The sequence below is a fragment of the Lepidochelys kempii genome, chromosome 3, assembly GCF_965140285.1.
Source record: "Lepidochelys kempii isolate rLepKem1 chromosome 3, rLepKem1.hap1, whole genome shotgun sequence".
Lineage (NCBI taxonomy): Eukaryota > Metazoa > Chordata > Testudines > Cheloniidae > Lepidochelys > Lepidochelys kempii.
Genome location: NC_136382.1, coordinates 127,534,368 through 127,641,562, shown reverse-complemented (window position 1 = coordinate 127,641,562; position 107,195 = coordinate 127,534,368). Strand labels below are relative to the sequence as shown.

General features: G+C 42.1%; 2 protein-coding genes across 5 annotated transcripts; both read left to right on the top strand.

The window, feature by feature from the left end:
• The first annotated feature begins 27,704 nt into the window (after positions 1 to 27,704).
• Positions 27,705 to 104,537, top strand: RNASET2 (ribonuclease T2). 4 transcript variants are annotated; one of them, XM_073337911.2, is made up of 10 exons: positions 27,705 to 27,813; positions 35,626 to 35,730; positions 38,340 to 38,406; positions 46,559 to 46,614; positions 49,397 to 49,454; positions 50,487 to 50,557; positions 57,077 to 57,190; positions 59,624 to 59,669; positions 59,859 to 59,958; positions 103,870 to 104,537. In XM_073337911.2, exons 2-10 carry the CDS (start codon positions 35,630 to 35,632, stop codon positions 103,941 to 103,943), a joined length of 687 nt encoding a protein of 228 aa, XP_073194012.1. In that variant the 5' UTR covers positions 27,705 to 27,813; positions 35,626 to 35,629; the 3' UTR covers positions 103,944 to 104,537. The 4 variants fall into 4 exon arrangements, with proteins under 4 accessions (XP_073194012.1, XP_073194010.1, XP_073194013.1 ...); XM_073337909.1 differs by lacking the exon at positions 103,870 to 104,537 and adding an exon at positions 62,782 to 63,313 and having other exon boundaries at positions 59,884 to 59,958; XM_073337912.2 differs by lacking the exon at positions 103,870 to 104,537 and adding an exon at positions 62,782 to 62,907.
• Positions 85,782 to 88,091, top strand: LOC140909191 (uncharacterized). The gene is made up of 2 exons (XM_073337908.2): positions 85,782 to 86,436; positions 87,025 to 88,091. Exons 1-2 carry the CDS (start codon positions 85,857 to 85,859, stop codon positions 87,279 to 87,281), a joined length of 837 nt encoding a protein of 278 aa, XP_073194009.2. The 5' UTR covers positions 85,782 to 85,856; the 3' UTR covers positions 87,282 to 88,091.
• Positions 104,538 to 107,195: the final 2,658 nt, after the last annotated feature.

Genomic DNA, 107,195 nt, shown 5'->3' with positions numbered 1-107,195 from the left:
CCTTTTCTGACTACTGTGGTGATCAGCGGACACCCTAACACTGTAAACATGAGATTTGATGCAGATGAACAGCACATTACCCACAGCAAAATTGAGAATCACTTTAAAAATACTCTTGGGACCAAATCCTGCTCTGCTTAATTACTCAATTTATAGGACTATTTGTGTGGCCTGATCCAACACCTGTTGATAAGCAAACATGCAACTAAGGGAGGGGGATGCAAATTAAATTCTATATGCAGAGTTACCACAGATTTAAAACAAAAAAGAGACTGAGGATTCTCTAAATGTTTTAACATTTGTTAATACTGTTGAAAAAATACTGTTCGACCAAAGAAAATGAGGGAGCAAGTGGTTTGGATGAAATTATGTTTGGAATATTGTTAAGATAAGTATTTTATAGATGACTATTTATTTACCTCAAAGAGATTTTGTGAAGATTAATTAATTAATGGTTGTGCAGTGCCTTGAACATGTAAGGCATTACTAATGCTATATATTAAGACATGCAAATGCTTTACAGTATGTGATTCTTCTTTGCAGTATGTTTGTAAAGAAAACTTTGTATCTATTTGTAGTAAATTATAGAAATGAGGGGGAAGTTCAGGAAATGAAGAAACCCCAAATGAAATATATAATTAAAAATTTTAAAAGATGAGTTAAGAAAATTCAAAGTGGTTAATCATAAGATGCAGATACTGTACACTAGTATACATGTATTGTTGATTGGTATATTGTTTCCAGAAACATGCAATAGGTGGCACTAATAAGCTACATACTATTTTCCCTTGACACAATTCAACGTTAAGACTATTTTAAAAAGAAATCTGAGAAGTCCGATTTTAGCAACGCCATGGCCTGTTTCACCATGTTAATATTTCTCTGTCCTTCCTGCTGCATGTGTTGCTGAATGATTGAGCTCATACCTAGAGTGATGCAAAGAATGTAGTATTGCAGTCTAAAGTCCTGATCCTGAAAGCTGCTCTGCGTGGGCAAACCGTTACCGTAATGTAAAACCCCATTAAAATCAATGCTTAAACTTACCTTTTTTTTCACTTCTCCTTCAAAATTATAAAAAATGTTTTTTAACCTAGTTTTGCAAAATATTGCCATAAGCAAAACACAGAATCCAAAAATGTAGCGCTGGAAGGGCCCCTAAAGTCTATTCCATCCTCCTACTTTGTGGCAGGATTAAGTAGATCTAGATCAGGGGTTCTCAGACTTTTGTACTGGTGACCCCTTTCACATACCAAGCCTCTGAGTGCAACCTCCCTTATACATTAAAAACACTTTTTTGTATATTTAACACCATTATAAATGTGGGAGGCAAAGTGGTGTGTGGGGTGGAGGTTGACAGTTTGAGACCCCCCATGTAATAACCTTGCGACCCCCTGAGGGGTCCCAACCCCCAGTTTGAGAACCCTTGATCTAGATCATCCCTGACAGATGTTTGTCTAACCTGTTCTTAAAAACCTCCAAAGATGGGGGCTCCATATCCTTCCTAGGTAACTTGTTGCAGTATATAATTATACTTATAGTTAGAAAGATCATGTTTTCTAAACTTATTATTTTTGTTGCTCTCTTCTTGAGTCTCTCCAATTTGTTTACATCTGTCTTGAAGTGTTGTGTACACAGTACACCTGATACCTCACCAGTCTCCTATGTCTTACATATGACATGTCTTTTTTCACAACAGCATCACACTGTTGACTCATATTCAATTTGTGATCCGCTATTACCCCCAGATCCTTTTTTCAGTTCTACTGCCTAGTCAGTTACTCTCCATTTTGTATTTGTACATTTGATTTTTCTTTCCTAAGTGTAGTACTTCGCACTTCTTTATTGAATTTCATCTTACTGATTTCAGACCAATTCTCCATTCATCAAGATCATTTTGAATTCTAATCCTGTCCTCCAAAGTGCTTGCAACTTCTCTCAGCTTGATGTCATCTGCAAATTTTATAAGCATATTATCCCCTCCACTCTCCAAGTCCTTACTGAAAATATTCAATAATACCAAACCCAGGGACAGATCTTTGTGGGAGCCCACTAGATACATCCTTCTAGTTTGGCAGTTAACCATTAATAACTACTTTTGAGAATGGTCTTTCAGCCAGTTATGCATTTACTTTTATTTTTCCTTTATGCCATTTTCCTGGTGAGGGTTGTGGCAGCAGCATGGAGAGTGGGGAGAACCAGACTTCCCTTTCTTCCGCAACAGGTTCCAGCTCCTCTTGAAAGCAAGGGAGATATTCCCCAGTGTTTCCAGGCCAGCCAGGAGATATAACCCCTTCAGTGTGTCCTGGGTCAGCCTTAGGGCTCCTCCCAGTGAGACGTGCCCGGTAGAGTTCCAAAGGAAGCTTTCCAGGGGGCATCCTTATCAGGTGCCCAAACCACATCAGCTGGCTCCTCTTGATCCGGAGGTGTAGCAGCTCTAGTCCGAGGCTCTCCCAAATAGCTGAGCCCCTCATCCTGTCTCAGAGAGTAAGCCCAGCCATCCTGTGGAGAAACCTCATTTCTAAGGCTTTTACCTGCTATCTCATCCTTTCGGTCATTACCCAAAGTTCATGACCATAAGTGAGGATGTGGACATAGATTGATCTGTAAACTGAGAGCTTCATCCGAGTACTCAGCTCCTGCTTCACCACCACAGATCGGTACAGCACCCTCATCACTGCTGCTGCCGCAACAATCTGCAGGTCAATCTCACGCTCCTGCTTACCATCACTTGTGAACAAGACCCCTAGATACTTGAACTTGTCCACTAAGGGCAGCTGCTCCCCCTTCACCTAGAGAGAACAGTCGATTTCCTTCTGGAAAAGGACCATGACCTCTGATTTGGAGGTGCTGATTCCCATCCCTGCTGCTTCACACTTGGCAGCGAAACATTCGCGTGTGCATTGGAGATCGCAGTCAGAAGAAGCAAGAAGGACATCATCTGCAAATAGCAGAGATGCCACCTCCAAGTCCCCATACCGGAGGCACTCCACAGCTCAGCTGTGCCTTGATATCCTGCCCATGAAAATCATAAACAAGACCGAGGACAAGACACACTGTTGGTGCACTCCAACACCCACCTTAAACAAACTCGACTTAATGCCAAGAATACAAACACAACTCACTCCGAGAATAGAGGGACTGGATAGCACGCAAAAGCAGCACCGGCGCCTCATACTCCAGAAAAACACTTCCCACAAAATAGCTTGAGGAACGCAATCATATGCCTTCTCCAGGGCTACAAAACAAAAATAGACTACATTAGCAAACTCCAACGACCCCTCAAATATCTGCGAGAGAGCAAAGAGCTGGTCCATTGTTCCATGGCTGGGACGGAATCTGCATTTTTCCTCCTGAATCTGAGGTTCAGCTAATGGGCATAGCCTCCTCTCTAACACCCTGGCATAGGCTTTGCTGGGGAGGCTGAGGAGCGTGATTCCCCCTGTAGTTGGAACACACCTGCTAGTCTCCATTCTTAAAAATCTGGACCACCACCCCGGTTTGACAGTCCAGAGGTACTGCACCTGCCTTCTGTGCAACATTGAAGAGGCACATTAACCACAACACCCCAACATTGTCCAGTGGTTTCAACATCTCTAGATGAATCTTGTCCACCCCTGTTGCCTTACCACTACAAAGGCACTTTACTGCTGTAGCGACTGCTACAATAGAAATAAATCCAATCTCACTGGGGGATTCCAGAACTGCCTCCTGAAAGGAAGGTGTGTCCACCGGGTTGAGGACTTCCTCAAAATGCTCCTTCCACCTTTCAACATTCTCCTCAGTTGAGGCCAGTGTTTCACCACCCTTGCTGGGAACAGCCTGAGCAATGTCCCACTGACCTCTCCTAAGGCGACAAATGGTTTGCCAGAACACCTTTGAGACCATCCAGTAGCCATTCTCCATGGTCTTTCCAAATTCCTCCCAAACCCAGGCTTTCACTTAAAAAACCACCACAGCCGCAGCCTTCTTAGACAGCCAGTACCTCTGTTGTACCGGGAGTCCAGTTCACAAGCATTTACCTTCTAGTAATTTTATTTAGATCATATTTCCCTAGTTTGCTTATGAGACTGTCATATGGGATTGCATCAAAAGCCTTAATAAAGTCCAGCTGTATCACATCTACTGCTTCCTGCTATCCACTAGGCCAGTTACCCTGTGTAAGGTAAATATGAAATTAAAGAATTAGAGTTAACTTAAGGAACTATATATGTGTTGTAAAGAAAGGACCTGACTTGGAAGTAGAAGGAATGCCTTGAAAATAATAATTTAAAAAGTCAGAAGGAATAAAGTAGTAAGGATGTCTGGTTCCAAGAATAACTAATGAAATAAGGGGAAGTTTCTAAAAAGAAGGCCTCTGACCAATAAGGGTGACTGCAGATGGTTTTAAATAAGACAAAATAAATCTGTCTCTAAATGATCCAGCATGATCATTCCCACCACACATACCAGTGTTATCTCAAAAATTAGGGCCTGTGTGAACCCAAGTGCAAAAGAAAACCTATTGGTCATCAAGAAGGAGGGGAGGAAAAGCCTGATGAGAAAGGAAATTGTAAAACCTTATCTGTGTTAAGACTGGAAATAAGAGTGAATGGTCTCAAATTGGTTTTTAGCTGGAGTCAGTAATGGGAGGTGACAGTATGTGTTTGTTAAAGGATATAAAAAGTAAGCTCTTAAAGGATTCATTTTTAATACCTGCTGCCTGACCACGCTGGAGCCAACCAGTATGAGTCTAAGCACCACTAGGTTTAGCCTGTTTGTAAGTTTCTTAATCAAATGCTTATAAATGTTTTGTTACTGTTTAGACATAGTAAATTGCTCATTATTTAGGCTTTTTAGGTATGTTTAGAGCTATTCTATAAGTAGCATTTGGCCTTTAAATTTAATAAAGGAATTTATGGTTAGATTAATGCTTGATGGTTTCCCATATTAATATGAATAATTTCAAATAATTCCAGTACCCTGTCAAAGAAGGAAATTAGGTTGGTTTAACATTATTTGTTCTTGGTATTTGGCTATTACTTACAACCTTATTATTCTCTAGGTTTGAACAAATTGTTTAATAATTTGTTTCAGTATCTTTCTAGGGATCAAAATTATGCTGATTGGTTTATAATTTTGTACATCCTCCTCTTTCCGCTTTTTGAAGATAGACAAGGCCACGTTATTCTCATTAGCAGAAAACATTTGATATATTAGCATTAGTATATTAACTCTTGCTGCTATATTTGCTCTCCGTACTCACCCTGCTGAAGTCAATACTTCCATTTATGTTAGAAAGGCAAGCAGGATTTGGCTCTTCGTGAATTATCACAACAAAGGAGCTGAAGTTGAAAAAATAATTTGACTTCACTGCACTTTGTGGTGATAAGAGTGAACTTCAAAGCAAAAGACTGTTTCTCTTTCTGATTCTTTATGATGTGTAAAGACTACCTCAAAAGTTTTTTTTTTTTTTTTTAATAATTTCCCTTTTCTGACTACTGTGGTGATCAGCTGACACCCTAAAACTGTAAACATGAGATTTGATCATTACTATCTTAGCATAAAAACTATAGATGACACTGTCCTAAAAATAATTCTACCACACCACAGTCGTTCTGTCACTACTCCAGACAGCCTTCATTCCTGACACCATCTACCAACCCTAGTATTTTCTAACAATAGAGAGGAAACAAAAGGATTCATCAGTAACATTAAGAATATCAGAGGATATTACACTGTTGTAATTTGTTCTCCCATATACACTCGGCACCGTCCCTTGGTTTATAGTCATTTGTTGCTGTGTTTATATGGCACACTCCTTGGAGCAAAGACATGTCATTTTTATTTGTCTGTAAAATGCCATGGACCGCTTTTGGTAAAATTCTGCAATAACTTCTAGTTCTTGAAAAGACAAAAGTAACACAGATGTTTTAGAAACAATAGCCAGGAAAGGCCTGATTACAAATATGGGAACTCAAAAGGAGTTCCTCTTTGAGCTGTTCAGGAAATAATGAGGTACGGAAAAAAAAAATTCAGTTACAGCTTTAATGCAAAAAAGCATTGTGGTAGGCTTGAAACAAGGTGCTATATCATCATGTTTCAGTCTTGGCTGTCATATACAATTTTAATAAGTAAGTGTATATAGGACATAGTTACTTTCTATATTTCATATAATTATATGATCCTTCTTCTTTTTATCATGAACAGAAGAAACAAAATATAACTCTTTCCTGCATAGTAACAAGTGCCCAGGGGCCACAGGGACGTGGGGCTGGCCACTTCTGGGAGCGGTGCGAGGCCAGGGCAGGCAGGGAGCCTGCTTTAGGCCCACTGCGCCATGGGGCTGGCAATCCCGCGTGCCAGATTCAAAGCCCTGATGGGCCGGATCCAGCTCGTGGGCCGTAGTTTGTCCTCCCTGTGCTATAGTGTACTTGGACTTTCAGAAAGCTTTTGACAAGGTCCAACACCAAAGGCTCTTAAACAGAATAAGCAGTCATGGGTAAGACTATGAATTTGTCACGCAGGTCACAGAGACACCTGAGGAGTTCAGTCAGCCCTGGGCCAGCCACACTGGACGCTGCTGAGGCAGTCTTGGGCCACCGGCCCCTTTGCCTCCCCCTGCCCCAGCAGCAGGATTTTGGGTGCATGTAGAAGGGGGCTCAGGGCTGGGGGTTGGGGCGCAGGTGGGGATGAGGCAGGCTCTGGGCGGTGCTTACTTTGGGAGGCTCCCTGGAAGCGGTGACATCCCCCTCCATCAGCTCCTAGCAGACCCCTGCCTCTGCCTGCAGACACTGCCCCCGCAGCTCCCATTGGCCCTGGTTCCCGGCCAATGGGAGCTGCGGAGCCGGCGCTTGGGGTGGGGGCCAGCGAACAGAGCTAGGAGCTGAGGAAGGGACCTGGTGCCACTTCCGGGGAGCCGTGAGGAGCCGGGTAGGGAGCCTGCCCGCCCTGCCAACCCCTTCGCCCCCCAGCATCAGTGGCGGCCTGTCCCCGCCCCCCGGTACTAGCGGGGTCCCAGGCCACCCCTGAGCACCCATGGTGCCCTCTGGCTGCCGTCCTCTCCCCCCACAAGATTTAGTCAGTGGTGTATAGTACAAGTCATGGACAGGTAGTCAAGGGCTGTACATTTTTGTTTACTGCCTGTGACCTGAACATGACTTTTACTAAAAATACCCATGACTAAAACGTAGCCTTAATCATGAATTAAGAGGGAAGGACCTCTCATGCATCAGTATCTGGTTAAAAGGTAGGAAACAAAATATAGGAATAAATGGTCTGTTTTCAGAATGGAAAGTGCTCAGTAGTGGAGTTCCCCCAGGATATGTACTAGGACTCATGCTATTCAAGATATTCATAAATGATCTGGAAAAGACTAAATAGAGAGGTGATGAAGTTTGCAGATGATACTAAATTACTCAGCATAGTTAAGTCCAAAGCTGACTGAAGACATACAAAGGCATCTCACAAAACTGGGTGACTGAGCAACAAAATGGCAGATGAAATTCACTGTTGACAAGTGAAAAGTAATGCACATTGGAAAACATAATCCTAACAATACATACAAAATGATGAGTTGTAAATTCACTGTTACCATTCAAGAAAGAGACCTTGGAGTCATCATGGATAATTTTCTGGAAACATCTGCTCAGTGTGTAGCAGGAGTCAGAATGTTAGGAACCATTAAGAAAGGGATAGCTAATGAGACAGAGAATATCATAATGCCACTATATAAATCCATGGTATGGCCACACCTTCAATACTAAGTGCTGTTCTGGTTTCCCCATCTTAGAAATGATGTGTTTGAATTAGAAAAGGTACAGAGAAAGACGACAAATCTGATCAGGGGTGTTGGACTCGTGTTCCATACAAGGAGTGATTAAAAAGCCTGGGACTTAGGAAAGAGATAACTGAGGGGGGATAGGATAGAGGTCTATAAAATCATGAATGGTGTGGAAAAAGTGAATAGGGAAGTGTTATATACCCCTTTATATAACACAAGAATCGGGGGTCACCTCATGAAATTATTAGGCAGCAGGTTTAAAATAAACATAAGGCAACATTTTTTCACAAAACACACAGTCTATCTTTAGAACTTATTGCCAGAGGATGATGTGAAGGCCAAACTGGGTTCAAAAAAAGAATTAGATAAGTTCATGGAGGATAGGACCATCAATGGCTGTTAGCCAAGATGGTCAGGGACACAACCCCATGCTCCAGGTGTCCCAAAACCTCTGACTGCCAGAAGCAGGGACTGGAGGACCGATGGATCACTCCACAATTTCCCAGTTCTGTTCATTCCCTCTGAAAGACAGGATAGTGGGCTAGAGGGACCTCTGCTCTGACTCAGTATTGGCATTCTTATGTTTTTATAATGATGAAGATACATATGTGATAATGGCACTGGGACTTCTGGGTGGCTTGCAGTTTGTATGCTGCTTATCAAGCACCTAAGTATGCATTTTTGTTACTTCCCCTTGACTACTGTGTAAAGATGTATTTGAAACAAACTATGATCCATTTATTTAGCTGTCTGGCAAGGAATATAGCATTCAGTTCTATAGATTTTGTGTACTCTGTTTAGTGATGCCTTCAGCTTCTAATATGCTAATCACTAGGCTCCAGATCATTCCCACAGGCAGGAAACCCCAAAAAAGTTTCTTCCAAATGTTTCTGTTGAGGGGGTAGAATTTAAACACACTCACACACGATAAGCACGCAAACCCTGCAGGATCCCTTGAGATCTGTGCAGATTTTGGTGATCCTGAGGAGCTCAGCTTCATCTGCATGGAGGTTCTGTGTCTACACACCTACTCCAGGACCCTCCCCATTCACTCAGACTCACTGGCAGCAAAGTTTCTCCTTCCAGCAACTGCCTTCAGAGCTGTTTTAAAAGGAAGGGAGAGGCTAGGGAAGGGATACTGTGTGTCTGCTCAGTCTTTGCATTCCTACTGCCTTGTTGCTTGCAGATCCCCAGTCCTGTCCTCTGTGGCCAGGGGACAGTGTCAAAGTCTGTCCACCCCTCATTCCCACCCCACATCACCTCCATATTGACTGGAGCAGATCCAGATGTGGAGGGTCTCTGCACATGGGTCACAGGGACAAAATGTGGTGCCAGGATTGTGAGTGCTTCCTCAGGTCCTCTACCATTTCAAAATCATCAGTCACACGCCACAATTTAATAATATACAAACCATCATGGGATTTGTGTGAAGAAAAGCACACAGCATTCAATAAGGAGCTAAGTTCCCTCTATCAAGGGCCGCGCGGGGGCGGGAGGGGCCTCTGCCCTGGCCCCGGAGCTGCCACGGCTAGCAAGAGGCGCCTCTGCCCCAGCCCTGAAGCTGCCGCGGCTGGTGAAAGGTGCTTTTCCTTCTCCCGTGCAGCTGCCACGGTCAGCAAGAGGCACTTCTCCCCTGTCCCCGGGCTGCTGGGGCGAATCCTCTCTTCCCACTGCAGCCCTGGAGCAGCCTGTACTGCAAACCACTCATCCCTGGCCCCACCACAGAGCCCACACCCCCAGCCAGAGCCCTCATCCCCCCTACAACCCAACCCTCTGGCCCTGATCCCCCTCTGGTACCCCAAACCCCTCGGCCCCACTCCCGCTACACATCACCTCCATATTGGTGCACATAACAAAATTCATTCCACAGGTGGATGTAAAAAATTAGAGGGAACATTGACAAGGAGTTTATCTTTTTTAATATATACAGAATAAGAAGTATATCTTATTTATACAGGATTTTCAAACGCTACCTAGGAAATTTGTTACAGTTGCAGGTTCATTTGCAAAAATCATAGAAGTAATATTAAACATATTTTAAATGATATTTTCTACTATAAACCGCAAAACACACTTCAAAATCTTGTATCTAATGATAAGGGAAGGAAAAAACATCGAATAGGCTCTATAATAAAGTTTTTAAGATGAATAAGGCATTTTCAATGTAATCAAGTGACCCTGTTTCAGCTATTTAACATTAGGATAATGAAGACAGAACTGTATTATTTTTCTGCCAATCAGTTATCAAAGTTTTATTTGCTGGAATGTCTACTAGTACGAATGCTTTGCTATATATGAGTAAATATATGTATTTGTATTTTTGTATCATGTTTGTATAATTTACAGTTAATTAACAATAAAAGCCATATCTAATTTCCAAATTTGAAGAGAGTGTCAGAAAAATCAGACTGGTGTCTATAAAATCATGACTGGTGTAGACAAAGTAGATAAGGAAGTGTTGTTTACTACTTCTCATAACACAAGAACTAGGGGTCACCAAATGAAATTAATAGGCAGCAGGTTTAAAACAAATAAAAGGAAGTATTTTTTCACACAGTGCACGGTCAACCTGTGGAACTCCTTGCCAGAGGATGTTGTGAAGGCCAAGACCATAACAGGGTTAAAAAAAAAGAACTAGGTAAGTTCATGGAGGACAGGTCCATCAATGGCTATTAGCCAGAATGGGCAGGAATGGTGTCGCTACCCTCTGTTTGCCAGAAGCTGGAAATGAGCGACAGGGGATGAATCACTTGATTACCTGTTCTGTTCATTCTCTCTGGGGCACCTGGCACTGGCCACTGTCGGAAGACAGGATACTGGGCTAGATGGACCTTTGGTCTGACCCAGTATGGCCGTTCTTATGAAAAAAATAGATCTAACATTTATATCTGAAAATCTCAAGCTACTTTACAAACATCTATATATTTGTATCATATTTGTATAATTTACAGTTAATCAACAATAAAAGCCATGTCTAATTTCCAAATTTGAAGTCAGAAAAAAATAGACAACATTTATATCTGAAAATCTCAAACTACTTTACAAACGTCGATAAATTGCTCCAACGTGAACAGTCCCTGTGTAGCATGTCCCATCTGTGCTCTCCCTCAGTACTCCAGCAGCACCAGCAGCACAGCTCTTGGCCCTGTCATGCTGCCACTGGCAGGCACTTTTCTGGCTCCAGTCTGCTTCCCCCTTCTGCAGCCAGTTAGAATCATGCAAGGGTAGTTACTCTGCCAAAGCCAGAACTTATACTGATCTGAGAAGGGAACAGTCCACATGCAGGAACTATTCCCCAGACACCTGCCGGGATCTAGCTAGCCACTTCCCCACATTTTAGCTGTTCTGCAAAGGAGCTGTGCTTGTAGAGATTGAAGCAAAGCAGCTGCTTTTGCTCCTTTCTACACTTTGCCCCCCACCCTCCATTTCAGACTGAAATTGCTTGCTTGCTACACTTCAGAACCAAAATCATTCCCTCCAAGATTCCAAGCTCCTGTCTAGAATATTCTCCTACCAATCCCATTTATGAAGGGGTGGGACTTCTTCTCTAATTCTCTTCTGACCGCTGTTACAATTTTATGAGCTCCCATAACAAACAGAAAAGGAGTACTAGTGGCACCTTAGAGACTAACCAATTTATTTGAGCGTAAGCTTTCGTGAGCTACAGCTCACTTCATCGGATGAGCTTATGCTCAAATAAATTGGTTAGTCTCTAAGGTGCCACAAGTACTCCTTTTCTTTTTGCAAAGACAGACTAACACAGCTGTTACTCTGAAACCTACCCTTAAACTCTTAGTCTTGTATTTTTTGTATCTCAGGCACTACAGATCCCTCATCGTATTCACAAAGTAACTTCTAAATTTCACCCCAATAAATGTGCAGAGCACTGGGTTCAAACAACAATGGAAGAAGGCCAGGGCTTCTGTAATGTACTTTGCAAAGACTATTTGCTTTTCACTATCACACTGTTTATTTAATTTACCCATATTTATGGCAGTCACAAGAAGAACCATGTTATATGGTACTTGACAAACCAGGAAAACAATGACAATTAATATAATCAGACATATTGCTTTGTTTCTTTTGGAATTCTGAGCTTTCACCAAGGTTTTGACGATGAATGCATAGCAAAATACCATAAACAGCAGAGGGATAAAAAATCCAAATGCAAGTCTCAAAATGACAGATGTGTTTGAAGGAGTCTGGAGAACAGCTGAAAAATAACTCATAGACTTTAAGGTCAGAAGGGTCCCTCGTGATCATCTAATCTGACCTCCTGCACGTTGCAGGCCACAGAACCTCACCCGCCCACTCCTGTAATAGACCCTAACTACTGGCTGAGTTACTGAAGTCCTCAAATCATGGTTTAAAGACTTCAAGTTAAAAAGACTCCACCATTTACATAACACGGTCCCTAACCTTGAATGATGTTTTCCCATATTTACAAGTCTTTCTTCTAGCATAGTGTATTTGTTGTTTTTCTTGCACTTTAGCAATATTACTAAGAGCCAACGAAATGTCAGCATTCTTTCGAGCATTCAAATTAGTGCTGTGCTCCTTGGAGTATTGTTCATTGAGTTCCTGGAAATATGGTGGCTAATGAGCTTAATAAAATTATAACTGAACTATAAGAGGTGGTGATAATCTTCTGGAATAGTCCACAGAACTCCGTACAAAAACTTCAGCAGGATATCCAGTGACAACACAGTCTATGAAACATCACATCATCACAAATAACTCTTATTAGCCAATCAGTCCCAAGGTCATGACAATTTGTCCAGCACGTCATAGAACTCCCACTTCCAAATCAATTGTTTCATTGGTATATTAATACACTTCACCAATACACTGCTTACCCCATTCATTTTCGTGATGGGCTTCCTCTGATGAGAAAAGAAATGGTGAGGACAGTTCTGGTGTCCTCAGAGTCCCTGTGCAGGAGGGAAGTGGATTGGATCAGGAGAGCAAAACAGGAAGTGTCAAGAGAGCAAAACAAGAAATATGCAGCAACAGAGAAAACCAAGACTAACAAAATTCATCAAAATACATTGGTTTCACTGAGATGTTCCAGTTTTGATGAAGTCTTCTTTGAAAAGGTGGGAAGTTTTTTGAGGCAGGGGAAAGTGAGTCTGATACAGTATTCTGGAGTCTGGTGGTTAGGGCCTTGGCCTGTGGTGTAGGAGACGCAGGTTCAAGTTCCTGTTCTGCCAGATTCAGAGTGATCTGGGAGGAGAAAACTCTGCTGTGAATCAGGGGGAGCAGAGACTTGAAGCTGGCGTCTCCCCCACCACAGGCCAGTGCCCGACCCATGCACTCTCCCTTGATGTCTGAAAGGTTTTGCTTTCATGCCAATGCAGAACAAAAACTAATTTCAACATCTCAGCAAGCTGCCGCGAAACAGAATTGTTCTCTGGTCAACTGTAGTTGAAGGTGATGGTGCCTTTGAACTGAAATTGAGTGTGTTTGTGTTGGTGAGGAAGGGCGGTAGTGGACTAACACTTGGAGACTGGTATTAGTTGTGTGAATTCTGCCTTAACTTACGATTTCTTTGCTTTTCAGTATTTGCATTGTTGTGAGGAAACACACACACTCAACCTTAACTCTAATTTAACAAACTTTTTTCTATAGGAATTGTTTGGGTTTAAAAAATTTTGCATATGGAGCTGTGGGGACTGCAGACGCATTTGTGAAGGGGCTGGAGAGAGAGGCTAGACTGTGTGTGGGACTGAGGAGATGGTCTTCTCTGTTTCAGACTTGGCACGCCCATTAGAGAAAGCTTTAACCAGTGCTCCAACTTCCTTTGCCTGCTTCTCAAAGTTTTAGTTGTGAAGCTGCAGTAGCCTAGAAGCCTGAAAAGACTTGAGCATCTGGTGGAGGAAGCTTGAATACTATTTAAAGCTCTTTCTTGGAAGTATAAAGTTTCAGACCAAGCAGATGTGATTGTTTAACAGGCTCCGCTGTTTCCCCAACTCTGCTTCCTGGCCAGCTCCACTCTCAAGATCCTCAAACAGTCTCTATCTGCTCCTTTAAGTCTTGAGTAGGCACTTTCTGTCTTCATCCAGCTCAAATAAATTGGTTAGTCTCTAAGGTGCCACAAGTACTCCTTTTCTTTTTGCGAATACAGACTAACACGGCTGTTACTCTGAAACCTGTCATCCAGCCATTGTCATTTGTCCAATCTCCATTGTCCCAGCTGATTTTCTTGTTTGTTGTAAGCTATCAGCACTCACATGCAGGACAGCTGCTCCTTTCTATGGTTTTACCAAGATGCAGGAGACAGGCTGTACCTGAGTCCTTGTTTATAGTTCAGCCAATGAAGCCTTGAATTAACTAGATGTAAGACAATGCTATCTCTGTCAATTTCTCCCTAGGTGATTTACCTTGCAATTATATATTAAAACCACACACTCTGTCACAATGAATCATTGTGAAATCAATTATTTGCCACAATAGTTGTTGTAAAATGCATTTAACAACAAATAAATTGAAAAATTGCATGCAATGTAAATAGAAATAGTTATGGCTCAAAGTATTTACAGACCATACACATCAATTTAAAAAAAATAACCCATGCCTTAGATTTTGGAATAATCTGCAAGTGAGTCTGTTTTCAATTCTCAAACTCCAGGGACCCTAAAGACCCCCAGCCCCGTGCCCCCCAGGCAAAAAAATCAGAGGTGGCAATTGTCACAGAGTCACCAGGCAATGGTCTGGAACTACTCCATAAGTAGCCAGTCAGGACTCTGGGGGAGCATGCCTCATCTCTCTGAGTATACTGTCTCCAGGGCAAGAAGTTTACACAGCTTCGACCTTCCTGGGTCTGACCTTGGAACATTCAGCATCCCCTTTTCACACTGTGTGATTCCTGCAGCAAGTCCGCACAGGTGGGGCTCCCGGGGAAGCCCAGAGGGCCCTGCACCCCAACTCCGCAGTCAGATGTGAGTCTCAGCCAGCCGGTAAAACAGAAGGTTTATTGGTCAACAGGAACACATCATAGAACAGAGCTTGCTATTACAGACATCAGTGACTTTCAGCCAAGTCCAGACACCCTGGATTCCCCCTCTTCCAGTCCCCCCACGCAGGCGGCCTACTTCCAGCTACCCGACCTCCAACACCCTCCTTGATGCTCCTCCTCCTTCTCTTTGTCTCGCTTCCCCGGGCAAAAAGTGTCACCTGGTCCCATACCCCCTCTTGGGTCTCAGGTTACATAGGTGCAAGCAGCTGGGCAGCCTCACCTGCCCTGAGGGCCTCAGCAAAAATCACACACCCAATTCCCACCACCTGTGTATTGGTGCAGGACACAGGGAAACTAAGGTACACACAGTATTAGTATAGGATAGTAAGACTCACATGCAACATTCCAAGATGAATATAACCCCACTTTGTCACAGCAATATAAAGTTCTTTTTAGTGGCCTCTTAACAGGCATTTGGTTAGCATGCCTGCTTCTGGCTCTATTTTTCTATACTGTATTAAGTAATTATCAGGGGTACATTTTGATATTGATCCACTAAAAAACGTAAGTTCTTTAATAGTGCTTCTCTCTCTATATATGTATATATACACACACACACAGAGTCTATACTAGGGTGGGCAAACTTTTTGGCCCAAGGGCCACATTGGGGAATAGAAATTGTATGGCAGGCCATGAATGCTCACAAAATTGGGGAGGGGGTGCGGGCTCTGGAGTGGGGCTGGGGATGAGGAGTTTGGGGTGTAGGAGGGTGATCCGGACTGGGATCAAGGGGTTTGGTGAGTGGGAGGGGGATCAGGGCTGGGACAGCGGGTTGGGGCGTGGGGAGAGGCTCAGGGGTGCAGGCTCCGAGCGGTGCTTACCTTAAGCGTGGTGCGGCTCCCGACACAGCTCCCCGGTTGGAGCGGGACCAAGCCGCGTGGTGCGGTTCTGACCCAGTGCACTGGCTGGAGCAGCGGAGCAGGGCTGAGCTGCGTGGTGGGGCCCAGACCCAGCGCCCCGGCCAGAGCGGGGCCAACCAGCATGTAGTGTACAGCCCCCGACCCAGCGTCCCAGCCAGAGCAGGGCCGAGCCACGTGGTATGGCACCGACCCAGTGCCCTGGCTGGAGCAGGGCTGACCCTCATATACGGCCCCCGACCCAGCACCACAGCCAGAGCGGGGCTGAGCCACTTGTATGGCCCCCGACACAGCTCCCAGGCCGGAGCAGGGCCAAGCAGTATGGTGCGGCCCCGAACCAGTGCCCCGGCTGGAGCACCGGAGCGGGGCTGAGCCGCGTGGTGTGGCCCCGACCCAGCACCCCGGCCGGAGCAGTGTCAAGCCATGTGTACAGCCCCCGACCCAGTGCCCTGGCCGGAGCGGGGCTGAGCTGAGGGTGTTGCAGCTCACGGGGCCGGCTTAAAACCCACCCCTGCTATAGAATATTCAGGGAATTCCCTCAGTCTTCCCTGTTGAAGCTGTTCCACTGTGTACAAATAATTAGTCATTGGGGAAGGAGACTAGCTCCTGGTCTCCCACCTGCTCAGTGGATGCCCTAACCACTAGGTTGTAGAGTCACTGTCCTCTTTGATCCAGTGGCTGTAATTCTTTAGCCAAAGTGGAACAACTTCAATAGAAGAGACTGAGGGTGGATCTCCCCCCGCAATCAGACTAGTCTATAGCTCAGTGGTAAGTGCACTCTCTTACGAGATCCCTGTTCAAATCCTACTTCTTTTCTCCCCATCAGGTACAAGGGAGAATTGAACCTGGGTCTCCCATATCCCATGGGAGTGCGCTAACCACTGTGTTAAGATTGATAAGATGAGTAACACCTCCTCCTAAAGTTGTGTTGTGGGGAGTGAGGCAAACACACAAGTAATTCTCAAAAGAAACAACTTAGGCTCCTAAACAGCCTAGCAGAGATAGGCACCTCCCTGCAGCCCAAAATTAGGCATTGAATTTTGTGAGCACTGCTCTCTCTCTAACCTCTCTGTTGTTGAGTTCGCTCTCCAACCACCATGTGGTCTCTTTCCCAGAGCCCACCAGTCCCACTCATTCCCTGTCCTCTCGGCCTTTCCTTGACTTCCAGTCCATCAGCACTGATTACTTCTCATGTGCTCTCAGCCCTTTCTTCTGTTGATATGGTTGTTGATTCTCTCCGTGTTTCATTCTCCTCTGCCTTTGATCCTTTTGCCCCTCTCTCCCATTGCATGGTCCACCCTGGGAACCCCCAGCCTTGGCTCACACCCTACCTCTGCTTGTTCCATTCCTGCTCTTACACTGCAGAGCATCTCTACTGGAAATCCTGTGACCAGGCTGACTTCCTACACTATACATTTGTTTTCTCCTCCTTCAGTTCTGCCATCTTCCTAACTAAATCATTTTACTACTTCACTTAATTGAATCCCACACCTGCAATCACAGCGGCCTTTTTGCCACCTTTGACACATTCCTCAAAACCCCCTCCCCCTTTTTTTCTTGTCTTCACTTCTCTCTCTGCACAGAATCTCACTGATTTCTTCCAAGAGAAAACTCACAAAAGATGTGACCTTCCTCTCCTCACTTCTTGCTTTTTCTTCTCACTTCCTCTTCTACAGTGCTCTTCTCCTCCTCCTCCCCTGTCACAGTTGAGGAAGTTTCTCATCTGCTATCCTCCTCTAACCTCTCCACTTGTCTCAGTGACCTGATTCTATCCCCTGATCTCCTCATGCCCACTCTCATCCCCTCCTTTACTCTTCTCCTTAACATCTTGCTCTCCTCTGGCTCTTTTCCCTCTCGAGTTACTTTCCTTTAATTCCATTCTAGAGCCTCTCCAATCTGGCTTCTGGCACTTGCATTCCACTGAAACCGCTCTTGCCAAAGTCTCTGGTGACTTCTTCTGAGCCAAATCTGAGAACCAGTACTCCATCCTCATCCTACTTGACCTGTCACCCACTTTTGATGCCATCAGTCATGCTCTTCTTCTTGAAATATTGTGCTCCCTTGGTTTCTCCTTCTCAGACTTTAGCAAATAGAAGATCCCCATTTTGATTTACGATTTTTCGTGGACCCCCAAACCAGCTTCTATTTTTCCTCGAGGGTGCTCAACCCCCACTCAGCCCCAGACCCTGCCCCCATTCCACCCCTGCCCCCAAGACCCCCTTCTTCCCACCCCTGCTCCATCCTGCCCCAGAAAAATGGCACCTGATTACACACTAGATCTGCTCACTAGGTAAAATTCACCCATGTGGAAAGTGTGGGCACAAGTTCTGTGCACCAATTTGACTCAAATTTAAGTCTTCAAAACAGTGCAGAGGAGAAATCTTTCTTTAAGGAATTATAATATATATAGCCCATATAGGAAATTAGAAACCCTGGAGTTACAGGAAATAGTGAAGAGTGCTAAAAGACCATACAGTGACCTAAATAATCATAATAAATTGTGGGGCAGTAAGACAACTAATAACAATGGCACATTCTTAGAAAAGTTAATTGATGAAAACCGTTTAATGGTTTTAAACTGTGGCACCCCAACTAGATTTAATGCAGCAGATGATAGTTTTCCTTGCTTAGACCTTGGAATTATAACAACAGACATTGTAAGTGGATGCAGTTGAGAAATATATAAGGAAAAAAATATATAAGGAAAAATAAATCCCTATCCTTACTACTTTTCAAGGCCAAGGTAAGGTTGAAGGTAATAGAAAATTACCCACCTGGAATTTTAAGAAAGCTAATTAGACACTATTTACAAGTAACAGAGTAGCAGCCGTGTTAGTCTGTATCCGAAAAAAGAAAAGGAGTACTTGTGGCACTTTAGAGACTAACAAATGTGCCACAGGTACTCCTTTTCTATTCACAAGTAAGTGTACTGAATTTGTGAATGTTCATTGTATATGATGACATAGAGAATTTCAATGGCAACATAAAAAAGAGGTTAATAGTAACAGCTACAGTAGCTATACCTAAGATATTGAAGTACCCCAAAACTAAAAACTCACTTCCATGGTGGAAAGAGGACTGCAAACTGGCAATTATAGAAAGGAATGAAGCCTATAGAAAGCAAAAAACACAATGAATAGTAAAGATCTAACAAAGTATAAAAGAAGTAAGGCAGTCGCACAAAGAATTATTAAAAAAACAAAAACAAAAAGAGTTAGAGGAAATACTGTGGGTGGATAAATAAAGGTACCAAGACATCAGAAATGTACAGGCAAAATAGAAGAATGAATAAAATGTAAACTAAGCATAGTCACATCACAGGTCTTATCTGGACTGATAAAATAAGTTCTGATAATGAGAAAGCAGAAGTTTTAGCACAGATTTTCCAAGGGGTTAATAATGATGAAAATCAAAGTGCAGTTTTTCACCAAATTAAAAGACAATTCATTGAACAGAATCATAAGCTATTATGTAGGTGGGGTAAATATGAAGATACTGTACTGAATGAATGGTTTTGTGTGCAGGAACTTGAGAAAGCTATTGATATCAGCAAGAATACATTTCCAGGTAAACATAATATATGCAACATAATATTTAAATATCTCTCTCAAACCAATTTGAGAATTCTCTTGGAATTATATAATATTATATGGGGAAAAGGAGCGATACCAGGAGGGTGGAAACATACAGTAGTAATTCCAGTACAAAAACTAGACTATCCACAAAAGTAGATGCTTATAGACCTATTGCCCTTATGTCCTGTTTGAGTAAAATTATGAAGAGAATGGTTAATGTAAAGTTTGGTTGCCTATTTGGAAAACAAGGTGCGGAATGGTTTTAGGAGAGGAAAATGCACCATTGGTCACATTGTAACTCATATTTTTTATTTTTTCCTACTTTAACAAAGGTTTCATGATAACTGACTTTCTAAATATTGCAAAGGCATATAGCATGCTATGGAGGGAAGGACTGTTGTACAAAGTAGGTGCACTAGGGATAAGGGGAAGAATATATGAATGGATTAGAGACTTTCTGAGTAAAAGGACCAAGTAGGTCAGAGTTGGGAAAGTTATGTCAACTATATATAGTATTAAAAATGGTACATTGCAGGGAATTGTTATCAGCCTGACCTTATTTAATATTATGATAAATGATATCCCAAAACAAGTAAATGTTGAGGTAGGTGTCACTCTGCACACAGATGATTGTGCTCTGTGGGTTGGGAGCAGGAATACTGGGGTGGCAGAAAAGAGAATCATTAAAACGTTAGGTGAGACCTCTGACTGGGGAAATGCATGGAGTTTCAAGTTTTCCATTGTCAAAATCAAAGGACTGATCTGTACAAAAAGGAAAGTTACAAAGGAATGTAAACTGTATCTGTATGGAGGACAAATATATATAGTTAAAAAATTTACATTCTCAGAGGTAATATTTGATACTAAATTACTTTGGAAAGATCGTATAGACTATGTTAAAGATAAACATACAGGAAGGAATAACCTTCTTAAAAGTCTTGCTGGGAATAATTGTGGGGCAGATAAGAAAACACTACTGATGGTATAGAGAGCCTGAATCAGACTGGTTATTGACTATGGCTTCCCAGCTTTTGGGTCAACATCAAAACCAGAACTTGAAAAATTAGATTTAATACAGGCCCTGGCACTAAAAATTGTGTGTGCAGGGCATTTGTTACAACATTACATGGATGCTACAGATAGCATCTAGTGAAATGCCAGTTATATTATGAATGAAACTATTGGATTGAACTTCCTGGTCCAAAGTTAATGGGTATTGTGTTGAGGAAAGTATCTAACAAATATATGAAGATTGTTGGGAATTTGATGGGCAAACTATAGTACATAATGTTAGAACTCCACGTGCCATTCAAGTTAAAGTATGAATGCAGAAGTTGGAAGATAAGAAAAGCTAAATGGCATCAAAAGTTTTAGTCATGGGAAAGTCAGATAACCAAACATGGATTTAGATTTATTTTATAACCTTAAGGATAAAAAAGAGACAGTAGGTATTTAAAATGAAGTATACCAATATATGGATGAAAAGTGGAGTCAGTTTTTGTCAGATACATACAGATGGGCCTGAAAAAGAAAAAGCAGAAAGAATAGGAGCAGCATATCGTATACCAAAATTTCAAATGAATATATCTAAAAGAGTGACTGATTTTGTAGCTGTTATGACTGCCTAACTGGTAGCAATAATGCTAGCACCACGTTGGATTTGGGATGTACTCCCAGCAGCAGCAGTCATTTTTTTGGATTCAGTCTCAGGTCTCACGGTGATTAAAAAAGCGTCTCAATATATAGAAGTGATTTAATCAGCACAATTATATTTCTAATAGCAGAGTTAGTATAGATTGGGATACATGTAGCATTAGCTTGGATCCCAGTGCAGATTGGGATAACAGGGAATGAAATGGTGGACAGAGCAGCTAAAAACACTGTAAGGAATGGAAAGATTGACAAAGAATACCCTTGAATAAACACAAATTTCCAAGCCTAGACAGAAAAATGTAAAAGAGGAATGGTAAAGAATCTGGATTAATGAAAAAAGAGGAAGAAGGTTTTTTGAATTGTGCCTTTGAGTTGAGGATAGTGAGATATGTCAGGGCCTGGCTGGAAAAAATGAAGTGATTTTGTTTTGAGCATAAATTGGCCATTGTGGCTTAAACAAAAACTGTTTTCAAATAAATAGACACAGAGATGGACTATGTGTGTTCTGCAAAATGAAAGAAACACTTGATCACCTTTTGTGGGTATGTAAGGGCTTTGATAAAGAAAGGGAAATGTCTTAAGATAATAAAAATTACATTATGTTGTTTAGTAAAAATATCAGGGAAATGGGGTAGTACTATGTGGTGTTATATCCCCTGAAGGACACAAGGCAGAGTGAGAGAGTATAAGTATTCCTAAGTATCTAGGAATTATAGCTGGCGGCTATAGACTATTCAGTCAAGCCTGCTTTGCCATTAAAGAAAGAAAAGAAAAAGAATTAGGAGAACTTGACATAATTAATGTCTAGGAATAGCCCAAAAGACAGTGGGCATCTCAAACCTTAGTCCATACCATAAATAAACATTAACTTTTGGGCTGGGATTTCAATACTTTGCTGTCATACTGATGACCGATACTCTGGCCAAAAGATGGAAGGGAGTGGGGGAAAGTGACTATTATTATTTGTATTAGATAGCACCTAGGAATCCCACTTATGGACTAGGACCCAATTGTGCTAGGCACTGTAGAAACACAGAACAAAAAGACAGTCCCTACCCCAAAGAGCTTGCAGTCTAAGGCTAGCCTATACAATTAATAATTTGAGTTTCTTGAAAAGTCTGTAATGTGGGGATTGTGGGGATTTGCAGGCACTGAATTTCAATTTGGCCTGATAATTAAAAAAAAATAAAAATAAAGCCATGTCTCAGACTAGGGGGAAAATTCGTTTTGAAATTCATTTTACCATGCCATGAAAAAGGTTAGAGGCGACAATGGATTCTAAAGGAAAACACCTTATTATGAATTCATAACTAATATTTCTATAAGATTCCTAAGAGTTTGCATAATCTCCCCATAGATATTTTTGTCATGTAGTTACTGTTTAAAACTCTTTAATTTCTTGTCATCACAAGATGACTTTCCCTGTAATTACAAACCTCATTTTATACTTATAGGACCAGATTATCCCACTCTTACTTGTGTTGAAGTCAATGGGGCTATTCATGGAGTAAGGTCCTACTCAAGCTGAATAAGGGTGGCAGAATCTGACCCCTAGTGAACCTAAGTGTCATACACTGTTATAACTGAGAATTAATAACTAGCTACCATTTTGCCTGGCATCTACGAGGTAAGCAAAATCAAGCAGAAGTGGAAACCTTTTTATTGATTTTGGTTAACTGGTACAGAAAGTCCCATTCCATGGGTGTCCAACTGGAAATGTGCCAACGTAGACTATTTGCATTGGAATAATGATCACAAAGTACAAGGGTCATATCACACCAAGTCATACAATTTTGACAGGTTTCAGAGTAGCAGCCGTGTTAGTCTGTATTCGCAAAAAGAAAAGGAGTATTTGTGACACCTTACAGACTAACCAATTTATTTGAGCATAAGCTTTCATGAGCTACAGCTGCTGTAGCTCACGAAAGCTTATGCTCAAATAAATTGGTTAGTCTCTAAGGTGCCACAAGTACTCCTTTTCTTTTTTCATAACATTTTGTTAGTGTTAATTAGCTAATATGTGTAAATCACTTAAAAATTACAAGAGAAATTCCTGCATTGTACAAATACATGGCTTTCAGTTGTTTTACACCAAGGATCAATTTGTCCCAACAAACATTATGTAAGTGCAAAGAAATTTTTATTCAGGAGCCAGAGAAACAAAGGAGTAAAAATCCTTCACATTGTTAATACAGCTGTGGGAGTCCAAGGGGAAAAACAAAGCAGTAATCAAAGTACAACAGCATTTCATGCTAAAGAAAAGAAAAAGCATGCTAAATTCAAGAGCCGCTGAAAAGCATAGTGTGTTTAAAAACTAGAGTAGTAATAAATAATTTTGAATTAGGAAGAACCTTACATTTCAGGCAGCAAATGAAAAGGTTTCAATGCTAAACTGAAGTTATACCAATTTACATCAGAGATTGGTTTCCTGGATTTTCGGATATGGTTGTCTGTAAGCTCACTCACCATTAATAAAAGGACAAACTTTTAATTTCAGAAATGATTACTTGAGCAAACTCAATCTTGTATTTAGCTTTTTATTTTTTAAGTTGGCTTCTACCACAGAAGTTGACATTATTGAATTAATGGTCTTTAACAGCTGTATAGTTTCCTGCCTTAGTACATCATATATTGCAACACATAGAAATAAAGTGCAACTTGTCTTTATTCCTCATTATAGAGCTCAGCATTTGCATCAGATGTGGTGATTGATTTAACTGCTGTTATTGATTTGAGACAATATGTACGAAGCTGGTTTCCTAAGAGGTACTTTGGCAGGCATTTTGAAGCTTCCCTGGGGAGAAAAACCCATTATCTACTGACAGGTTTCAGAGTAACAGCCGTGTTACTCTGTGTCCGTAAAAAGAAAAGGAGTACTTGTGGCACCTTAGAGACTAACAAATTTATTTGAGCATAAGCTTTCATGAGCTACAGCTCACTTCATCGGATGCATGCAGTGGAAAATACAGTGGGGAGATTTTATATACACAGAGAACATGAAACAATGGGTGTTACCATATACACTGTAATGAGAGTGATCAGGTAAGGTGAGCTATTACCAGCAGGAGAGGAAAAAAAAAACCTTTGGTAGTGATAATCAGGGTGGGCCATTTCCAGCAGTTGACAAGAACTTGTGAGGAACAGTGTGGGGGGGAAATAAACATGGGGAAATAGTTTTACTTTGTGTAATGACACATCCACTCCCAGTCTTTATTCAAGCCTAATGTAATGGTGACCAGTTTGCAAATTAATTCCAATTCAGCAGTCTCTTGTTGGAGTTTGTTTCTGAAGTTTTTTTGTTGAAGAATTGCCACTTTTAGGTCTGTGATTGAGTGACCAGAGAGATTGAAGTGTTCTCCGACTGGTTTTTGAATGTTATAATTCTTGGTGTCTGATTTGTGTCCATTTATTCTTTTGCGTAGAGACTGTCCGGTTTGGCCAATGTACATGGCAGATTTGGCATGAACAGCAGCAGAAAAATCTTGCAACCTCCACCATTAATGCAGTACAACCCACTTCATTTTGGAATAACCTTCCAAGGGAAGCAGTGGGGGCAAAAGACCTATCTGGCTTTAAGATTAAACTCGATAAGATTATGGACGAGATGGTATGATGGGATAACATGATTTTGGCAATTAATTGATCTTTAAATATTCATGGTAAATAGGCCCAATGGCCTGTGATGGGATGTCAGATGGGGTGGGATCTGACTTACTACAGAGAATTCTTTCCTGGGTATCTGGCTGGTGAATCTTGCCCATATGCTCAGGGTTCAGCTGATAGCCATATTTGGGGTCAGGAAGGAATTTTCCTCCAGAGCAGATTGGAAGAGGCCCTGGAGGTTTTTCGCCTTCCTCTGTAGCATGGGACGGGTCACTTGCTCGAGGATTCTCTGCTCCTTGAAGTCTTTAAACCATGATTTGAAGACTTCAATAGCTCAGACATAGGTGAGAGGTTTATCGCAGGAGTGGGTGGGTGAGATTCTGTGGCCTGCATTGTGCAGGAGGTCAGACTAGATGATCATAATGGTCCCTTCTGACCTTAATATCTATGAATCTCATCAATGTACCTTAATGTTGACCTGAAGACATTATCCATGTCCATTCAGTCCTTCTGGGACAGTTGACAAGGATTTCAGTTCTTTGGAGGTGGCGTGATTTTTTTATGTGGATACTTGGTGATGCCATTCGTGGGATTTACAGAGCTCCCAGAGACTTCCGTTTTTACCACTGTTAAACTCTGAAATTTCCTGTACTGACCATTGGAAGGGGCAGAATACTAAACTAGATAGACCTCTGTTTGTATCTAGTATGACAATTCCTGTGTTCCTATACAAGGGTGAGGAGAAAGCTACTTTTGCCTCCTCCCCTCTCCCATGGTGCAGATGCATAAACAGGAGCGTAACATCACCAGAAAATCTCACCCAGACAATGAGAATGTGACATTGAACAAGAGCCTAAATAGCAAGTTTATCGAAAATAAGTCTACCCACAATTTTGCACTTGTATTAACAGAGGATATTTGAAACTTGGCCCAGTGTATTCATAACCATATAATAAAAATTAATCATGCTTAGTATTCAGGCTGCATGTATCAAAGGGGAAACACATAACTGATTGTTGGATATTTTTCTGATTTATTACAACAGATAGAAAGCTCCTAACCAAAGTGATGTGTGACAAATTTTGTGGTTCATTCCATTGGGTTCTTTCCTGCTGGTTTCTCAGAACATGAATGTGATCTTTTGCAACTTCCCTTATGACACTGTAGAAGAAAGAAGTACAGCTCAAACCATACATAAACTCAGGTCTCAGCGCTCATTTGTTCCTCTACTATGCTTACTGTACTCCATAGCACATTATTTGCTATTTAAGTACTGTGTGTAGTTAATAAAATGATTTTAAAGCACCCCCACTGCCTCACCAAAAAGCTCATTGTATTTCACAAATTATTAATATGTAGTCAAAATAATAAACAATAATTAAAATATAGAACACCCTAAATACTAAAAGAACGACAAAGCTGTATTACAAAAATGGAGTATGTGGGGGTGTCTTATGCATGGATATTAAAAAAGGGGAGCAGTAGACCTGAAAACAGGAGCAAGTTACATATACCCTAGAGCAGGGGTTCTCAACCTCTTTCTTTCTGAACCCCCTTCCAACATGCTATAAAAACCCCACTGCCCGCCTCTGCCACAACAACTCTTTTTTCTCCAGATCCAGTAGATTAAAAGCCAGTGCTGGCATTAGGGGGTAGCAAGCCCTGAGGCTCCATGCCTCAGGGGACTCCGTGAAGCTAAGTTGCCTAGGCTTTGGCTTCAGCCCCGGGCCTCAGTGAGTGTAATGCCAGCCCTGCTCTCTAGTTTATTTTGATGGTCCCCCAGAAACCTGCTCACGGCCCCCCAGGAAGCCCCGGATCCCTGGTTGAGAATCACTGCCCTCGAGATCACAGCTACAATAAGGGCAGCTGACCTAAATGGTGGAACCCCAAAAAGTTGGGAGGTGAGTAATGGAGATAGCCTTGGGGCTCCAGAGGGAAACATGGGCAAATAGGTCATTTTGCATCATAGCCTGAGTCTGAAGAAGAGATTCTTAAGATTTGGATAGGAAGAGGTCATCAGTAACTTTTGTGAAGGTAGTTTCAAGAGGAGTGGATTTTGTTCTGTGTTTCGGTGCTCAACTCCCTGCACCTCTTTACACTTTATTTTCATGCTTTAGTTTATAACAGACACGTTGGATCCCTCTGTTGTTTGGTGCATGGATACAAGCAGATATATGCATATATATGCACAGGGCTGTCAAGCTGTGTCATCTTGAATGAGGGAGGTAAGATAGATATATGAATGCAATCTTCAAATGTCCCATCTAACCCACACTGCAAAATCCTTCTCAGGAGAGCTTTTGAAAAGAATGCCATCTTAGTGCACAAAGAAAGTGTCTCCAACAACACAAGTGAGCCTCAGCTGGTGGGTGCTAGTGGAAAGGTGGGGTGTGTGAACTTGGGGAATGGTGCATTAGGGTAATACAAACACATTGTGAAGCCTTAGCCTGGGCAGACTATACCTAATTCTGCGAGATACAGGAAGGTGCAGGCTGAGATTTGCCAAGGAAGAATCTGGACACCCAAACCCCCCTAAAAAGAAAAGGAGTACTTGTGGCACCTTAGAGACTAACACGTTTATTTGAGCATAAGCTTTTGTGAGCTACAGCTCACTTCATCGGATGCATTCAGTGAAAAATACAGTGGGGAAATTTATATACACAGAGAACATGAAACAATGGGTGTTAACCATACACACTGTAACAAGAGAGTGATCAGATAAGGTGAGCTATTACCATCAGGAGAGCTGGTGGGGGGAACCTTTTATAGTGATAATCAAGGTGGGCCATTTCTAGCAGTTGACAAGAAAGTCTGAGGAACAGTGGGGGGTGGGGAGACAAACATGGGGAAATAGTTTTACTTTGTGTAATGACCCATCCACTCCCAGTCTCTATTCAAGCCTAAGTTAATTGTATCCAGTTTGCAAATTAATTCCAATTCAGCAGTCTCTCGTTGGAGTCTGTTTTTGAAGTTTTTTTGTTGACGAATTGCCACTTTTAGGTCTGTAATCCAGTGACCAGAGAGACTGAAGTGTTCTCTGACTCCAAGCCCCACTGAATGTCAATGGGAGCTGCTGGGTGCCTAACTCCCTTTGAGGACCCCGGCCTCTTTCTAACACGTTGCTTAACGCTCCCAAGAGGTAGCCCCCGCCCCCACGGGACCCCACTGCTCCCAATGGTGCCTCGCGCGTCCGCGGCTCACCCGCCCTGGCTGCAAGGGCGGAAGGGCAGCGCAGGGGGCGGGGTTTAATGCCGGCTCTGCGCGGGGTTGTTGACGGAAGTGGCCTCTTGCGCTGAAGCGAGGCGGCTGCTGCCTGAGCGGGACCCTGGCTCTGCGTTCGCAAAGGGCCAGGTAAGGGCTGCGCGTGGCTGGGTTCGCGCCTCTCCGCTGTGGCGGGCGGGAGCTGAGGCTGGATGCCTGGTGCCTGGTGCCTGCTGTTCCTGGGAGCTGCGCAGCTCCCGCCAGTCTCACCCCGGCGCTCTCAAAATCAAAAGCTTTCTTGGTGTGGCTAGCCACGCTCAGCTGCTCGCCCGGGTGCCTGTCACAGCTGGCTGCAGTGTACTGAGCAAGCTGCCTGGTTTGTTGCCTGGGCTCTAATCCATTTGCCAGTGTTGCCCCTCTCTGACTTGGTAGCAAGTTGTAGCACGATGCAAAATGTCCCATCCCTTTCCTTTCTCCTGAGATTATGCAGCTTTCAACGTGCCCCGCCAAAATTTAACACACACAAAAATATGGCTAATGGGCCAACGACCAAAAAAAAAAAAAAAAAAAAAAATCTCCTAATTCTTAATCTAGCCAAAGAGTCCCCCCATTCAATCCTTCCCCTCAGAGGAACCCTTGAAGAACAGATGTGATCTCTGGTTATAAATTTTAGTTAGTTAATAAAACCTGCAAAGGGGGTCGGGGATTGTGTCTCTAAAGTGCCACAAGTCCTCCTTTTCTTTTTGCAAATACAGACTAACACGGCTGTTACTCTGAAACCTGTTCTCCTGAGTGTCATCATAGCAACTAGTACAGAGCAAGACAACACTCTCTGGATACTCTTGCAAATTAATTAAGTGTCCCTGAAGGTCAACAGATCCAGACTTGGTGTGTGTGTGAAGTGGGGGAGTCAATTCCAGAGCTAAGGACTAGGGCTCTCGATTAATTGCAGTTAACTCATAATATTAATTGAGATTAAAAAAATTAATCACAGTTTTAATCACGCTGTTAAACAGTGGAATACCAATTGAAATGTTTTAAATATTTTGGATGTTTTTCTATATTTTCATATATATTGTATTCTGTGTTGTAATTGAAATCAAAATGTGTATTTTTTATTACAAATATTTGCACTGTAAACATGATAAACAAAACAAATAGTATTTTTCAGTTCACCTCAAACAAGTACTGTAGTGCAATCTCTTTGTTGTGAAAGTGTAATTTACAAATGTAGATTTTTTTTTGTTACATAACTTCAGTCAAAAACAAAACAACGTAAAACTTCAGAGCCTAAAAGTCCATTCAGTCCTACTTCTTGTTCAGCCAATCACTAAGACAAACAAGTTTGTTTACATTTACAGGAGATAATGCTGCTCTTTTCTTATTTACAATGTCACCAGAAAGTGAGAACAGGCATTTGCATGGCACTTTTGTAGTTGTCATTGCAAGGGATTTACATGCCAGATATGCTAACCATTCTTATGCCCCTTCATACTTCGGCCACCGTTCCAGAGGACATGCTTCCATGCTGATGATGCTAGTTAAAAGAATTATGCGTTTATTAAATTTGTGACTGAACTTCTTGGGGTAGAATTGTATGTCCCCTGCTCTGTTTTACCCGCATTCTGCCATATATTTCCTATTATAGGAGTCTCGGATGATGACCCAGCATGTTGTTCATTTTAAGAACACTTTCACTGCAGATTTTACAAAATGCAAAGAAGGTACCAATGTGATATTTCTAAGATAGTTTCAGAACTTGAGCCAAGGTTTAAGAATCTGAAGTGCCTTCCAAAATTTGAGAGAGACGAGGTGTGGAGCAATGCTTTCAGAAGTCTTAAAAGAGCAACACTGTGATGCGGAAACTGCAGAACCCGAACCACCAAAAAAGAAAATCAACCTTCTCCTGGTGGCATCTGACTCAGATAATGAAAATGAACGTGCATTGGTCTGCTCTGCTTTGGATTGTTATCTAACAGAACCCGTCATCAGCATGGATACATGTCCCTGGGAATGGTAGTTGAAGCATGAAGGGATATATGAATCTTTAGCACATCTGGCATATAAATACCTTGCGATGCTGGCTCCAACAGTGCAATTAGAATATCTGTTCTCACTTTCAGGTGACATTGTAAACAAGAAGCAGGCAGCATTATCTCCTGCAAATGTTAACAAACTTGTTTGTCTGAGTGATTGGCTGAACAAGAAGTAGGACTGAGTGGACTTGCAGGCTCTAAAGTTTTATTTTTATTTTTAATGCAGTTTTTTTACATAATTCTAAATTTGTGCATTCAACTTTCATGATAAAGAGATTGCACTACAGTACTTGTATTAGGTGAACTGAAAAATACAATTTCTTTTGTTTTTTTTTTTACAGTGCAAATACTTATAATAAAAAAATATAAAGTGAGTACTGTATATTTTGTATTCTGTGTTTGTAATGGAAATCAATATATTTGAAAATGTAGAAAACATCCAAAAGTATTTAAATAATTGGTATTCTGTTATTGTTTAACACTGTGATAATCATTCAATTTTTTTAATCACGATTAATTACAATTTTTTTTAAATCACTTGACAGCCCTACTAAGGACCCTTACATTGAGACTATCTCACCCCAAGTTTCTACCTGTTTGAAACAGGAACTCATATGCAATTGTAGTGTGATGATTGAAATCACTGCAGAGAAAGTAATCTCTCTGAACTGGATCCTGCAGTCATACATGGGCTTAACTTTACACATGTGAGTTGCCCCACTGACTTCAGTAGGATAATTCACATGCATAAAGTTAGGTTTACCATGCGTAGTTTTGCAGGACTGGGGTGGCAGGTAACTAGGACTCCATAAAGTACTTCTGTAGGTCAAAACCTACACCTTATACTCCCCCCTGAGAACAAATCAGAGGGCAGGGCAAGGTTAGAGAGCCCCAGTGTAATATGCTGTCTACCAGAAGTGCTGCATAATTCTTTTCTTCCTCTCTTTTTGATGAAAAGTGTTATGTGTGGTAGTTTGAAGGAATATCTTTCAACAACTCCTTGGTAAATTAGACAGGGGAGTAGAAATCGAAATATATTTTATATCTCCCTTTTGTCACATTACATACACAGTCATACCTGTTTGTGTCTCCATAGTGCTGTGTACTTTGCAATTTCAGTGTTATTTAATAAGATATTTATACATTGTCCCCATGGTATGAACACCTCACAAATAACAGTGAATTAAACCTTGCAACACTCCTGGAGATGTGTAGTATTAATCCCTAGCTGAGGAAATGGAGGCACAGACCAACCCAAGGTCCCACTGGAAGTGTATGGTACAGATGGGAACAGAATGTAGATTGCCTCATTGACTGCCTTATGCCCTAACTATAAAACCACCCTTCCTCCATTTCACGCAGTCTGTATGGGGTGATAGTCTGTCTGCCTTTTCTGTGTTTTACTGTGGTACAGTTTGCTTCCAGGGGCCTAAATAAAACCTGCTCACTAGCAGCCGTCTAGCCCATTGTAATGATCTGTTGTATAATTTTTTTTTAGTTATTTAAGTATTATTCAGACTTGGAAAGGGTTGTTTGCTCTGCTGTTGTGGAGACTTAATGTTGCTGAAGCTAAAAAGCATTGTTATATCAGAATTTAATGTATGTTGATCAGGTTTTTGGATGAGGCCCCCTACTGCTTTGCATGGGAGGAAGTATGTGCTGTCTTGCTTGAGATAGCACCTGAAGCTTAGGTTTCAGAGTAGCAGCTGTGTTAGTCTGTATCTGCAAAAAGAAAAGGAGGACTTGTGGCACCTTAGAGACTAACAAATTTATTTGAGCATGAGCTTTCGTGAGCTACAGCTCACTTCATCGAATGCATGCAGTGGAAAATACAGTGGGGAGATTTATATACACAGAGAACATGAAACAATGGGTGTTATCATACACACTGTAAAGAGAGTGATCACTTAAGATGAGCTAATACTACCAGCAGGAGAGGGGGGGGGGGGAAGAAAACCTTTTGTAGTGATAATCAAGGTGGGCCATTTCCAGCAGTTGATAAGAACGTCTGAGGAACGCGGGGGGGGGGGGCATGAAATAAACATGGGGAAATAGTTTTACTTTGTGTAATGACCCATCCACTCCCAGTCTCTATTCAAGCCTAAGTTAATTGTATCCAGTTTGCAAATTAAGTCCAATTCAGCAGTCTCTCTTTGGAGTCTGTTTTTGAAGTCTTTTTGTTGTTTTAATGCGACTTTTAGGTCTGTAATCGAGTGACCAGAGAGATTGAAGTGTTCTCCGAGTGGTTTATGAATGTTATAATTCTTGACATCTGATTTGTGTCCATTTATTCTTTCAAAAACAGACTCCAACGAGAGACTGCTGAATTGGAATTAATTTGCAAACTGGATACAATTAACTTAGGCTTGAATAGCGACTGGGAGTGGATGGGTCATTACACAAAGTACAACTATTTCCCCATGTTTATTTCATGCCTGCCCCCCCCCCCCCCCACTGTTCCTCAGACGTTCTTGTCAACTGCTGGAAATGGCCCACCTTGATTATCACTACAAAAGGTTTTCTTCCCTCCCCCCCACCCCGCTCTCCTGCTGGTATTAGCTCATCTTAAGTGATCATTCTCCTTACAGTGTGTATAACGCCCATTGTTTCATGTTCTCTGTGTATATAAATCTCCCCACTGTATTTTCCACTGAATGCATCCGATAAAGTGAGCTGTAGCTCACGAAAGCTTATGCTCAAATAAATTTGTTAGTCTCTAGGGTGCCACAGGTACTCCTTTTCTTTTCACCTGAAGCTCAGTGTCCATTTTTGCACATTCATATGTAAGGCTGACTGCCATAGTTTTCCCCTTTGGCCATCATTGCAGGAGTTCATTTCCATGTATAGTATGTTGTGAGAAGTTATAACACACACACCAGTTAATTAAATAATTTAAGCAGTTATCGCTACTCGGTTTCTCAGCATTCTTTGGATCTGTGTTCCTTAACTGAAGTACAAACTGGAGAATTATTATAAATTTGAGTTTTATAAGCCAACCTCTCTTTTAAAGCAAATAAGAAATCACAGCAAACTAAATGTGGTTAAATGATAGTGTTTACAACATCAAAATTGAACTCAACATGGAACGTTATGCTTTTCATGAGATAATAAAGCAGATCAATTAATTCACAGTTTTAACGTAATCTTGTTTCAAAGGCAGACTTCCCTAGTTTTACACTAGTCTGGGCAGGTGATTTTTGGTATCAATGTGAAACTATGGTTCTTTAAGCTTGATTTGAGATAACTCCATTGGCAGATAAATATAGATCCTTAAGGGACTATTGATGTCATTTCAGCTAAACAATTCTAAGTGGAACTTAAAAAAAATTTAGAGAAGCTTCTTAATTACCAAATAATTGTTTTATCCAGGTGACACTCATAGACAAGCTTTACTACAAACAGACACACAAGATTATCAAATTATTAAATATTAAATATCAAATATAATATGCAGGTAATTATCTGGAAGCTTTTGTAATTTCTCTGGAATTTCACCAACACGGAAAGCTCTTGCCTTAGTTTAAACAACAGCTGAAATAGTGGTAAAATCTTCAGCTTGCAAGCCAATTCAAAGCTTTTTCCTCTTAAGAAGCTGTCAATTCTCTTGATCACAAAATCTGTATGACTTTTAGACTGAGCTCTCAGAAACACTCTGGGTTTTGCACAGCTAATTTTTGCTTTAGGGAAGCATAGTTTCCTGTTCTAAATAGTATGAAGCTTAGTTAGTGTAATGAGTTTCTCCAGCATCAATGCTTTCTATTGAGTTAGTGATTCAGTATAACTAAACTAAACATGTTCGTGAAATACAAGTGCACGTTATACATTTTAGTCATTCAGAGGGTTTTAACTCAGGTTTATGCTTTCTGAGAAGCACGTAGTCTAGCCATAACCAAGTCATCGTTGGGTAAACAACACATTGTGTTTTTATAAAAGTAATTTTGCTGGTTTTCAGTTAGAACTGCGGTGAAGCTCAGTTCTCTAGCTCAGCTTCTCAGTTGTCTTTCTCTGGACTGATAAAGTTAATTCAGGTGATTCACTGTAGGGATTATGACAGCTATGGTCTTATTCTTTTTCCAGCTTCACAGTGGTCTTCCTAGGATAGGACTTTAAAAGACAAGAGTTAATAGAATGCTCAGGATAGACAGGATTTTAGCTAATACAAAGCAAGGGGGCACTCTAGCTAGCCAGTGACAGTCCAGCTTACAGTCTCTCTCAGCCAGGTGTTTTGGCTTTTGGGAAGCAGACCAGCAGATTGAACACAACAGCATCTCCACTCCCCCCCCCCCCCTTCTGCTGGGCAATGGTGCCTGGTTCTCTTTTTGGCAAAGACTTGAAATTTCCACCCAGGATATGAGTTATGTCCTTTCTGCTCATCCAGGGAGAGAAAGAGGCGTCATCTTTATGGCTTCTTGCAACTTTGTCTAGAAAACTGCAGTTTCGTTGTTCAAACCATCTTGCACTTTACCGATATGTGTAATAGGAATTTGATAATAGGGAGGTTCATGGAAGTAATTAGGTCATTATGTTTTGCCCCCAATTTCTTTTTGTAATGGTTCTGACACTTCTCATCTCCAGCGAGGCTCATTTCTCTTGAATCACCTTTTTTTGCTCTCACTGGGTTGATCTGCAGTTGACACAAGCAGTTTCCCCAAAACAGAACAGATTTTGCTGATCAGGAATTTGGTTGTGTGGGAAGATGCTGTAACCACTGGAGTTGCAGATTGGCCTCTGTCAGGTGACATGATATTAGATCAGTGAAACAAAGCTTAAGTCAGATGACTGTAACTAGGAAATGAAATTTGAGTCTCTCACCAGCACAACGTGTTACAGTGCTGATGGGGAAATGGTGGGCAAACGACATCAAAATTATCTTATTTTTTCAATTCAAAATTTTGATTGAAAACTTGTAGAAAAGTTGAAATCTGGAAAAAAAAAATTGATTAGCAGTAGGATCACACTCTTTTCCAAGAAATCATGAAATATCTCTCTGTTCTCTAGCTCCAAACTTTCAGGACCAGATTTTCAAACTACTTTTCCATTTTGGCAAGCACACTTTTCCACTTGCAATTAATTGTTCCCACAACTTTGTACCTGTAATTCATTCAAATTTTTTCCTGGCAATGCATTGTGGATGCAAAAGAGAAAGTCTGCTTTAAAAATCAGGCCCTCCCTATGCCTTTGATCTTATTTGAATTGTGTGTGGAACTCTTTAAGTTCTAGTTATCTTGGGTGTTACTTTTTACAATCTCACTTTCAGATAGATGTGAGTTCTAACTGGATGGTATCCCCTTAATAAGCACTCAAGGTAAAACTCCACCCTGTGCAAAGGGCCAGCACAAACATTATAAACCACTTCAATACCACTTAAATCTTATTGTGAGGGCTGAACTGTAACTATTATTAAGTAGAACATAGGCCTTCTGCATAGGTGGGAATTTCACCCATAGAAAATAAATGAAACTTTAGTCCCAATGAGTTTTCATGAAGGTTCAGCTTGGATGGGCCAAATAGAATATTAGTGTTAAATTTGAGTTTCCTAAATTAATCACTTTGTGCATTTGAACTCAACAGTAATGTAAGTTTATGCAACATAAAGCTTATTTACATATAAATACTATGGTTCAGCTCTCAATATATCTCAGGGGCCAGCTTTCCAATGGTATAATGTGCTGTGCAAGTAAGAGATAAGCCAGTGGTTTCAGCCCGGATTCGAGTGGAAATATGAAATTTCATACTTTAAACAAAAAAATCATGTACAACTTTCAAAAGATACTGTATATTCATGTGTTAAAATAAGTTCTGTTTTAAATTTCACATAGCATTGATAATTTCTGTTGTTTCTGTAGTGTCTGCAAGTTGGTTAAGTTTTTATTTCTGACTAAACATCTGACTGGTAATTTTTACAGGTTTCTTTTTCTCTTTATAGATATATGGTAAATAAAATGAAGCCGGCTACAGCACATTATTTGATTCTGGGTTCTTTTTGTCTGGCTTTTTATTCTGGGTGTACTTCCTATAAATTCCTGGAAAGGTAAGTTATCAGTTGGAAAAGTTTCTAATATCTTACCAAGTTTGTTTGTTTAAGCAGAACTTAAACTTCTGGAATATGATTGGGCTTTTATCAATGTGAAATTTTTGTTTCATCTTGTGCTATTTTTGATGCACTATATTTTTGTCTCCGTCTGCATAATGATACTGTATGAGTGAAGCTGCTTTTTTATGCCTAAGAAAAATTGAGGTTTACATTTATTAATATGGCAGAAAGAAGAAGGGAGGAAACTTGTTGCACTTAAAAACATTACAGTTTTGCTTCATAATTAATTTCAATCTAGTATTTGTTTTAGGCAGTGCCTATAAATAATAAATGGAAAACCTGCTCAATTTTGTGTTAATTTAGCTAATGAAACTGACAAGTTTTTAAGCATGGCCACTGTGACAAAGTGAAGTGTGTAATGAAAATGTTTGTTAGGCCTGAGAGAGACCCATTTTTTTGCTGTGTTAGAGGTGGTGGTAGATGTCATCATTTCAGTTAGTAAAGGTCCAAGGTGCTTTTGACTCACTAGCTAAGCGTATATTTACATTTTAAAATGCTACAGCAATGCAGGTACACCATTGTAGCACTTCAGTGAAGACACTACCTACACTGACGGGAGAGATTCTCCCATCAGCCTAGGTAATCCACCTCCCCGAGAGATGGTAGCTGGTTCCACGGAAGAATTCTTCCGTTGACCTAGTCCTGGCTACACCAGGAAATAGGTCAGTAAAGCTACATTTCTCAATTGTGAATTTTTCACACCCTTGAGATACTTAGCTTACCAATATCCATTCCTAGTGCAGGCCAGGCCTAAAAGATGCATAGTTCCAAGTGGCAGGTGATGGCTCAGTTTTTCTGCAATTTTTGTAGAATTATCTGTTATGTGAATAGGTCACATTCAGAGAGGGAAAGTATTGTGTTATCAAGCCTAAATCCATTGTATGGTTTCTGATATTCTGGGGGAGAGATTCAAATTTGTGACATTTTCTCTGAGAAGTAGGTTGATAGTTCTCCAGAATGGGAACCGTGTAGGTTCCAAGTGAGTTCCGTTACCTACAGGGTTAGGCGGCCGGGGGCGGGGGAGGGTTGTTTTAAGCACCTGAGCCCCTTTGTGGATCTAGCCCTAAGTTAATAAAGTTTTTGAGTGTGTGTGTGTGTGTGTGTATGTGTATAGGGGGTAATGTTTAGTTTTGGAATAATTAGTATAGTAGTGGAACGTTTTCAATTTTAAGTCCAGAAAAAGAGAGTTTTGGTGAGTGTGTTCTTCTAAAACAATCACTGTGATCACACAGGAGTTGTGAAAATGACATGACTGTAAGGGCAATGCACTTACACAACAGATTCACATTGAGGAATAACGCCAGGGCTTAAGGCAGTGAAGCAAATCTCCGAGGTTAACAACTTTAGGACTCACATAGCACAAGGACATCTTTCAACTGTTGCAAAATATTAGAAGATCCAACAATAACTGTGTAATATAGGGCCAGTTAGTGATCTCAGTAGGAAAATGTTGATGGTTATTATTGTGGCTACGCCTGATTTGTTCCATAGCAGTTGAGTATAATGAATTAAAAACCACACATAAATCTATCTGTTTAGTTGGCTACATTTTCTCTCTTAATAGTGCAAAACCACGGATGGACAGATTCAGAATTTGGGGTAACTTCATGACAAAACCATAAATATATTTTTCTGCTTCTCCTTGCTTGGGGAAAATTTACTTTCTCAAATAATTGCTCTATTTCCTTTTTCTCTTTCACATTTGTTCTAACAAAGAGCATATGACAAATTGGCTGTTCACAAGAGGTTAACAGCCATTTACTCTGTCCGTTCTGCAGGTCATTCTGTTGGCTTGAGCAAATGGAGGTTTTGTAAGGTTTTAATATATACTTTATTTAACAACTACTGTTATACATGACATCCCTTTTTCTGCATTATTTTCGCCCCCTGTTTCTCAAAGCATCTGCAGCTATCCAGTCTCCGTACTCCACTCTTTTCCTATCCCACTCCCACCCCAAATTGTTAACCTAGGAGTTTTGCTTTCACTGCCTCAAGCCCTGGCTTTACTCCTCAATGTGAATCTGTTGTGTAAGTGCATTGCTCTTACAGTCAGTCATTTTCACAACTCCTGCGTGATCATAGTGATTGTTTTAGAAGAACAGTTACAGTTTCAAGAATGCTGTCCACATCCTTTTCAAATAACACAGCCATGAAGAAAAATTAAGAGATTCCTGGCACCCTCTAAATGTGTTTTTATTGCCATAAGAAAAAGTCCAAGTGCTCTTCTAAATCTAATAAAATTATTCTCATTCTCTGTGTATTAAATAGAAAATCTATAGGGAGATGAGCTGCCATCAGTGGAATTTGTTTAGCAATAAGTAATATATTAATAACAATCAAAACCCACTATTTCTTTGTGCACTGCCTATTACAGCAAGTCCCTACTTCTTGTTTGGGATCGTTAGGTACAGCTGCAATAGAAAGAATAAATAATGGTTGATTAAAATCAATGTGTGTTACACTACTTAGCAATGTGTCATTAGTTGGAGGAGTTTTGCTTTTTGAAATGCATGAGGAAAATAAATGTCTCATCTCTTCTTCTCCAGTGAGCACCATCCTCGCACTTGGAAAAAGCTATTCCTTGTTCATCACTGGCCCGTGACCGTATGCAAGGTGAGCTTTGTTTTGTTTTTGTTTTTTTAAAATATATCATGCTGTATATAGCTGAAAATAAGATGAACCTAGTATTATAGCAAAATCCCTGAAATATTTAAACCTACTTACATTTTGGTAGGTTTCAGAGTAGCAGCCGTGTTAGTCTGTATCCGCAAAAAGAACAGGAGGACATGTGGCACCTTAGAGACTAACACATTTATTTGAGCATAAGCTTTCGTGAGCTACAGCTCACTTCATCGGATGCATTCAGTGGAAAAAACTGCATGCACCCGATGAAGTGAGCTGTAGCTCACGAAAGCTTATGCTCAAATAAATGTGTTAGTCTCTAAGGTGCCACAAGTACTCCTTTTCTTTTTACATTTTGGTACTCTCACTTCTCTGAGTATTGGTTAATATCTGTTTGTCACATCTGTCAGTGGCTCGAGAGCAACAGTAAAGAACAAGTGGCTGGTGCCATATCTATAACAGTCTCTAACCCTAAGAGGTAGCAAATAAGCCTGAATAGTAAAACATACAATGAGCAATGTCTCCTTACAATCTTAGGCTCATACGGCTATGTGACCCTAGCTCAGTTTAGTGGGCAGTTACTCACATGAGTGGTTTCACTGAAGTCAATGAACTATTCATAAGAATACCTGTCTACCAGTTTGATTAAGCTTCACAATATTGGCTCTATTGTTTTAGTGCTGCCATTAAATATGGATTAAACTGAAAAATTCAATATCTATCACTGATGTGTCCTAGCAGGAATCCTAGAGCAGAGTTTCCAGTTATGTTTGTAAAGTACTTAGCAAATAAATGTACTTCCCTTCAGTTCCAATGACATTAAATTCTGATAAGTGGTGTGGTTTTTTTTAGCGAGGTAGAACACACAACAGAGATCTGCTTTTTTGTTGTTGACTTCAAATTTAAGTGTACATTTTTGGGGGTTCTTAATCAGATTGGCTGAGGCAGGGCCATATCATCCTGTGATTAATAAAGAGAAGCCTCAGCTAGGGCAAGTGTTGCTGCTACACATCTGGAACTGCAATTCTGAGAGAGACACGTTTAAACCTCTAACTGTAGCATTCAGGGGCACGCTCTCTTGTTTAAGGGCAGCTTTTTAGGCTTGTCAATCCTGTTTCAGGAATCAAATTAGGGAGAAAAGCAGCAACAGTAAAGCATATACAGTGTTAAACTCTTCTGAAGGAAGCAGGATTTGTGCTCTACATTATTCTAAATTGGGAGGCAATGATAGTGGAGAACTTAACACCCAATTTTTCAAACATGATAGCTGATTTCGGGTGTGCAATTTGAGGTGTATTAGGTCTGATTTTCAGTGCTATTGGGTGCACACAGTTCACAGTTACTTCAGTTGGACTTCTGCTGGTGTGCACTTCTGAAAATCTGGTGACAAGTCAAGCATGCAAACAGGCAACCCAAAATCAAGGGCCTTGCAAATCTGTGGTTAAATGAATGAGACATGCAGACTGTCAAAGTAAAATATTGTACTACTATGCATCCAGCCTGGCTGCTGCTTTTAATTCTAGAACTCTGATGTTGGCTGAAATGTTATATAATTTTGTGAGCTAAAATGGAGAAGCTGCAAGCAGGATAACTGAAGACTTGGCAAGCTACCAAAAAGGCAGGCTCTCTTAACAGTAATCCTTACAGTGTCTCATGTGGGGAGAGGAATCAAGATGGATACAAATGTATCTAATGGACTAGAGTAACTCTGAAAGAATATAATCGTTAGGTGACATTTTGCACCGTTTTACAGCCTTGAGTGCTTACAGAAATCTTAACTTCAGTTCCACCTCCTATGCTTTCAAAACTTACAGATTCCTGTTAATATCATATAATATATGGAAGCAGGGTTCCAGAATGCAGCTGTAGTTGGTTTAAAAAAATATAGTCTTTTAAGCTGCAAAACAATCTGTTTCTTAAGTGTCTTTCAAATGATTTCCATATTTCAGGAGGAAAATATCACTAGCATTGTGCCTTCTTTTTTCAAAATGATTAATAAACTACTCTAATGACTTTAAAAAAAATGGATACAGGAGATTACAACACAGATTCCATCATTCATGTTTGTAAAGTGCTTTGATGATAAAATAAAATATGCAAATGCTTATTATTATTAGGTTATATTTCGTGACGGGGTGGAGTGGGTGGGTGTGTCTGTCAGTCAGTCAGCCGCTTTGCTTATATGCAAAGCTGTCTCCAGGAGGTTAAACTCTTGCTTGGTGTGCAGATGATGTTCGTCTTTATTCCTACCGGCTATGGTTGTTTGTGTGTACGGAAAAGATATTCAGAAAACTGTAACTCTTTCTTTAGTAAATTTAAAATGAAATCTGCTTCATGATCACTTTGAAATCCCTTGAGTAGAGTGTTCATGCTAGAAATAGAGAGCATACACACCTTAGATGTTTATACATTTTAAGCTATTACTTTATTGTGTATGGTAACTTTTGAGTAAGTCTTTTCTCTGACTTGGTTAGATTGGACATTGTATGTTTAGGTTTTCTGTTAATAGAGTAAGGCCAGAAGGAACCATTAGGGTCATCTAGTCTTACCTCCTGCATAACACAGGCTTTAGAATTTCATCTAGTGATTCCTACAGTGGAGAAAATTGTTCTTCCTGCTCCATAAGTGAACATTATTGAGCCCAGTAACTTGTGGGTGAACTGAGGCCATTTCTTTTAGAAAGGCATCCAATCTCAATTTAATGACTCTGAGTGATGATGAATTTACCGCTTCCCTTAATAAATTGTTCCAATGGTTTATCAACCTCCCATAAAAGTAGTACGTTGTGCAGTGAATTTTTTTCTAATGTCAACTTCCTATTACTTAGCCTTTGAGTCACTTGTGACACTTGACGACTGCTATTTCTAATGCAGAGGTAATGTTATAAACTACTTAAAAGCCGTGCAAAGCCATGCTAGAGAACTCTTTAAAGGAGGGGTGTGCTGTTACACTTGACTCGTCATCATGGCTTCAGTGGTGGTGAGCTACTTTATGATTCTGTAGGAGTTAGAGACCTTTGGGGAGGGTAAGACTTGGACTGTTCAATCCTAAGGGATTGTGAACCCTGTTAGATGGGAACGGGAACAGTTGAATAGGAAAAGTTGTGTCCGTCCCACCCTCCCCGCTGGAGAACATGGGTTAAGGAACTGGCGGAGGGAAGCTTTAATGACTGTGCCTGTCTTTCTTGGAGTTGATTAGGGTCTGTTTTAAGTGCTGCCTGTTCTGAAGATACTTATTCTCGCACACAGTAGCAGTAGCTGCCTTGCCGTCCATTGGGAATATGGAGGCCTGTGGAGAGGGGGAATCTGTTGTAAAAGTTTGGTCATTCAGTCTCTGTCTCGGTGAGCAAGGGGAGAACAGGAAGGAAGATAAAGGCCAGATTCTCAGCTCTGCCTAAATCTGTTTTGCATCACACATAGCAACTGAACAAATGAGAGAGCCACCTAGGAGAAAGGAAACAGGGAGGACTGTTCAACAGAATACATTGGTGACACAGTGGTGCTGCAAGACCACGAACACCAACTCCAGGGCAGACCACTAAAAACCAGGGCACAAACCCCTAATTGGCTGTGAGTTTTAAACATAAATTTTACCAACTAACTGCACCAAGTGCAAACTCCTCAGATACTTTTACAGCCTTAACATGGAGTCATGGACAGTCCCCTTGGGTACTCCATCTGTCTTGCCACCCAGGTGAGTCTATCTCTGTGATAGATGGTCCCTTACACTGAGAATCACAGGAATAATCAGGTTACTCCTAATCCCAATGGACCAGTCACTTACCCCAGGTCAATTGTGCTTTAGATCTCACACCAGAGACAACACTTGTAAACTAATATGAAGTCCTATTAAATAGGCAAAGGAAACTAGAGAGTTATTTACGAGGATAAAGCAAGCAAATATAGGCTCTGTCTACATTGCAATTATACACTCATGGCTGGTTCATGCCAGCTGACTCAGGCTCGTGGGGCTGTTTAATTGTGGTGCAGATGTTTGGGCTTGGGCTGGAGCCCGGGCTCTGGGACCCTCCCACCACAATTAATTAATTAATTAACACCACAGTTAAACAGTGCTGACTCAGGCTAAGTGGCTGTTTAATTGTGGTGTTAATTAATTAATTGTGGTAGGTTTTTAATTGCAGTGTAGACCTATCCAGACACACAAATGAGTTAGTCCTAGGTTTCAAAAGGTAATATAGACGTCTATAATCAGCAAGCTCTGTTTGTCCTTCAGGGCTAACCCGGGCTAAGCATCTGGGGAATCTCTTGCCTAGACCTAGAAACACCTTGCCCCGCGGAGTCCAAGCAGCATAGAGATCCTTAATTCTTTTAGTTTGGGGGTTTTATCCCCCTCCTGTCATGTACTCTCAGCTGGTGGGAGGAGTCCACTTGCATGACTGATCTTCATGAGGAGGAGAGCAGAACAACAAGGAGTATCTTTAGTCCTGTTGACTGTTGTTGACTCTTTCTCACTCCAGATGGAGGGAGTTTCCAGTTGTAAGATCCAACCCTAGCTCACCTGGTATCAATAGGTCTCCTCTTTCAGGAGGGATGTAACAATTTCTGTAGAAGAGCATCTCTTTGCATTAATTAATGTCCCTCTCCTGTATGCAGTCACAGAGGCTCACAATACAACTGCTCATAGTATTACATTACAGTTTGGAACACAGATATTACAAATAAGATTAATGCATGCAGCAACTCCCAAGCATTCAATAATTTAAACACTTTTGCTTGTCATTCGAACAATTTCACTTTCTTCTATGTATTTGTGTCCCAATTATTCTATCAATTTTAACCCCCAAGTAAGCCAGACAGATTCCAGCTATTTATTTATCAGTGTTAACTTGAGACACGGGGACCTTAGCATGAGCTGGCGCCTGGCCTGCCAGCATCACACATTTCATTTAAGAATGAAACCAGTTTTCAATAATACTGATGTGACCAAAGACGTTCCTAGCTACAGGGTTTTAGTTGTGACTGAATATTAAAGGTTACAAGGGAAAAGAGACACATCAAATAAAATAGAGTTCAGCAATCAAAGAGATTATGGTGAACCACTGCTGTTTTGATCTGTCATTAGACCAAAAAGTCCTTGCTTATGGACACCAAATAAAGTTGTTCCTTTGTTCCTCTGTTAGTCATGTGCAAACGTTGCTGTTTCTAAAAATGAGTTGGCTTGATGGCCTGCAATTTTGTCAGTTATGCCTTTCATATTTCCAAAATTATTTAACTGTACAGTTGCCTTTACAATATTTTCCTTCTCCGAACTGGATAGTCTCATGTTTGTACTAGTATTACCCAAGAGACGTGTCCCACTATAGATACATTTTACCCCGAGCACTAACATATTGTATTCTTCTGAAGGAGCTTGTTCTAAAACCAGGTTACCTCAGAGCAATTGTGTTATAGTTCTACACATTTGTGAGTATTTCCAGCAAATGTTTGCTTGCAAGTGGCCTGTGCTACATATTCATGAGAGTCTGGTACGCATTCTGAAGCAAGACAGCTCTTTTCCCATACGGTCCCCATAAACAATCCGTTTATATTGTAAATACAGAAACCAGCCTCTAGTTTCCATTTTCACGGTTGCTTTGGTGTTTATCCTGGATGAACTTATTTTTGTAGGATCTATATAAATGAAGTAGATTTTCATTTAAACTAGATCTATTTATTGTAGGTACTTATATGGCCTCCAATACCATGGTCTCTGAGCACCTCACAGTCTTTAATATATGTATCCTCACAACACCTTATTAAGTAGGGCAGTGCTATTATCCTCATTTTACAGACAGAGAGCTGATCCATAGACATAACTTGCCTGGGATCACATAGGAAGTATGTGGCAGAACTGGGAATGAACCCAGGTCTCCCAAGGATAGGGCTCTAACCAACACACCATTCTTCCTTTCATTATAAGAAGTGATAAATGGGCCCTCTGGTGGCTTGCATCTGCATTCTGTTTTTTCTAATACAATTTGAAAGATGGCTTATCATACCAAATTGGACTGTGCTATACAGTCTGATTGCCAAATGGTTGTCAAAATGTTCAAAACCATATTACTCCTCTTCTTCCACACCAGCTACAATATCTCAAAGAACCACAAATCTGAAGAAGAACAGGAGTACTTGTGGCACCTTAGAGACTAACAAATTTGTTAGTCTCTAAGATGCCAGAAGTACTCCTGTTCTTTTTGCGGATACAGACTAACACGGCTGCTACTCTGAAATTTGGAGGGTAATATAGAGAAAGTGAAATCTGTAAAAGGTACTGTGCCAGCCGGTTCCGTGTGGTGGGCCTGATTCTCTGGTACCTTGCACCTTGTCCATTTACGCCCGTGCAAAGTTTGGTCTAAAATGCTACCAGATCAGAATTCATCACTTGCTTGCACTCAGTTTGCATAGGTTTCAAATGATTACATAAAGTGCAAGCCAATTGAATTTCAAGCTTGGCGAGTTTAATCTATGTTCATACCAGTCTAAGAAGGACTTCAATTTGAAGGACTGTCAGCCTTTGATGTTTGACTTTCTAGGAATTTCAAAGCAAGGTCTTGATCCAGCTTGCACTGAAGTTAATGGAAGTTTTGCCATTTACTTTGATGGGAGCTGGAGCAGGCCCCAAGTGATTAGCAAACTTAGTGGTCCGAGCTATTTAGGTGTAAGACAGTGTTCCAGGGAAGATGTAACTTACTGGATAGTTGTTAATTGACTGTATTTCTGGTTTAGCTATCTGAAGTGTTTTGATTTCACAAAGCCTGCCTCCTTTGAGGAGCGATGTTGTTTGTCTAATTTCCCTTCTGGAATAAAACAGACACTGGGTTTAATTGCAGTCTAGTGACTAGACTATGTAGGTGGCAAGATCAGAGAGAAAGGAAACTGACACACATGGAAAGCAAATGTGAAAAATTAAGCATGCTGTTTTATGCATGGCATAGGACTGTAGAAGCCTAGACAATTAGTGAGGTTACAGGTCTTATTCTGTCCTTTTGCAGTGTCAGAGCTACTGCTCTGACAAAGTGAATCACACTAATTAGGGCAGAAAGGAACATGCAGAGATTAAAAGAGAAGCTAGTAGGGAGTTTTTGTTTTTTAATAAATATTTACATTAAACTATTTGGTGGTCACCAGGCATACTGGGGAAAGTACAAAAAAAAAAAAAAAACACCGAGTCTGACAGTCTGAGCATCAAGTTTAGTGACTGATCAGAAGCATATAACCTACACTAAAAACAACATTTTATGCACAGTGCTCTGCTCTCCCTGTGTAATCAAGGGCTTTGCTTCCTTTCAGGCGGGGAACCCCAACCCTTATAGAATAGTAATAATCCGTGCTCAAGCAAGTAGTTAAACTGAAATCAGTGGGATTAGCGTTTGCAAGACTGGGCCCCCATATTATATTTACTGAGCTCCTTGGAAGTTCCTGTATGTACTGTTCTGCCCTTTCTTTAGTAGTTAATGATTTGCATAGGTAATTATTTGGGCTGTGAATGCTGGTGTGGTTCTCTCCCTTAATCATTGTATGTCTACTTGGATTTTGCAGCCAATAGAGTGCTGCATACTGCAGCAATCTGGATTGTCTCATTTTCTTTATACCAGCAGTAGAATTGCTCATGCACATGTACAAACCGTTGCTGGCGTCAGGGCCGGAGAACATTTTTGTTCCCCCAAGAGTGGCTTAGCTGGCTAACCAGTGGAGTGGGGGAAAAAATGGCACAGCGGAGTGGTGCTCCCCGGGAAGTTGGCGCCCAGGGCAACTGCCCTACTGGCCTGCCCCTAAAACTGGCCCTGGTTGATTTCACTAACACACGATTGATGGCTTCTCACAGTGTTTAAAATCTCTTTGTTTTGGGAACTCTGAACTCAGTGAAAAGGTTTGTTGATCTCTTAAATAGGAAACTGCTGGGAACTGCAGGCCAGATCCTCATTAGATCTAAATAAGACTTAGTCCATCTAAGTGAATGCAGCTATGCCGATTTACACTAACTGAGAATCTGCCCTTGATCTTTCATATATTTGTGCTGCTCATTCAGCATGTTTGTGGTAAGTCCCTTAGCATGCTCTAATGCTTTTAAACCCAAAATGGATTAGGTGATCTCTGACTAAGCAATGTATTTAATAAATGTTATGGACTTTTGCTTTCTTTAGATGAGTGAGAATGACTGCAAAGATCCCCCCCAGTACTGGACAATTCATGGACTATGGTAAGAACTTAAAAAAAATCCTTTTAATTTCAAATTGGAAAAGAATGCCATGTTGGTCTAAATTCAGTGCTGGCGTAAGCAGGTACAGCCTCATTGACTTCAAGTGTAAGGGCCTGATTCTCCTCCTATTTACACCAGTGTAAATCAGAAATAACTTCATTAGAGACAATGCTGTAAAATGAGTGTGAGGGAGAGAAGAATCAGACTCTTAAACTTGGGGTCAGTGGATCTGTAACCACTTAAAGCAGCATTGAATCTGGTCTATATCCTTATTAAAAAGGACACAGTTGTGCTTCTCTGCTATGGAATTGTAAATCTGAAAGAGCCATGGGACAAAATTCTGGCTCCATAGAATCCTATGGCAAAACTCCTATTGACTTCAGAGGAGCAGAGTTTCACCCATGGTGTGTGTGATTTGAGCACAGGACTGGAAGCCAGTGTGGGCTCTAATCCCATCTCTGGCATTGACTCCTGCAGTGGCTTTGGGTAAATAACTCAATGATTTTTTTTTTAATCTGTAGAATGGGGATGATAGTATTTAGGCATTACAGGGATTAGTTATTTGATTCTAGACAGGAGTTTGAGGAAGAAAATGTTCATATTATGTTTCATAAGGATTAATACACAGACTTTCAGCAACCGTAAACAGCTCCAAACTGTGGTCTGTAATCCAACTAAAAACATCACCAGCCTTGATACAGAATGTAACTTCTCTAAAATTTGTCTTATCAGTTTTATTTCTGCTTTCACTGAAAATTTACCCAGTAGTATGCATATTAAAATGCCTAATTTATAGTGTGTTTCTCCTTGAGTTGCTTGGTCTTATAGTTTTATGTAGGCATTTTCAGTAGCATAGCTCACAGATGTTTAAGAGCATGACATATGACTTCTAATTTTGATAATAAAGTTACATCAATTTAAGATATGTTTTCCCCTTTTCCATTCCACCTATGGAAGGGAAATTATGAGAAACTTCTGAAGTGTGTTTCTAATCTGAAAAATGACTTTGTAAACATGGGATTGAGGGTTACACGTTTGTTGTGTCCAAACAATTCCCTTATTAAATGTGCTCGTTTACAAGTACAAATGCTGTTTTCTATCAGCCCTACAAATTCACTTGGGTTCTGAAGGCCCAATTGTCTACTCGTGTAAATCAGCTAAAGTCAATGGATTTACATGAGTGTAAAACCAGTGCAAGTTGAGAATCAGGCACTGAGAGTCAAGATCGGTTTTTTCCTTCTCCAATAATAAAAATCCCACAGGTCCAGTTAAGCCCTCTGTATTCCCATTCCATTGTCTTCAAATTATGCTCTTGTTGGTGCCTCAGCAACCAGTTACCATCAAAGGAATCTTCGCAGATACAACTGGTCAGATCTTAGTATACAATACTGATGATGATGCATCCAAAAACAGACTTCAGTTCATTCTCTCTTCTTTGTTCTGTTGGCTCTGCAGAATTAAAAAGAATAATAATAAAAAATATACTTTGTCTGCTGATCTGACTTTGAATACATACAAGGAGCAGACCTGAGGAGGGAGAAGTTATCATGTTTTCCACAGGCAGTTTTCAGAGCAAAATCCCATTTATCACTGAATTTTTGTGCCTTTGCAGGTTCAAGTCAGACCTCTAACTTACCAGGATGTTTAGTTTTTTGTGCTGGTGGATGCTCCACTGAGTCTTAGGAATGTGTAGCGTATTGAAATATAAGAACCCTGCTCTAGCCAGAGACCAAAGTTGTATAGTTCAGTACACTGCTGACATATGATCTCACATGCTTGGTGATCATGTGCAGGCACACAAATCAAATTGCAGAATAAGCTCTTTTTTAAAAGTCTATTTCCAAAGTTGCTAATGTAAAGGAATACAGCTTCCTCTTTTTCCGAGTTCAGAGCACTTGTTAGTGTCTCATGACTGAGTGTGGCCTCAGGAGTCTAAACCTGTTACAAAAAACTCATAGAAATTTGTGAAAAACATGTCTGTCTCAAAGGAAACAACTGGCTGGAATCTCTGTGAAGATGTAGAGGCTTTTCATTAAAAATATAAGTGATTGCAAGAAAACATACAACAGATTAGTAAAAGGAAAAGGAGGACTTGTGGCACCTTAGAGACTAACCAATTTATTTGAGCATGAGCTTTCGTGAGCTACAGCTCACTTCATCAGATGTTTACCGTGGAAACTGCAGCAGACTTTATATACACACAGAAATCATGAAACAATACCTCCTCCCACCCCACTGTCCTGCTGGTAATAGCTTATCTAAAGTGATCAACAGGTGGGCCATTTCCAGCACAAATCCAGGTTTTCTCACCCTCCACCCCCCCACACAAATTCACTCTCCTGCTGGTGCTAGCCCATTAGTAGCCTATCCTCTATAAAACTGTCAACAGCATCACAGCTAGGGTCCAAGGCAGCTAGAATTTGTGTGGGTCTGGGAATCATAAGTTGAGTGACTCAGTTAGGGTGGAATTGACTTCATTGGAGAGGACCCAGGCAAAATCCTCCACACCACTCAGGAACTTTATGCATAGCTAAAGTGGTGTGAAGGGCACAACAGGGTCCTCTGCACTTAGAAGAGTTCAGACACAATTAGCACGTAATAAATTTTAATGTGTTTGTGTTGGTTAAAATGCTGTAGAGATTGACTTGGGTGCCTTGGATTTTTAAACTCAAATTTCAAAGCTATAATCTTGTAACTTTGAAATGTAGCTCCGCGACATGACTTTTTCCACCCAGTACCTAATAGTGGGCATTCTGTTTTCATTTGTATATTTCTTCCCTAGGCCTGATAAAGTAGACGAATGTAATAGAACATGGCACTTCAATGTGACTGAAATTAAGGTAATTTAATTTATTTAAATTAAAATGTTAATTCTGAGCAGGATTGAACACAATTACGTTTTCAAATCCCAAATATATATAACTTCATAGCATATCACTTCTGATTTAATTTGTGATCTGAGATGGTTACGCTTTTAAAAATTCCCATTCCAACATTCATTAGGTGCTTTATTCCCTTATTCTAAGTCTCGATGAAGTTCAACAACTCCCTCAAATCACCATTGGTTTTGTATATACACATGGCTTGAGTCATTCCCTTGTCTTTTCAAGTAGAAATTGGCAGAACACTGGCTCTGGGCCACCCGGGGCAAAAAATCTTTCTGGAGGGGAGGGTACAACTAGTGCACCCCTTGCAACTTCTGTACTGCTGGGCGGCCCAGCACCTGGGAGTGCATTTTCCACATAGCATCCAGTAGTAGGACTCCTGTTGAGCGTCATCTGTTGCTTAAAGCTGTTCCCCTGATGGAACCAATAAGGGAATTGAAAGCAGTGGTGGCTGCAGCCTGTCCTTTCCCAGAGGTGAGGTACATCTGCAAGCTGGGGTGCAGAGAATGCAAATTAAGGAGAGCTGAACAGTAAGTTCTATGATCAATTTGACTTCTTTCAAACCATAAAGAACGGAAAAGTCCGTTTTTCAGTCAAACATTGCTTTATAATACAGGGTGGGGGATTAAAGTCTGGAGATGAGTAAGACAGGAACCATACAATTTAACAGGATTTCTGTAGGGTTGCAGAAATTAATCAGTTAATTAAACAGTTACAGAAACATATCTTATTTCAAGAAAGGAAATATTTTTGTACAGTGTTTCAAAATCTAATTATACATTTGCATCTGAAACAGCCATAAGGATACATTTTAACCATATCAGCACATAAAACCTCTTACTCACCTAGCAATAATTTTTTTCACTTATATAATGGGTTTCAGCCAAGAATCTTTAAGTAATTGGGCAATCTTTTGAAATTGTATCCATTTATGTATGTTGAGTATGAAGTCACTTTTCAGGGTAGATACATATTTTTAATTTCTAGGATCTCTTGCCAGACATGAGACACTACTGGCCTGATATACTCCATTCATCTCCTAATCGCACCCAGTTCTGGTGAGTTCAAGCTACAATGGAAAATAATTTTGGATGTATTTTATAGTCTTTCTGAATGACTATCTGAAGGAGCCTTTGGTACCAGGCTTCAGATGCTTGCTGGAGTTGCGTGGAAAACCTTGGAAAAACAACTTTAGAAATGATTCTGCACTTTCCTTCTGTGTCTCTTATTCTTTGTCAATATTAATATTTACATGAAAGCAGAATCTCTGGCCTCAGTCTTCCAAAGGTTTACCTGTGTCGGCCCTTACGCCTTTATTGTGTCCCAGTGACTACCATGACAGTCAGTGCAGTCATCTAGACCTGATAAGTGTCATATACAGACCTCCTGTAGGTGTATCACACATTCCTATAGGACTGGTAAAATGGCACACATTTAGAGAGGGAAGGAGAGAGAGAGACATTCCTCCTACAAGAAGTATATGAAGGTGCAGAGAACAACCAATCAAGAACCTGTGAGTTCTTGTCAAACAAACTTGATAGTGTTCTTTGAGATTACAAGATTGGTTGACAAAGGTAACTGTGTTGACATCCTACACATATAATTCTGTAAGGCATTTTGATGTAGCTCCACACAATATCCGGAGGTTTCTTGTGTTTTTTTTTTGTTTTTTGTTTTTGTTTTGTAAAAGCACTATACAAAAATCAGTGCAGCCCATATTGGATTTATTTAAAAACTGGTTAACTGATAGATCTAAAAAAAACCCCCAAAACCCTAAATGGGAGTCATCATCCAATGTTGGTGTTTCTTATGGTTTCCCACAGGGACCTGTTCTTTCCCTTTCTTTTCTTTTCATTATCTTTATCAATAATCTGGAAATAAATATAAAATTAGTGTTGCTAATATTTACAGATGACCCACAAGTTGGTGAAGCAATAAATAATGATAAAGATAGGTTTGATCCATATTCCTCTGTAGAACTTACTGTAAAATGTCCTCACTTAACAACATGCATTTTAGTACAGCTAAACACAAGGGCATAGTTCTGGGAATCAAGACTGTAGGTCACATTTATAGGACGGAGGACTGTGTTCGGAAAGCAGGACTGCAGTTAGTAACATTAGTAATATTAGTAACAGGATAAACATGATTCTTACTGTGTATAGTATTCTGCAAGGTCTTTGGTGTTTGCAGTAGGCTAAGCTCGTTACTATGGTTTCCATATCTTCTCTGTGTTCAGTCAAAGAAGGGAAGATAAAAACTATTTTCTTTCTTTCTCCCATTGCAAATTGTGACGGGGCAAGGCCAGATGGCTATAGTAAAGTAATGGGAGTCAGTTATATTAGTCACAAGCTAAAGAAATCCCTGTTACCAGAATAAGCAAATGGCAGCTGCTCCAGGTCAATTAAGATCTTTCCAGAAGGCAGGGAGGACAACTAGGTTGATTGGGACACCTGAAGCCAATCATGGGCTGGCTGAAACTAGTTAAAAGCCTCCCAGTTAGTCAGGTGGGCATGCATGTCAGGAGCTGTAGGAGGAAGTTGCGCTGTTGGAGAGACTGAGCAGTATACACCATATCAGGCACGAGGAAAGAGGCCCTGAGGTAAGGGTGAAGTGGATCTTGAGGAAGTGTGGGTTGCTGTGGAGAAGTAGCCCAGGGAATTGTACGCATCCTGTTTCTAAAAAGTCAGCTACCATAGCTGATACTATTAGGGTCCCTGGGCTGGAGCCCGAAGTAGAGGGTGGGTCCGGGCTCCCCCTTTTGCCCTCCTGATGAATCACTGAGACTGGGAGACAACAGAGACTGTGCAAGGGAGGATAACGTCTCCTCACCTCCCTCGCTGGCTTATGATGAAAATGGCTCAGTAGGCTGTGACCCTTGCCTCTAGAGAGAGAAGGGCTACGTGGAGGGTCACAGTGAGCCTCTGAGGCTAGCAAAATCCACCGGGAAGTGCAGGACCCACGGAGACAAGGACAGAGCTTTGTCACAAAATGTATTAATTTTTCATATCTCCTTGATAAATGCTTGAAGTTGCTGGCTCACTAGAGACATTGTAAGTCTGTTTCACACCACGGGTTCCTTGTATAGATGTGAAAAGGCAATAGAGCATGCCTGTGAACGAAGAGCCTTTCCTGCCCAAAACCTCAACCCAAAAAGTTAATGGACTCATTCAGTATTTTATTAGATTCTCCCAGCTGCTGAGTTAAAATCCTTCACTGACTTAGTTTCTGAGGTGCTTTCCATTAGGATTGGGTAGTTTATCTCAACCTATCGGACTGAAAATTCTCCGGGGGAGTATCATAAAGCAGGCAGGGAGAGTGGCTGTCCTTTTGACCCTGCCCTCTTCCTACATAGAAAGCCCAATCCCCGCCTAGTTCCAGGGCGAGACAAACATGCCACAGAACTGGCACTTCCTGCACCCTGATCAACTGCTCTTTACTTCACTTTGCTCATTGAAACAGTTGGGAGCTTTTGGCCTGAAGAGTGAATGTAGGAGCTTGTTTCTTTTTTCTGAGGGGGAAAGTCAAGATATGATATCATGGTAGTGGACAGCAGGTCCTGATAAACATAAGTGAAATATTTTCATACAAGTTTGTTGGTGAAAAACGGCTATTTGATCAAAATGAAAAAAAAATCCTTCAAAACTTTGAATCCGCTCTAGTCCCATATTTCATCATGGCTACTGATGCTGTTTAGCATTTCTAACTCAAAAGCTAGCCAACAACAGTCTTGCCAAAAGTTGAAATAACCTTGGGATACCAGCAGTATAAAAGCAATATGGCAGTTGGTTTAGGTATGTTTTAATTCTTTTTCTGTGACCAGTATTTGTTGACTGTGTGAGAAATCCTTCCCTTTAATACTGGGAGCTGTTTAATAAGGGACAGTGTTGCCTTAAATATGGCTCTAATTATAGATTTTATGAATCTACAAGCTTTTAGCAAACCTAACACCGCTGAAATGCTTCCACATTTTTTACTGTAGTTAAAATAGTTCTAATGAAACAAATAAGCATTCCTTGTAAATATTCCTTTTTAGAATATAAAACCCTGAAAATTCAGCATGAAGACCTAAAAGTGAAATGGACTAAATAGATTTTTTGAAAGCTAAATGAAAGAATTATATTAAAGAGCATAGAAAGTGACAAGTAAATGGATTTTAAAAAATCCTTCCACTTAAGAATCTAAGATCTTAGTAACATAGGAAAGAGAAATATATGTATTCTACAATTTATCATTTTTAAATTGAAAGTGTCCCTTGTGGAGTAATTGTTTAGGGGGAAATTCTTGAAAAGATTGTTCAGCCCAAACATATAAGGCTGTAGGCTCAACCCAAATGTGTACAGCGCAGAAGAAAGAATCAACAGACCTGGCAACTATCTGCATCTAATCCCCTTTGAGTACTGCAAGTTATGGACATCTGTGTGTTGCAGCTCCTCATTATTCCTCCCTCAGTATCTACATGCCTGTGAACAACTGCATTTGTTTAGTTCTCAGACTCACCTGATATGACTCTAGCTTTGTCTACCATACACACTCAGGCTTCAGTGCTCCTGTAAAGTGGAGCAGAACTCTGCAGTGCTGTTTGGACACCCCATCTTCCGTCTACAATGGTGAGCATAACAATTTTTGCTGCATTGTGGGCATTCTGCAGCTCTGCGTAGTGCAGAGGCAGAATTACTGATGTCAGCACACGGTAAAAAGTGATGGAGCAGGGCAGGTTGCATAAGTGAGTCCCCATGCATGCCCATTAGCAGAAGGAAATCAAAAGAGGGACTGTCTCACTGAGTACTCCATTTGAATGCTGAGCCTTTGAACTCGTGTCCTCAGACACACCTGTTGTGCAGTAATGCCTTACCTCTTTTTTTCCCCCCATGCTGCTGAGGGTCAGGGAGATCCACAAGAGGTTTGTTGTTGGGTAGTTTGTTTATTTACTCTTTTCTGCCTGTACAGAGGACTGTCTTGCATCCATATTCGGCACAAGCATGAGCTGATGCTCAAGTGTGGTGACCTTGCCTCTCTTGCTGTTTGCCACACAAGTGCTTTGAGAAATCAAGGCCTTCCTGAGCATTAGAGAAGAAAGAAATTGGTCTCGTATTTTTCACTAGGGATCTCTGCAGTTTCCATAGTTTCCTTAGTTGTGTTTTGTGTTAAGTGGAAGAGGTGAAGGTAAAATGCCACATTCCCATACTCAACAGTTAAAAAGAATGAATTATTTCTACATCTTTTCTCTTCTTTCATGTAGCTGTGCTGTACAAAATAGGTAGCTTCTCTTTAAGAAGGGTTATCTTAATTTTTTTGTTACAAGCTGGGGCAAGCACCCCATCCTGGACACTCACCATGCTGTAGTGAACCCAAACTTTGGGTCCCATGGGTTCTTGCTGTGCTGGGCAGAGCTCTTGGCAGTGGAGACACTACAGTCCGGTTGCCCAGGCCCTGAAACTATCAGCAGTTCTTCCAAGCAGCTGCTGCATGCTTCTAAAGTTCCACCAAAGCTGCAGACCCTCTGGTTTGTAGTTTGGTATGGATACATACAGATAGATTCTGATTTGTCACATTTGTATTGACTCTAAAGAAACAAATCTATAGCAATGTGAGAAACATTTTCATTCTAACCCCCTAATTTCAGTACTTCTACAGTCTTCCAGTTACACATAACCACCCCCAATCCCCAAATCTTGAACTCAGTCTTCATACTCACTCCCAGCTCAAAAGTAAATGTCGTTTTTTCCAATTCCAAGTATTTAATAAGAGTTTTCATACTTTAAGTTCTTTAACTTTTATTGTAAACATATAACTCAAAGGCATCCTGAAGAAGAAAAAAAACTGGACTTATGCCCCTTCTTTGTGATGTATAAAGGGGGCATCACAAGAGTCAAGGGATTGAAAGCAAGGCATCCCAAAAGTGAAGGGATTTTTTTAGTCATTCATGACAAGCTTTTTGTGTTTTGTGCTGACATCTATTTAACCCCAGTCACTAATGAACATTTTGGGAAAAGGATGTCCGTGTTAAAGATTCCACACCTGCATCTTTCACAGTAAATATGCCTTAAGATACAGCTGAATCTCCTGCTTTGTATGTGTTAGTCCACTGACAAAATAGAGTCTGGCCTTTTTTTTTTTTTGCATTACATTCTGGGATACTGATAGCCTTGACATTATAGTAAGAAACCAGGTTTTCAGACATCTTCATTGTTTTTAAAATTCGATTTGATGCATGGCCTGCTACCATAGTGTACAAGACCTCACTAAAGTTTATACTAAAAGAAATTTAGAAATGTTAACACTTTAAACAAATTCTCAAAGGTTAACTTTCTGAACATGACTCATTTCTCATAATACATTTTTTATCTCACTAATATGACTAAATTTTGTCAAGCCGTGACTAACTTGGGTATGTTCTGCTTACCTAAGTTAGCCCACAATGCATATTTTTCAGATGGTTTTCTGTATCTGTGTAAGCTATTTATATGGCCCACCATCACCATAGTTCCTGGGCACATCGCAATCTTCAATATGTTTATCCTTACAACACTCCTGCGAGGTAGGGAAGTATTACTTATTCCTAATTTACAGGTGGAAAACTGAGTCACAGAGATACTAATCTGTTTGCCAGGGTCATACAGAATGTCTGTTGAAGGATAGGGAATTGAACACAGATATCCCAGTCCCAGACTAGTACCTTAACCAATGGACCATCCTCTTTTTCTCTCTTGTATAGTTTATAGGACAGTCTGAAACTATCTCATGCAGTATTACTGAAAAAAAATGTTCCCAGTTCACCAGCCAGATAGAACTCTGTTTCTGTACTAAATAATAAAATCTCATGAAGGCAGGGCTTTTGTATTGTACGTTCTACTGTATGTGGCACTAAATTGTTATCAGACTTGAAAAATACATCCTGTTACTGGATGGCTTTGTAAGTCTTGTTACAATTCAGAATCCACAAAACCCTGAAGCCCAATGTGTAAAATGTAGCTGTTCCTAGCTCTGCCACTGGCTGTAACATTTATGGTCTCAGTCAGTGGGCAAGTTAGCGTCTCTCTTCTTTTGATCAAACGATTATCTCATCCTGATATTTCCTTAGCAATTTGCACTAATAGAACTGTGAAAATCTGCCTTCCTACAGCAATGTTTTCTCTTTGTCTTGTGTGCTCTACGACATGCTAGGGTTCTCTGCCTTATCACATCTAATCCAGTCTCAGTCTGAGATGCTGGCACCGGGAATGGGAGGCTTCTCATTTTCGCACCTGGCACCTGTGGCAAAGTGAACAAGATGTATTTGTAGAAATCAGTATCTCTGCTGACTTGTATTGAGGTGCAGGGCGATACAGGAAGAGGATTTGGGGGGTTTGGAGTGGGATTTTTGCCTTCGCTAGCTGATTATATGTGCAGTTGTTTGTAAGAGATGTGGTGGTTTTCTCCTGTTTCAGTTATTAACTTCATCTGTCATATGCTTGTTCTTATACTAATATTTGGATAAGAATGCTTTATCTTAAAGGGACTTTCTCTTAGCTCTTTGAGTATACCTGGGCAGATTCCATGTCTCCTAAAAACTGAATTTAGCTTTGTTCCCTTAGGAAGCACGAGTGGGAGAAACATGGGACCTGTGCAGCCACAGTGGAGCCTCTTAATTCTCAAAAGAAATATTTTGGTAGAACATTGGATCTCTACCAAAAACTTGACCTCAACAGGTATGGAAATCTACCCCTTCTGTTGGTTTATTATTTTAGTGGTGCAAAAGGCTTTGATGTACACTTAACAACAAAGAAAAAAACCCTAAAAATGTCATTCTGCAGTGGAAAAATGACTGTTGATGCCAGTTGTCTTTAATAATGTACTCTAGAGCCAGAGCAAGGATTATTCTGCTACCATTTTAAGTTGTAGTACAGTCTCCTTTTCTCATCACACAATACTAGGCACCAATCCAACTTCCATTTCAGTCAGTAAGTTTCTTCGTTGTCTCTAATGAATCCAATTTTGCCATCCTTTTCAGGTAAAACTCCCATTGACTGCAGTGAGAATGGCAGGATTGGCCCTAGAGGTAGATTCATTTTTAGATACCATAGGCTGCCATTTGTTTACTGAAGCCCTGATCCTGCACACACTTACACATGTGCTTAACTTTACTTCTGTGAGTAGCCCTTCTAATTTTTATGGGATTACTCACAGCAGTAGAGTTAAATATATGCAAAGGCATTTGCAGGATCAGGGCCTGAGATGGTTGCATGGTGTTATAATAGACAGTCAAATTGGAAGTCAAGTTTTGGCTACTATACCTTTTAGAAGTACTGTTATGTAACCAGAAACATTCTTGTAGATTTTTAAAAACCTATATACAACACTGTGCTTGAGAAACTAAATTTTGCAATAGGAGGGCCAATAAAAAAAATTCAGGACATTTATAAAATAAAGTGCATCCATCGTTTCCCTTAGTGGAAAAGGACAAGTCAAGTGCAAAACTCTTGTTCAGCTTTCTGAGAGAGAGAATAATAGACTAGGATTTAGGAACTATAGAGGAAGGATCCAATAGAAACAGAGGACAGCCTGAAAGACCAAAGTCAACCAATGCCAAAGCCCCCACCATGCACTCATAAGCAATTAACTGTGTTATGTCTTCTTATTCCTATTGGATGATCCCATCTCACTGCTCCAACACACTGGTGGCTACACAAAAAAACCTTTTAGATGGGATATAACAACTTGTCCCAGCTCCTTAGGTATACATTAATTAGGAGCACTTTTAAAAATACCCCCCATGTAGTGACTAGCAGGCTGTCAGCTTCTCCGTTCCCTGCTTGAATGTGCAAATTTGCAGCATACAGATGTCTCATGTGAAACCTACATGAAATTATCAGCCTGGGAGACCCCGGGTCCAGTCCACCTGTTCCAACCATTCTTTCATTATTTATCCACAGTGGAACAGCTTTGTCAGGAGAGCTTGAGAGAACCCCACATCTGAATACCCCTAGCTCAGGGGTTTGAGCACTCTGAGAGGTGGGAAACCCCTGTTTTGAATTCTTCCTCCCCCTTTGACGGAAAGGGGGGAGTTGAACATGGGGTCTCCCGCCTCTCAGGCGAGTGCTTTAGACACTGGGCTAAAAGTTATTAGGTAGGCGGCAGCACCACCACCTCGTCCTCCTTTGGCAGAATTTTGAATGGGACCTTTTGAGCACACCTACTGGATTGGGCACTGCCTCTGCTTAGGTGGGCTAAGGACTATCTTCCCTTGGTTCATAGATCACTCTGGGACTTAGGCAGGAGATAGATGGCTGAACACCTAGAGGAAGACAGCAATGAACATGCACAGAGGCAGGAACATAGGTGCCTACAGAACTTTTACGATGGAAAAATGTAGGTGCTGAGTGAGCGTGGGTGCCTTCAGGGTTCAGTGGGAGTATTGAGGATCGCAGTGGAGGCAAAAGAGGGACTTGGGTTCCTAAAACATGGACTCAGATGTCTAAAACAGGGATCCACTAAAGTACTTTGGCTCGTCCCACCTATCCTGCTTAGCTTTATTGAATGACTTATTTTAAAAATATGCTTTTAATATTAAATTAACTGGAAAACTTGTTTGATTATTCTCAGCTGACAATGGTTCTGAATCCTGAGCCACACTCCAGTTGCTTTGTGCTCTTCCACTGGTATAAAGTGACCTTAAATTTGGCAAATCTCCCTGTGTACAGGGATTTCCAGTAGCACACAGTGACCACAACAACTCCTATTCCTCTCCCTCCCTCTGGTCAGATGAGGAAAAAGAGATGTGACATGCTGCTCTAACCTGTATCACGTGACTGACACACCATAGCCCATGGATTTGGGGAGCGCAGAGAATGCCGTGGGCCCCTCTCCCAGCTACAACTGAGGATCTGGCTCTAATGGTTAAAGTTGATTCCAGCAGGAGAGTTCTCACTGCACCAGCCAAGGAGTAAGGGGAATGCTAGTTACTCAAGCTCGGGAAAGGAGAGGGAGGCTTCTCCCATTCCCCTTGCTTTAATCTGTCTGTCTAGCTCCCTCACTGGGATTTCCCATTTATCCATTGGTTAGCTGTAGCATATCTACATGCAGTGACTCCCATAAAATGTAAGATGTATTACTCCACAAAAGGCATTTTTTATTCATTTCAGTTGTCTCCTGAAAGTTGGGATAAAGCCAAGCAGTACCTATTACCAGGTAAGAAGCTGTCATACTTATAAAATCATTTTAATGTATTGCTGCTAGAAGGAGTGGGTAGCTTCAGACCTGCTGCAGATAAGCAATCTCTTCTAACTGTATAGCTGTTTACAGTAGTTTTTCATGCAAAAGGCTTTTTGTGATGGTACAAATATGGGATTTGTTGAAGTGATGCTATATGCCTTTCAGCGCTCTCTGGCTTTTAAATCTTCAGATGACAGCCATAAAAGAAGCCCTTACAAGTGTTTATGGAGTAACACCAAAGGTTCAGTGCCTTCCTCCAGAAGAGGTAAAACTTTCTTTTATTATTTCCTTTATTGATTGAAGTAGTAGACAAAAGTTTACCTTGATGAAACTAAATGCATTAACTTCTGATGATTTTTCCTCTCTTTGGCTTCTATGTTGGGACATTCCAAGTATCCCCTGAAATATATTTACCTCAAAGCATACAGTACTCAACTGTCTCTACTTAGGCCAAATTTTAGCTCTGTCCTACTAAAAATAAAAAGACTTTGCCTGATAGCACATGGGGATCAGGCAAATTCAGAGCCTTACCCAGTGTCCCGAAAGAATTCCTGTTTGGAGAAGTTTTATGGCTTTTCCTGTGATTCGGAAAGACAGAGCTAAATGATCTGTCTTCTCCAGCCAAGGCTGCCTAAAAATCCGGTTTCATTTTCCCTTTCCATGCCAGCAACTGATCTATAAGTTAGCATGCAGTAGAGAATTTAGTGTGCACAATCAATACATTATGGCACAAATACAATTCTACCAAAGTAAAATAAACTATATATTTAAGCTACAAAACAGTGCACATGGCATTGAGTTTAGTTAGCTATATAGGTTGTGATTTCCCCCTCCCTTTTAACTATCACTTTGTGATGTGACCTTTCCTGAAAAGGTCACAGATCAGCTCTAACAATCACTAATTTCCCTATCACAGTTTATTAAAGCTGTTTTGCTGGAAAACATTTGGCGGAGTTATCCCACCTGTGCAGAAAGCTATTTCATGAAAACCATTCCAAGTTAAAATTGCTTTTAGAGTTGAATATCTTTTTTTTGTGCTGTCAAGTTAATTTGCTTTAGCAATATTCTGAGTCTTTTTGTGCTCAGCCTTTCCTTTTTCACATTTAAACCCACTAAATCATAGACTCTAAGGTCAGAAGGGTCCATCATGATAGTCTAGTCAGACCTCCTGCACATTGCAGGCCACAGAACCTCACCCACCCACTCCTGTAATAGACCCATAACCTATGGCTGAGTTACTGAAGTCCTCAAATCATGATTTAAAGACTTCAAGTTACAAAGAATCCACCATTTGCACTAATTTAAACCTGCAAGTGACCCATGCCTCATGCTGCAGAGGAAGGCAACCCCCCCCACCCCCAGGGTCTCTGCCAATCTGACCCAGAGGAACATTCCTTCCTGATACCAAATATGGCAATCAGTTAGACCCTGAGCATATGGGCAAGACCCACCAACTATCAAAACCAGTTGCCAACAAATGAAACCAACAAATGAAAATTGGAGTTGTGCCATCAACTTCAATGGGAACAGGAATTTGCTTCAGTGCTTTTAACCAAGAGAGGCTGTATGTGTGGAACAGGTTAAAGCCTGGTTATTTCTATTCTGGAAAGGAGGAATAGGGGAGGCAATGATAGTGGTGCAAACAGTGATTGCTGTCATGGAGACTGCTCAGGTGTGTATGCATTTATTTTGTTACAAAAAAATCCAATACATTTCTTCTTTTTGAAGGGTGCCCAAATACTACAGTGATGAGAAATCTCTTTATTGGTATAAATTAGAGCTTCGCTCTAGTAAGAATCTTAAAAAATGATAGCCAGTATCTTAGGTATTGTGACAGGGTCGGCCCAGAATGCTACAGGAGAGTGATAGAAGGCAGATATATTAGCCCCAGGTTAAGTAGGTCCCTTTTCCCTGGGTAAGGTAACAGGGAAGGTTCCAGAACAATCAGGAACTTTCTGGAAACAATTAAGGCAGACAGGCTGATTAGAACACCTGCAGCCAATCAAGAAGCTGCTAGAATCAATTAAGGCAGGCTAATCAGGGCACCTGGGTTTAAAAAGTAGCTCACTTCAGTTTGTGGTGCGCATGTGAGGAGCTGAGAGAGAGAAGGCGTACTGCTGGAGAACTGAAGAGTACAAGCAGTATCAGACACTAGGAAGGGAGGTCCTATGGTGAGGGTAAAGAAGGTGTTGGGAGGAGGCCATGAAGAAGTAGCCCAGGGAGTTGTAGCTGTCGCACAGCTGTTCCAGGAGGCACTCAAGACAGCTGCATTCCACAGGGCCCTGGGCTGGAACCCGGAGTAGAGGGTGGGCCCGGGTTCCCCCCAAATCTCCCAACTTCTGATCAGACACAGGAGGAGTTGACCTGGACTGTTGGTTCACGAAAATGGCCGAATTGAGGGCTGCTGTGAACCTCCAAGGCGAGCAAATCCACCAATAAGCACAAGACCCGCCAAGGCAGAGGAGGAACTTTGTCACAGTATCCAAATGGATTCACTGACCTACACACTTTGTGAATTGCATAAAGGGAACAAGGTGTCTGTACTATGAACTGTATGCAGTAGATACTTCTAGAAACATCATCCACCCATACCTTTACAGTGACTTATCTTCAATATACCATAAGAACAAGCAATCTGTATCAAGAGCAGGGATTACTGACACCTTTTCATACAAAGATACAAAAGCCCCCCGCTCCTGCCCCGCCTCTTGCCACCCATTCTCCACCCCGAGTCCAACCTCTTCCCCAAATCCCGGCCCCGGCCTCGCCTCTTATCTGCCTCCTCTCCTGAGCGTGCTGTGTCCCCGCTCCTCCAACTTCCCTCCTGGAAAGTCCTAAGCGCTGCCAAGCTGTTTGGCGGCGGGAAGCGCTGCGAGGTAGAGAGGAGAGCAGCACGCTCGGGGAGAGGGGGGGTGGAGGCAGGAGGGAGCAGGGGGGTGAGGGGAGCTATGGTGGGCTGCAGGAAATAACTCCGCAGGCTGCCTGTTTGAGACCCCTGATCTTGAGGATTAGCTTATTTTCTCCTCTACAACAAGAAGCCTCAATGAGTGCCTTCAAAAGCTGAGTATCTCATTTTTACTGTTTCTAGGGCGAAGAAGTACAAACAATTGGTCAAATTGAATTCTGTTTTACCAAAGACTTGGAGCTGAGAAACTGTACACACTCAGAGGCTGAATCCTACGTAATGCCAAACAACTGGCATTTTGGACCTGAGGAGTTGTCTGTCTGTAATGATACCCTGACATATTACCCTGCACAGGTTCAGTTTTACAACTGAAGCCTCCAGAACTTGAAATACTTGGTAACAGATACCTTTTTAAAATGAGATACTTTGCAAAGCAATGAGAAAAGCTGTTTTGAGTAAGTGATACTATGCTTGCCTACCTCACGGGAGTGATGTGGGAATTAATGTTTGAAGTGCTATAGGTATAAGGTGATTCTTTTGTATTAAAGAGGCAATGGGCCAGATTCTAATGTCAGTTCCATAGCTGGAAATCTATGGTAATTGCACTAGTTTAACTAAGGTCAGAATCTGACTGGTTTTTTTTACTATAGGAAACACTGTTTAAAAGAGAAATGGCTTCTCAAAGTTCAGAATTGAATTAAAGTCCGATTCTTTATCTGGGCACTCTTTTTTTAAAAATTATTATTTGTGTGTTTTTTGGAATTGCAAACAGAGCATGAATTCGTCCCTCAGCCCACTATAAAAAGATTCTTATTTCTCAGAGTGAGATGAGTTTCTTGGGAGAAAAACTTATTCAGACATGAAACTAAGGGTCTTGTTCAGAGCTCCTTATGCAGGCAAAACACTGATTAGCTTCAATAAGAATTTTGCTGGGGAGTGCTGAATAGAGGCCCTGTCCTATGTGGTGTTAAGCCCCTTTTACACCCATTGAAGTCATTGAGCATTGTGTGTAACTGTTATCTCACAGGACTGGGCTTGTTATATTTGTGTTGTCTTGTTTGGCGAATGAAAAGCTGAGATGCAAACTCCCAAATGTGGCCAGTGGCCACTGATGATTTTGGTGCCCCAGTTTTTGGCTGCCCTTTTCAAAATGCCAAGATTTCCCTCTCCTCCAGATGCTGAACACCTGTAGTTCCCATTGATCTGACTTGTGAGTGCTCAGCTAGTCTGAAAATTACACCCAAGATGTCTGACTGGGCAGCCAAAAATAGAGGCACCCATAAGCAGTAGCTAGTTCTGAAACTGCTAGCCTGAATGGCTCCATATTCTTCTGACATATCTGATATCACCAAACCCAAATGTTTGAAAACCTACTACTAGAAATGACTTGGTAGGTCAGGAACATAAGAACCGTCATACTGGTCCGTCTAGCCCAGTATCCTGTCTTCCGAATGCCAGGTGCTTCAGAGGGAATGAACTGAACAGGTAAGCATCAAGTGATCCATATATCGCATATGAGGAATCTTAAAGGGCCAGGACTTTTAGAATTGTTGCATCACTAAAGAATAAATCACATTATTTTGTAACACTTTTATATTGTAAAGGAGACCGACTTCAAAGGATGCTGGTATTATCTGGTACGTTTCAGTGATTCCTGTGTGGGATGGCTGAATACACTATTGAATTTTACTAAATAGTAAGAGACAAATTCTGTTCTTTGTTTTCAAGGTGGGGGCTCCAGCTGAGTTCTGTGGGCATTTTGCTTGTATATGAAAGAGCACAGATTGGCTCAAAGATCAGAAATAATTCACTGCTTATCAGTATTACTTTGGACTGAATCCAGAGAAAGTCAGTGAAATTTTCAGGGATGGTACTTTGTCTTCTGGTAATGCTGTGAGCATCTGTAGTTCTTTCATCAGGACTGATTTAGTAATGAACACGGTATGAAATTATCAGTGGTAAGAGGAAATCTTTGTCTTGGGATCTTTTAAAATTTCAGTATGTATGTTTGTCCAGTAACACATCTGTTTGTAATGGTGAATGCTAGTGCAGGATCCCTTAATGCAATGATTGTCAGTAGAACCGTGTTGGTATTGTTGAATAACTTCTCAATGCACAGTAAAGAGTTACAGGGACATAACCTGCTACCGGTAGGGCCCAAAGTTACATTTACATCAGGCTTTTGGAAAATACACTTTCAAAAGCCCGATGAAAATGTTTGCATGAAACTAAATATTTTTGCTGACTAATTTCCTGCGAAGTTGTGCATCCAAACTACAGTATTGTGTGAAGTGCATGAAACTCAGAGTGAAACAAACCTTCATCCTAGAAGCTTGTACTACATGCAGAGTGCTCATTAACATTCCATTTTAGGTCCTTAAGCTTTCCTCAGTTCATGCCAGAATTTTCCAAGCAATGGTAACTGTTGAGACTTACCTAAAATGCATGAAATAATGAGAACATACTTGCTTTCAACAGAGTCTTTCTGAAATCATTAATATGGCTTTTTTCTTCTAATTATGGGGAGCTATCTTTGACAGTAGGGACTGGCAGAAAATTAATCCCTGTTGGGTGAAATTCTGTTCTGTGCAGAAAACCAGCACAAAGCCTATGTGCTTCTTTAGTACCATTTCAATTCTCATCATAGGGCTTCAGTGGTGCATAAGCTTTGTTCTGGTCCTTTACACAGAGGTTGATTTAATTCCAGTATGAACAACAACCCCAGGGATTTAAAAAAACAAACTATGAATCAGTCAGCGGGGTTCTTTTTATTTGTTTTCTGGGGCTGGATCCATCAGGCTCTGTTTTCAAGCTTTGCTACACAACCGCGAGGGCTGGAAACATGTCTTCTTCAGTGAAAGCTGTGATTCTCACATAACATGAATTTAGAAGCCAGGGTTTAAATACCACATATAGTGAGACTCATGGTAAAATCATAGGAGTTGGCAACCCTGATAAGCCCTCCCACTTCAATTATAACTTGGGCACTTGAAAGTCTAAAGCTACCATTTATAAGTTAGTGTACACCTAAAAGGCTTCAGCAATAAGTACTCTAGGGTACTTTTTTAAACTGCCTTCATTTTATTCTGCTATTGGAAACTTATGGGACCAATTTTGACATTTTGTGATATTGTCCATTATCAAAGCTACAGTCAGCAGCTTTCTTTCATAATTCAGGATATAATGATAGAGTTTAACTAGCCTTTTGAAAGGGTATGTCTACACTGGAAACTTCAAAGCGCTGCCGCGGGAGCTCTGGGAGAGAGCTCTCCCAGTGCTCCTGGTAATCCACCTCCACGAGGGGACTAGCTCCGAGCGCTGGGAACCTGTCTACACCAGCACTTTAACACGCTCGGACTTGCTGCACTCGGGGGTGGTTTTTCACACTCCTGAGCCAGCAAGTTAGAGCGCTATAAAATGTAAGTGTAGACAAATCTTTTTGAAAAACACCTAAGTTGTAGAATAAGGGCTTGATTACATTTGGAAGCTATTGCGAAGTAAACTAGAGTGTGAATTTAAAGTGCAATAACTATTCCACACTAAATTCCCATTTGGACACACTTATTCTGAACTCAGGGTGCCTTTTTGTGGTTTAGCTTAATCTACTTTCGGTTAATCAAAGTGCACAAAGGTATGCTTAGTGTAGAATAAGTGTGCCTACACAGGGAGCTATTACGGAATAGCTATTCCAAACTATTTCCCAGTCTAGACGAGCCCTAAGAGTCACTTTTGCTAGCTGTAGAAAACGCTTATTAACTGGGGATTGGCTAAAACGGTATCTGATCTGTGTTCTTCATTGTCCCAAGAACTTTCCAGATACTACATCTTAGCATCATTGTTTTTATGGAGCGAAAACAATGACATGCTTCAATAACTGCAATCTCCCAAGAATCTCTCATGGAGCTCTGGCTTAACATTTTCTAATCGCTTCTGAGTTTTATTATTAACTCAACTGTCGTTAACCCAACTAAAAGAAAATAGAATGCTCGAGACTTGACAGTAAATATGGCTTCCTCGGAGCCTACATTTTTTGCAGGCCTTTGTTTAGTACTAACAAAAGTGGATACAGCATGGCGGGGGGGGGGGGGGGAATCACACCAGCAAATGCCGGATGCTGTACTGTACAGTTATCAATTTGTTGTTTTGCTGAACTTCTGCAACTTTTTCCTCAGTCATACTCGTACCTGGCTATCAACAGCCAGGAAGGTTTCTTAAAATTGAGAAGTGGCAATAGAGTTGTTGATTCATGTTGTACAGTTGTTTAGTGAACATTTAAATCAATAACAGCATTTAGCTTTCTTCTTTTCTTCCTGTATCACAGAATGCTGCTAAAAATATCTTTATGAATAATGCCAAACAAAAGTTGGGGGGGTGGGGGGTGTAATGTTAATACCTATAGCAACTCTCTGCAAAGACTAGAAATCTCTAATACAAACCAGTTTTAATGAAATCCTAGGCAAAACAACTGAGAGTGCAATTATGTACTTTAAATGCAGGGAAACAAGAAACCAATTGTCTAGATGTGACAAGCTAACAGACAACCTTGCCACAGTGAAATATGCAAAGATAAAGCCAACTCTTCCCAAATACAGAACCAGTGAAGATAAACAAGTATCATCTGGGAAGTATAAAGCACATTGCCAGCCCAGAGAGGAATAATTGCAACTAATGTAACAGAGAAGAGATTGTGATTGACAAGCACTTGCTAAGCTAGTGTACAAGCTTCCCAGTATTGTGAAAAATATATTCTATACTTTATCACAGATGTGAGACTTTTCATTTAAAAAACTATAACACTGAAGGAGAAAGATGACCGAGACAGCATCGTGCTAAGTAGCAGCCTGCTATGGAATATAGAAAAATTAAAAATGAGTCAACACAGGAAATTAAACACCTAAAACACGCTGAAGTCCTGTTCTGTGCACATGCATTTACCTTAGAGATCCCCTCCAAGATCTTGGGTTCGGTTACACTTTGGCCACACTTTTATGTATCTCATTAAAAAAAAAATATTTTGAATTTGCTTTGCCACTAACAGTTTAACAAAACACTACAGCTGTTAAGTATAGTACCTTGGTTTTGGACTACACTACCTGCTTAATGTCAAAGTCCTGCTGCAAGCCACAGAGGTAGGAGCAGGGCCGGCTCCAGGCACCAGCGTTCCAAGCAGGTGCTTGGGGCGGCAATCTGCAAGGGGCGGCAGTCCATGTGCCGTAAGGGCGTTTCCGTGGCGGCGGCAATTCTGCGACAGCCTCTCTTCAGCCGCCCGTGGTGGCAAATCGGCGGCAACTTCCATCTTCAGCTGTCCGCGGCGGCAATTCGGCAGCAGCTTCTATCTTCAGCCGCTCGCGGCAGCGGCAACTCGGTGCGCTGCTTGGGGTGGCAAAAACTGTAGAGCCGGCCCTAGGTACAAGGATTCTTCTTAAAAAATGAGAATTTTTGTATTGGAAAGCATTAGGCAACCTTGATATTGAGGTCTTTGCTGCTCACCCTATAATCCAAAACATTACAGAAATGCAGGTGAGTAGAAGATATACTTAAGTCTGGGCTAACATCTGACAAGCTCTCTCAGATTTATCCACAGATATCTTAACACTAAGAACACAAGAAAGGCCATACTGGGTCAGACCAATGGTCCATCTATCCCAGTATCCTGTCTTTTGACAGAGGCAGATGCTACATGCTTCATATGGAGAGAATAAATCAGGGTAATTTACTGAGTGATCCATCCCCGATCATGTAGAGCCAGCTTCTACCAATCAGAGGTTTAGGGACACCCAGAGCATCTTTTTTGAGATGGGTCGACCAAAATGGCATGCAGTATTCAAGGTGTGCGTGTACCATGGATTTATTTTGTGTCATTGTGATATTATCTGTCTTATCTATTCCTTTCCTCATGATTCCTAACATTTGATTAGCTTTTTTTACTTCAGCTGCACTTTAAGTAGATGTTTTCAGAAAACTAGCAAAGTGACTCCAAGGTCTCTTCCTTTAGTGGTAACAGCTAATTTAGATCCCATCATGATGTATATAAAGTTTGAATTATGTTTGCCAGTGAGCATTACTTTGTACTTCATATTGAATTTCATCTGCCATTTTCTTGCCCAGTCTCCCAGTTTTGTGAGATCCCTTTGTAACCCACTGCAGTCAACTTTGGACTTAACTAGTTTGAGTAATTTTGTATTGTCTGCAAACTTTGCTTCTGTCAGCCAACAGGGATGAGGGCAGGCAAGCCTAATGGCTGGAGCAGACAGTAGACCTAGTGGCTGGAGTCAGAGTCAGTTGTTGGGAGACACAGCCACAAGTAAAACTGGGAGGCAAAAATGGGGTGCCAAAGCCACGGGTCGAGCTAGGGTCCATAGTCAGGAGCCAGAACCAAGGGTCAAACCAAAGGGCAGGAACTGGAGCGAGCATGGTAGTGGGCAAGAAAGGGTTCAAGGTAGGGGCAGGACAGAGGCAAAGCTGGGTTCAAGGCAGGAGTAGCAGGAATAAGGTAACACAGAAACCGGCACAGTGATGGGCATGAGTTTAGAAACCAGCAAGCTGCTGCTGGCTTAAGAGCCGGCCTGCTAGCCTCTGCAGCCAGTCAGGATGCATGGCTAATCCGGCAGTCTGCTGCAGAGCAACTGCACTGATGGAGACTAGCTCTGCTGCAGGCCCTGCTTCCTGACAGCTACCTCTCTATTTACCCATTTTTCCAGATAATTTATGAATAGGTTGAAGAGCACTGGTCCCAGTACAGATCCCTGGGGGACCCTGCTATTTACCTCTCTCCATTGTGAAAACTGACCATTTAGTCCTATCCTTTATTTCCAATTGTTTAACCAGTTACTGATCCATGAGAAGTCCTTCCCGCTTATGCCATGACTGCTTACTTTGCTTAAGAGCCTTTCATGAGTGACCTTGTCAAAGGCTTTCTGAAAGTCTAAGTACATTATATTGACGGGATCACCCTTTTCCACATGCTTGTTGACCACCTCAAAGAATTGATATTGGTCAGTCATGGTTTCCCTTTACAAAAACTGTGCTGACTCTTCCCCAACACATCGTATTCATCTATGTGTCTGATAGTTCTATTCTTTACTGTAGTTTCAGTCAGTTTGCCTCGTACAGAAATTAGGCTCTACCAGCCTCCAATTGTCAAGATTGCCAGTGGAGCCTTTATTTAAAACAAAAAGAAAAAAAAATCAGCATCACAAGAGCTCTCTGCCAGTCATCTAGTACAGAGACCAATTTAAGTGATAGGTTATATACCACAGTTACTAATTCTGCAATTTGGTATTTGAGTTCCTTCAGACCTCTTGGGTGAATACCACCTGGCCCTGGTGACTTATTACTGTATAACATATCAATATATCATAAAACCTCAATCTGGGACAGTTCATAGAATCATAGAATATCAGGGTTGGAAGGGACCCCAGAAGGTCATCTAGTCCAACCCCCTGCTCAAAGCAGGACCAATTCCCAGTTAAATCATCCCAGCCAGGGCTTTGTCAAGCCTGACCTTAAAAACCTCTAAGGAAGGAGATTCTACCACCTCCCTAGGTAACGCATTCCAGTGTTTCACCACCCTCTTAGTGAAAAAGTTTTTCCTAATATCCAATCTAAACCTCCCCCACTGCAACTTGAGACCATTACTCCTCGTTCTGTCATCTGCTACCATTGAGAACAGTCTAGAGCCATCCTCTTTGGAACCCCCTTTCAGGTAGTTGAAAGCAGCTATCAAATCCCCCCTCATTCTTCTCTTCTGCAGGCTAAACAATCCCAGCTCCCTCAGCCTCTCCTCATAACTCATGTGTTCCAGTCCCCTAATCATTTTTGTTGCCCTTCGCTGGACTCTCTCCAATTTATCCACATCCTTCTTGAAGTGTGGGGCCCAAAACTGGACACAGTACTCCAGATGAGGCCTCACCAATGTTGAATAGAGGGGAACGATCACGTCCCTCGATCTGCTCGCTATGCCCCTACTTATACAGTTCATCAGATCTATCACCTAAAAAGAATGGCTCAGGTGAGGGAATCTCCCCCTCATCCTCTGCAGTGAAGACTAATACAAAGAATTCTTGTAGCTACTCCACAACAGCCTTCTCTACCTTGAATGCTCTTTTAGCACCTTGATTGTCTAGTGGCCCCACTGACTGTTTAGCAAGCTTCCTGTTTCTGATGTAAAATTTTTTTTTGCAGTTATTGTCTTTTGCTGGCTGCTCTTCAAATACTTTTGTGGCCTGCCTAATTATACTTGACTTACCAGTGTTTATGCTCCTTTATATTTTCTCTGGCAATTACCTTTCTAAAGAGAACACACCACCGCCGTCCTCAGTCATATCTGCATTCTTTAAAAGAAAAAAGAAAATCTACCGTCAGCCTTGCAGAGCTAACACAGCTCCAGGAGAGTGAGCTGGATTCTTTTTTGGCTCACGCATCATCAAGAAAATCAAACTAAATTCCAATAGCAAGACCACCTGTGCTACTTCACGGATTTAAAATTATATGCTTAGTTCCATCTGTGCCACCTCATTGAAGCTGGTGTGGAGAATTGTTTTTATGAATAATGATGCTGTTGCCCATTCTGACACCAGTGGCCTGTTTGGACGTCAGTGGTGCTCCTCTGCTGAGCAGTAGATGTTCAGGGCCTTGCAGGTTAGTTTCCCAGTGGGGAAAAAAAGATGAGTGATGCTGAGTCTGGTTTTACCTTGTGTAACTTGCGTTACTTCCACAGAAGCACCAGTCCAGAAATGAGATGGTCAAACAGCATGCAGGGCAAGCCCTTCATCCAAGTATCTCAGCCCAGTACCAATGCCCAGATCCCATGGTGCAGCTCTGCCTCAAGAATGGCTTTGGACACTGAGTTAGAAAGCAAACTCTCCTGCTGTTTGCACAGCTTTCTCTATCCCAAAGCCTTGTGTAATCCAAAGCTAACACCACAGCATGTTTTGTCAAAAGTTAAAACTTCCTCTCAAGCTAAGAAAAAGAACCTGGAGGATTGTGTAATAGTACCACAATATCATTGCCACAGAAAGTTGTTCAGGCCAAGAATTTAACAAGACACTTACCCTGGTAACAAGAATATCCAGAGTTGTTATAATTAATATCAAATATTTTGGAAGAGATATTAAACCTCGTGCTTCAAGGCTTAAACCAGGCTCTAACTAGTAGAGACTAGGATGAGACCTAATGTGTGGCATGCGCAGATTTCCCTACATCTTGCCTGCTGCATAGCTCTTGTATCTTCCTCTGAAACATCTGGTACTGGTCACTGTCAGAGACAGACCACAGGACTGATGGGGTGTGATAATTCCTATGTAACTGGTGACATCAGCTTTAACAATACATTAAGGAGATAAAAACCCCACAGCTTTGAAAATTTGTCGGAAACAAGATTCCATTTGCAGGGCTGACAGTTAACTCCCCTTTTACCTGTAAACTGAGCAAATTTGATAAGAAAATTGCTGAGAAATGTAAAATAATTCTATGGTGTTTGCATAAAGTCACTTTTCAGAGTAGAACCACATTTTGTAGAAAACAGGTGGCTAGTTTCTATGGTTCCCACAATTGTCCTTTGCAGGTAGGGCTTACGTAAATCAGACAAGATAGGCCATAACAGAATCAGCAAGAGCTAAAAGCTCATCAGTTATACTGTAATTATTGCAAACTTCTTAAACATGTCTGATATCCCAATAGGCAGCTTCTATCAGATCAGCTAGTCTGCCAAATTATTATTAAAGTTGCCATCATCAGTTTCTGTACCGAGAGAAACTGTTGCATATTTCCATCACAGGCATAAAACTTCCTCTTGTTGACCCATGTGGCAGTATTATCTGGGTAAAGTCTCATTTTAACCCAAAGACTCTTCCACAGGTTAAAGTGTTAAGGGTTCTTTCCCAAATTGGGAGAGTTGCACAGGTTATAACCATCATAGAAGTTGTGTTTGTCCAGAAAGCTTTTGCTGTCAGTCCCCCAGGACTAGATTCTTGGAGGCTAGTGTTAGAGCAGTCTCAGTAGATGGACCCTGAAATCACTTTCTGTGGGATAATCAAAGCTAGAGTTTGACAACAGCCAAGTTGTGTTGCAAATCCTTTTATTTTAGGTACTTACCAGATGATGGAGGCATACGGTTTTGCAAGATTTGTTGGCTACCAGGTAGGTTGATTAATAGTGTGACTATTCTGTTACCTAATGAGGGAAACAGCATTGTGGCCCTTAGGGTGCTCAGATACTTTGAAATTGTTAGGACAATAATAACAATTAAAAAAAAAACCACAATTGCTGGACAATGGCTTCACTTTTATGTAAATAATGGTTCTTGCTGCTTTGTGTTTGTCCTTAGCCTTCTGAGAAATTCTCATAGGTTTCATTCTCTAAGTTCTAGAAAAGTCAACACCTGACTCAGCCATTATGGAACAAAATTCAGGATCTTGGGGACCCATTGACCCTGGATACAAACTACCCTGTAATTTTCAAATACAGTAGAACCTCAGAGTTACCAACACCTTGGGAACGGAGGTTGTTCGTAACTGTGAAATGTTTGTAACACTGAAGAAAATATTATGGTTGTTATTTCAAAAGTTTACAACTGAACATTGACTTAATGCAGCTTTGAAACTTTACTATGCAGAAGAAAAATGCTGCTTTCCCTTTATTTTTTCAGTAGTCTACGTTTAACACAGTACTGTTCTTGCTTTCTTTGGGGTGGGGGGGTCTCTGCTGCTGCCTGATTGCGTACTTCCGGTTCCAAATGAGGTGTGTGGTTGACTGGTCAGTTCGTAACTCTGAGGTTCTGCTGTATGTAGTTTTGTTTTCAATTAAACCCACTTCATTATCTACAATGACTTCAGAGAACCAAATTCTTCAATCAAGTGCCAAAAAATTTCATACAATCTTTCAAACTAGTGAATGTTCCTTAGCAGTGGAGTTCTGAGAGAGCCTGACAACTGGATCCCTTGAAATTCTGAGGAAGGTACAGTATGTGTGCCCATTAATGGCTCTTAATCCTTTATTTGTGTTTCCCTTCTGTTCTAAAGACTGTAGCTAAAGAATGCTGACTGATGGCATTGGTTTGTTGTGGGGCATCTTACTGACTCACAAGCCCCCTGACAAGATCACAAGTATCATCATCAGCATCTCCAAAAACTAATAGGGGGGAAAAATGGGAAAAGCAGATAGGAGGCAGAGCGGGCACGTTCAAATGGTACTCCCACTGAGGGCATCCAAACTAAGCAATTACACCACCTATCTGCCACTTTAGATGTTTACATACAAAATTTAGGTCCTCAAAACTCCTACTCAGGTGCTGCCTAACCATGTAGGCACTTAAGTTTCCACTGGTAAAATCCTCTGGGTTCCAAAATGTCTACTGGTGGGCATGCAAAAAGCCAGCTCTGTCCTGACATGCACCTTACATCTAAGCCCTGGCAGGATCCTCAAACTAGATATATTCCTGCTTATCTTGTCTGTGGGGCCTGATCTGGTCAGGGTTCTTGGAGCACTCCTACAAGAACAGGGCCAGCACAAAACAATGGTGGTGGTGCAACCACACCTCACATCCAATAGCCCAGTGGTTAGGGCATTCACCCAGGCTCCAGGAAACCCAGGTTAAAAACCTCACTCTGTTTGAGTTGAAGCAGGGACTTGAACTTAGGTCTCCTATTCCTACCTCCTACATAAGAACCCTAATCACTGGAAGAGTTCATGGGTGTGGCTCTCTCAATCTCTCCTGTTGAAGTTCCACTTTTTATAAAATCCCTGACTAGTGAGTGAGTGTGACTCTATAGGCCAGTGATCGGGGCACTCAGCTGGGAGACCCAGCTTCCAGGCCTTGCTCCAATAAATATTTCATACAAAGTGGAATAGCTTCAACAAGAGAAATTTTCCCCAGCTATCTTACATCCTAGTAGTTAGAGCAGTCATCTGGGAGATAGGATGCCTGGGTTTTCAGTTTCTGCTTCAACTAAGGTGGATTTGAACCTGAGTCTTCCACATCTTGAGTGGGTGCTCTGGCTAGTGAGCATAAGGGAGACACTACCACCTCCCTTTTCCCTCCGGAAAGGACTGATATGGCTTGGGTGCTGAACTCTAGGAGGTGTCTCACAGCTGAGGATCCTAAATGGAGGCAGGCACCTCCTGTTAGGCACCTAGCTCCTTTTGAGGGTCAGGGCTTAGGACCCTCCCTTCTTCTTGGCATTTCCTATTGGCTAGCTTAGTTGGCTCCCTGCTCAGCATGCTGGCTTTTGTGAATCCTTTCCTTAGGGACCTGATTCTCCCCATCTATTTTATAGGGTGCCTGAGCACCTAACTCAGAGCTGTGGATTCCATCGGGGGGCAGGGCACCTGAAAGTTAGATGCTGAGTCTAAGTCCCCTTTTTGGGATCTAGTCCTTTTGAGGCTGATTATCAGAATTCCTGAGCTCCTACTTTCCAGTTGACTTCCACTGGAAACTGCCAGTGGATCTAGGGACAGAGGTAGGAAGTTTTCATGTATTGGCAGTTTGATATAATCCCTCATGTGACAGATGCAGCCAAATATACATATATTTGACAATATAAACAACATTTAATTCAGATTACACAATCCCTCCAGGTTTGCAAATCAGTAAGACAGTTAATAGATTTTAGTCTGATACATACTGCACATTCTAATAACCCATTGTCATTTTGAACGTGAGATGGTGATTAAGCATTCAGTATACAAGATAATGGAGACTCATTACAGTCACTCAGAGTGAGAATGTACCTGGGCTTAAGATATTTAGCATCATACAAAGATTATTTTATTAGATACTTGGAAAAAAAAACTATAGCTTCCTTATTATTCTCCAAAACTAATGCTTGCCTTACGATGGTTGGTTGCTCTAATCATTTCTCATTATAGTAAAAATCATTGATTGAAATCAGACGTAGGATGCCAGAATGTGTCATTGTAAAATGAGATAATACCTTCATCAGATAATAGTGAATACAGTTTCCTGCTGAAATACCAGCTTTAAAAAAAAAATTAAAAAAACAACACAAACCAGGTATTAGCTTTTGTGATAAATTGAATTAAAATTCTTCAAAGTGTATGTCTGGTCAGAAATGTGATGATAGAAAAAAAGCAATTTCTTACCAAACCAGATCTGTTCCTCCAGAGTTCTCCTTTCTGTTGACTTTTTGACTAAAACACATTTTTACTACTTTTTACTCCTGTGGACACCAAGGACTAATTCAGCATTGTGAGAGGAAGCTAGATTTTATTCTGACTCTGCCATAGAGGCCTGATCCAGCACCCACTGAAGTAAAGATCTCCACAATGGGTGTTGGATCAGGTCTGTGGCCTTCACACGTGTTCTCAATGCATGCATGTAGTCCTTTTGAGTTACAAGATGTGGTCAGCCACCATGGGTCAGTCAATCCTTGTAACTCCTAAAACTGCTGCTAATGATAATGCCATGCACAAGGACACCTGCGCATACTAGAAGTGAATTGAGACCACTCTGGTTAAGGAACTAGCTTAGCACTTGGGGATCCTTTTAAGGTTCTGATCCTTCAGTTGATAGCATGCAAAAGGACTGCTGTGCCCCTATGGAAGGTATAGATCTTTGTGTTGGCTGTGGCGGTTTCCCAATGCACTACCAACTGTGGGATTAGAGCCAAAGATTGTAGCCCTCTTCCATTGCAAAACTCTGTAACTGTGGCTGGGGAAACTTGATTTGCCTGAAAGTTGTCGTATTTCCTCTAAAGGCAAAGGAAAATGTTTCCAGAAAGTTTGAAGAAAATTCAAATCGTGTGAGAGTTGCAGGTTATGTGTATAATTACCCTGATATGAAACCTCGACTTTCGTCTAAAGTATTTTTGGATCCCTTTAGCTCAAATTTGGCTTGTTAATTACCCTCCAAACTTTTTATATTAGTAAATCTCTCTGAAAATATCATGTCAACTCCATGTGAAGAAAATTAGTTGTAAGCAAAACTATGAACGATTTTTTTGTAGTTAGTTTTGGACCCAATCCTTATTCCCACTGAACTGAATGGGCGTTATGAGCCCAAGCCCCTCCCAGCTGGGGCCAGTGGAAACTTTTGCCATTGCCTTTAGTGGGATTAGGTGAGCATGTTGCCTTATAGTGAATGATTACAGGTTAGAAAGAACAAAGGCATTTTCTATAGGCAACCACGATCTTCCTTTAGCACATGCAGTAAAGGCCTGTGGGTTTGGAGCTGTTGGCCCAAGGTTACAGATGTGTGTGTTTTGTTGTGGAGACATATTTAAGGTTGTTGACATGGTCCCCTTATAGACTTGACCACCCTTGTGACTACAGGAAAGAAAGAAAATCTTTTGTATTTAGCTTGTGTTTGATTAATGTGGAAAATTTTGAAAATCTTCCAGTATTAAAGGGCTCTGTGTCCCCAGTGAAATGAGGAATTCTAAGTACATTTAAATACAAACGGACATTCAATTTTTCTGTGACTTCAGTTTTACTCTCAATTTTTTTGTAACATTTATACCGTATTTATCATCTTTTTAAATGTTTAGCTAAACTGCTAAAAAAATGCTATCAACCGACTATCAGCATCTGGGTAGGAATAATAAATTGCAGCCAAGGAACTGGGCTCAAATTAGGCAAGGCTTTCACAATTAAATATTATATAATGAGAAAACAACCAATCTAGAAAGACAGGAATAGATTGGGGATGCTTTTCCTAACTTGTTTAGCATTTTTGTCTAACCTTTTATAGTGACAAAAACCCACTGCTATTGGTTCTAGTTCCAGGATTAGAGGGCTGGACTGCTTTAAGTCACAGTTTTGTTATTATTTGAGTGTCTCCAGTCAGACTCTACTAATCAATAATCTCTGCAGCAGGAATGGTTTACAGTAAAGCTCGAGCTCAGATTCCTTGTGTTCAGTAACGACTCCCTCTTCCAAGTGATTTGGCATCGTTCATATTTATGCTGATCGTCAGCCTCATTTTTCTCATTTGTTCTTTACAGAGACATTATTCCTATTACCATTTCCCGAAATCTTCCCACAAGCCACTCAATTTGAGTGTCATTAAGAGAGCTGGAAACCTTACTTGAGTAATATAGCAGAAAGCTTTGCAGGGTGAAGCATAGTTATGAGGTGTTATTGTTTTAGAGAAGTATTCAATTTCTTGATTCCTTGTTGCTGTTATCTCTAATATCTGGTTTCACTTTCTGCACCAGTAGTTCTAGTTCCTCCATTTTGTTACCCAGGCTCCTTGCATTGGTGTACAAACATCTTAGTTGTTTCTACTTGGCTTTGCAGATTCCTCACCCAACTGGGTACAGTCATTCTACTGCCAGTATTGCCTACCTGACTGTTAGCTACACTGGTATCGGCATTATCTTTCCTCTTAATGTCCATTCCTCTACCCACTGCTTTTCCTTTCACCATTGCTGTATCCTTCTTCCTTGATTTTCCTCCTGTTCAATGGTAGAATCAGGCATGGAGATTATATGAGCATCTCCCAGCCATCTTCCCTGAGTTCCTAGTTTAAAGCTCTTTTAATCAGTTGTGTCAACCTCCATCCTAGGAGTCTGTTTCTCTCTCTGCTCAGGGGGAATCTATCCCATGAAAACAGTGCTCTGTCCATGAATGCTTCTCAGTGGTTGAACATCCCAAAGCCCTCCTTGTAGCACCACGACCTGAACCATCTGTTGATCATCATAATCTTATCTTGCCTTTGTTCTCCTTCTCTAGGGACAGGTAGAATCCCACTGAAGATCACCTGAGCCTCCATTTCTTTAAGCGTCTTCCCCAGCCTTGCATAGTAGTCATTGATGTGTCCCAGCAAGAATCAAGCAGTATCATTTGACAATCAGTGGATTCTTACCAGCTCCCATTAGGATCCTCTTCAGCCTCAGGTCCACATCCCATACCTTAGCTCCTGGCAGATAGCACACCCTTCTGTTCTCCAGATCAGCTTTGGTGACGGGCCTGTCTGTTCTTCACAGTAGAGAGTCCCCAGTCATGTAGACCTGCCTTTTTCTGGTGTTGGTGTGATTCTCTGGCCTTCCTCCTGTTTTTTTTCTGACTGCAAGTCCTCTCTTCTGTTCTTCCTGGCAATTTTCTGAGAGTCAGCCTGTATCCTCCTGGGGCTCCAAACTCTGGCTCTCTTCTTATAGCCGCTTTTCTCTTCTTCCTTGCCCTCCCACTTCTGTTACTGCCTGCGGTGCCCCTTCTTCACTTTCCAACACAGCAAACCTGTTCCTAAGCAATATTTCTCCTTCACTAGCCGGTCTTTTCCTCTGCCTGGTTCTCATAATCACATGCTTCTACTGGCCACTTTCTTCACCCAACAATCTCCCCTCACAGTTCTCCAGTAAAGCTTGCATCTGTGAATCTTGACTTTTTCCTTCAGCCTCCTCTTGCCTTCCCCCCTCACCTGCTTGAGGCCCCTTCAAAACTCAGCCATCGTTTCCACCTGCATCTCCAAACCTCAGATTTTCTCTTCCATCTGCTCTAACAGGTGGCACTTTATACAAATAAAGATTTTTTGGGTACCTACCCCAGGGTAATACACATCCTGCAGTTTCCACATCCGGTCATCTTCATTGTCTTTTCCATTCCTGGGGTCACTACCACCCCCGTCTCTGTATCTATCATAGCCTTTTTGCCTAACTTCCTGTCAAGGAAAAGAAAAAGACCAAAAAAACAAACAAAAACCAACCACCAAAAAGCAAAACAACCAAATACCACACATCCCAAAACTCCTCTTACTCTGACTCTCCTGTTTGCAGATCTGTTTGCTGGCTCCTGTTCAGTGTATTTTAGTTAGTCTATTTTGTTGCATGGCATTTGGGAGGACTTGGCAGGAAGAGCCTGTGTGAGAGAGGGTTTTATGAATAAAGTTGTTTTGGGTGTATGGGAGTTGCTTGATAAATACAATTATTATTGCAGAAGAAATGCAGAACTCTGACCTCAAACAGTTGGCAGTTTACTGTTGAAGTGCATTTATTTGTAATTTTAAGGCTAGTCACATATTCTATTAATGATTTCAAGATGTACATTTTTAAAGTATTTTTTAAAAATCCTTTCAGTTCACCTATAGTGTTTTACCTCAGGCATTATACACTGCATATATCAGTGTTCATTTGTGTTGTCCTTTAAATCTTACATATTAGAGCTGAGGGAGTATTTTCATAGAAATATGTGGTCTCAAAGTGTTTCCTGGAAATATGTCTGTTTCAATGACGTTTTCATCAAGGTGTTTTGGTTCAGAAAGATTTCTCATGCTCGATAGCCTGGTTGGGTAGTGGGAGATGGTCACAGAGTGGTTGGACCCTTTAAAGGGAGTCAGGGGCAAGGCAAAGTCTACTCCTGATAGTCTTCTTTAAGAACAAGCCCATCTCAGCCCACCTGTAGTAATTAACTGCCTAGGGGACCATTTGGCAACTAATTGACAAATGAGTATGTGGGCTTGTTAAAAGGCTATCAGAGCTCAGTGGGGTGCTCCTAGAGGATGTCTCTGTTTCGCCAAGCCTATGGGGAAAGGAGTAAGAAGGGGAAAAGAGGCTAGGTGGGTAGAAGCTGGATGAGGCCTACAGCTGGCCTGAGTTACCTCCCTGCTCTGGGAGGAGGGCTGGGGATTCCTGATTCAAAGAGACAGTGACTATTTGCCACTTAGCTCTGGGAGGAGAGCTGCTGGGAACTCCTAGTCCAAGGAAGAGAGTGATTGTTTACAACCCAGCCCCAGGAGGAGGGCTGTAATATGCCTGAATTATCACACAGGCCCAGATGGAGGTTCTTGGGCTCCTGGATTTAGGAGAGATTGGAAGCCTGTTTTGATTAACACCCAGGCTCCCAGAAGAAGGGTGGATTTGAGGACTGAAGAGTTTGTACCCTGTGTCTCTCAAAAGGATCAAATTTTGATTTAAGTACTCTGGTCTGATAGTAAATCATTGCAAGGCCCCAAGCCAAAGAATCCAAAGTGGCACCAGGCCTATGCTGTGGTACAGGGGAAATGTGCTAGGCCACACCATAGAGACCTGTGTTCAAATCCTTGATCTCCTTGATTGAGTGGTCTAGGGTTTAAACAAGCCCATATTCTGGAGCAGGGAGTTGAATATTGGTCTACGACAAACCAGTGACCCCACCCATAGACCATACAGTATGACATACAAGTATGTCTGGCCTGCCCCTCATGTTTTGATTTAAAACCAAAACAAAACTAGACACTTCAACACAACTTCATTTTCATGAAAATGTTTGAAAGGGTTTGTCAAGGTTCCTTTCCCACTCTGAACTCTAGGGTACAGAGGTGGAGACCTGCATGAAAGACCCCCTAAGCTTATTCTTACCAGCTTAGGTTAAAAACTTCCTCAAGGTACGAACTTTGCCTTGTCCTTGAATCCTATGCTGCCACCACCAAGTGTGTTAAACAAAGAACAGGGAAAGAGCACACTTGGAGACATCTTCCTCCCAAAATATCCCCTCAAGCCCTACACCCCCCTTTCCTGGGGAAGGCTTGATAAAAATCCTCACCAATTTGCATAGGTGAACACAGATCCAAATCCTTGGATCTTAAGAACAATGAAAAAGCAATAAGGATCTTAAAAGAAGAATTTTAATTAAAGAAAAAGTAAAAGCATCACTTCTGTAAAATCAGGATGGTAAATACCTTAGAGGGTAATCAGATTCAAAACAGAGAATCCCTCTAGGCAAAACCTTAAGTTACAAAAAGACACAAAAACAGGAATATACATTCCATTCAGCACAGCTTTTTTACCAGCCATTTAAACAAAAGGAAATCTAACACATTTCTAGCTAGATTACTTACTAACAAGTTCTAATACTCCATTCCTGTTCTGTTCCTGGCAAAAGCGACAGACAAACAGACCCTTTGTTCTCCCCCACCCAGCTTTTAAAGTAACTTGTCTCCTGATTGGTTATTTTGGTCAGGTGCCAGCTAGGTTATCTTACCTTCTTAACCCTTTACAGGTGAAAGAGTTTTGCCTCTGGCCAGGAGGGATTTAAAGGTGTTTACCCTTACCCTTTATATTTATGACAGGGTTTGTTTTCATTCCAATATGGAATGAGAACAAATTTGCAGTTGCTGAAAAGCAGAATTGTCATCCTCTGGCCAGCTTTATTGGAGATTTTTGCTATTAATCTGAGAGCAAGTGGCTGGTACTGGGAATTCTTCTATCACCTCAGTGGTAATTTTACTTCTAATTCTAAGCCTTTGGTACCTGGTTTCAAGAGCTTGTCTGTTAATGCAAAGCTGACCAATTAGAGGAAATCAGGAGCTAAATGAGTTCTAAAAGAGCACAGCAGATATAGGCTTAATTCATGAAAGCTAATGAAGTAATAAGAGCATTACAAATAGGCTCAGTGATGGCTAGGCTGGGTATTTTATACCCCTGGGAAATCTATTAGTGTTGGAGTTTGTGCTCTTGATCAGAAAGTGTGTCCACTTTGGTTGTCGTTAACTAGAGCAGGGATTAAGGGGAAAAGTTTATCTCTATCAAAAGCATCTCTGGTAGGATTAGTAATTGTATATGCACTTTAACTCAGTTCAACTCGCTTCTTCTTAGATGGCTTTTAGCTATGTAGTAATATTATTGCAGGATAATACAGTCACGGGGGTGGTTTAAATTGCTTCAAATAAATTCTGGCTCAATCAAGTCACAGAAATCCCACAAGCAGAACTGCAGCCAAATTTATAAAACGTTCTGCAAACATAAGACAAACCCCTGGGATGAGAAACCATATTTTGATAGTCCTTGTGACATTTATACTCACTGATTATTCTTCAATTTCTTTATCTTTGCCACCAGGATAGCCTTGTGGTTTAAGGCATTGTGCTGTAAGCTTGGAGACCAGGGCTCTTTTCCCAGGTCTGCCACAGACTTCTTGTATGCCAGTAGAGAGGTAATGGAATTTCTGTACCTCCCTTTCACTTACAACACACTGGGGTAATAACACTTCGTTATTGCACAGGAGCATTGTAAGGGCTCATTTATTAACGTTTGTAATGAGCTTAGAGATCTTCTGATGGAAAGTGTAATTAATCACTGGAGTGAGCAGATACTGACCCTTTTCCTGGACCCAGTCTCTTGACCTGGCTCAGGCTTCAAAGATTAATCTGAGATTTAATATCAATTGATTTCAGTGGCTACTCTTATAGAAAGCAATATGTAAGTACAATCGTTTCCTGGAAATCTTTGTTAAACTGTCATTGAATTTGAGAGAGTTTAAAGGGAAAAACCAAAAAATAACTTTGCAAGCAAAAAAACCCAAACATCTGAAAGCCAGAAAATTCCAAGGTAAGGCTAAACTTTAAAAACAAACCAATCCTGAAAGTATGCAAAATCACAATTAAGGTAACCTAAACAACCTTAACTCTGCCCTTCTTAGACCATATTCAGGTCAATCACTGTTAAGGTGGCAAATTTAGATAATTTATGGCCAAGTGTGTTTTAATTTTGCCTAGAAGGTGGCTAAAAGCATGAATTTCAATATTCACTGTAGCACAATTTACGAGGCAGCATTTGCAAAATAATCTTTGCATAATAGTTAACTCTTGGTTAATTGTCAAAGGAAGGGGATGGGAAGAAAGGAAGCACTCTGATAAGGGTACACAGCACAAAATGTGTTCCAAATTTCTGGTGACTAAACAGAACTTTGAACTTCTGTTGGTTCCATTCCTTTGCCAAACTTCTATCCCCAAATGTTAAAAACTAGTTTTCTCATTTCTAATTAAAAGACCTGACAGGAATATTTTCTGATGTATATAGAGGGAGTGGGCAAAATCAGTTCCTGAAAAACGGGTTGTGCCCTTTACTATGGGAGGGACTCGTGTCTCTCTGGAACATATATGCTTATGTGGTGACCTCTGCACTTGGCTGGAAAGGATTAATGCAGAGTGAGAAGGGGGCCAATTAACCCAACAAGTCATAGCTGAGGGGAATCAGGTGGCCTGGTAATCCCCTGACTGAGTTAGGGTGCTCCTGCTGAGGAGAAACCAGCTGGGCTGGGACAACAAAGACAGGAGATTGGAAGTAGAAAGGATGGCTGGGAAAGTCTGCAGTCACCCCTTGGGAGAAGGGGTTTAGAGGCTATAGAGATAGGTAGCCTGTAGTTACTCTCTGGGAAGGGGGAATTAGGAGGCTGGCAAATCCCAGAGAAAGGCGAGTGCTGGATGGTAGGAGAGGGCTCAGGGAAAGGCAGTAAGCCCAAAAAGGGAACAGACCTTGACTGCTGGCTAGAGAATCCCTGAGCCACAACCTCGAGCAGAGGATGGGCCCATGTTCCCCTGCCAGCCACTGAGGCAGTGGTACAGACACAGTAAATGGGAAGGCTGCTTAGGACTACTGAAGGAAGCCTTCCTTACTTCAGAAGGGGAAAACAAATAGGCTGACTTGGATGGAGGGTAAACTCACAAAGAGGAGGCTATGGCTCATGCAGCTAGAGAGGGGCTGCAGATCCAGAGAGAGAAGCGGAGAGGTGGCGTGCAACTGTAGGAATGAGTGTTCACCTCTGAAGCTACCCCCCAGAAAGACCAGGAGGGAATGCCATCCTAATGGTAAGTGGCGCACCCATCACAGCTCAGAAAAATAAAAGGGCCAAATTCTACTCTGTCATGTCTGTGCAGGGGGTAGCAGAGCAGAATTTATCCTGCAAACTTAAAATTGGATCGATGCCATTTGTAGAATGTTTCTGTTCCCTGCATAGTAGTCTCCGCCTTGCTATCCTAGTTATGGATTGAAACCTCTGTATGCAGAAAAAGCTAGTTGCTAAAGTAAAAAATGTAAGATGTATGTATGTTTGTTTGTTTTGGTTATCTGGGGAAATCTAAATTCCTTCAGCGCACTCTTTATTTGCAGAACAATTTGTGTGTCATTAAATGCGCTCTCCCATTTTTAAATAGCTAGAGCTCTCTCAAGTCAACCTCCACTAGAGAACTGTCAGGGGACATCACTTTTGAAAAACAAGAAGTGACTGCAGGAAAAGAGAACTGACCTGGAATTTCATCAGGGTAGAAAAAGCTCTGCTCGTGTCTATATTAACAGCAGCTAATTGCTAGGACCCAGCAAATAAAATTGAGGGAGTCAATGTAATTTTCATACCCTTTCCAGCCTCCCTGGACCTTCCAAGCTTCCCCCAGTCTCTCGCCATCTGTACAGGCCCCTGTTCCCTTATCAGCCCCTAAAGCTCTGCTTTGTGCTTTTCCCACCTCTGCCTAGAGGATCTCAGGGTTCAGTTGCTTCTTTGGGACCCCAGTGATGCTGTGAATTCCACCAATTGTGTGGGCTCACTCAGAAGCTTCTTTTGGATCTTCTGTGGCTGAGGCACCTACTTCTGTGTCTGCCAACATCCTCAGGGGTCTCATAAGGCTGGGGTAGGGGAGTAGTGGGGCCTGATGAGCATCCTAAGGCTCATTGAGGGAGCTGGGGGGCCAAGAATCTGACAAAAAAAAAACAACTTTGTGTAGGGTAGAGGAGGTGCTGATGGATGGCAGGAATGAATTCCTGAAGCTGCTCAAGGAGTGGAAATTGGGAGTCTATAGGGGGGCTAAACAGGGAATGGCAGAGGTTGATCACACCCTGTGCTGTGACCCCCTTCATGGGAGTTCAGAGCAGCAGGAAGGCCAGGGAGATGCTTTCCCCTTCAGTTCAGCTGAACCCCAAATCTTCTGCCAGACACTTTTTTCCCCCTTACTGCAGAGCTTAGTGGAAAAGGCCAGTCCTTTGGACATGGAGAATTGGACAGGAAAATAGTCATGAGGGACACACCCATCTTCTTCCAAGGTTCTGCAAGAGAAGTCCAGAGCCTTTGAATTTCTGTAAAAAATTCAGAAGTGGGATGCTATTTTTGCAGACCTTAAGAGGTCTGTAGCACCAGGACTTTCCCACACAAGATGGTGGGTGGCAACAGTGATTAACTGAGAATCTGTAGCTGAAAGACTAGGCCCTGGTCTACACTAGGACTTTAGGTCGAATTTAGCAACGTTAAATCGATTTAAACCTGCACCCGTCCACACAGTGAAGCCCTTTATTTCGACTTAAAGGGCTCTTAAAATCGATTTCCTTACTCCACCCCTGACAAGTGGATTAGCGCTTAAATCGACGTTCCCGGCTCGAATTTGGGGTACTGTGGACACAATTCGATGGTATTGGCCTCCGGGAGCTATCCCAGAGTGCTCCATTCTGACCGCTCTGGACAGCACTCTCAACTCAGATGCACTGGCCAGGTAGACAGGAAAAGAACCGCAAACTTTTGAATCTCATTTCCTGTTTGGCCAGCGTGGCAAGCTGCAGGTGACCATGCAGAGCTCATCAGCACAGGTGACCATGATGGAGTCCCAGAATCGCAAAAGAGCTCCAGCATGGACCGAACGGGAGGTACGGGATCTGATCGCTGTTTGGGGAGAGGAATCCGTGCTATCAGAACTCCGTTCCAGTTTTCGAAATGCCAAAACCTTTGTCAAAATCTCCCAGGGCATGAAGGACAGAGGCCATAACAGGGACCCGAAGCAGTGCCGCGTGAAACTGAAGGAGCTGAGGCAAGCCTACCAGAAAACCAGAGAGGCGAACAGCCGCTCTGGGTCAGAGCCCCAAACATGCCGCTTCTATGATGAGCTGCATGCCATTTTAGGGGGTTCAGCCACCACTACCCCAGCCGTGTTGTTTGACTCCTTCAATGGAGATGGAGGCAATACGGAAGCAGGTTTTGGGGACGAAGAAGATGATGATGAGGAGGTTGTAGATAGCTCACAGCAAGCAAGCGGAGAAACCGGTTTTCCCGACAGCCAGGAACTGTTTCTCACCCTAGACCTGGAGCCAGTACCCCCCAAACCCACCCAAGGCTGCCTCCTGGACCCAGCAGGCGGAGAAGGGACCTCTGGTGAGTGTACCTTTTAAAATGCTATACATGGTTTAAAAGCAAGCATGTGAAAGGATTACTTTGCCCTGGCATTTGCGGTTCTCCTAGATGTAGTCCTAAAGCCTTTGCAAAAGGTTTCTGGGGAGGGCAGCCTTATTTCGTCCTTCATGGTAGGACACTTTACCACTCCAGGCCAGTAACACGTACTCGGGAATCACTGTAGAACAAAGCATTGCAGTGTATGTTTGCTGGCATTCAACCAAAATCCGTTCTTTCTCTCTCTGTGTTATCCTCAGGAGAGTGAGATATAATTCATGGTCACCTGGTTGAAATAGAGTGCTTTTCTTCAGGGACACTCAGAGGTGCCCGTTCCTGCTGGGCTGTTTGCCTGTGGCTAAACAGAAATGTTCCCCGCTGTTAGCCACAGGGAGGGGGGAAGGTTGAGGGGGTAGTCACGCGGTGGGAGGAGGCAAAATGCGACCTTGTAACGAAAGCACATGTGCTATGTATGTAATGTTAACAGCAAGGTTTACCCTGAAAGAGTATAGCGACTGTTTTATAAAATGTGTCTTTTTAAATACCGCTGTCCCTTTTTTTTTTCTCCACCAGCTGCATGTGTTTCAATGATCACAGGATCTTCTCCTTCCCAGAGGCTAGTGAAGCTTAGAAAGAAAAAAAAACACACTCGCGATGAAATGTTCTCCGAGCTCATGCTGTCCTCCCACACTGACAGAGCACAGACGAATGCGTGGAGGCAAATAATGTCAGAGTGCAGGAAAGCACAAAATGACCGGGAGGAGAGGTGGCGGGCTGAAGAGAGTAAGTGGCGGGCTGAAGACAGGGCTGAAACTCAAATGTGGCGGTAGCGTGATGAGAGGAGGCAGGATTCAATGCTGAGGCTGCTGCAGGACCAAACCAGAATGCTCCAGTGTATGGTTGAGCTGCAGCAAAGGCAGCTGGAGCACAGACTGCCACTGCTGCCCCTCTGTAACCAACCACCCTCCTCCCCAAGTTCCATAGCCTCCACACCCAGACGCCCAAGAACGCGGTGGGGGGGCCTCCGGCCAACCAGCCACTCCACCACAGAGGATTGCCCAAAAAAAAGAAGGCTGTCATTCAATAAATTTTAAAGTTGTAAACTTTTAAAGTGCTGTGCTTAAAGTGCTATGTGGCATTTTCCTTCCCTCCTCCACCACCCCTCCTGGGATACCTTGGTAGTCATCTCCCTATTTGTGTGATGAATGAATAACGAATGCATGACTGTGAAGCAGCAATGACTTTATTGCCTCTGCAAGCGGTGATTGAAGGGAGGAGGGGCGGGTGGTTAGCTTATAGGGAAGTAGAGTGAACCAAGGGGCGGGGGGTTTCATCAAGGAGAAACAAACAGAACTTTCACACCGTAGCCTGGCCAGTCATGAAACTGGTTTTCAAAGCTTCTCTGATGCGTACCGCGCCCTCCTGTGCTCTTCTAACCGCCCTGGTGTCTGGCTGCGCGTAACCAGCAGCTAGGCGATTTGCCTCAGCCTCCCACCCCGCCATAAACGTCTCCCCCTTACTCTCACAGATATTGTGGAGCACACAGCAAGCAGTAATAACAGTGGGAATATTGGTTTTGCTGAGGTCTAAGCGAGTCAGTAAACTGCGCCAGCGCGCCTTTAAACGTCCAAATGCACATTCTACCACCATTCTGCACTTGCTCAGCCTGTAGTTGAACAGCTCCTGACTACTGTCCAGGCTGCCTGTGTACGGCTTCATGAGCCATGGCATTAAGGGGTAGGCTGGGTCCCCAAGGATACATATAGGCATTTCAACATCCCCAACAGTTATTTTCTGGTCTGGGAATAAAGTCCCTTCCTGCAGCTTTTGAAACAGACCAGAGTTCCTGAAGATGCGAGCATCATGCACCTTTCCCGGCCATCCCACGTTGATGTTGGTGAAATGTCCCTTGTGATCCACCAGAGCTTGCAGCACTATCGAAGAGTACCCCTTGCGGTTTATGTACTCGGCGGCTTGGTGCTCCGGTGCAAAGATAGGGATATGGGTTCGGTCTATAGCCCCACCACAGTTAGGGAATCCCATTGCAGCAAAGCCATCCACTATGACCTGCACATTTCCCAGGGTCACTACCCTTGATATCAGCAGATCTTTGATTGCGTGAGCTACTTGCATAACAGCAGCCCCCACAGTAGATTTGCCCACTCCAAATTGATTCCCAACTGACCGGTAGCTGTCTGGCGTTGCAAGCTTCCACAGGGCTATCGCCACTCGCTTCTCACCTGTGAGGGCTGCTCTCATCCTGGTATTCATGCGCTTCAGGGCAGGGGAAAGCAAGTCACAAAGTTCCATGAAAGTGCCCTTACGCATGCGAAAGTTTCGCAGCCACTGGGAATCGTCCCAGACCTGCAACACTATGCGGTCCCACCAGTCTGTGCTTGTTTCCCGAGCCCAGAATGGGCGTTCCACAGCATGAACCTGCCCCATTAGCACCATGATGCATGCATTGTCAGGGCCCATGCTTTCAGAGAAATCTGTGTCCATGTCCTGATCACTCACGGGACCGCGCTGACGTCGCCTCCTCGCCCGGTATCGCGTTGCCATGTTCTGGTGCTGCATATACTGCTGGATAATGCGTGTGGTGGTTGATGTGCTCCTAATTGCCAAAATGAGCTCAGCGGCCTCCATGCTTGCCTTGGTATGGCGTCCGCACAGAAAAAAGGCGCGGAACGATTGTCTGCCGTTGCTCTGACGGAGGGAGGGGCGACTGACGACACGGCTTACAGGGTTGGCTTCAGGGAGCTAAAATCAACAAAGGGTGTGCCTGTACATCAAGGAGTATTTCAGGCAGGACTGCACGGAGGGTTCCAATAAGAAATGGTGCACCTAAGTTATCATTGTTATTGGAACAAGGAGGTTAGCCTGGCCTCTGATTGATACATGGCTAGATTTACCTCGCTGCACCTTCTCTGTGAGTGACTGCAGTGTGATCTAGACAGGGGAGGAGGAAAATGAGTACAAAACAAATCTGGTCTATTTCTTGTTCTGACCCACTCCATCTATCTTTTACATCTTTGGCTGGCAGCAGACGGTGCAGAAGGACTGCATGCCATCCACATCTCATGGCTGCTTGGCAGAAGATGGTACAGTACGACTGCTAGCCATCTTCATCTCTTGCCTGCCTGGCAGAAGATGGTACAATACGACTGCTAGCAATCCTCATCTCTTGCCTGCCTGGCAGAAGATGGTACAGTACGACTGTTAGCAGTCCGTATCGCCTGCCCGCTCACCATAAGACGGTTCAATAGGACTGCAGGACTAAAGAGAATGACCTGGTCAAGTCACTCCAAATTTAGTCCCTGCGCCCATGTCTGCCCAGGCGCTCTCTGCCGACGTGGCCAGGAGCACCTCGGACACGACGAGGACGACTACCAATCGTATTGCACCGTCTGCTGCCAGAAGGCAATGGGTTGCTGCTACTGTGCAGCAAAGCCGTACCGCATCTGCCAGCACCCAGGAGACATAGGGTGACGGTTACCTGAGCTGGCTCCATGCTTGCCGTGGTATGGTGTCTGCACAGGTAACTCATGAAAAAAGGCGCGAAATGATTGTCTGCCCTTGCTTTCACGGAGGGAGGGAGGGAACGGGGGCCTGACGACACGTACCCAGAACCACCCGCGACAATGTTTTAGCCCCATCAGAGTGCTCCATTGTGAGTGCTCTGGACAGCACTCTCAGATGCCCGATTGTTTGCCATTGCTCTGACGCTGGGAGGGGCGCTTACAGGGTTGGCTTCAGGGAGCTAAAATCAACAAAGGGGGTGGCTTTACATCAAGGAGTATTTCAGGCAGGACTTCACGGAGGGTTCCAATAAGAAATGGTGCACCTAAGTTATTGTCGTTATTGGAACAAGAAGGTTAGCCTGGCCTCTGATTGATACATGGCTAGATTTACCTCGCTGCACCTTCTCTGTAAGTGACTGCAGTGTGATCTAGAAGAATGAGTCCCCTATACAGGGGAGGGGGGGAAGCAAATCTGGTCTATTTCTTGTTTTGATCGACTCCATCTATCTTTTACATCTTTGGCTGGCAGCAGACGGTGCAGAAGGACTGCATGCCATCCACATCTCATGGCTGCTCAGCAGAAGATGGTACAGTACGACTGCTAGCAGTCCGTATCGCCTGCCCGCTCACCATAAGACGGTTCAATAGGACTGACTGCAGGACTAAAGAGAATGACCTGCTCAAGTCACTCCAAATTTAGTCCCTGCGCCCATGTCTGCCCAGGCGCTCCTGATCGACCTCACAGAGGCGACCAGGAGCACCTCAGACATGACGATGACGGCTACCAGTCGTACTGTACCGTCTGCTGCCACAAGGCAAGGGGTTGCTGCTACTGTGTAGCAATGCCGTACCGCGTCTGCCAGCACCCAGGAGACATAGGGTGACGGTTACCTGAGCGGGCTCCATGCTTGCCGTGGTATGGCGTCTGCACAGGTAGCTCAGGAAAAAAGGCGCGAAATGATTGTCTGCCCTTGCTTTCACGGAGGGAGGGAGGGAACGGGGGCCTGACGATATGTACCCAGAACCACCCGCGACAATGTTTTAGCCCCATCAGGCATTGGGATATCAACCCAGAATTCCAATGGGCAGCGGAGACTGCGGGAACTGTGGGATAGCTACCCACAGTGCAACGCTCCGGAAGTCGACGCTTGCCTCGGTACTGTGGAAGCGCTCCGCCGAGTTAATGCACTTAATGCACTTAGAGCATTTTCTGTGGGGACACACACACTCGAATATATAAAACCGATTTCTAAAAAACCGACTTCTATAAATTCGACCTAATTTCGTAGTGTAGACATACCCTTAGTGGTCTTCCCAGTTCTGTTATCAACTGGGAATTCTTCAAGCAAATCTAGGATGCTTTTTGGATTTGTGTCCAAATGAATGTGAAACTTGGAGGTTTTGTCTGAGTTTTGCTTTCGTCCTCACATTTAAATGCCCACAAGACCTCAACCTCCAAGCAGAATTCGAGGGCTGAGAATTCACACCCTGTAAAACCGAAGATGGGATTCACACAAATCCCTATGCTGAAGCTGCTGAGTAATAAACAATGACCAATACCATACTTTGCTACAATACTTGTCCTGGGGCTTAAAAACAGGAAGAGCAAGCTACTGATATCACTCCTGTCCTGAACTTTGGCATAGTGATGTATAAATGGTTAATAAGCCATGATTTGAGGACTTCAGTAGCTCAGACATAGGTTAGGGGTTTATTACAGGAGTAGATGGATGAGATTCTGTGGCCTGCGTTGTGCAGGAGGTCAGACTAGATGATCATAATGGTCCCTTCTGACTTTAAAGTGTATGACTAACATTTGTCGGTTTCTTTGTTTAACCAACTCTGTCCAGTGAATAAAATGTCATTAATTATTTCATGCTAAGAATGCACCTGGCCAGCTGGAGTGGTTTGGATTTTCCTCCCCTACTCTTACAGAATGTGGGTGAATTGAGTATGAACTATCTTAAATGGGTCCAGACCATGTAAGTGACTTCTGTAGTTAAAATCACATTAATTAGCAGATTAGCGAGAAGGCTTGGAGCTAGTCTCAGCAAAGGTACCAGCCCATGGTATCTAAGCAGGAGCTCTGGGTGTCTTTTACCTCTAGAGCACCTGGCACAGACTATTAGACACAACAAAGAGGAAAGAATATAAAAATTGCTGCTTATGCTCTCTTCAGGCTCAGATTCCCTCACTAATCTCCATAATTGGTGGAAAATTGTGATAATTTTACTTAGCTTTTTATGTTCCACGATCATTATGATAAATTGGAGGTTTTTCCAAATGCCCTTAAAGGTAGGGTAAACACCTGAGCTGAGACTAAGCTATACTTTTCCTTTTAGACAAACTTAAAGGCTCTTTTTAATAATCTGTGACTTCAGACATCATACAGCACCTCTTACCTTAATGATGTGCCATTATTTCAGTCCATTTTGGATGTGAGCTGCTGGAAATCACTCAGTATTTTTTGGCTAGCTTGAAATCCTTAATCAGGGTTTCTGCCCTGATTGACTTTGCTGGGCTGCAGGGTGTATGCGTTCTGAGATCTATGGATCTGAGAGCAGTAGGTAGTGGTTGGTACAGATGGGTTATATGAGCATGATGCACAGTTCACTGAAATTGGTGGAAAGACTCCCATTGGCTTCAATGGATTCAGGACTTGTATATTAATAGTCCCTATAGCACATGTATAAGTCTGTTCTTCCCATATTTTAAGACTTTTAGGGGGCACAGCAAAACTGTTACAATAGGCTCTATAGGAATGCTCTAAAATCCTTAAAAGTATATTCTGTGGTGTTTTGGGCAATTGCTGTAGAATATGTTAGTATTATTTATACAAGTAGTAATTTTAAAGGTAAATTGGGGAAGTAAGACTCCAGTGACCAATGGGCTTTGGAGCAGGCCCATAATCATTTACTGGCTAGGACCTCCTTGCCATATTTCTGGCTGACATTGGAAGTGTCAAATTGTGTGAGAAAGGAACTCTTCCAACTGGCTTTCCAACAAGTCAAGGAGTTATATACATTTGAAAAAGGCATCCAAACCTTTGGGTACTTATTTGAGGCTGTCTGAAGCTGACCTCCATATCTTGTGAGTTTCTGCTAACACTTTCTTCCTCAACTTTACCTTCTTGGTACTACTGCGAGGCTGCCTTTATATACATGTCTTAGTATTGTAGGAAAACCTTTCTATGCTATTCTGGATGCCAGTTTCTGCGCAGTTGCCTTAAGCAGAGTTTTAACTTACTTGTGGTTAAATCAGGTAGGGGAGGTTCCTGACAGTGCTGGCTACATGGTGTGCCATTAATCTAGTTATACAGCCTGTTTGTTCTAACATGCTTTGACACCACGATTCAGCATGGTTTTGAAAGTCAATTATAAGGCCAGTATGGATGGCACCTAATTCTGCTTTGATTATAAATGTATATAGGGTGATATTTTGATTTGCTACCTGTTGACTGACTGCAATAAAACAAAACATGGATCCTGTAGGGCCCTGTGTTGAGCCTGAGACTCTTCGGGCAGAGCAAAGACTGTGACAGACGAAAGGTGGGGAAAACGTTACCTGAATGCTGAGAGAAAACAAGGAGTCTAGCAATATGTAAAAAGCTAGGTGCACACATGAAGCTAGAAATGGGGGAGGGAGACCTGAAAAATTGAAGTTGACTCCAAGAAAGCCCAAACCCCTATATGAGGCTCTGGATAAATAAATACTGAGAGAAGAAATTCTTGTACCCTTCACATTTAGTTCTCTCAGGCCTGTCCTCCCTCCTTTCCAATGTCTTTATGAGGGGGTGTGTTCCTTTGCTGGCTGCCATTTCATTTCACTAAGTATTGTTAGCTTCTCCGAGGTACAGGAAAAATCCAGAATAGTCTCTTCTCTTTTCCCTACCCCCAAATAAAAAAAAAATCTGCCCTGAGATAACTGGGCCCATGTCTCTACTTTTACAAAGGGTAGAATTAAGGGGGAATCTAGCTCTTCAGTACCTACAGCACCCTGTCAGTTTTTTTTCTCTTCTAGCTTTACCTTGGGGCCTGAAATTAATTTCAATGCGGTGTTTTGAATAAAGTTAGAATGCTTTCTGTATTAGCCCTTGAGTTGTTCTCCCAAAGGTATTCTCAGTCATATACTACAATTAGGAAATAGAAACAAGTCCTGTGACTTAATTAACCAACTACAGTGCTCAAATAGCAAATTCTGAGTATTAGCAAGTAAGTATTCAGTAGATTTTTTTTATGAGAAATTTGCAAAAAAATCCAGAATTCAAATATATTAAACTATTCTTCAGAAATGTTGAATTATGAACAAATTATAAATACAGTGATCTGCTCATGGACATTTACAAACAAAGGGGTTGCGTTAATTGAACAAATTATTTGGGGTGGAAGAGAAGTAGATTTATGTTAGAGATGACACATGGAGTAAAATCATGGCCCCACTGAAGTCCATGACAAAACTCCCATGGACTTCAATGGGGCCAGGATTTCACCCATGGTTTGGTAACTAAACCACAGGACTAGTGGTGAGGAAATCTGGGATCTCTGCTCTGCTACAGGCTTGCTGTGTGGGTTTGAGAAATCACTTAAACAATTTGTCTGAGACCCCTCTCCCTATAAACCTTAATGAAATAAGCCTCCATACTCATTTTATTAAGTGCTTTGAGAAGCTTGCATGGACGATGCTATGGAAGTGAAAAATATTATTAATGAGGATGCTATTGTGTTACATGCTTTTGTTGTCTTTTACCTCACCAGAGTGTGTGTAGGCAGACCTTTGCAAAATTTTTATATCAACTCAAACTCTGTGGTAAGGAGTGAATAATAATTGAATAAGGACTTTAGGGTTTGGCCTGTAGCCCATGTTTGAATTCCTATGCTGACAAGAACAGCAACAGAAGACTTATAAACATGGACTGAGGTTCCCCAAAGCGATTATATAGTACTTCTCCCTACAGCTGGCATCCCTCCTATAAACCCTGGTACCCTCCCTTCTTAACGTAAGAGTCTTCATGACATATGGTGGCCTCACGCCATCCTGGTCATCATGTGGTAGTGTGCGACTGCTCCTATAGGTTCTGCAGAGTTGCCCAGTGTGGGTAACTGCCCCATAATCTCTATGGGATCTTCTGGAGGAAAGGGTACAATGAGGAGACAAAGCCACTGCTAGAGCAGGCAGGTACTCTATGAAAAGAGTAAATGGCTGAGATGCCACATAATTTCTAGCATGGTTGCTGGGCAACTAAAGTGAGTTCCTTAGCAACTGCTGCTTAATGATTATGGGGTGTCTCTTCACTTGAAATGTTTGTCTTTGTGAGCTACCTAGAAGGCCTCTTCATATCGCTGAACCATGCATTGAGGTGAGATGGCCAGGAATTAGTAACCTAAATCTGGAAGTACTTATAGCTCAAACTGAGCTATGTTTTGCAATTCTCATATTATTGACTAAATGGTCTTTTGATGTTTTTATTGTTTGTTTTTTCCCCCCAGCCTCATGCCATTTGCTTTTGTCTTCCTTTGTAACATTAGAGAGTAGGTAGCCCAGTAATGTGATCACCTTTTAATTATGCTGCTACTTATTGACGGAAAAGAACCAGAGCTAGATCCACTAAGTGGACTTGGACTCAGTTTTCCGGTACCTAAATTTAAGAGCCTTGCTGTCTAGTGGATGTACAGCCTGGAGTTAGGTGCCTAGGCCCCCTTTATGCTGTCTGGGGAGAGTCAGGTGCTTAAGAATGGGATCCACAAAAGCCAACCTGCTGAGTAGGGAGCTGCCTATGCTACTCAATAGGAAATCCAGAGGAGGGGGTGGTCCTAAGCCCTGCCCCCAAAGGGAGTTAAGTTCCTAAGTCTGGGCCACAGGAAGGCATCTCCCGCCACTTGGGATTCACAGCTGTGAACCCTCTCCTGGAGTTAGGCACCTAAGCCCTTTCTCACAGAAAACAAGGAGGTGGTGATGCCCCCTTCCTAACCTATAGCTCAGTGGTTGGTACAGTCACTTAGGATGTGGGCAGACCCAGGTTCAAGTCTTCCCTTCGCCTGATGTGGAGTAGGAATCTTCTCCCCACCCCGAAGAGGATGCTCTAACCACTGGGCTGTTGATTATTCTGGGTTGTGCTGCTCTCAATCACTCCTTTTGAAGCTGTTCCACTGTCTACAAATAAACATGAATTGGGTTAGGGAAAGGGTAAGACTGACTCTCTAGCCTGGGGATTAGAGCACCCAGAGGTATGTGGGAGACAGCTTCCAGTCCCCCTCCTCCACCTGATGTTTAATTATTTATGCACAGTGGAACTGGTTCAATTGGAGAGACTGAGAACAGCCTACACTATAGCCCAGTGGTTATGGCGCTCTCTAGGGTGGGGGACCTGATTATTTAATTTGGGCCCAAATATTGCATCTAAAGAGTCAAAGACGTTAACATGACCCTGACTCTGTCCAACTTTAAATAGTTTTTAATGAGATTCTGGGTTTGGTACACAGAAATCTCCACCTGCTCGATACCATGGCAAACACCTTATTAATAAAAGGTTAACAAAATGTTTAAAGATACATTTCAGATGCTTTACTTTTTTTTCCCTTCTTTTCTGTAACATTTAATAAGGCTTTCATTGTAACATCCCTTGTTTCCCTGTCCCTTTAGCTGTAGAGAGCCTTTAGAACGACAACCCTCTGCCTTCTGACTGTCTTTCAGATGGTAATAACTGCTCTTTTTTTGGGAAAAGAGGAGAAGTTAGTTGAAATGGGCTGGAGCCGTTCTTGTTAAAGTCTGATCTCGTTGCCTTAAAGGCAAAAGGAGACCAACACACACACACAAAATGCAGATTCTGTCTCTGGCATTGACTTTCACTGCTGGAAAACACAAGCACAGCACGCAGTCTTATCAGCCATCTGAGTCCTGGCAAACTTGTTACCAGCATTGGCTTTTAGCTACCTTTCTGGCCACAGGCTCACAGCCATATTGCAAAAGAGGTCAATTCTTCGCCAGCTAAGCCAGGCTCTTATTAGAAAGAACAGAGAAAAAATAGGGTAGGAAGGAAAAGACACATTGGGGATGTGGAGAAGGAAGATGGAGCCTCACATCTAAGGTGGGTCTTTGGGATTTAGTTGGAGCCAGTGGAGGAGCTGGTATCATCTGGGTGGGTGTGGGAGTGAGTGTGTCTGTGTTTCTCTCTCTCGTCAGGACATCTTTCAGATTAGAATGAAGGTCTAGGGTCCAAGAAAATGGCGGAGGTAGTAGCCATGATGGTGAAGCTTTCTCCTTCCCCGTCCTTCGTTTTGCAGTCAGCCAGCATTCACACGTGTCTGTATTTTCCCCCTAAAGTTGCGGGTTTTTTAGGGACCCAGAAAAGGGAGCACTAGGCAGAATAGTCTGTCTCCTCAGTTTGTTTGCCAATTTGGCCTAATTTTCAACATGCCACTTTTGGTCACAGACTTCCAGTCCCGCACTTTTATTTTTTTAATTGTCTGATCTTAATACAGTTCTTGAGTTATATCGGGGGGCTTTTTGTTTGGACTCGCCTAGTGGGTTTTTTTTTGTCTCTCTTTCCCATCAACATTTGTTGTTGTAGGTTAGTGTGAAATTTTATGAACTTTCACAACTTTTCACAGTTGTGCTCAGAACTAAGGAAAATAAGAAGGTCCAAATATTACATCAGCACCGAAGTTAAAATCCCTGCTTCATGTCAGGTGCGGGTGGGCGGTGGGTGGGAATTTGAGTCCAGGTATCCCATAGCCTTGGAAAGTGCTCTAACCACTGGGATAAACATTGTGGGGGGAGGGCACTTTCTCTTTCTTTGTTTTGTGTGGAGCCTCATCCAGTAGGCCACATGTCAGAACGCCCACCAGATTGGGGTGAAATAGGTGGGGGAACAGCTTGCTGGATCTTAGGCATGAGACAGGTGCCTAGACTGAGGTGAGTGTGCGCATGTCCAGCAGAAGATTTTTAGGCACCTAGTTTAGTCCTAGAGGAGGGGGAGATAACTGGGTTGAACTAACTAGAGCCTAGGGAAATGAGCTGGGGGGGAAATATAGGAATTTCCCTATATAACATGTACATTGTGTTTACAGCTTATAAAACAACATGAAGTGAAATGCAGCTAGAAGCTTCTTAAACATTGATATCAATCTGAGTTAAATTAGAACTCCTGCAGTCAAACCCAACCCAGAGAGGATGATTTGTGTTCAGAACTGAAACTCCATTGCCCTTTTCCTCTTCGTTGTTCTGCTGTGGCCTGTTATTGCGCCACTCCAAACAAATCTGCTAAACCCTGTGATTTGAATCCCTGTAACAATGGCATTGATCCAGCAATGAGTGCAGTGTGGGTGTACTCTAGCCACTTGTAGAGCTCCACTTAAATCAATGGAGCTCTGTGCTGGTATCTTCCAGTGTGACACTTGTTGCAGTTATATGTGAACCAAATCCTGCATCATTCATAGGTGTAGTCCAAGCTGTGAGCTTTGATTTTGCTTCTGCTTGTCAATCATTTTGAGAATCTTGCCTGAGGTCCTATAAAAATTTATAAAACTGTATTAAAACCGACTTTAAAAAGTAGGCTAGTAAGAGGTTTGTTTCCTTAAGCCTTTGATAGTCCCTAACTGACATCGTAGTCTTCTGTGCTCACAGCCTTGAGTGTCTCTCAGAATATATTTTTAAAATCCTACATTGCATTGATAGTAAACTCTGCTCTTCACTTCACAGGAGGCCTAATTTTATTTTCTTTCCTAATATAAACAGCCTCGTGTTGACAAGTACTTGTAAAACACTTTAGTTATGCGATTGCTTTTGTCTTAACAGTACAAATCCTGCTTTAAAAAAAAAGCAGAAGATTTGTTTCAGCTTATGAAACATTAAAATTATTCTAGACAGAAGGTGAGAGAGTATTTATTCACATTCTAGATATAGATACAGATATATTAGGGCTGTCAATAAATCACAGTTAACTCATGCGATTAACTCAAAGATTAATCGCAATGTTAAACAATAGAATACCAATTTAAAAATATTTAATGAATTTCATGTTTTTTGACATTTTTAAAATATATTCTATTTCAACACAAAATACAAAGTGTACAGTGCTCATCTTATATTTTTATTACAAATTTGCACTGTAAAAATGGTAAAAGAAATAGTATTTTTCAATTCACCTCATACAAGTACTGCAGTACAATCTCTTTATGATGAAAGTGTAACTTACAAATGTAGAATTTTATGTACAAAAAATAACATAAAACTTTAGAGCCTACAACTCCACTCAGTCCTACATCAGCCAAATCGCTCAGACAAACAAGTTGGGTTGCAATTTGCGGAAAATAACGCTGTCCACTTCTTGTTTACAATGTAACCTGAAACTGAGAATTGGTGTTCGCATGGCACTGTTGTAGCTGGTGTTGCAAGATATTTACATGCCAGATATGATAATCATCTGTATGCCCCTTCATGCTTCAGCCACCATTCCAGAGGACATGCTTCCATGCTGATGATGCTTGTTAAAAAAAATAATGCGTTAATTAGATTTGTGACTGAACTGCATGGGGGAAAATTGTATGTCTCCTGTTCTGTTTTACCCGCATTCTGCCATATATTCATGTTAGAGCAGTCTCAAATGATGACCCAGCACATGTTTGTTTTAAGAACATATTTTCACAGAAGATTTGGCAAAACGCAAAGAAGGTACCAATGTGAGATTTCTAAAAATAGCTACAGCACTCAACCAAAGGTATAAGAACCTGAAGTGCTGTCCAAAATCTGAGAGGGCCGAGGCGTGGAGCATGCTTTCAGACGTCTTAAAAAAGCAACACTCCGATGCGGAAACTACAGAACCCGAACCACTAAAAAAAGAGAATAAACCTTTTGCTGGTGGCATCTGACTCAGATGATGAAAATGAACATGTGTCGGTCTGCACTGCTTTGGATCATTATCGAGCAAAACCCAACACCAGCATGTCCTATGAAGATGAAGGGATGTATGAATCTTCAGTGCATCTGGCATGTAAATATCTTGCAATGCCGGCTACAACAGTGCCATGCGAACACCTATTTTCATTTTCAGGTGACATTGTAAACAAGAAGTGGGCAGCATTATTTTCTGCAAATTGCAACCCAACTTGTTTGTCTGAGCGATTTGGCTGACCTAGGACTGAGTGGAGTTGTAGGCTCTAAAGTTTTACATTGTTTTGGTTTTGAATGCAATTATTTTTTGTACATAATTCTACATTTGTAAGTTACACGTTCGTGATAAAGAGGTTGTACTGCAGTACTTGTATGAGGTGAATTGAAAAATACTGTGTCTTTTTTACAGTGCAAATATTTGTAATAAATTGAGCACTATACACTTTGTATTCTGTGTTGTAATTGAAATCAATATATTTGAAAATGTAGTAAACATCCAAAAATATTTAAATAAATGGTGTTCTATTATTGTTTAACAGTGTGATTAATTGAGATTAATTTTTTCAATTGCTTGGCAGCCCCAATATATTTTTTTTTTTAAAAAAGGAAAAATTCTTAGCCATTTGCCTAAAGGAATAATTGGCTTGATTCCCTATTCTGCCTATGATAGGGAAATAGAATATTTAAGACACAAGACAAACAGAAATGATAGAACAGGTGGATTAATTTATCGTTGCACCGGACTATTTAAACTTTATAAATAGATAAAAGTAAATGAATTTCAGTTGTCCTATTATTTCACTGAACAGGATTTGTCAAAGGGAATAGGGAACCAGAGGCAATTGAATAACACTGATAACTAAATTAGCATCACTGTCAATTACCATTAAACAATGTTCACATGTACACATTCCATAGTCTATATTAAATTGAAAGTAAATTAGTGTACATGCTCAGTAAACCTTCAATTCAAAATGCAAGCTAGCTAGTGCCTAGGCTGACTCCTGCCCCTTCCATAATCTTTTCTGGAAATCAAAGTTCAGTATGCAGTCTTTCTCCTGTGTGGCCCTTCAGGCAGGTGAGGAGCTCTTTGCCAACTTTTTTTTGAAGGAGCTGGTTAATTTGGATTTCTTACTGCATTATTCTGTTGGTGAGATCAATTGGGACAAAGCCACTGGAATAATGCAGACTCTCTTCAAACTTGACATATCATTCAAATTACATTAAATCCTGAGCGTAGGTGATAATTACATTCTAAATTTTGCATTTAAGTTATTAACAATTATATAGATTAGTGGCTTTCAACTTGTGGTCCATGGACCCCTGGGGGCCTGTGACTATGTCTAAGGGGGTCTGCAAAAGACTTATTCTGTTCAGCCAGGTGTCAGGCTCCAACTAAAGATTCATAGATATTAAGGTCAGAAGGGACCATTATGATCATCTAGTCTGACTTCCTGCACAATGCAGGCCACAGAATCTCACTCACCCACTCCTGTGATAAACCTCTCACCTATGTCTGAGCTATTGAAGACCTCAAATCATGGTTTAGACTTCAAGGAGCAGAGAATCCTCCAGCAAGTGACCCGTGCCCCATGCTACAGAGGAAAGTGAAAAACCTCCAGGGCCTCGTCCAATCTGCCCTGGAGGAAAATTCCTTCCCGACCCCAAATATGGCGATCAGCTGAACTCTGAGCATATGGGCAAGATTCACCAGCTAGATACCCAGGAAAGAATTCTCTGTAGAATAGATGGACAATAGATTTCCAAAGGCATTTGCATTTCCATTCAAAGCTTCCAAAGCGTCTGCACCTCTACTAGTAAATTTTTTAGGGGGGTTGCAAACAAGAAAATTGAAAACCACTGATACAGACTCTAGAGAGGGTCAGGTCAACAGCTCACGTCGCTTTAGTGGAGTCACTGAGACATCAGATGTAGTTCGATCAACATACCACCCTTTCTCTACAGCTAAAATACATGTAACCATTCTACTGGTTGTAACGAAAGTGATATGATGGAAACAAGAAACGTGTCAGAATTCTCACTAGTAGATTATTTGGCCCAACTGTTGCTCTTTAGACAAAAAGCAACAAAATAGAATTACACTTAAGAATACATATCACTGTCTTAAGGGCAAAAATAATTATCCCCAAACCAAAGAAATACAGTGGTAAGTTTCTAATTAAAAGAAATGCATAATTAAGGCACCCAAACAACCGTATTTCTACCCTATAGTGACACCATGAGGAGGGAGAGAGAGAGAGAGTGAATAAAATTAGTTTAATTTCATCTGGGACCACAGATGCTAAAATACCGTAATCATAAACATCTGTTTAGTGCATGCCCTACTACAAAAAAGAGTTAAGGTTGTTTGGGTACCTCAGCTATACAGATCTTACCTTCACATGTTTTCTTATCCTACACTTGCAAGTTGGAGTGCATTAAATCAGCCCCGGGCACCCTAACTCCTGAGGTGTCCACACTGGTAAGGCACATAGAGCGTCCAGACTCCACAGCTGGAGCGCCCCGGTAATTCACCTCCACGAGAAACATAGAGCTTGTTGCACCCTGGCTGGAGTGCCATGGTGCTGGTGTGGACACCCTGATCTATTAATACACTCTGACCGGCCTCCAGGAAGTGTCGCACGGTGCCTGTTCTAGCCACTCTGGTCGTCACTTTGAAGTCGACTGCCCTGTCCTCAGGTGACCAACTGTTGGACCCACCCTTTAAATTCTCTGGGAATTTTGAAAATCCCCTTCCTGTTGGCTCAGCCAGGCATGGAGTGCTCTCAGCGAATCTTTCCAGGTGACCATGCCTCGATGTGCCAGGTGATCCCCAGTGTGGAGCAATGGCAAGGTGCTGGACCTCATCAGTGTTTGTGGGGAGGAAGCTTTCCAGTCCCAGCTGTGCTCCAGCCTTAGGAATTACGATACCTACGGGCAGATATCAAGGGCCCTGAGAGAAAGGGGCCATGATCGGGACGCAGTGCAGGGTTAAATTGAAGAAGCTGCGGAATACCTATCACGAAGCGCTGGAGGGAAACAGCCACTCCGGTGCTGCCCCCACGACCTGCCAGTTCAACAAAGCTGGACGAGATACTGGGGGCGACCCCACCTCCACGCTGAAGAGCACCATGGACACTTCAGAGGCCATGGCAGCCCAGAGTGCAACAAAGCAGGAGGAGGAAAGTGGGAGCAAGGGTGCTGAGGAGGATGGGGGCCCAGAGCCAGAGGATGTCCTGGCATCCCTAGATGCATGCAGCCAGGAGCTGTTTTCAAGCCAGGAGAAAGGTAGCCAGTCACAGCGGATGGTGCTTGGGGAAGAACAAACCGCAGATGAGGTGCGGTAAGCAGCTTTTATTTTGAGAAGACAGTTGGGGCGAGGAGAGTTGCAGAAAGAAGGGTCAGGGCTGCATGCATGCCTAGATGCGGAATAGGGCATTGATGTGCTCTCACATCACGTTAATTGGCCTCAGTGATCTCATGAAAGGTCTCATGCAGAAGCTGGGCAATCTGCTTGCTCAGGTTCCTTGGCAGAGCTACTGTGCTCCTTGTCCCAGTCAGGCTAAAATGTCTATGCCACTGTGCTGTGAGGGGCGGGGGGGACAGTTGCTGCACACAGGCAAGCTGCATATAGGCCAGGGTGGAAGTTGTATTGTTGCAGAAGACCCTCCCTTGCTTCCCAGGTCACCCTCAGCAGTGAGATATCTTTCAGGACGAACTCATCCTGTGGAAAATGTGGGGACAGTGTGGGCGCCTTGCAGCTGTTGGCTCTCCCCAAGGCACAGGACCCCAGAGGACAGTATGCCCCTGGAACCATCAGTCTTTCCCCCCTCCCCATCCCCCGTGGTACTTACCATTTCAGGGCTCTTGTGGGTTATGTGCATTCGCCTTGGGACAGGCAGTTTCTGCTATTGTGTGCACTGTGCTTTTCTATAAGTTCGGCCAAATCATTGCTCTGTCTAGTGTTAACAATGCTGCCTCTGTTAAACGTTGCATTTTGGCTTTACAGATGCAACGTTGAGATCCCAGCCGTCCTTGTTATCAACGGCCGAAAAGCTGCAAAGACTCAGGAAGCAACTGTGAAGAAGCAAGGAGGACCTTCTGCATGGAGTTATGCAGCAGTCCCTTACTGACAATAAAGTACAGGAGTGGCAGGAGACCAAAAGGAGGGTCTGCTAGGAGAATGCGGATTGCTGGCAACAAACCATGGAGCAGCTCCTAAGCATTATGGAGCGCCAAGCAGACTCGATGTAGGCGCTCATAGTACTGCATAGGGAGCAGATCCGTGCCCCCTCTCTCCGCAGCCCTTGTCCCCAAACTCTTTCTCCTGTGCTCCCATGTTACCCCAACCCACTTTCCCGGACATCTGGTTTCTTATCGGCACCAGCTGCCTCCAACACCTTTAGCTTCACTGCCCAGCCCTGCAAACTACGACCCTTACCTACTGCACTCAACCCCCGTCACCATACATTTTAGCCAGCCTGAAGTGCAGCACTCATTGCACGGCACTCCAGACAAGAAGACTGAAAATGATAATAGGACATAGGCAAATCTGTGATTGTTCCTTTCCCCACCCTACCCCTTTCCCTCCTCCTACATAGCACAGATGTGTCGTGCCATGTGTGTTTCTCCAGCAGTTGTTTTCTTTTCAATAAATGAATTTTTTGGTTTTGGAAACATTTTTTATTGCATTAAGTAAAAGATAGCATAGCCCAGGAAAGCAACAGGCCCTGCAAGTCAGTGCATCATACGTAGCAAACACAAATGCCTATGAGCATTGGAACCACTGCACTTCACTTCCATGCAGGGCACTAAACCTTACTGGTGGCTTTCAGCATCAAATTGCTCCCTCAAGGCATCCCTAATGCTTACAGCCCCATGCTGGGCCCCTCTACTAGCACTGGTCTCTGGCTGTTCAAATTCAGCTTCCAGGCATTCAACCTCAGTGGTTCATGCCTGAGTGAAGCTTTCACCCTTCCCTTCACAAATGTTATGGAGAATACAGCATATGGTTATAACCGTAGGGATGTTGTCAGCAGCCAGGTCCAGCTTCCCATACAGACAGCGCGAGCAGCCCTTTAAATGGTCAAAAGCACACTCAACAGTCATTCTGCACCGACTCAGACTGTTGAAGCACTCCTTGCTGCTGTCAAGGCTCCCTGTGTATGGTTTCATGAGCCATGGCATTAAAGGGTAGGCGAGGTCTCTAAGGATCACAGTGGGCATTTTGACTTCCCCTACAGTGATCTTCTGGTCCTGGCAGAAAGTCCCAACTTGCAATTTCCTGAACAGACCTGTGTTCTGAAAGATGTGTGCATCATGCACCTTTCCGGACCAGCCTGCGTTAATCTCCGTGAAATGCCCCCAGTGATCCACAAGTGCCTGGAGAACCATTGAGAAATACCTCTTGTGATTAATGTACTCAGTGGCTAGATGGTCTGGTGCCAGAATTGGAATGTGCATGCCATCTATCACCCCTCTGCAGTTAGGGAAACTTATTTGTGCAAAGCCAGCCACAATGTCATGCACGTTGCCCAGAGTCACGGTTCTTCTGCACAGGACACGATTAATGGCCTCAGCATGATTCCAACGGTTGACTTTCCCACTCCGAATTGCCTAGCGACCAGTCTGTAGCTGTCTGGAGTAGTGAGCTTCCAGATTGCAATAGCCACCTGCTTCACCAGTGACAGGGCAGCTCTCAATCTCATGTCCTTGCACCACTGGGTGGGGGTGAACTCAGCACACAGTCCCATAAACATGGCTTTCCTCATCTGAAAGTTCTGCAGCCACTGCTCGTCATCCCAGACTTTCATGATGTTGTGATCCCACTACTCAGTGCTTGTTTCCCAAGCCCAAAAGCAGCGTTCCACGGTGGTGAGCATATCCACGAATGCCATAAGCAATCTCGTGTCCTTTGCATTATGCATATCAACATCATTGTTGGATTCCTCACTGTCACTTTGTAGCTTGAGGAGTAACTCGACTGCAATTTGTGACATGCTAGCAAGACCCATCAGCATATTCCTCAGCAGTTCGGGATCCATTCCCACAGACCAAAAGGGAAGACAGAGCACACAGTGCAAAAACCATTGAAAGATGGGGCTAAATGTGGACGGAAGCACAGGGATTGCTAGGATGCAAAGCGATGCATCATGGGGCATTGGGACAGGACCCAAGATACCCCGTGCTCCCCTTCCCACAAGCCTCAGTGCCAGAATGGGAAGAGGTGCTCTGTGGGATAGCTGCCCATAATGCACCGCTGCAAGTGCCACAAATGTGACCATGCCACTGTGCTTGCAGCTGACAGCGTGAACACACAGCAGCGCTTTCCCTGCTGCTGTCTTCAAGGGCTGGTTTAACTCCCGGCACTCTATATCTGTCAGGGTAGCCCTAGTCTCAGACTGTTTCAATAGTTTCTACTGAACCTACAGACGCTCGCTCGTGAGCTCATAACATGGTGTACAGCCCTTTTGAAAGCATCAGGCAAATATTCATGCCAGAAATGTCATATCCCTTCTATTCCAGTGAGAGAGACGGCAGGCTAGTTCTGTTTTTAAAAAAACGTTGCAAGAGTAGGCACAGGCCACCAGCAGAGGTATAGGAAGTACATCTGCTTTTCCCCCTTAGCCTGTCTGGACTCAAAAAAAGAAAAGAAAAAGCAGCTGTGATTTAATTGATCTCATCAGTTGGCATTACCCTGATCAGCAAATATAAAAGGCTGGTGGTAGTTCAGAAACAGCAGTCCCTTGTTGACCGAGATGCAGTTTATTAGCAGTTGTGTAGAGTTAAGGTTGAACAAATCTCTCTTATGAGCAGAGTTTGTTCCCTATGAGGTATGTGATTGAGTGGCTAACTACTAGGGCTCTTGAATGATTACAAAAATTAATAGCAATGAATTGCGCTGTTGAACAATAATAGAATACTATTTATATAAATATTTTGGATGTTTTCCACATTTTCAAATATTGATTTCAATTGCAACACGGAATACAAAATATACGGTACTCACTTCATATTTATTTTTTATTATAAATGCACTGTAAAAATAGTATTTTTCAGTTCACCTCATACAAGTACTGTCATGCAATCTCTTTATCATGAAAGTTGAACTTACGAATGTAGAATTATGTACAAAAATAACTGCATTCAAAAACAAAACAATGTAAAACTTTAGAGCCTACATGGAAGTCCACTCAGTCCTATGTCAGCCAAATTGCTCAAACAAACAAGTTTGTTTACATTTGCAGAAGATAATGTTGCCCGCTTTTTGTTTACGTCATCTGAAAGTGAGAACAAGCATTTGCATGGCACTGTTGTAGCCAGCGTTGCAAAATA

Bases quoted from the DNA above. Each gene is read 5' to 3' on its own strand.
- LOC140909191 (XM_073337908.2), top strand. From the start codon at position 85,857: ATGCAGAGCTCATCAGCACAGGTGACCATGATGGAGTCCCAGAATCGC. The intron at 86,437-87,024 runs GTGAGTGTACCT...TTTCTCCACCAG, and splicing joins AGGCGGAGAAGGGACCTCTG to CTGCATGTGTTTCAATGATC.
- RNASET2 (XM_073337909.1), top strand. From the start codon at position 35,630: ATGGTAAATAAAATGAAGCCGGCTACAGCACATTATTTGATTCTGGGT. The intron at 46,615-49,396 runs GTAAGAACTTAA...TTTCTTCCCTAG, and splicing joins TGGACAATTCATGGACTATG to GCCTGATAAAGTAGACGAAT. The intron at 57,191-59,623 runs GTATGGAAATCT...TATTCATTTCAG, and splicing joins CAAAAACTTGACCTCAACAG to TTGTCTCCTGAAAGTTGGGA.